Source organism: Cavia porcellus, unplaced genomic scaffold, assembly GCF_034190915.1.
Source record: "Cavia porcellus strain 051 isolate PalLab524CR breed Dunkin Hartley unplaced genomic scaffold, mCavPor4.1 scaffold_15, whole genome shotgun sequence".
Classification (NCBI taxonomy): Eukaryota; Metazoa; Chordata; class Mammalia; order Rodentia; family Caviidae; genus Cavia; species Cavia porcellus.
The window spans coordinates 67877509-68021540 of NW_026947498.1; the positions used below are offsets into that span (position 1 = coordinate 67877509).

Sequence of the window (144032 nt, forward strand, 5' to 3'; positions counted from 1 at the left end):
ACATTAAAAGAATTTTTGGTTTATCAAGCTGAAATTAAAAACATTTATTTTAGGTCTGTTATAAAGAGATTAAACATTTCTAGAACAGTTTATGTATGACAGAGCAAATTAGGAGGCATCACATCCCTGAAACTCAAGCTCTACTTGTGAAACTGCAGTGAAAAAAACAGCATGGTACTGACAAAAAAATAGACACGTGAATCAAAAGAACCCAACAGAGGATGCAGAAATAATTTCATGCACATCCAATTGTAATCTTTGATAAACACTCACTGGAGAAGAAATCACTTCTTTTATAAATAGTGCTGGGTATATTGGCTATCCAAATGCAGAAGACTGAATCTAGACAAAGATCTTACCATATAATAAACTACAAAAAAGAAAAAAAAAGGAATCAAGGTCAAAATCTTAAAACAGAAACACAATCTGATGGAGGACAAAATAGATAAAACTCTTGAAGACATAGGCATAGGCAAGGACTTTCTGAACAGAATCACAATTATACAAGACATAAAACCAAGAATGAACAAATGGAATCATATCAAATTAAAGTTTCTGTACAGCAAAGGAAACAACCAAAAAAATGAAGAGATAGCTTGCATTATGGGAAAAACTTTGCCAGTTATGCCTCAGACAGAAGACTGATGTCCACAATATGTAAAGAATTAAAAATGAAACTCAATAAATGGATAACTAATGAATAGCTGCTTCTCAGAAGAAGTACAAATGACCAGAAATTTATGAAAAAATGTTTAACATCCCCGGTCATGAAAAAAGTGCAAATTAAAGCAACATTGAATTCCATCTTACTCTAAAAATTTGACTATCATCAAGAAATCAAATAATAACACGCTGATGAGGCTGTAGGGAAAAAAAGAATCTTTCTACATTTTTGGTAGGATGTTAACCACTGTGGAAATCAGTATGGAGATTCCTAAAAAAAAATAGAGATTCCATTTGATCCAGGTATTTCCCTTCTGTGTATCTTCCCTAAAGAGCTAAATACATCATGTTGTAGTGCTACGTGCATACCCATGTTTATAGCAGCAAATTCATAAGAGCTAAATCTTAGAGGCAGCTTATATCACCATGGAAAGATGAATGGATAAAGAAAATGTGGCATTTATATACAATGCAATACTACTGTGCTATAAAGGGGGATATACTTAAGCCATTTATAGGAAAATGGATGTGCCTTGAGGTCATGTTAAATGCAATAAATCAAATACACGGGCTTACATGTCACATAGTTTCTTTTGTATGAGAAACACAAATTAAAAATAAAGAGCAAAATAAAAGTTAGGTAATAGGAAATATGGAAATAGATCTTTTGCAAAAGTGAAGGAGACCAAGAGATGAAAAGGGGGACATTAAAATAAAATATGTTATGTACAGGTACCAACTATCCATGATGCAATCATTATGTACCACTAACATGTACTAACAAAAATAAAAACTAAAAAAGCAGAAGACAATTCTGAACTGTATACAAGTCAGCAATATGTAGGTCAGTGAACTACAGTATTATAACATAGAAGCACATTTGCAAACATCCCTTGGAGCAAGATATAAAACAGTGCCCCCCCCAAACATCCCCCAGGAATCCATCTCACTCCTCCCCTCTTTCCCCTTCATAAGATTTGTCTTTTTTTGCTCCAGAGTATATCAGTGAGATTTGCTTCTGCCTGGGGATATATTTGTAGCTTATTTTCATTTCCACATAGTATTTTACTGTACTAAAAATATACTAGAATTTATTTGCCCATGCTACTATTGATAAACATTTGATTTGTCTATGCTTTCTATTATGTATAATGATTTCATAAACATTTTTGTATATGTTTTGGAGGCCACACAACCACCCACTGCTGCTTCTGTAGCTCAGAGTGGAACTGTTTGCTTATAGGATATGTCCATAAGTTCTTCAGCTCTCCTTCCTCTAAAGCAGAGAGACCAAGTCCACAACCTCCGTGTGAGCTCTCTTAGTCACGCATTTCTAATGAATAGAATAGCAGAAGTCATAGTGTGCAACCTCAATACTGCATCATAAAGAGCATTACACTTACTTTCAGTCCTAATCTAGAGGAAGCCAGTTGCCATGCTATGGAGACATCCAAGCAGCTCTATGAAGAGGTTCATATGGTGAAAAACTAAGCCCTCCTGCCAACAGTCATGTTAAAAGAGTCAAGTGTTTTATTTATTCACACATGTTTGCAATACATAATGACTATGGGCACTGAGTATATATACATGAAACACATTAATTCATTATTATGTCCATTTTCCTCTCCCCACTTTACCCATCCTTAAATCTCAAGGTTCCCTTTTCATTTGCAGAACATCTATCTTCTGATATCATTTTATCTATTTTGTTCTTTATTGAGGCTCTGAGTTTCTCATATGCAAGAAACCATATGGTATTTAAGCTTGTATGTCTGTGTCTTTGTTACTTTTCTCATTGCTGAGACAAAATACCTAACACTCAAGGGTAAAGGAGGAAAGTTTTATTCAGCTCACAGTCTGAGAGGTTTCAGCCCATAATCAACTGGCTCTGAAGCATGGTGGCAGGGCAGAGGGGCAACATTCACAGTGGCTGGACTGGTAGAAAACAGCAAAAACTATAGGAGCAAAAGGGGGAAGCAAGCTGCTTTTCTGCACCTTATATTGCATGCAGGCTACCTGTTCTGGGGCAGGTATAGTACAAACACCCAATCACAGCACTAGACAATGAACCAATCACAAACTCTAGACTGAGTTGCCTCTGTAAAGACTGTCTCCCATGACTGCATGAGGCTTTGGGGGATCATCTAGACACAAACCATCGTAGTATGATTGACTTCACTTAACATTGTTTTCAATCAATGTGCACTACAAATGACTCATGTTTATCTTTCCTTATAGCAGAGCAGTAGCCCATTATGTATAAATAGCACATTTTCTTTATCCACTGAGTCATCCTGAAAGTAAATTGTTCAGGTGTAGTCAAGTCCTCAGCAGAGCTGACATCTTGACAGCAAACTCATGAGGGATCCCAAAAACCAAAATCATACAGCTAAGCTGCTGTGAAATTCCTGATCCACAGAAACTGTGGAAAAACATGTGCTTATTGTTTTCAATCACTGTCTTGGAGTGATTTATTATATAGCAACTAAAAAACCAATATATTTTGTGTATGTTCAAAGTTTGTAGAAATGCCAAATTCCTTGAATCAGCTATGTTTGAAATTTTGGTTATTCCACATAACTGACATTTGGTGTGGGCGACAATTTGGGTGACTCCCTTTGAATGCAGAACAATTGCTGTAATTTTGATTATGTCTTGACTGACTTCCTTATACTGATATGTACAGAGCTGACTATTGTATTTCCTTCTCCCTTCAATTGGCTCTAAGCATTGCAAATAAGGCTAGGCCAGGTACTGGTATATAATCTCTAAAGCCATCAGACAGTCTCCTGTGTCCTTGCATAGTACTCTCTGTGACAGGATTATTTCCAGAAAATGAAAAATATTTCCAAAAGATGAGGAGTATAAAACAAAAGAGGCCTTTATCCCACTCTGGCTACACATGCCACGCCTGTTTTAATCTGTCTCAAGGATCCCTCAATTTTTCCCTGCGTTCCCCAATACCCCATAGCCCCCCAACATTTAAGGGGACTTAAACCCATCATTAAGCGGCTTTTAGACAATGGTTTTCTTAAACCTACCCACTCACCCCACAATACTCCCATTCTCCCGGTACTCAAGACTGATGGGTCCTATCGCCTGGTACAGGACCTTAGAGTAATTAACAGTGCTGTTACCCCAACTTACCCAGTGGTACCAAATCCTTATACCATGCTCTCTCATATCCCTCCCTCCACCACTCACTTTATAGTTATAGATCTTAAAGATGCCTTCTTTACTATCCCCCTACACCCTGATTGCCAGAACCTCTTTACGTTTACATGGACTGACCCAGACACTCTCAGGTCTCAACAACTTACTTGGACAGTACTCCCCCAGGGGTTCAGGGATAGTCTCCACTTCTTTAGTCAGGCTCTTGCTACTGACCTCACAGAACTCGATCTCAAACCTACCGTTCTTCTTCAATACAAAGATGACCTCCTATTATGTTCTCCATCCCACATGTTAGCCATATGCCACTCAGCCAGTCTTCTTAATTTCCTTGCTAGCTGTGGATACAGGGTGTCTCCCACCAAAGCCCAGACAGCCTCCCCAAAAGTCAAATACCTAGGTCTCGCTCTCACCCCCACTACTCGCTCCATCACCTCAGATCGTAAGGCAATTCTTCGTGATCTCCAGGTGCCCACAACTAAACGGCAGGTTACATCTTTCCTAGGTTTAGCTAATTTCTTTCGTCTCTGGATTCCTAACTTTGCAGCCCTAGCTCAACCCCTCTACAAGGCTGCTAAGGGTCCCTTATCAGAACCCCTGGACCCTACTAGGCCCATACATACCTCCTTTCAAAAATTAAAAGAGGCTCTCCTAAAAGCTCCAGCTCTTACCCTTCCTGATCCCACCATCTCCCCTACTCCCCCTGTTTTTCACAACTCAACTCCTAGACCAGAGACAAGTTTTACACACCTACCCTCCTAACTTTTATGCCTTCAGATGGGGGAGTAATCACCTCTCATAATTTCACTCCTTCTAACCTCACACTTATTCTTCAGAATTCTACCTCACCGTGATAATGATCCTACCTCAATGTCATCCTGATAAAATACCATGTCTAAATCAAAGGCATCGTCCTCTCTACCTCACCGGGTCCTTAAATATGACAGTGCCATGTCTCCTAATAACATCATGTCTCTTTGTTTTTCCAGTCTGACATATGTACATTCACCAGTGAAGTTGTCCTGGCTAAAACACCTGGCATCAGCCATCATCCTGTTGACTCCCCTAGGCCCCAGTACAGTGCCCCCTGCCAGCAGGAAGTAGTTAAAGAGAGAAATCTTCACCCCTTTTCCTAATAATCATAAGATGGGATATGAAAGAGTTGTTGACCCAGACCGGACACTGTAGCCAGAAAAAGCATCAGCCGAATTAGGGAGCTCCTGTCTCCCCTGCCCCTAGAGATTTACCTGTAACCCTATACCCCTCCTACCCTTCAGAATCTGCCCCTGGTGCCAAATGTGTGCCAATGAAATACCTGTGCATCTCTAATGACCTTAGGGCACTGCCCTAAGCTTAGGCTACTTATATTTCCCCATGCCACATGTCCACGTGAGAGAGATCGCCAGATTCCAGTGGCCAGTGTGCCAGTCCTCTCTCTCCATGTTCCCAGAATAAAGGCCTCTTTTGTTTTATACTCCTCATCTTTTGGAAATATTTTTCATCTTTTGGAAATAATCCTATCACTCTGCAAAACATATAAGCACAATTGAGATAGTAGAGCCAGCCAGCTCCAGGAATGAGCCTTAACTGGGTATGAACCTCAAGATAAAGAGGCTATGAGTCCCCAGGGCACAAAAATTTACATATCAGAATCTGAAGCAATAGCCTCCAAAAACAAATTAGTTGCTACCTTAATTAATTATGCAAATTGATGCTTCTGCTATTTTTATCTCCTCATTTTGCAGAGATGCCTTTGTCACTACCTGAGCCAGCTCAAGTCACTCAGTAGTTTCTGCTATCCTCACTGTTACTTATCCTTGAGTCACCCCCTTTCTTCATGAGATAATAAATTCTGGGAGAGGTTTAAGATCAGAGCCTTTGCCCATACATCCTTACAGGGATCGGATTTAGGATCCGTTGGCTGCCCTTAATTTGGAATATGTCTTGGTGTCTACTCTCGCTGTGGGTTGGATTGGAGATGGCAGATTGGAATTAACTTGCTGGGATTCCAATAATGTCTCAATGGGATTACAAATCCAATTTTTTGGATTATGAGGAAGACCAGAAAAGGGATTACAATACTTGGATGACCATACTCAATATTTGGGATTACTATAATTTGAGATCAACAGCCTTTTCAATAACAATTCTATAACACTGTGACTTAACTTGTATTTCTCTGATGACTAATAAAGTTGAGTACTTTTTCACATAGTTACTGGAGTTTTTAACTTGTAGATGTCTTTTTGGTGGCTTAGGCAAAATAATTTACTGGTTTTTCTATTGAGTTTTCTTTTTCTTATTGGAATTTATAGGAATATCATACATGCCCTGAATGTAAGTCCTTCCTGTAGTTATAAATACTAAAAAAAATCTAATCCCAATTTGAAGTTTGTCTTTTTCTTAATATTGATAAACATATTTATTTATTAATTTTCTAGTGTTTATTGTTAGCATATAGATATATGTTGTACTCTAGAAAAAAGAACTTTGTTATATTTGTATTATACCAAAATACCTATAACGTGGCCATACTGTATATGTGTTTTCTTTACCCCTCTGGGTGACCTAATTGATATGTTAATAAATGCTGTCCTCTGTAAAGAATTGTAAAATCTTACCTAATTGATATGTTAACCATTGTTGCCCTCTACAAATAACAGATGTGGTACTAAAATAAGCTAACAGGGGTTGTTAGTTACTGTTAGACTGCTCTGTCCTCTCCTAAGGAAAACAAAGGTCTTCCTCATTAACAGTTTTCCCAACCCCCTTACTTTGTAAATTGTGATATGTACTTAAAGGTGGCAGTATAGAGGAAGGACACACAGCTTTTGCAGTCTCCGGCTGCATTGTGTTGCTGGGCCCAGGGTAAAATAAATCAGTGCTGCTTTTTAAAATGTGTTTTTGCCTCATTTTTTAAACTCAAGCTTGGTGCTTGTTTGTGGATTACAAGAATATACAATTGATTTTGTGTAAAAGCTGTAAGACAGCTTCCTGTTTCTGATTGACCTTTGTTGAAATTTAGAAATTATATGTGTAAAATTCTATATAGGTAAAGAGCTAGAAAGGTTTGCTTTCACCCTTACAACAAGGAAATGCTGGATAAATAGCAAACTAATCAAATTTTCTGAACTGTTTAAGAGAAATGAGGTCACAGGTAAAAAATTTAACAAAACCTGGAGGACAGGTTTCTACCTTACCACAAGAAAAGCAGGATCAAAATATTTATCCAGATGCCACAAAAGCCAGGAACAAGAACCAGGTGGAAATTTTTTAATAAACTGTTGAAAGCTGAGCACGGGTTAGTTTGACACAGTGAACTGTTGGAGTTCACAGCTTCTTGAAGCTTTTTTTTTTTTTTTTTTTTTGGTAAGAATCCTACCAGGTTCTCACAAGGAAAATTGGAAGCAATTCTGAGAAAGTTTTTCTCCCCATCCAGAAAACTTTCTGGTCAGATGAAAGGAATTGCAGCTCCCACCAACACTGCCCAGATACATGTACCACACTTGCCCTATGGAACAGAATGCTTACTCTGCAAGGATAACGGGAACAAAAATAATACCTGTAAGGCACTTCAACATGAAGCGTCTCCTGAAGGCTTATGTATGAAGGGATCACCACACAGCAGTGTTCAGGGCCTGTGAAACTCTTTGAACCAGTAGGGAACTATGCTGAATGTGTATTAACAGGTGAGGCCCACTTGGAAGACTTGTAGGTCACAGAAGGCATGTCTCTGAAGGGTATCTTTTTCTCAATGCCTTTCTCTATCTCCTCCTCTTCCCCTCCCATCTCCCCCTCTCTCCCTCCCTTCTTCCTGGCTGCTGTGAATTGAGTGCTTTTACCAGCTCCTTCTGCCATCATGCGTCTTCCTCACCTCAGACCTAAAGCAATGAAACTGGCTAACAGTGGACTGAAATCTAGAAATTTTGAGGCAAAATAAACTCTGTCTCCTTTATTTGTCTTTCTGAGGTATTTTCTTATGGTGATGGAAGGCTAACACAAGGCAATTGTGGCAACCCACTGATAGTAGAAGACAAAACACAGGAAAAATGTTTACCCCTGGAAGAAAGACAGAAATGGGTTTTAGGCTTAGCAATGATTGTTGAGGAGGGGAGGGGACACTAGTCCTCTAAAAAGTTTGTGGTGTCTTATTAAGACAAGAACATCAGAGAAGCTCTCTACCCTATCATTACCTTGGTAACAGGCTCTGACTTCAGCAAGATAGAAGACTAGAGATGCTCCGGGCTATTTCCCTCTACAAAAATGGGCTAAAACAAGAAAAAAAAAAAAAAAAGACTATGACTCTACAGGTATTTTGAGGTGGAGTCCCTTTTTACAGTGCAAATGCAAAGAGACATTACAGAAATGGATTTATGCACGATGGTCTTACAAAGAAAGAAACCACTGAAAGAGTTGCTGGCCCAGACCGGACACTTTAACCAGGAAAAGCCTCAGCCAAGTTAGGGGGCTCCTGCCTCCCCCGCCCCTATAGATTTACCTGTAACCCTATACCCCCATCCCTAAGAACCTGTCCCTGGCGCCAAACGTGTGCCAATGAAATACCTGTCCATCCCTAATGCCCCTTGGGGTCCACCCCAGACAGAGGCTACTTATGGGCCTCACTCCACGTGTTCGAAAGAAGAAGAAGAAGGAGAAAGGGAGAGTGTGTTCCAGAGAGAGACCACCGGCCCCGGGGTGGAGATGCTGCGCCCCGGGGCCGGGGGTGGGGTCTCTCCCGCATTCCCGAAATAAAGGTTACTTATATTTTATATTTCTTATCTTTGCAGCCATCGCCGCCCACTTCTTTCACAGCCGTCCATTCCACTCCTTCCACGGACCTCTTTCCCTTCCTTCCCCTCTTCTTCCCTCTCTTCTCAGACCTAACAACCACCAGTAAGCATGTAGCATCTGGTGGAGAAAAGATAAACAGGAATCCCCAGCTGTGCTCACTAAGACCACAACATATGAAGTATCTGCCTTAGGAGATGCCTATAGCCCCCATGGGCCCTAAATTCAATTTGTGGAGCTTCTGGAGATGGAGAAAGAACTCCATCTATCTTGTGACCTCTCCTGCTTGAACTCCTGCTACACAGTGCCATATTGAGACTCTGCATTGCTGGGCTCTTCTGAGGCAGCAGGGCAGCCACCCCCAGAATTTCAGCCAACCCACCATACAAAGCATCTCACAGCACTGGGAAGCAGCAAGATGGCCCCTGGGAAGTAGGTGGGTGGTTCTGCTCAGTCACTGTAAGCCCAGCTGTAAGAGAACAGCTGGGTGACCTGCTCTAAATAGGTCTCAAGATGCGCAGGGGCTAGGGATTTAGTTCAGCAGCATAAGCACCTGCTTTGCAAGCATACAGTTGTGAGTTTGATCCTTGGTGCAAAAAAAAAAAAAAATGATGAGCAAACTAGCTGAGCCCACTGGAGTGACCTGGCCCCTACCTTGCTCATGAGGACTGAAGGGAAATATATCGTCATTGGTGCAAATGTTGTGCGACACCTGCCTGGGACCACTGGAATGGTTGGCCAAAGGCATCCTGCCTTCGATACTGTGTGTACCAACGTTACATTCTCCCCTTGGAGTAGCCTGTGATCCCTGTGTAGCCCATGTAGACTGATGCACTCATTGGCCCACTTTTACATGTCCCACATCAATTAAAATTATAGTTAGGCTACACTACTGTGTGCAGTTGGAAACAAATTCAATTCATCCTAGTAGATACCTAAAACAGCAGTTCAACCTATGTTACATCAAGGATTGGTTTCTTAGAAGATTGTTTTTCTATAAATATAAAATATTAAAGTTATATTTCTAATAGGAAATAAGAGTGTCAAATTAAGGGGAACTATAAAATATAACAGGAAAAACAAATAGTTTAGAGCAAAATGTGTAAAAAAACATGAATTTCAAAAAACGTTCTTCGTGGTAACATACTTGGAAATGAACATATAAAAATTGGTATCTTACAATATTGAAGGGGTATAACAAATATGGAGGACTAATTCTATGATTTCAAGACCATTTATAAGGGGCTGGGAATTTAGCTCAGTGGCACAAGCGCCTACCTGGCAAGTGTGATCAAAAGTTTGATCCCGGGGGGGGGGTAAAAAAAGACTGCCTATAAATCCAACATGATTCAGAAGGTGTGGTATTGGCAAAAGAATAGACAAACTAATTAATGGAGCAGAAGAGAGAGAGCCAAGAAATAGACCCACATAAATATGGCCATCTGATCTTTGTCAAAAGACAAAGACAATGGACAAATGTCAAAATCCAAAACAATAGAGAAAAAATAGCCTTTTCAACCAGTAATACTGTAACAACTTGGGATGCACATTAACATAGTGAATCCCAACTCCCAAAATGAGACCCAGTTACCATACATGCAGAATACTAGGCAATGTCATGTGACATTAAGTTGCTAAATGTATAAATAAACACCCCTACAGTGAGGGAGCAGTTCCTTCTCTCCTATGTGGAGAATGAGGGATCCAACTGACTCCAGCTTTCATCTCTTGTTTATCTTCTTATTGTTTCATGGTCTTTCACCCCAGGAACCTCAAGAGCCATGTGAGTCACAGCATGTGAAGCTCAAACAGGGACACATTAAGAAACTAAAGGGCAAGAGGACACCTCTGTTGTGCAGGCAAAAAGGGGAAAAAGTACATTGATAATGGTCAGTATTCGGCCCTAGAATGTATTGATGTTGTCTTCATCCGGTGTCAAACTTGGGACATTAAAAAAAGCAGGTTCTCTAGGACCACAGTTATAAAAGTTATGAAAAATAAAAACAAAAAATAGATGCATTAATTTTATCAGTTATATAATTATGGGACAAACAAATTCTAAAAAATCACAAATGTATATGAAACTATTTGTTGTATGCTTGATTCCAGTATTTCTTTTGTACATTTGACTGGGAAATAGCTCAAGGATTGTAAATTTGATGAGACAACCACAAAGAAATTGTGGCAATATTTTAAAATCAAGTCACAAACAAAAAAGGATGACAAAATAACAAAAAGTGTGATAAAGCATAAGCATTATTTAAGCTTTCCAACCTTGTTCAATTAGATATGAAAGGAGCAATGGAGGATAACTCTTCCCCGCAAAAGAAGAGGTTTGCTGCAGATTCCTTTTTACAATATCCAATATTTTTAATTGCGCTGCAAGCAGCCATCTCTACCTTTTCAGCTTGGAGAAATTTTGCTGAGTCACAGGAGGGAACTTTTGCCTTCTCTGTCTCTCCCTTGCAAATGGCACATTAAAAAAGTCAGATGGAAAGGTGAGTACATGGAGGGTTTTCAACACCTCTATCCTGTTACTGAACTTCAAATCCCAATAATTTGAGCCAAATTATAATCATTCAGGTCATTTATCCACAGCCTAAAGAAAAGGGGGAAAAAAGCTACTTGTTCCCATTGTGGGTGTGAGAGACATTTTGCCTGAAATTGCCCTGTTGTAACACCTGTGGGGTCAACACAGCCATTACCTGTCTCCTCAACAAAACCTTCTAGTGTCTATACAAAATGTTGAAGAGGCTATTACAGGGAGGGAGCTGCCTCAGCCCCACCAAACAATGGGGCACTCTCCTCAGTTCCTCCCCAGAACCCCTTCCACTGTTAAGCACACTTCTGACCTCTGGTGAGCAAGAAAAGAGCAGAGGTTGGGACCGCCATCCCTCCACCAGATTCATACTAACTCCTGAAATGGGATCTCAAGTTATTCCTATGGGCCTTTGTGTCCAAGAACAGTGGGGCTTCTTGCAGCAGTCACACTCAAAAAAGTCTCCAGGTTTTGCCAGGTGTCATCAATGCTGATTATACAGGGGAAATCAAGGTTCAATCTACTCAAAACACTGTTCAAATCACCCCCGATTCTCTTATTGCTCCAATGTTTATTCTTCCCTTGACAAAAATTGGAAAACCTATGAATAAGGAAAGGGGATTGCAGGGTTTTAGGTCCTCTGATTCTTATTGGGTTCAAAAGATTAAGCGGGATTGCCCTGAGATGAATTGATAATTTTTTTTTAAAAAAAGCATTTAATGGGCTTTTAGACACAGGAACAGATGTTTCGGTTATCACCCAACACCACTGGCCTGTGGCATGGTGTCTAGATATGGCAGTTACAGACCCACAGAGTGTGGCCAATGTTTCTCACCATAGTAGAAATGCTAAATTGTTAACCGGAGGGATGCAGAGTGTCATTCTGGACATTTCTCATCTATGTCTCCCCCATACACTAGTTAGTTTGTGGGGGCATGGTGTACTACAGGACATGAGGGACTTTTGGGTAGCCTTTATTCTTTAGTGATTCATCAGATGTTACAACAAGGCTTCCCCCTCCTCTCAAAGGCTTGGTAAGAATAATCAGGGAAGGAGAAAACTCCTCTCAGTAGACCCAGAAAAGAACCATTTGGTACAGGCTACTTACCTTCACATTTTCAGGAGGGACCTTGATCTCTCCTCTGCCCCCATGGATGCTAAGATAACTTGGATATCTGATGACCCTATTTGGGTTGATCAGTGGCCCATCACTCAGGAAAGCTTATACCAGCTCATACACTGGCTAATAAAACAGATCATGACTGGACAACTAAAACCCTCCAGTAGTCCTTGAAACACCCTAATTTTTATAATAAAAAAGAAGTAAAAAATAGAGATTATTATAAGATTTGCAGGCTGTTAATAAAACCATGGAACCTATGGGAGCACTTCAACTAGGATTGCCCAGTCCTGTAGCCATTCCTTTGCATTTTCCCCTCATGGTGATTGACTTAAAAGACTACTTTTTTCCTCTTCATCCTCAAGATAAAAAAATGTTTTGCCCTTATTCTATTTTCTATTAATCATCAGTTCCTTATGTGTCACTTCCAATGGTGTTGTCTGCTACGAATGACAAATAGTCTGACTCTATGTCAAGAGTTTGTGGCTGCAGGGGGCTGGGGATTTAGCTCAGTGGCATAAGCGCCTGCTTTGCAAGTGCATGGTTGTGAGTTCTATCCCAGGTATTGATTGAAAAAAAAAAAAAGAGTTTGTGGCTGTTTTGTCAGGCTTTCAGGCTCATCATCTACTTATCTTACTCATTCTGAGTGATATACTATTAACATATGAATCCTTATCCAGTTTGCACCAAGTATTTATCCAATTAGACAAGATTCTTTGTAGTTCAGACCTAGTTGTGACCCCTAAAAAAGGTGCAAGCGATGGCACCTTTTTCATATTTGGGTTACCTCATTCAGCAGGCATACTGTGCCCCAAACTGTTCAGATTCAAATTAATCATCTTGCAACTTCATCTGATTTTCAGAACTTAATTGGTAATAATAATTGGCTCCACTCAGCTCTTAAGCTAACAACTCATGATTTAGGTCCTCTTTTTGACATTCTTAAGGGGAACCTGGCCCCTGCATCTCCAAGGACACTTATATCAGAAGATAAAGCCACCCTGGACAAATTAATCTGGCTCTTTCTAATGCCCAGCTTTCTAGAGTTGACAGGAATTTCCCAATGTTTTTAATTATCTTCCCAACTCAATATATGCCCACCAGGATCGCTTGGTAGCCTCAAGGACCTTTACAATTCCTACATACATATGCCACACACTCCATGTAAAACCATTACTCCCTTTTATGAGGCTGTGGCAAAATTGATTGCACATGGGTGAACACGTGATGTCCAGCTCTTTGGTTGTGAGGTGAAAACTATCATTGTTCCCTTTTCTTCTGTTCAGCAACAGTGGCTATGGCAGTTCTCATCCTCTTGGCAATCTGCATTGGCTAACTTTCCTGGTGTTATTGGCTGTCATTATCCTTCAGATAAGTTAATTCAGTTTGCTTCCCATACACACTTTGCCTTCTTCAAAAATAAATTTGGTCCCCATAACAAGAGATTTCCGTATTTTCATATCAGTCATCTTCAGGAAAGAGAATATCCTGAATACAGGATACAGGTTTCTCTTTTACACAAAAGACTAATCCCGGAGGGTTACAGGTCAATCATCTCTGGCAAATGGATGTCACTCATATTCCCAAGTTTGACTCTTTTTGCTGGGTCCATGTTTAATGGACACTTTCTGGGGATTTACCTTTGCTTCTTCTCATACTTGTGAAGTGACTACATATGTCAGTGCCCATTTCTCAGACACTTTAGTGACCTTAGCTGCCTGCAGGCACTCAAGGCTGGCAATGGCCCAGCCTATACGAGTGCTGCCTTCCAAATGTTTTGTAAAACTTTTCATGTTTCCTTTACCACAGAAGCTCCTTATAATCCTCAAGGTCTAAAAATTGTTAAGCATGTTACAAAAAGGGAAATTTTACCTACAAAATTTTCACCTCATAATAGATTTCACTTTGCAGTGTATACTATTAACCTTTAAATTCTAAAAAAGAAACTATCACAACAAAAAGATGATTCAATCAAATAAAGGCTAAAGAGAGTCCTTTAGAGAGACCTTCATACTAAACAAAAGCACCTAGTCCTGGGCTAATTTGGTGTAAATGACACACTTGTGTTTTTCCAGGAAATGCTGAATGGCTTATCTGGTAACAGAGCATGCTGTCCAGCTGAATCATGGACCAAAGCCCCAAAACGGAGTTAATTCCACCTCTCAATTCCTCAGTCCTATGACAGCGATGCCTCAGAGACCACAACACAACCAACAGACAAGAATGGGATCAAAACCAACTTTAACTGACCCAGGATGCCCAAGAGATGAAAGCCAAGTAGGTGATATAAGCAGCATATCATCTATCGATAGATCTAAATAGATGAGTATACAGGGATAACCAAGCTAAAAGTTACATGTAAAAAGAAAACACAAAAGTTACTAGTATTCTTAAAATAAAATACAAAAATATGTTAATTATAGATAAGACTTTTTCCTTTCCAGATTCTCTGCTAATTGACCTACAACAAATCTGACTAGTCAATTTAAAGTTATAACTTCTAAAATTGTAAAAGCTATTGTAATTCAGTTTGGTTAAAAATATATATTTGAGTGCACTCTGATTTTGTAAGATACTTGTCCTGTGTATCTGTTTGTCCTGTCAAACCATTGTTAGGAGTCACTAAAGTAGTGATCATTCACACAAAAGTAGGGAGCTAAAAACATAAGTGCCATACAAGAGTGCCCCAACAGCACAGAGCATCTATAAAACATCCTGAGGGAATAAAATGCTAGAGGTGATCAGGTGTTCCAACCCCCAAAACATGGAGCTAGGATTAAAGAGCTCTCACAGACAGCAGCAAGCTGCGTACTTGTCTCTTTGTCTGTTTGTCATATCTGTGAATAGCTATTCCTCTATATTTGAGATTCACAATTTTCTTTCTTTTTTCTTTTGCATTTTTGGAATATTTTATCAAAGTTTAATTTGGGTTATTCATCTTTTATTTAAAGAGAAAAACAGAAAAAAGGGTAGAAATAATACAGAATTTCAGAAAAATAAATAGTAAGAAATCACTAGTTGATACGTTACATATTGTCATCTTAGAAATAGTTGTTCAAGTTACAAAATTAAAGCATACAAAGTAGTATACAAAATAATGACACTGCAAACAGTTCTGCTCAATGATCCAACAAAAACTTAGTGATATGGTTATCAGTCCTACACACTTGTTTTTATCTTACAGAGGGTAAGATCAAAACAGAACAAAACATTTCATAAGGAAACAATTTAAAGAAACACAGATTTCTAAGAAAGTCCATTGGAGATCTTCACTGTATATCTTAATGTCTCTATAGTTTTCTTCCAAATAGTTGTCCTCGTCTTCACACATATTGAATATATTGAACATTATAGAATTAATCAAATCATTACAGGACGATGAAGGCTTTTTAGGTCTTCAAGATCTGATTTTGGGGAAGTCAATAATGACTACCATAACGTCTCTTATTCTCTTCGAAGTAGTTGTCTTTATCTTTACGTATGCTGAAAATGAACACAAGAGACTAGGCTAATATCACTCTGAACAGTGAATAATAGTATTGCTAGATTTTATATCATAATGCTACAGAATTAGCATTGGGTTTCTTAGTATCTCTTCTTCAGAGTATCTGTTCATTACATCATATATTATATAATCTGTCCCCATAAATAGTTTAGAAATTCTTCCCATCTGTGAATCTCTACATGTATATCTATCCTTTCTGTATTTTAGGGAAAAACAGATCAAAACAAGACAACAAAACAAATTCTTAGAAAAATATGAAATGGCAAAGACATATAAGACCACAATATTAGGTAATCTACAGTAGTTACTATGCTTTCTCTTGTTATTTTCAATAGAATTGTCCATATCATGAGGCATTATATAGTCAAGCATAGCATTACATACCTATTTTTATAAAAACACATCTTTGGAGACATTGTAGGACTTGAAAGCAGTTAACAATCAAAACTGGAATGGATATCTTTTACATCTTGTCATCTTCAGAGGAGTTGTTTCTACTCTTAGACTTGATACTATCAAGCATACCAAATTAAAATAAAATCAGTCAAGGCAAAATAGTGGTCTAACAAACCAGCTTCAAATAAGATCAGTTGTAGTAAGACAACTGATAAGTAATACAGGGTTTCAGTTTAAATTAACAGGAAATTAAGGATAGTTACTGTGGTATAACCTGTTATTTGTGGGTTAGCTGTCTGTGCCCTCAAATCTCATATGGGTAGACAGACCAGAACAAAATGTAATCAAACTAAACAGAGCGATAAGACTACTGTGGCTTTTAAATTCTGATACACTTATAACAATGTCCTCTGCCTTCCTTTTTTATGAAATTCCTCACCTTTCCCCTTCTCAGGATGCTTTGTATATTTTGGCTCCCACTAGCTTCTATAGTTTTTAGATTAGGGGGTCAACCTGTTATCTATTTGAGTGTTGCTGAACCTTTTTACCCCTGAGCTTAATCTTGAGCTGTACTCCTTTACTTACTAAAGCCACAAAGATTTTCCTTCCTTCTAGCTGTGTAGTTTTACACTGCACATATGTGTCATAACTGTCCAACCTATCTGCGGCTGCTGGATGAATTGTCCCTATTTCTTTCTGGTTTCCTGTCACATATAGCATTGTTTTCTCATCTTTGACTTTCAGCTTATTAACCCTCTTTTAGGTTGAGTGTATTTCCTATTCAGAGCCTCTTGATGAATCCTGCCTCCTAATCTACTCTGCCTCTGTTTCTTTTTTGTTAGTGTATCAAGGCTATCTATATCAAAAATTATAGCTTACCGTCTCTGCCTCATCTCTGCTATTTATTCTTCTGCTATTATTTGTCCACTTTACTCCTTCATTCCACTGTCTGCCCCATTCATTGAGGCCTCTCTGCCACTGTTGCTGGAATCATGGTATTTTTTCCTCTCTCTCTCTGGAATGTCCTTCAGTATTTTTTGTAGGATTAGGTTAGTGGTCATGAACTCTCACAGTTCCTCATTGTCTTGAAAATATCTTGTTTCTCCATTAATTTTGAGAGAATTTTTCCAGGTACATCAGCCTTGGTTGGAAGTTATTTTCTTTCAGGGCTTGGATTATTTCCCCCCAGGTTCTTCTCGATTTGAGAGTTTGTGTTGTTAAGTCTGTCGTTATTTTGATGATTTATCCTTTGTAAGTGATCTACTTCTTTTCTCTGGCTGCTTTTAATATTCTGTTCTTGTGGTGGATTTCTGGTATCTTGATTATTATATGTCTGGGCATAGATCTTTTTTGGTTGTAGGTGGCTGGAGTTCTGTATGCCTCATTTATCTGGATATCATTTCTTTTTCCTATTCTTTGGAAGTTTTCCTTAATTATATCTGTGAATATTCTTTGTAGTTCATTTGTGGTTACTCCTGCTTCTTTGCTGACATTTTTTATTCTTAAATTATGTATCCTTTTGTCATCTTTTAGTCTTTCTGGTTCCTTGTTATTTTTAAGAGGTCTTTTCTTTCACAATCATATATCATAAATCTCTCTTCAAGTTTCAAAAGGCTAACTTTAGTTTCTGTCAAGGCATTTTGGCAGCTTTCAATGGAGTTTTTAGTTTCCTGGTAATCTCTTTGGATCTGTTTCATGTATTCTAGATTTTGTTTATATTCTTCATCAAAGGTTCCTCTTCCTTTTCTGAGTTCCTCCAATCTTCCATCTGTGTTCTCTTGGGAGGTGCTTATCATTTCTGTAATTAATCTTTTTATATCTTGCCTCACTTGGATCAGAAGTACAGCTTTAAATTTGTCTATGAGATCACAAAGGTATTTATTTATATCCTCTGATGCTGTGTCTAATATTGCATGATTACTGCACTGGTTCTCTTCTGTATTTATTCTCCTGGGCTTATTTTCTCAGGGTCAGCAACTGGAGATTTTTTTATTTCTATCTCTTGTCATGTTTCTGGTTTCTTTCAGACAGGTGTGTCCGGGGGTCTCTGGCCCTCTCTGTATTGCTTAGGGTGTTTCTGAAGCTTGCTGATTGGGGTTTTGCTGCTCTCCCCAATTTGCTGTTATCTGAGGTACAGGTAAGGATGCAGGGACAGTGCAGGCTAGCCTCTAGCCTCTGAGCCAGTCAACCTGCAATTTCCTTCAGGGACATATGTTGTACCTTGTGGATGTCACAGAGTCATGGCCTTTTTGTCCTTGGCTACTGGGTCCCAACCAGAGGTGTAGCTCAGCCCCAGCAGAGCCCACCTATCCTCTCTATGCCAGGGGTGGCCAACTGACATTGCTTTGGTGCCAGGCTCTGCCCAACTCCAAGATGTCCTCCACCCAGCAACAGCAGCCGTGGGACCCAATCCCCAGCACTCACCAGGAATCAACGCAGCTTCTCCTCTTGACTCCACTGCATGCCATGCCATGTCCTCCCACCAAGGGCTCAGGACTCAACAACTCCCGTTATCAGTGGCTGTGGCTTTAGCTCCACCTTGAATCACCTGACTTCACGGTGCTCCCAGTACAGCGCGGACAGGTCTCAGTGAATGTGCAGGGCTCCCGCCCTACATTCCCATTTTTCCTTCCCTCGCAGAAGTAGATTTTAGCTTGATGTGGTTTTTCCACGTCTAGATCAGCATTCTGCCTCTTCAGAAAACTGTGCAATTTGGCGCTCGGCTTTGACACCCAGGCACATGGTTCTCTCCATGGCCTCCACCAGCACAGGGCCCTGGGATCCAGTTTCCAGTACTCATGGAGAGCCAATAAAGCTCTCCCACTTGGTTCCACTTTAGACTGTGCTGCATCTTCCCGTCAAGGGCCCAGGACTCATCGACTCCCATTATCAGCAGCTGCATCTTCAGCATGATTTTGGATCCTCTGACTCCAGGGCATGCCCAGCACAGCACAGAATGGGTCTCCTAAAGTACTTTTAAAAAAATCATATTACTTCTTTCAAAAGACCCAGACTGGTTGTGCTGGTAACTGACAGCAGAAGTGAGGTCCCCGGACTGGACAAACGCTCGGGGAGAATGGAGGGGAGGGAGCAGAGGCCAGTGCAGTGCACAGCCTGAGCCTGGGTTATTGATTTTAAAAATATGCTTCCATCTGAGTTCCTAGCTAGTCAAAATGATGCTAAAATTGGTCATGTAAATATAATGTATATTATTGCTTATTATTGACATTAGAGTCTCTCACTGTTCAATGTAATATGTAAATGTTGTGTTTGGGCTTCTTTTTTTCTTTTTCCTTTTTATCAGTACTGGGGATCAAACTCATGACTGCCTGCTTTCAAGGGAGGTGCTTATGCTGCTGAGATAAATCCCCAGCCCTGTTTTGGGGTTTTAATAAGTCATCAAAAATTATTATGATGTTGAAACAAAAATTCCTTGGAGTGGGGGAAGATTATTAGACAGGACTCCAATTGATAAATAAGAAAACAGCTGCCTGGTAACATTAACCTGTTCTTGTTTATTGATGGGAGGTCCTAATGATCTCCATAGATTTATGAGAGACACCCTAATATAAGCTTTTAAAATATATTATTGTGCCATGTTCATATTAATCATCATCAAAAAATTAAATTTTCTGTACTATAAGTTTTTTAATTTAAAGATGCTCTGATACAAAAGTTTTCATATGGCTATGACAAATAATTATTAACCTCATTGTATATTACTGTACTCATACCTCCAAATGTACAGGTCTTCCAAAGTATGAAACAGGAATTGCTTATGGTGACAAAATTTTGTTTCAGAGTCATACTCTGCCTCTAACAAAAATGTATGAGATGTACATCTCACTAAAGGTAAATGAATTAATAAAATCTTCTTATCTGTTAGATAGAAATGTCTAGGATAAAAGGATATTTTATGTCAAAATAAAAATTCACATGTGTTACAAAAATGTCATCATGATTGTCACACTAAAACATTATGTACTGGTTTTGACTTCTAATTTTCTGTGTAAAATATTTGTTTTTTAACATTCTATAAAGATTCAAATGTTAAAACATCCTTGGTTAGTAAAAAAAATAACGCTTCCGTTTTCAAGGTGTTTGGTATTTAGATAAGATAATAATGTTAAGCTTACTTCCTCTACTACACTGTACTGTTATCAATCTTTTCATGTAGGTGTTAACAACTGAGGTTTAGAATCCAACAATTAGAGAGATAAATGGGCTAAAAAGATAGCCAATATTTTGGCCTTAGTCTTTTGAGGTCAATAAAGATCCAAGGCATTAAAAAAAGCTTCTGCTGCATAATTTCATACTCAGTGATTCCCTGGTCTTCTGATAAAAAATATTTTAAACCACAAAAAAGAATGTGATCATCAGTGTGTAACATGCCTAAGGAGAGTTGCCAAAAAAAAAAAAAAAAAAAAATCTCCCACACTTTCACAAAAAGCAATTTAGTCAACGGCAGTCATGACTCATTCAGATGACTGACACTAACGTGTGCTATACATAGTTCCAAGGTACTCCTGAGGAGACTTAACTGAGCTTGATAGCTACCAAGAGACTAATTATGATTAAAACATGCCTCACCTTAACTTGATCTTAAACATCTACAAAAAACCATACAAATACAAGAGGTATAAACAATGCCATAATAAATATTAGCCATTAAAGAAAAACTCAACTCACTAACACTTTCTGACAATTGCTGCTACATTGGTAACTAACTACTGTTATGGATTAATAGACTGCATAGGGTTTTAATTGCTAAATATAAGGAGTTAAAGTCCTTAGACTATAAATCTTTAGCCTAAGTCAGCGTTCACTCAAAATGAAAAGAGCTTAAAGATAAAAGATCTACAGAGTTCTCCAAACACAGCTCCTCCAGTTTCAACTGACCACCATCCTGTGCTTCAACAAAACAGAAAAGTGGGAGAGGTAGGGAGCCATTGAAGCTGAAAACTCACCACATCTGTGCAAACTAGTGGAGTCTGAAAACAAAGAGTGCCTGGGGCAGGCCACAGAAAACAATGATTCTGGGCCCCCCAAACCAGGCCTAAGGATTGCTATATATGCAGATTACTGGACAGTGGGGTGTCAGGTGACACTAAGTTGCTAAATATATAAATAAATGCTCCTACAGTGCAGGGGCAGTTCCTTTTTCTCCTATCTGAAGAAAGAGTGCTACAACTGATGCCAGTTTTTGTCTCTTTTTTTTCTCATCCTCTTCTAGTCCTTCACCCTAGGAATTTCAAGAGCTGTGTGAGCTGCAGCAGACTCCCTTTAGAATTCTTGTGAAGCAGGTCTAGTAATGATGACTTGTCTGGGAAAGTTTTTACTTCTGCTTCCTTTTTTGAAGGACCATTTTGCCAGAGAGGGTTGGCTTATTCAGCACTGACTATATCACTTCACTCCCTTCTGCCCAGAGTGATTGCTGATGAGAGATCTGAGGCTGTCTAGGGAGGTGCTTTTGCACAGGATGAATAGCTTTTTTCTTGCTGCTTTCAAATTTCTCTGACTGACCTAACAATTTGATTATAATATGTCTCAGATTTATTTGGGTTTCTTGTAATCCACAAACCCCAAGCTCGAGTTTTAAAAATGAGGCAAAAACATATTTTAAAAAGCAGTGCTGATTTATTTTACCTTGGGCCCAGCAAACAGTGCAGTTGGAGATTGCAAAAGCTGTGTGTGTCTCTGTATACTTGCCACCTTTAAGTACTTATCACAATTTACAAAGTAAGGGGGTTGGGAAAACTGTTAATGAGGAAGACCTTTGTTTTTCTTAGGAGAGGATAGAGCAGTCTAACAGTAATTAACAACCCCTGTTAGCTTATTTTAGCACCACATCTGTTATTTGTAGAGGGCAACAATGGTTAACATATCAATTAGGTAAGATTTTACAGTTCTTTACAGAGGAGAGCATTGATTAACATATCAATTAGGTCACCCAGAAGGGGAAAGAAAACACATACACAGTATGGCCACAGGTGTTTTGGTATAATACAAATATAAACAAGTTCTTTTTTCTAGTGTACAACAGGTTCATTTTATTAGATTCCACTGGGGTTCTTTAATCTGTATGTCTATTTCTTTCCTAGATTTCATCCATTATTTCTTTAAATAAGTTTTCTGCACTCCCATCTTTATGGAAATGTGGATTAAGCCTTGTACCTTTGCACTCAGTTATATCTCTAGCCCTTTTTAATTTTGAGTTGCACAGTCTTGGGACAAACTTGCAATCCTTAGTTTCCCAGAGTGCTGGGATTACAGATGTGTGCCACCATATGTAGCCCATTCTTCTTCTTGGGCTACCACAATACATATGTTAACCCATCTTATGATGTCCCATTCATCCCTTAGTCTTCCTTTACTCCTTTCCCCCCTTTACTCTTGGTATTAATTTAGATAACCTGTCCAGTTTGTTTATTCCTTCCTCTGCATGATCAAGTTGGCTGTTGAATGTTGCTTGTCAACTTTTAAGTTTATTTATTATATTCTTTTTTTTTTTTTGTCTTTTTCGTTTTTATCGGTACCGGCGATCGAACTCACGACTGCCTGCTTGCAAGGCAGGCGCTTATGCCGCTGAGCTAAATCCCCAGCCCCAATTTATTATATTCTTAAGCTACAAAGTTTGTTTGGCCCTTTAAAAGACAGTATATCCTTGTTGAAATTCTCACTTGATTCATGCATAATTCACTCAAACTCATTGTGCACCATTATGATTGTTATTTTGAATTCTTCATCTGTTTCTTTGGGGTCCATTTCTAAGGATTTACTTTGGTCCTTTGAGTTGGCCATTCCCCCCTACCAGGTATGTTCTTTATAACCTTGTGTTGAAATCTATAAATCTAAAAAAGCAACTACTTCTAGTTTTACTGACTGACTTTTTATTTTATTTATTTTTTGTTTCAAAAAGAATAAAACAAAGGCAAATAAAACAATGAGAATGATATTAGATTTCAAAACATGACAGTAGAAACCAGCAATGGCTACTATATTATACATTGTTATCCTCTAAATAATTGCCCAGACTACCAGACCCTGGTATGCAAAGTTAATCAAATAACTAAGTTGTTTCTTTACTTCAGTTGCTATTATTTCAGAAATTTCTCTATTTACTTAGTGCTGGAGCTAAGGTGTCCTCATCTGTGGCTTTATCTTGCCCTTTGAGGTATCTCTGACCTCACAGGCCACTACAGGCCTCAGACAGGACCAGTGATTCATAGAGGTTCACTTACTATGAATCAGCTCCCATCACCAGGCAAGGGGCCAAGGCCTAGGACAGACTCAGATAAACATAGAAAGCCAATTAGTTAATTTTAAACCCTGCTTAGAGCTGCTTAGTAATGTTTTCCAACAGGAGAGGATCAGACAAAAGGAGGGAACTTGCCCTTCAGTAATGATGGCCTGGCTGATTGGATAGATTCACAATCACTCCATCCCCCTATTGTGTACTGCAAAGTGAGACTCACCCAACCTGGGAATTCAAAGAAGCTGAAAGCAAAATTGGGCAAAGCAAATTTCCACACACTAAAGTCTGGTAAACAGCAGCACTCCAGGGCCCAGAGAGAGGTGGGACACAAGCTCTCCAGCTACAGGATGCATTATATCAGACAGAAAATAGTGCTCTAGTGCTGGTGAGTGGTGGGACTATGGGGAGAGAGAAGGCTTGCTGAGCATAATAATAATAATAATGATGATGATGATGATGATGAGCCATCCATTCCTCCCACATACAACAGGAGTACTATTTGAGAGAGCACTGACACCCCTACCTGCAAGGGGTGGCGGGCTCCCATAGCAGGGCCCCACAACCTCCTAGCTACAAATAGCAGAGAGCAGTGAAAACCAGCTTGTGACTAATATGTGGGGCGGATTCCAGTGGGGAAGGTGTGGGAGAGGAGACTCACTGGTATCCAGGTCCAAAAGAGACTTGGTGAAGCCAGAAATTAATGGGTTCTCTTCTGTTATTTTTCCAAAAACTGGACAAGCCTGAGATGGTGTGAAGTTGCACCCACCACACTGTGCTGGCAAAGGGAGGCCCTTGGATGAGCCTGGGGGTGACACTAGGTTTTGTGCATGAAGCTGAGATAAAATATGTCTGCTGGCAGAGAGATGGTGGAAGGTTCTGGGCCAGTGGCTTTTTGGTCATTTATTAGGGCCATATATTAGGAAAGATATAGATAGTATTTGTCCATCCAATTGATAGGCCTGAAAACCCAGAGCAGAGCTTGTAAGCAGAACATGTGTTCAGAGGGTGCAGCAGCCCTTACTGCTTCAGCAGACAACTGTGTAGCCCACAGGGAAAACGTGCTTGGCTGCTTGGAATCAGACCGTGATGCCTGGGTAGAGGGAGCTGTGTGAATGCTCTGAGTTTATGCTATGACAGCCGTGTGAAGGCCTTTAATTTTTATTTTGATTGTTTGTTATTGTATCCTTGTTTCCTTGCTTCTTCATTTAATTTGGGTCATCTTGGACTTTTTTTCTTGCTGATTTTTTCTGATTCTTGCTTTTTTTATTGGTATTGTCTGTACTTTAAATTTTCTTTTTTCTTTTTCTTTTTTGTGTTTGAGACAGGGTCTCACTATGTAGTTCTGATTGGCATTGAACTCACTATATAGCCCATGCTGGCCTCAAACTTACAACCATCCTCCTGCCTCAGCCTCCCGAGTGCTAGGATTACAGGTGTGTAGCACCACATTTGGCTGTATCTTCATTTTTAAGGTTTCTTTCTTTATCTTGCTCCTAGTATTTCTTTCCTGCATTTCTGACTATTTTCCTTCTTTATTTTTTCTCTTCCTGTCTTTCTCATTATCTCACCTCCTTGCCATCTTTCTCCTCCTTCTTCATCCATCTAATGACACAGCTGTAATAGGAAGCCTATATCAGTGTGTTAGAAAATAGCAAGAAGTGTACTAAGTGAAGTAATATCATTTGAGGCCACGTTAAGGCAATTCTTAAATAAAATTTGAGGTAGAAGGCTCAAACAAAAGTACCTAGAAATATATTAACAAGTTCCAATAGACTACTTCAATCTCTAAATACTCATTCATCCATCTGTCTACCTCCTTGAGACACAAACATTTGTTCAAATCCCCTCAAACTCTAGCTCTCACTGTGGCTGTGAAATAATTCTAACACAGTCCAGCGCCCTGTCTATTTCTTACCTACTGGCATTCTCTCACTCTTCCTAGTAAAATGTCCTTCTTCTCCTCATCCTCTTTCTATCTCTATCTGCCCATGCTCTACATCCCACACAATCTAAAACAGCAGTTTAATATAGTCTGTAATGGATATTGGCAAAAGTGTAAAGTGTGTTAACTTTTTTTTTATTGATATATGATTGAATCTGTTGACACTGTTATATCCAGGAGAAATTTTCTTCTTGCAATACAGAGGCAGGATCCAACACAATTTAATTGAATAGGTTGAAGTGGTAAACAGTACCTCCTAGCAAATAAATCCAAGAATACACCATAGAAAATAGAACCTAACTAAAGATATTCGCATATCAAGAACAAACTCTCTTTACTCTATTTGACCTCAACCCTTAGTGTGCTCCCGTGCACACACACAGATGGACCCGCAAATACTCCCAATTATTCTAAATCAGACCCAGGGGGCACCACTGTAGAGGAAAGAAAACACCAGATAGATGATCTGTATAAGATGACTAGAGGAAGCAAAGAAACAGCGAGTTCAAAGTGGATATAACTCACATGATAGTGGAACTATCATACAAACAGACCAATGTAGTTATGAGGCAAACAATAAAACAATGAAAGAGTTGACCAAAATTGTTCAAAAATGATTAATTTACTACAAAAAAGAGTACACACAAAGAGACATTCTACACAAAATAGACTACATGAAAAAGTGTCAAACAGAAAGCCCGGAGATAAAAACTTTGAATTAATAATCAGCACATATGACTAATGTGAAGCTTGAGTTTCAGAAATCAAGAGCAAAGTGGAGATTACATAATGATTTATCAGGAAAACCTCAAAAAGATAGGAAAGCAAAACAAAAATTCAACAGCTACTGGATGACACTAAGCTTAACCCAAGAGTGTTGGAGTTAAAGAAAAAATAGAGGACAGCACACTCAGAAATTTTAAAAAAATCTTTTCATAAAAATAATAGCAGAAAAATGTTTCAGGTTCAGAAAATGTTTCATTTCATGGAAATAACAGCAGAAAATTTTTGAACATGCAAATAAGCAAGGCTTACAGAATGCCAAATAGTTACAGTGCAAAAAACAGGCTTCAATGACACATTATAGGCCCAAGTCCCAGATGTCCAACAAAAAGATAGAATAGCAAAAGGTCACTTATAAAGGCAAACCAAGTAGGATTGCAGCAGACTTTTCAACCCAAATTTAAAGACCAAGATAACTTGGACTTTTATACCCTACATAAAAACAACTTCCAAACCAAACGAACATATCCTGCAAAATTATCTTTAAAATTGGAGAAATAAGTACCTTTCATGAGAAAAAGAACACCTTAAGAGATTTATGAACACTGAACTAACACTCCAAAAGTACTCAAAAATATCTGAAGCCAACAAATGATAATGAAGCCAACAAAGCCTAAATATCAGATAGAATTAGTGTATCCAGTAAGGTGAATAGTTTTTTGAAAAAGGAAAAAATAAAGGAGTCAACAACAGAAAAAGAATACAATGATAGGGATAAGTCAATACTTTTCAGTAACAACTCAATGTAAATAGCCTTATCGTCACAATTAAAATCACAGATTGTCAGAATAGATCAAAAGCAAAACCCAGTTCCCTGTGGCATTCAAAAAGAAATTCACAGAGGAAAATTCACGTACCAGGACCCCAAAAGCAGCTTATTGGTAGTATTTTTCTTCTCAGAATAAGTAAAATTCAAACTAAAACTTATCAGAAGAGACAAAGAAGGCCACTACATATTAGTTGAGAGGAAAAATTCAACAGGTAGAGATAACAATTATAAATATATAATATATATATATTTATATATCAGTGTACCTTCATAAAACAAATACTTCTGGAAATAAAAGATCAAATAAGCATCAACACAGTCATGTTGTGGGTGACCTAAATACCCCACTTTCATAAAGAAATAGATTCACTAAATAAAAAATTAACAAAAAAATCTGAACTACACATGTGAACACATGGACTTAATAGATATTTACAAAATGTCCTACTCTACTACAGCAGAATACAGCAGCATATGAAACTTTTTCCAAAATAGACTGCAAATTAGTCCACAAAGCCTGCTTAAATAAATACAAAGGAGTCAAAATCATCCTATGTATATTATCAGATCATATTGCACTAAAGCTAGAAATCAACCACAAAGGAAACCCCAGAATTTTTGCAAACACCTGGGCATTAAATAACATACTCCTGAATACTGAGTAGGGCACAAAAGAAATCAAGAAATGTATAAAACAATTCTCAGAATCAACAATAATATTAATACAACATACCAGAGCCTATGAGGCACAATGAAATCAGACCTGGTTTCATTTATTGCTGAAGGAATATTTATTGCTGAAGGAATATTTATTGCTGAGAATGCTCACAGTAGAAAAAGAGGGAATGCAAATAAATAGTTTACTGAAGAACTTCATGAAAATATAAAAATAAGAACAGTCTAAACTCAAATCTAGTACAAGAAAGGTAATCATAAAAATCAGAGGAGAAATTAACAAAATTGAAACTTAACCCCTCCCCCCAAAACACCCTGAAGAATCATTGAATGAAACCGTTGGTTCTTTAAAAGAATAAACAAAATATTCAAACCCCTAAACAAGCTAAACCTAAAGCAGGAAAGAAAACACCCACACCCAAAAAAAAAAAAAAAAAAAAAAAAAAAAAAGATCACAAGGCTTACTATTGAAATCCAGATCATAAATAATTACTATAAAAAACTGCACTCCACCAAACTGGAGAATTTAGAAGAAATGAATAGATTCATGAACATATATAAATTATCCAAAATGAAATAGAGAAGACATAAAAACTACGATTAATACAGTAACACACAGTGAAATTGAGGGAGCAATAATAATAATAGTAATAATAATCCTACTAAGAAAAGTACAGAATCCAATAAATCAACTGCTAAATGTTACAAGGTTTTTAGGAAATGTTGTCAATACTCTTAGAACTTATGAAAGTGAAAGACAAGGGATATTCCCAAAGCCATTTCTGAAAATCAGAATTAGTCTAATTTCAAAAACGGACAAGGACTCAACTAAAAAAGAAAAAGTCTCTTGAAGGAACATATAGGCAAAAATCTTCAGTAACATACTCGGAAACAGAATGTAACAAATAGAAAACATCACAAGTCATAACCAAGTATGACAGCCCAGGTATGCAAGGATGACTCAGCATATGCAAATCAATAAATGTATATATCAAATAAGCATAAGCAAGGAAAAAAAATCACATTATCGTTTCAATAGACCAAGGAAAACAACCTTCAATAAAATCTAACATCCATTCATGATAGAAAAAAAAATCCCCCAGAGAAAATAGGTATAGAAGAACTTTATCTCAATCTGATAAACCCACTTACGACAAACCAGTGACGAACATCATCAAATGGGGAAAAGCTGAAAGCTTTCCCTGTAAAAGCAAGAACAAGACAGATATTCACTATTGCCATGCCTGTTCAATATAATACTTGAAACATTAGCCAGAGCAAATTAGAAAGAGAGAAAGTTAAAAGACATAGCAAAGGAAGAAGTCAAATCATTATTGTTTGCAGATGTCATAATCCTTTATACAGAAGGTCCAAAAAATTCCACCAAAAGATTTGCAGGAATAGTAATCAAATTCAGCAATGTAACAGGATACAAAATCTACAAACAAAAATCAATCACATTCATGTACAACAGTAATGAGCCTACCAAAAGAAATTGGGAAAAATATCATTCAGAATAGTGTCAAGAAAAATTAAATACCTAGGAATTAACCTAAGCAAGAAAGTAGAAGACCTCTACAATGAAAACTACAGTATACTGAAAGAAGAGGTCAAAAAAGACATCAGAAAATGGATGGCTTTTTTTTTTCCAGTACCGGGGATCGAACTCACGACCACCTGCTTGTAAGGCAGGTGCTTATGCTGCTGAGCTAAATCCCCAGCCCCATCATCAGAAAATGGAAAGACCTCCTATACCTGGAAGCAGAACCAACATTGTCAAAATGGCCATATTTCCAAAATTTATACATAAATTTAATGCAATCCCAATTAAAATACCAACATCATTTCTCACAAAGTTAGAGAAGACAGTTCTAAAATTCATATGGAACAATAAAAGACCCAGAAGAGCAAAATCAATCCTAAGCAATAAGAGCAAAGCAGGAGGTATCATAATCCTGGATTCTAAGGTACATTACAAAGGTACTATGATAAAAACAGCATGATACTGGCACAAAAACTCATATGTGGATCAAAAGAACAGAATAAAGGATGCAGACATAACCCCAGGAATGTTTAGTCATTTGATTTTTGAAAAAGGCACCACACACAAACATGAAAGAAAAAAATCACCTCTTTAGAAAATGATGCTGGGAATATTACAGCTATCTACATGTAGAAGAGTGATTCTAGACCCATATCTCATTATAAAATCAACATGGTTCAAAGATCCAAATGTTAAACAGAAACACTTAATCTGCTAAAAGAAAGTAGGTAGAATTCTTGAAGTCATCAGTATAGGCAAGGACTTTCTGAACAGAATCCCAATTGCACAGGAAATAACATCAAGAATCATCAAGTGAGATTGTATCAAATTAAAGAAAAAAATTTTTTTCAGAATGAAGAAAATAGCTATCAGAGTGAGGAGACAACCTACCAAATGGAAAAAAAATTTGCCAGCTGCTCCTCAAAGGACTAACATATAAAGAACTAAAAAGCAATTATCCTCCCTCAAAACAAAAGTGGGCAAGTGAAATGCATAGATACTTTCAGAAAAAGAGGTATAATTGTCTAAAAAACATGTAAGAAATGTCCAACACCTGTGGCCATTATAGAAATGCAAATTAAAACAACATTGAGATTTCATTTTGCTCTAGAAAGAAAAGCTATCATTGAGAAATCAGAGGAAAACAAATGCTAGCAAGGAAGGATAGAAAAAGGAACCTTTCTGCATTGCTAGTGGAAATGTAAACTAATACAAATATGGAGATCCAAATAAAGTTCCTAGGCTGGGAATATATGGGGATATAGCTCAGCGGCACAGTGTCTGCCTGGTAAGTACAGGGTCTTGAGTTCAATTCCTAGAAAGAAAAACAAAAAACAAAAAAAAAAAAAAAAAAAAAAAACAAAAAAAAAAAAAAGAAAGAAAGAAAAGAAAAGAAACAAAGAAAGAAAAAAGAATGGAGTTTTCTTAAAATTTTTTTAGAAAATAGAAACTCCATTTGACCTAAGTATTGTCCTAATATGTGAAAGAGTTTTGGCCCAGGCCAGACAATGCAGCTGGAAAAGCCTAAGCTGGAACCAAAGAGCTCTATCTCCCCCACCCCTAGGAATCTACCTCTGTCACCAAACTAGTGCCAATGGGCTACCTGTACATCCCTAATGCCCCCTCAGGCACCACCCCTAACCTAAGCTACATGTAGGCCCCCACTCCACGTGTTCCACAGAGAGATCGCCGACCCCGGGGGGAGATGCCGCGCCCCAGGGGATCGGGGGTGTCTCTCCCCACATTCTCAAAATAAAGGTCATTTATATTTCATACTTCCTATCTTTTCAGCCTCCGCTGGTCCCCCACAGTTCTAGCATATGGTTCCCTGACCGGGAACAGCAGGCGAGAGACTCCTGGGGCTTCCCAGTTTGAGTTCCCTGCTGTTCAGGAACGAACTGCATCCTGCATTAATTCCTCACTTCTACACTCAGGAGCTGTAAACTTGTCGCTGCCAGTTTGCAAACAACACCGACCCAATTTGCTACAGCTGAGCAACCCCTCGGAGATTGCCACTGGGCCAGGCCCCAGGCGGGTTTTCTCCCCCTTTCTGTGGGTTCCCATGATGCTCTCATGTCCTTAGATAGTCCAAGACAGGGTCTTTCTGGGCAACCTGTGTCCACACTGGGAAACTCTCACGTCCTTGGGGTTCAGATAGCCCAAAGCAGAGTTTTCCTGGGCCAGCCCACACTGAAAGACTCTCACGTCCTTCAGAGCTTTTTAAGTTCTCATGGGCAGAGTTGTTACTAGACCCATGTGGAATCCACTCATAATATTGGTGACGGCCAATTATTAAGAGTTTTGGAACCATATAGTAACCGATTGGTCTGGAGTGGAAAGTGACGACTTTAAACTTGACAGACCACAGTCCATTGCCTCATCTGGCTGTAACTCCATGGGCTTAGATCCCATACCAGATTCTATCTTGGGGACCACTTCCTGTCCCCCCCCCCCAAACCATACCTATGTATGGCTTATCACACTGCCGACAAGTTTACAAAACTCTCTATCTTTAAGCCTTTGTTTTGGGAATGTGTGTCTTTTCCCGCTCCTCCAGGATCCCTCCCCCTCCCTACATTTAAAAGTGATAACAGCATCTTTCCTTGCAGCCTTGCAGAGCTTTCATAGCATCCCTTTGTCTCCTCGCTGCTTCCTCTCCCCCCGCTGTGCCCGCCGTGTGTGTCAACCCATTCCCTACCAAGATGGAAAAAATGAGCCCAAACAGTGTTGAGAAATACGCATGGGACTGCTTTAAGTTGCTGTGGGCTTTCACGCTGCCCCCAACTCCGTGCATGATATCTTGGCTCTCATGCCATGCTCTAGGTCCACGCATGGTTCAGCTTTAACGTCGTGCCCTAATCCACACGTCCCGTGAACAGTTTCAGGTCTATGTGGCAGCTCAGCTCCACACTGGTCAGCTACCAGCCGCGCCTCCAGCAGCAGCCCCAGCTTCATGCTGTGTCCCAACTCCACCTCCCAGCACCACCACCGCTGCTGCCCTGCTGCAGCACCACTGCCCCCCCGTGCCCCGCCCCACCCCCCGTGTGCCGTCGTTGCCTCCACCTTGCACATTTCCGGGGGCAGTCCCAGCCCTGCCCCATGTGCTGTGTCCCAACGCTCACCCCGCCCACTCTACGTGTTCCACCTATGCGCTGCATACCAGAGAGATCCCAGACCCCCCCCCCAAGTGTGGGTACAGCTCTCTCTGCAGGTGTGTTCTGTCTGCCCATGCAGACAAGTGCAGCAGACAACTCATTATATCGCTGATCTGATGCTATATTCGCATTTTCAGATACAAAGTTCAGATTGTTTCTGCTGCCTTCTTTTTGTGTGTGTGTTCCAGCCATGACAAATGTTTTCTTTTAGATCCAGATATACACTTAGAGATGTATAACAACTAAAATTAAAAATAATTATACATTCCTTTTGCTGGGAACCATTAGCTCTGTTCCAAGACAAGGGTTTTGTTGAAAGTTTTTTGTCTGAGAAGCGAGAGGAAAGGTAATTGACTGGTAATGTCTGGCTGTGCCAGAATGTAAAAGAAGATAGGAAGAGCTCAACTTGAGGGAATATAGTAAGTTGTAAAAAGCTCGAGAGGATGTGAATTTTATTTGTCTTGGTTTATAGTACTGCAAATAACAGGTTTGAAAAGAAGTAAATGTGTTCAGAATTTGACAGTATTAGATCAGTTTTGGCAGATTTATTCATAAGATTGGTGAACATTTACTGCAAAATGTTTTCATTAAAATGAGATTATATTTCAAAAGGGGGAGGGCAGACTAAAGCCTTTTTGTTATGTAATTTCAGTAAAATGATGGCCTGCCACACGGCACCTGGAAAAAAGTGGTGTGCCATCCAGATAAAGCCTGCTCTCCGATTTGAAGTGACAAAACCATGTTTACATTACACGCTGCTCAAAGAGGGCAGCGGGGCCAGCACTGCAGCAGAAGCCAAACTTAAACCTTTTCCCAGCATATATAATACTGTAGCTGATTTCTCTCCTAAATAAAAGAATAAAAATTAATAAAACAGGCCATCCTCCAAAAATCAGATGGCATTAGACATTTTAACAACATAAAGAGATACTTAATGACATAAATAACATGTCAGTTCCTAAAGTTCTCTGGACCTTGTCCTTCTTATGGGAAGTCATTACTAAAGTTATAAATACCTGTTAAATATATTTGACTCCTGCATACTTACTTAATTCTACAGATATCTTCTACTGTAGTCCAGTTCCCAAACAAAAAGGCAAAACTTGACCTTCAAACTCCACAGAGACCTTCTTAATATGGCTTTTCATATTTTCAACAACAGAGATAACAGTGACACTTGGAGTTCTGAGACAGGTAAACCAACACAAGGTGGAGCTGCCCGGGCCCCGCCACGGACCATGCTCAAATGCAGCAGAAGACATTGGGCAAGAGAGTGCCACATCCTGGCGTTCTTTGAGATCTTACTCCAGGGCTACTGGACAGTCCTAGCCACCAGAGAGTGGGAAGCCATCCTAACTTCTAGCCCTCACAGGAAATTGCTGCCAGATTCATCGCTGAAACTTGCTGCCAAAGACTGAAGGGGCTCAGGGCCAACGACAGTCCCCTTTATAGGTGTCGGTCTCAGAGTCCAAGTCCCACTAAAAGTCTCAGGTAGGACATTCTCTATGTACAGAGTTCTTCCTGAGTTTTCAGGCCACTATAATAAGTCCTCAATCTCTAGGAGACATTGAGGGTCAACCTATGCATTTATAAACAGGGCCTATTTCATGCAGGTCGCAGTCCTAAATCTTAAAATGCCTTTTATTTCCTTGTGTTTATACAGGCTAACTTAGACACACTGAGGCTTCAACAGCTTCCACCTGTTATCACTAGTAAACCTCTCCTCAGTGATATAAGACCACCCCCTTCCTTTCTTATTCACCAATTTCTCAGGCAACCCTGGTCAAGGCTGACAGATACATTTTGTCTTCTCATTTTGTTCATACTTTTTCAGGATACATAAAAGCCTTTCCCACAACCAAGAAAACTGCTGATATACTTGCTAAAGTTCTGTTACAACAAATCATTCCAAGCACTACAACCAGGTTACAGTGACCCATACCTGATATTTTTGGCAACCTCAACAGTGATCAAAGTTGCTAGACTGCCATTCTGGTTTCGCATCACTCAGGCCCTAGATCTCACCATCCTTTTGCCTATTCATCTCTGCCTTACCAAGGCCCCACAGCCATGACTCTCAGGCTGTCATGTTTGTTATCCAATTTGGTTTCTAATTTCTTATTCTTTTACAGCAGGACTCTTAACAGTATTTCCTAAAGACTCCAACGTCATGCATACCAGAGACAAGCCTTACTTACCTACCCTTTTAACTTTTACCCTTTCAGGTGGGGGAGTAATCACCTCTTATAACTTCACTCCTCCTAACCCTACATTTATTTTTCAGAATTCTGCCTTACTGTGCAAATGTTTCTACCTCAATGTTTTCCTGATATAATGACATGTCTAAATCAAAAGCACCTTTCCTTCTACCTCACCTGGGTCCTTAAATATGACAGTGCCATGTCTCCTCATAACATCTTGTCTCTTTGTTTTTCCAGTCTAACATACGTGCATTCACCAGTGAAGTTGTCCTGGCTAAAACATCTGGCACCAGCTTCTACCTGGGCATCAACCATCATCCCGTTGACTCCCCTAGACCCCAGTACAGTGCCCTCTGCCAACAGGAAGCAGTTAAAGAGAGAAATCTTTGCCCCTTTTCATAATAATAATCATAAGACAGGATATGAAAGAGTTTTGGCCCAGACCAGACACTGCAGCTGGAAAAGCCTCAGCCGGAACCAAGAGCCTCTATCTCCTCCACTCCTAGGAATCTATCTCTGGTGCCAAACTAGTGCCAATGGACTACTTGTGCATCCCTAATGCCCCCTCAGGCACCACCCCTAACCTAAGCTACATATAGGCCCCCACTCCACGTGTTCCACGGAGAGATCGCTGACCCCGGGGGGAGATGCCGTGCCCCAGGGGATCAGGGGTGTCTCTCCCCACATTCTCAACATAAAGGTCATTTATATTTCATACTTCCTATCTTTTCAGCCACTGCCAGTACTCCACAGTTCTATCACTATGTATCTTCCCAAAAGCCATACACAAGGACTTTCTGAATGGAACCCAGCTGCACAAAAAATAACATCAAGAATCATCAAATGAGAGTATATTAGATTAAAAAGAGCAAAGGAAACCGCAGAGTGAGGGGACAATCTAACAAATGGGAAAAAATTTTTGCCAGCTAGTCCCCAGATGACTAATATTTTTGATATATAAGAATATCAAAAATAAAAACACATATCACAGTGATGTATGCATGCCCATATTTAGAGCAGCGTGATTCATAATAGCTAACTCTTGGAAGTGGCCTACATTACCATCAACAGATAAATAGATAAAGAAAATGTGGTATTTATATTAGTGGAGCACCACTCTGCCATAAATAAGAATAAACTCACGTCACTTATGGGTAAATGGATGCACCTTGAATCCTTAATATTAAGTTAAATGAATCAGATACACAAGTCTAAATATTGAATGGTTTTTCTTATATGAGAATCCTAAGAATAAGTAAGTTTAATAGCAAAATAAAAAATAAATAATAGGAAAGAGAGAGAGAAAGAGAGAGAGAGAGAGAGAGAGAGAGAGAGAGAGAGAGAGAATCTTTTGCAAATGCCAAGGAGACATAGCATGAAGAAGGGAAGAAACTGTAACAAGAATCAAGGTGTGTCATGGATAGATACCAGCTACTCACCATGAATGCATGCAAACGTGCTGATAAAAAATTCTCAGTTTGAGCACTTAAATTTTGGGATAATTTTTTGCACCTTTTGGTAACAAATGGATACTAAGAACTCACAAAAACACTAATTACAAAACTGTTAAGAATATAAAAGTACTAAAATTATAAATTGACATTAGGGACTTTGTTCAGAGTGATATTAGCCTGTTTGGGTTTGTTCAATCTCAACATAATTGAAGATATGGATAACTGCATGTATGTTTAAGTGTATAGGATTGACAACCATATTACTAAGTGTTTGTTGGATAGCTGAACAGAACTGGTTGCAGTCTCACTGTTTGAATCCCCACAGTATCTTGAATAACTATTTGTAAGAGGACAATCTGTAATCATTAACTAGTGATTTCTTACTGTTTATTCTTTTCTTTGAAAGTATGTATTACTTCTACCCCTTTTCTGCTTTGTTTAGTTTTTCTTTAAATAAAATTAAAAAAAAAAAAAAAGACACTACAGTCCCCAGTGCTGATCCCAGAGTGTCGTGATGTGACATCCAGCAATAGTACTATTCTTTGTTCTGAGTGATTTTAGCCTGCTTTGGTTTGTTTAATCTCAACATAAAAGAAGATAAGGATAACTGCATGTATGTTTAAGTGTATAGGATTGACAACCATATTACTAAGTGCTGTACCCTAGCAAAAAGAGATTCGTTATGTTTGTATTATGCCAAAGTACCTGTAATGCCGCCTACTGTTCTTTTTTTTTTTCTTTTTGTCTTTTTCTGTACCAGGGATCGAACTCACGACCGCCTGCTTGCAAGGCAGGTGTTTATGCTGCTGAGCTAAATCCGCAGCCCCCTCCCCCTACTGTTCTGTATGGGGGGGGGTTTCTTCTGGGTGACCTAATTGATATGTTAATCAATGCTCCCTTCTATAAAGAATTGTGAATCCTTGAGAATCTTACCTAATTGATATGTTAACCATTGTTGCCCTCTACAAATAACAGATGTAGTGCTAAAATAAGTTGACAAAGAATTGTTAATTACTGCTAGACTACTCTATCCTCTGCTAAGGAAAACAAAGGTGTTCCTCATTTCCTTAGCAGATTTCCTGATCCACACCCCAAACCCCTTACTTTGTAAACTGTGATAAAGGTTGCAAGCTTTGAGGAGGACACACAGCTTTTGCAACCCTGACGGCACTGTCGCTGGGCCCAGGATAAAATAAACCAGCGCTGCTTTTTAAAATATGTTTTTGCCTCATTTTTGAACTCGAGTTTAGGGACTCGTTTGTGGATTACAAGACTAAGTTATTGTTGGATAGTTGAACAGAACTGTTTGCAGTCTCGTTGTTTGAATTCCCACTTGGTATCTTGAACAACTATTTGTAAGAGGACTGTTATAACCTAAGCCCCCCTAGCTATCCTAAGGTCTGTTCTAAGGTATAAGCCCACCTGCTGCTTCCCCTCCCCTTCTCCCTTCAAATTTAACTAGGTTAAGTTTTAACTTCCTAAAGGCCATAAAACAAAGGCCTGAGGTAATAGCTCCTCTTCCCTACCCGGTAGCCCATCACAAATTGTGTTAATTGCATTAGATTGTATTAGATTGTACATTCTTCACTAAAATAGCTTCGTTTGTGTCGTAACAATAACTGTAACTTGGCCTTACTGTAAATGTGTGTTTTCCTTTCCCTCTGGGCAAAGGATTGATATGTTAATCAATGCTCTCCGCTATAAAGAATTGTAAAATCTTACCTAATTGATATGTTAACCATTGTTGCCCTCTACAAATAGAACAGTTGTGGTGCTAAAGTAAGGTAACTAAGGTTGTTAATTGCTGTTAGACCTCTCTATTCTTTGCTAAGAAAAACAAGATTTCTTCTTATCTAAACTTGCTAGTATGCAGGGAGACTTGGAATTGCCATTTCTGCTTTGTAGTGCGTCACACCCCCACCCCCCTCCTTACATTGTGTGACCAACAGCTGTTTGTGGATTTACAAGATAAAAAGTCCTGACTTTTAGCTGTGAGGTGCGCAGTCTCCAAATTGGCTCCCGGAGACTCGTCACCAGGCCTGGATTTTACCTAATAAAGCCTTTGCTTCTCAAATTTTAATTTCTTGCTTTCTTGGATTTTATACCGGGGTCTGAGTTATCACAAGGACAGTATGTAAACATCAACTAGTGATTTCTGTTTATTTTTTCTTTGAACATACGTATTATTTCTACCCATTTCTGTTTTGTTTAGTCTTTCTTTAAATAAAATTTTAAAAAATTTTAAAAAATTGACATTAGGGAGGTAATTTTGTCCCAATGTTATCTACTTGATGTGCTATTATGTTGTCCAATGACTGTGAAAAGTCATAACTTACGAAAATGATTATTCTACCTTAAATAAAAATTAGCATCTACATTGATACTGACAAGCTGAAAAATTACTCCCCATCTTTAACATCTGCGACATAAGAGTTTTAAATAATTTTCCTCCTGGCTGAGGAAATTTACAACACTCACAACTTAAAGGCGAAATTTATTTCATCTCATGGATTTCATTCATGGTCTGCAGGCTCCAAAAAAAAACAGGATGGCAGGGGTGTGTGGGGAGGAAAATGTACTCAACCCATGTCAGCCAGAAAGCAGAGCGGGAGGAGGAGCCAGTGACAAGGAGTACCTTCCAGATGGGAACTCAACCCACACACATCCAAGCAGGACCACGTCCAGCAGCAGACACAATGGATGAAACCACCGGTGAGCAGGGCACCCCATAATACGATTATCTTCCACACACAGGAGAATTTGGGAGATATTTGAGATCTAAATGATAACATGGGGTTTACATAGATTGATCTTTTTGTTTTGTTTTGCTTTGTTTTGTTATGCAGTGTTAGTTTCTAATGGGTCATTTAATTCTAAATACCATTATATTTACAGTCCTGTTTTGCAGTGATTTGGAAGTTATATAATCTATTTTTGTTGTATTTTGCTACGTTCACATTTCTTTTTTCCTTTTTCTTTCTTTTTTTTAAAAATTATTGTGCTAGGTCTCATGTTAGATTGCTGATCTATATCCCTAGTTCTGTCTTTCTGTTTTCAAAAAATATGTTCAAATATGGATGAAATTATCAGTATTGACACAAGAATCAGTGTTCTATATTTTAATTTGAAAATTGATAATCTGTTGACTTTGCTTCCCTGATGCAGTTAGTGTGTATAATATCATATTATCATCAGACTTCATTAAAATAATTGAGGTTATTTACTACTACTAATTTTTTTCTGACCATTCTGAGTTAAGTTAATTTGCAACAAATATGCCATCGCCCATCTGCCAGTCTAACTGACTTTAAAGCTCAAAATTCTTTCTGTATGGTTTGGTGACTTCTGTGTTTCGCAGGCTGTCTATAAAATTTCGTAATGCTGCTTTTTTTTCACGCTTGTTTTCAGAAAGCTGTGTTTCATCATGGGGACCTTAGGCTGCAGGGAGAGAGCTGGGGGGAACAGTCCCTCCTGCGGGGAGGCCTCCTGGGGGAGTGTTGCATCCTTCTTCACCTGGGTGGTGGAGATGGGCGGCTGAAATGGATTCACTCTGGGTCCACCCCCATTATAAAACACACTTTTTACTGACATCAAAATCTGAAAATGCTTCATTTTTTTTTTTTTTTAGTTGTTTCATTTTTTGGGAGGGAAATCTTCAAAAGGGGTTTTTAGCCTCGCCTTAACGTGCTGCACAGCACTCAGGCCACGGATTGCTTTTTAAAATAAATAAATAAAAAAAAAATATATATATATATATATCTTGAGTGGGTGTGTGTGGGTGTGCCCGTGTGTAGACCTTGGTCAATGTATTTTGAAAAGCAAATAAAAGGGTTAAATAATCTTCCTCCAGTGTGGGCAAAGGCCGGAGTGAAAAGAGGAACCGCTCGTCTTAAAGAAAGTGCACAGCGCGCGGGTCATCGCGGAGGAGGCCGAGGCTCTCTCCCCCCTGCCGTCTGCTCCACCGCAGATTTCACACTGCTCCCGGCTGGAGATGGGTCCAGGATGGTGAGTGAGCCGCTCCCAGCTCTTTGCAAGGCTCTTATGGGGTGGGACCTGAGTGGGAGGCTGATGTGAGGACTCTAAGGTACATTCAGGACCCGCAAGTCTGTTCCAAAGCCAAAGGTGAGAACCCCTGGGGCAGGGAAGACTTTGTGATGGGAAACTTCAGCTGGAGCCGGAAGCCAGTCCCTCCTTAGAGCGCGCTCTGGGCTGATTCACACAAGGCTGGGATAAACAGCCTTGCCCACTCGCTTGCTTGTTTGGTTGGTTGGTCATTTTGCTTATTTATTTCATACTGGAAATCTTTGCCCCCAGAAGCTGAGAATTACTAGAGGTGCCAAATCAGTTTATTGACCGGGCTTCTTTTTTTAAAAGTGGTTAGTTTTGGCTTTGTAAACTTGTTGGTTGCATATTGAATGTTTACAGTGATTGGTTTTTAAATTGGGGTTGAGATTTTTAAATGCTTGAACGAAACGTGACATATGATGAGAGGAAAAGGTTTTAGTATTTCAGGTTCAATTTGACCTAAAGGTGGAGAGACCAGAGAAGAGGGGAGGAGAAAGGGCGCAGGAAAGGAAGAAGAGAGGGCACAGTTGCTCCTCTGATCAGTGGGCTCCCTCTCTGTGGTCTGTGGATTCAGCCAGCCTGCAATAGTTGTGTCAGTACTAAACATATACACCTTTTTGTTTCTTGCCACTATTCCCTGAACAGTACATCGTAGCAACTATTTACATAGCATTTGCATTTCATTAGGTGCTATAAATATTCTAGTGACTATGGAAAAGCATGTGGGAGCATGTACACAGATATATGCAAATACTGTGCTTTTTCACATAAGGGATTTAAGCATTTTAGATTCGGGTATTCACAGGGTTTAGGAGCCAATTCCCCATGAATACCAGGGAATGACTGTAAGGAGAAAATACAAAACTCAAATAATGAGTCACTAACAAGCTATGGGAGATTCTGAGTAGGGTGGAGTAGTGGAAAGAAGTATAGTAATTCAATTAGCTTTTGTGTAGCAACCATGCCTGTTGGGCTGTGTGTACTTTTCTAGTGTGATTTGCACTGCGTCAGAATGATTTTCCAGCAGACATTATCATCACGTTTTACAGATGAGCGAAAGAAACTAAATAACTCATTGAAGGCCACGCCGCCTTCAACTAAAATCTTTCTTGCCCGCCTGAGTATAAGATTCCTTCCTGTGGTGGCAAGTTCCCAGGGCAGGAACTTCCTGGGGGAAGCCACACCCGCTCTTCTTTTGCAAGACTGCAGCTGGGGTCAGTCACAACTTCTTACTTGTACTATTCTTTGAAAGTCAAACTCTCCTACCAAGCACTTACTGGCTTGGGAAATAGCTTTGCTGCTTTTGTTTCCAAATAAAGATTCCTTTCTCCTCCAGCAGAATTTAGAAATTAATATCTTGTCTTGTCTTACCTTATCATCTTTGACATATATGTATCAGGATTTGTCATTTTTGTAGAACTTCTGTAGAGGTAATATCACTTAATTATGCTTGCACTGCCTGAAAAGTTCTATAGGATCGGATGGTTGTTCTTTTTTTTTCTGTCTTTTTCATTTTTATCGGTACCAGGGATCGAACTCACAACCGCCTGCTTGCAAGGCAGGTGCTTATGCCGCTGAGCTAAATCCCCAGCCCCCGATCATTGTTCTTTTTAAGATTTGTTCTTATTAAGATTCTTTTTGTTTTAGTGCCTGAAAATTGATTATGAACCAACAAATACTAACAATTATTTCTAATAACTTCTTATTAGAAATAAAATAAGTGAAATTCAAACAATGAAACTTCATTTTTTTCTCAAAGTGGCAAATGTTACATGAAAAAAGCAGGCAAGATCCTCCATGTTGCTTAAAAGAGAGGGGTCCTTACTGTTCACAGCTGATCATATAATCTTTCTAGACAGTAATCTGGCAAAACAAATCAGAAAGCCCTCCAAATGTGTATACCCTTTAACAAAACATGTTGCCTTTTATGAATTTATCCTAGGAATTTAATAATACATGTCTGTAAGATTTTAGTGATCTTTTCTTCATGTTGTTTCCAATAGAAAAACCTTATCATTTAAATGTCTAAAAATAAGTTATTAGTTAATTATGGACCATTCATCAAGAAATATCATGCAATCATTAAAAATTCTGTTATAGAACTATTCATAATATGTTTAGCCTAAGGAGCAAAAAAAGTACTATCACTTTTATATGTGATACATGCATGAACAGAATGTTAATAAAAACCACAGGTGGCTTTTATTTTCTTCTGAGTGATTTTGAACTTGAATCATGTATGCAGACTGAAAAATAAAATCAGACATTTAAAAAAAAATAAACCAATAGCTATGCTGCCTCTCCTAGAACTGTTGCCAAGTGTGTGATCACTCATAATTTGTGGGATTCCATGTTAGGGCTTCAGCGCTTAATGTTTAGCTTTTTTCATGTCTGGACTTCTCTTCAAAATATGCACACTTCAGCCATAATTTAATTAGTCTCAATCCCCCCACCCTCCTGTACTGGGGATCAAATCCAAGGGGCTCATACTGAGCTATATCCTCAGTTCTTTTTTTTTAATTTTGAGACAGGGCCTAAATTGCTTAAACTTCTGATCCTCCTGCTTAATCAGTCAAATTCAATTTTTTATTGTTCTTGTTTTTGTAAAAGTGGATAAAGTAGTGGCATGTCAACTAGTTGGTTGTGATGTTTTATTGTGAAAACCCATCTAAAAATGCCCAAAACTTTGTTCTGGTAAGTGCCCAGTAAGTATTATTAATCATTTTATTGTTACTATTAAGATTAAGAAATACCGAGGGGAATTAATTTAAGATTATAAAACTACTTAATGGCATTTTTAGAACTAGAATGAAGAAAAAACTTTTTTTCCAGCCGAAGTGTTCAGTGTCCTCGGAGGCAGGGAGGACAGCTACCAGTTGGACTTATAAGGGCTACCCTGAAAGTAGCAGTGGCCAAGGACAAGGCCAGCCCCCAGGGAGTGACTGATCATAATGAAAGCAAACACCAGAAAAGAGGGCTGAATGGGAGCTGAAGGCCACACTACTTGCTTAGATGAAATGTGGAGCAAACGTTAGCACAAGACAGAGATGACTCTGAGGCCAGTTATGGTGGTATTCAGAGAGGATAAGATGCGTTTAAAAGCTATTTAAGGAGTAGAAATGACATGCTTTGGCTTTTGACACATGGAAATTAGGGAAAGAAGAGAGACCTAAGCACTCAGTGGCATCCTTCACAAAATGGGGACGTAGGAAGTAGAGTGGGTTTGGATAAGAGGAGGGAGGACAGATGGTACATTCATGGTGTCACAGGTTGAATTTGCATGCCCGTGGAGCAGCGCCAGGGGATCATCAGCTGCACATCTGTAAGAAGAAGCATGCATGGGCGGGGCATGGGAATAGGTGATAGTTGAAATACTGCGTGGGTGAGTTCATCAGGGAAACAGGAGAATGGATTGCAGTGTTATGAATGGAACATGGAAAACCTTGGCAGATAAAGAGGGATACGAGGAAGAAGAATCCACAGTGGATGCCAGGGAGAGGCTAGAGAGGTTGGAGGAAACTAGGAAAAAATAGAAACCAAGAGATAAGAGAGATGTGAGGAGAGGACATGTTCACAGAAAGACAGAGTACATTCACCAAAATTCTACACTGACATCTCAGATGGCATAAAAGGTGACTGTAAATGACTGTGCATTAAAGGTTAAATTATAACCTCTCCATTCATATGTTGAAATTCTAAATTCCAGGACCCCAAAAACTTACCATATTTAGAAGCAGAGTCTTTGCAGAGATAATCAAGTAAACATGAGTCCCTTAGGGTGGGCCCAATTTAAGAAGTGGAAATTTACAGAGAGAAACACACATGAAGGGAAGACCAGATGGCATTCACTAGCCAAGGAGAGAGCCTTGAACAGATCCAGTCCCTACCTGTGGCCCTCAAAAGGAGCCGACATGCTTGATATCTTTATTGGATACTTCTAGCTTATAGGAAAAAAAAAATTTCTATTGTTCTAGCCATTCAGTTGGTGTAACATTGCTGGCAAACGGATGCTCTTGGTAAGAGTGTGAACAGCTAGAAAAACGATGATTAGTGTATCAGACAGCTGGTGGGGAAATCAAAAAGGATTAGGTCACTGAAGAGCACAAAAATATTTCACAAAGCGGAGGGTAGTCACAGCGTCAAATTCTGTGGAAAGGTGAAGTAGAACAGTGACTGAAAATGTCAGTCCAGAGGTACTCAGTGACCTTTAAAGTACTTGGAGTTAAATTTAAAAAGTGAGCCTAACAGTTAGAGTATGGAGGGACCCAGGAGAATCACTCCTGTAAAGCATTTGGTGACAAAATGGGACCCCATTCGCCAGATCCTCTGTGCTGTTTAATAACAGCCACATGGAAATGCCCTAGAGTCAATTCAACCAGACTTGGAGTCTTCCCTTATCCACTGTAATGAGAGAAAAGTCGATGCTTCTTTTTCCCCCCACACTGATTTGGCAAGGATTTCAAGAACATAAGGACTTTTGTAGCTCTCATTTGACATATTGAAGTTTTTTTTTTTTTTTTTTTTTTTTTGTCTTTTTCGTTTTTATCAGTACCAGGGATCGAACTCACGACTGCCTGCTTGCAAGGCAGGCACTTATGCCGCTGAGCTAAATCCCCAGCCCCGACATATTGAAGTTTTGCTATGCACACAGACTCCATCTTGTATGGCTAACCAAAGCCGTTGCTTGAGAATTCTCAGAGAGGAGAGCTTTAGTGAATTTGGTGATACAAAGGGGAAAACAAGCCAACTGGCATTTCACAGGTCACACATAATTTATATCCATAAGCAGAAAAAGACACAAGAGAATTAGAACAAGAAGTATTAAAGCATTTTCTTAGAAAGTTTTGGGTCAAAGTGAGTCTAAAATTCGTTTTCTGTACTGTCAGGGAAATATAGAGAAACCATCTAAATATCACAACTCTGTATTATTGAAGATCAAAATAACTAGATTTAATTGCACAAAAAATCTAACAAAAATGAATGACCGTTTAGCTAAGTAAGCCAAGAAGTCTATGTCAGCCAGACACTGACACAACTGGGTAAATCCAAAAGACACCTACCCAAAAAGTAAACCTGGATGATACCACCCATCTTTTTGGGGGGAGGAAGGTAATGGGGACCAAACTCATGACCTCCCACTTGCCAGGCAAGTGCTTATGCCACTGAGCTATATCCCTGGTCCCTGCTGATACCACCCTCTTAAAACCATTTTCAATCAACTAAACAAATTGTGGAGCACACTGTTGAAATAACTGATACATTATGTTTAATAACTGATCTGAAACGGAAATCAATCATTATGTAATTACAAAAGAAATTCAAATGTATTTAATCATTCCATGATGTTTAAACAGAAAATCTAAATGACCAAAAAAACTCATTCTCACTAAATATTAAAGATATGTGAACTCAGACACAAATGAGGTATTTTGATTTATCAGATTAAACAAGAAAACTACCCAAATAAGAAAAATTGAGCAAAAGATATCTTTCCCAAAGAAGATATACATGTACCAAATGAACACTTGAAAAGATGTTCAATGCTACTAATGGTTATGGAAATAATCATTATGGATCAGCATGGTTAAAGTCATAAAAATAACCATTGCTGGCAGAATACTGAGAAGCAGGATCACACACCTATTGCTGCTAAGAGTGTAAAATGGTACAGTCACTCTAGAAAGCAGTTTGGCAGTTTCTTACGAAAAATAAACATGCACTTTCCGTGTGACCTTGCAATTGCAATCTTGAGCATTTACCCCAGAGAAACAAAAATCCATGTTCACAAAAGAATTTGTACATGAATATTCATACAAGCTTCATTTATAATAATCAAAAACTGAAAAACAAAAAAAGAAATGTCTTTCACTGTGAATAATCAAATTGTGGTACATTATACACCAGGGAATAATATCCAATGATAAAAGGAGAAGAATTACTTATACAGACAAAAACTTGGATAAATCTCCAAGGAATTATGCTTGGTAAAATACCAGTCCCCAAAGTTTGCATACTGCTTGAGTGCATTAACATGATGTTGTTAGAGTCTGAGGGTCCCAGGGAGAGAGACAGATTAGCAGTTTGAACAGGGAGGGCTGTTGGGAAGAGCAGGGCTGTGTGACTAGAAGGGGATGGCAGGAGGCAGGCTTTTGGGGGTGACGTAGTTCTGTGTCTCAATAACGGCAGTCATCAGATGAACCTACATGTCACAGAATTTCCTAGAACTACACACATGCAGAGATAGTCTATAATTATTTTCAAATAAAAGTTATAAAAAGCAATTTAAAAATTCAGAGTGCTCATCTTCCTAAATACGAAAGGCATACAAATTCAATATCCCCCTCCCTCAAATTCAAACACCCACAAGACATTTTCGTTTATCAAATTAACAATCTTGGCTTTTGGGATATTGATGCAGTGAGTGTGTGATAAGAGGTGTCTCATACACTACTGGTGTCAGAATATGGATTCATATAAACTTCCTGGAAAGCAATTTGTCCCTATACATGCAAGGTCTTAAAAGGCTCATCTCCATTTTGAACACTCTCTTGTTTCTGTTTCCAGTATTTTTCCCCTCTTGTTCATTCAGAATCTTTGTTCTAGGCGCTACACATTAGAAAGACACTGAAGATGAGTAAACATGATTTCGGTCCTCAAAAACCTCATGTTAGGGGCGATGTGTTGTTTTATAGCAGTGAACTGTGCAAGTTTTCACAGGTGCTCACAGGAACTGTTTTCCATTGTTTATGGTGAATACAGCGCCTTAGATAATGCCAAGGTTTTGAGTCAGTTGGGCTGTAATTATCAAACAATAAGCTGTTAGTACATAGTTCTCTACAAATGTACCATGGTGTTGACTTGGGGAAAGTATCCAACACCCTGAATTTCACTGTCCTCCTCTGTAAAGTGAGGCAATTTACCAGTGCCATGAAAGTTATAAGACTTTGTAATGGGCCTGGCATGGTGGCACACACCTGCAATCCTAGCATCTTAGGTATGTTCCTCATTACTGGAGCACAGCACCTAAAATCCATGATTTAAAAGAGGAAAGATATATTTTAGTTCACAGTTTGCAGAGATTTCAGTTGATGGTTGACTGGGTCCGAGGCAGGGTGTCACGGCAGAGGGACCTGGCAGGGGACAGCTGCTCACGTTATGGGAGTGGGGAAGCGGAGAGCGATGAGATGAATGAGCCCTCTGAGCCATGCCCCAGTGAGGCGTCTCTCCTCTTAGTAGGTGACTAATAGCAAGTCAGGCATAGCACCCCAGAATCCAATCAGCTTTCAAAAGCCCCACTGTGATTGCATGAGACTTTAGGGGGACCTCTAGGCCTTGCTACTCAGAAAGCTCAGCCAGGGCACAAATTGGAGGGTAGCCTGTGCAACTGAGCAGGATCCTGTCCCCAAATAAAATTTTAAAACAGAACCGAAAGTGCAGCTCCGTGGTACAGCACTTGCAAACCCTAGTTCAATACTCAGTGCCGAAAAAGAAAGAAAGGAAGAAAGAAAGACCCACAGTGGATGTAATTTTCTATGGAAGTAAAACAATTTAGAGCTCATATTCATTTCTTAAAAATTCTATTATTTCCTACATTTTAAATCAAGTCTTGAATTTCTGAGGGGTCCCAGGAAATGGAATTTTACCAGTGATGTATAAGTTGCTATAGTTGACCATATAGATAAGAGATGCCAGGTGCAAGTGTGTAAGGTGAAAGCCAAACAACAAAGTTACCTAAACTATATTTCATATAAGGCAGGATGCCAAAATCAAAGCCTATTTTATACACCGATAAGCATGTGACTGTCTTTATGAAATTGCCTATGAAAAATTGCCTTTTAGACTCTTGAACTTTAGTCTGCTTCTAATTTGAAAAAACTTTTTTGTACATTAGTCACATTGGTACTGCTAATTCTAGAATATATAAACTACCAGTTGCCCTTATTATAGAAAATATTTGCCAGGCTTGGAGGTGCATGCCTGTAATCCCAGAACTCGGGAGGCTGAGACAGGAGGATTGCTGTGAGTTTGAGGCCAGCCTGGGCTACATAGTGAGTTCAAGACCTGCCTAAACTACAAAGTGAGACCCCATCTCAAAAGACAAAAACAAAAAACAAAACCACACAAACACAGAATCAGAAATTATTTATATATTTGCTGTAATAATTTCACTTATATGGGTCTAGCTAATCAAATAATAAGCAGAATTATGCACAGAAGTGCCTATCACAGTGTTATTTAATATAATGAAAAGTAAGAATCAACTTAAATTTTTAATAGATGGATAGTTAAATAATTAAAAACAAAGTTGGGAGTGAATTTGTAATAATAGAAGACAACAGAAGAACAATGAAATAACAGAAAATAATTCATAAAAATAAAATTATAATCAATTTAAAATAGGTTCAGTGGTTAACTCTAGATTGATGACAGAATTGTGGAAATAGAAGTCTTTGGCAGGAATTGCCACGTCTGCAGTGAATTTATATTGTCCTGTTACGCTGGATAAAATTGAGTTAAGAATTGACTGAGTGGTAAAGTACAGCCCTTAGGTCAGGAGGGGCCAACCCAGAACCCCAGAGTATGAAAGTGAGTAACAAGCAGCCTGTGGCTTCTGCCTGGGCCTATGACCTTTGAGTGCTGGAAGGTGCACTCATGGCCCCAGCCCCCAAGCTGCTCGTCACCACACTGCTGGCCTGAGTGTCAGGATGTGGGCCGGGACAGCTTAGCCTTATTTGTCCAGAGAAGTCAGAAAAATGAACTTACTTGTGAAATCTCTTGCTGTTCCCATAATCACCCAGTGAGTCTGGAAGGGGCTAGTTTGGCCTAGGCCACCAGTTCCCACCTTGGCCTATGTTGTTGGCCTCTCTCTGAGGAGAGTGAGGTGACTCTGAATGGAGTGATTTCAGAATGTATTATACTTGGAGTCCAAGCTGTAGTGAGTCAGAGCTAGAGAAAAGAGGGCTGGGACTACTTAATCATGAAATTATTCAGTGAAGTTTTACTTAATATTGGGAAGATGAAGATGAATCAGATAGATATCCTATAGAGAATCTGCAGGAAGGAAGTATCATCATAGCGGACATTTCTTACTATCTGGCCGGAATTATGGTACATAGTATTACATCATATCTTGCCTCATTTAATCCTCACAATGGCAGGAAGTAGGGACTATTACGATGCCTGTTTTTCCATGAGTGAAAATGGAATCTGCTGGTCACCTAGCTGGTGACAGAGCCACGATTCCAAATTCTGATCTGATTCCAAACCCAAGCTCTGACCTGCTGTGCTATCTATATATTATATCAGATTGGTGAATGAAAAATTTGCTTCTTGCAACTAGGAGGATTTGTGGACATAAATTTTTTGTTGTTGTTGTTGTCTTTTTCCTTTTTATCAGTACCGGGGATCAAACTCACTACTGCGTGCTTGCAAGGCAGGCGCTTATGCTGCTGAGCTAAATCCCCAGCCCCGGACATAAAGATTTAAACTTGGAGAGAGCTGAGTTGAGTCAAGATCCAAAGCAAATTCTGGTGCTCATGCCTATAATTCTAGCACTCAGGAGGCCAAGGCAGAAGGATCAGTGATGTTCAGGGCTAGCCTGGAATATCAAGACCCTGTCTCAAACAAACAAACAAACAAACAAACAAACGCAAAGCAAGCCCTGGCAACTAAATGACACAGACAGAGCAAGGGGGCAGGGCAGTGCTGTGGGTAGGAGCAAAGTCCAAAGCAGAAATAAAAATTAAAGGCTAGTGGATTAAAAATGGTCCTCAGGCAGAGATTACTCAAAGTAACCAAAGTAGAAAATATAATTGGTGGTCAACATTTCAAAAATCTGGAGAATTTACATAGGCCTAGATTTTGAACTGCTCTGGAGAATCAGACCTCCTGATCACAGTGGGCCCCATTTTCACACGGTGACAACCAGAGAATTTGGCACGGGTTGTCCAACTTTGTGTGAGGAATTAATTCTCCTCCCATGTGGCTGGTTAAACTCATTTTTATGGCCTGTTCAGACACTGAGTCTAAGGGCTTGGGCTTAGAAAATAAGGCAGCAGAGGTCAGAAGGAACATGCAGTGAACTAGGAAAGTGAGTGCCCGGGGTCCATGCATGAAGTTGCACAACTCTACATCCAGCCAACCCTCTGCCCCAAAGAAGGCAGATCCTCCAGGAAAGCTCCTTTACCTTCTCTCTCTGAGATCTTGGCCTGAGAGTTATAAGACAGCAAACAGGAAAAGGCTGGGGGACTCAGTTGAGGGCTCAGGGGAGAAGGCAGAAATACAAAGGAAGTGGCCATTAAGGAGAGTTTAGAGTACAAGGAATAGGAAAGTTCATGCCCCCGTACAGTAACTGACCTAAGCCTCCATTTCCAGAATCCTCTGGCTTGTTAGATGTTCATGATTGCCAGGAGTAAAAAAGCAAAAACCAAAAACCAAGTTAGATATAACATTACATGGGCTAGATAATATTTTCCCCACTGGAAAAAAAATGAGGAAATTGAGGTTCAGAGAGATTTAGTAATTTACTCAAGGTTGCACAATTAGTAAGAAGCAGAGTAAAGAGACATATTCAAAAAGTGCCAAACCATTCAGTATTATGTCAAAAAAGTACACAGACCTCCATCTGACATTTTAATAGTAGTCACCTAGGACTATCAGCTAAGAAGGTAAAAACTATTCAGTCCTATACCCTACTAAAAACTTGAGATCACTAGCTGTGTAGTCTGGGCAAGTGGCTTCACCTCTCTTAAACTGTTTCCTTTGTGAAGATTGAATGAGGCAATTCATTTAAAATACTTAAAGTGCTTTAGAGTATTACACAATGCCTGCCTCATCGTAATCAGTTAACAGATGTCGAGTTTAATAAGTGCACGTGTACTGAGCCCCGCTCTGAAGCTGTTACTATGACAAGTGCCAAGAATGTGAAGGGAATGAATTATGTTTCCCACTCTTACAAGGTTTCAGGACATGGTGACCATATAAACAGTGAAATGCTGACAAAGCAAGGGAACTATTACAGTAGAACAATCAATAGTGTGGTTTGGGAGTGAGGAAGATACAGACATGGTGAAGAAGCAGCTGCGGAGTGGCCTGGATCCTGAGCAACAGCAGAGATCTGCAGTGGAGGAGGAAGATGAGCGCCTGGCAGAAGCAACAGCTTGGCAAGATGCGTCAGGGGACAGTGTGTGGTTCCAGGGTGTCACATGGGCTACATGATAAAAATAGACAGAAAACACTGGGTTCCAGATGTAAAGGGCCTTGTGTGTCTTGCTCAAAAGTGGGAGCACTAATTGGTAAGGCACAAGGACTGTGTCTCTAAAGCAAGGGAATTTCATAATCAGATTGTCTTCTAAGAAAGATGCTAAGGGCAACCAGCCAGGAGGCTGTCAAAACAGGGTGATGAAAACTGCAAAATTAGCAGCCAATGAATTGGAAGTGAGCGGTGAGGGAGAAAGGTGATGTAACACACAGTGTGCCATCCGCGGTATAAAAATGGCCAGTGTCCTTCTCTCTGACCACAGTCTCCCACGGGACCAAAACAAAGACACAGAAAACCTCTTTAAAAATAAGCTCTTTTGTTTGTATGCAAATAGGCTATGAATAATGAAAGTGCAATTCACATGCACTGGTTGTCTCCAATCCATGAAATTGGTTTACATACGATGTCCTTCAAAATTTGAACTGCTTACATTAAACCTATCGCCAATCAGTGCAAGCTTTCTTTCCAGTTGTTTTCAGTCTTATAATAAGATTTGAGTAAAGTTCAAGTGTAGTCACTTTTCAAAAGTGAGATGCAAGAAAAGAGACATCTTGTCTTACTGAAAAATTTCCTTCTGGTGGCAGGTGGTAGATGCTTGGAATCTTCTAGATAAAGACATTGAAGGGAGTAGAAAGAGTCTGCAAAAACTATACCTTGTCGATTCTTCACCACCATCTGGAAAACAGCAAATCCATGTGAATGAGTGCATAGTTCAATGATTCACAATTCTTTGGTTACAGAGCTGCAGCTGGGAGATGAATCTCAGTGCAGAGCCCTTTCCTCGTCACCTTATGTGAAATGGAAGCTTTAAAAAATTCAGTGTTTTTTTTAAAAGCATGCTTAGTCATATGAACTGTTCTATATGGCCCATATACTTTACTTTGCTTAGTGAAACATATCTTATTTATACTCTTACATAAATATTTTGCATAAGGTGCTTTCACAGATCTCATGCTTCCCTAAATTTGAAATATACTGCCATTTGTTAAAATGTGTTAGTTTTGTTATGTTTAATATGTCCTCCTCTGCACACAAAGAAAATATATGAGCTTAACTTTTCAAGTAATTTTTGCAGTTAGAATATTACCTCATTTATTTCTCCTAACTCAGACTATAAGGGAAAAGACAGTTTCTCAGAATATGTAAGTCCGTACACGTAAGCCACCGGCCGCTTTAGATTCAGAGTCAGGGTCTCCTGAATTTGGGTTTAACCCAGGTAATAGTAAAGATTGAAAGGATAAGTTTGAAATCATTTTATTATTTTGAGTTCTGAAAAAGTGATCTCACAGATGTTGGTAGTTCGTTGGAATCAGTTTTTCTACTTGCTGCCGTATACTGTGCTTGTGTTAGATTCTATCTAGTTTTGCTATTTGTTATGTAATAATAGATCGTCTTTTGAGTAAACTCTCAGAAGTCCTGTAAACTACTGAATAGATAGAATACAGGATTATGAAACTGGAGGGGAAGTTGAAGATCGCCACTGTGCTTTCCCTGCATAATGATTATGCAGACTCTGAGACAGAATCAAATACGAGGAGAAAGAGAACCAATACCTCCAGGAGAAGCCTGTTCTTGAGGCAGACAGCCTGGGCAAGCTTTCCCTAGCTGTGACCTATGCCACCTAGTCTTAGTCTTAGTACCGCATAGTCTTAGTACCATGGTGTTTAATTATGAAGACGCTATACCTAACTGGAGTTGCTCATGTTTAAAATCCCTTCATGACCAATCCCTTGACCTGATTAGATGGGTATAGGTCTTTTGCACTAAACTACAAGCTCAGGGGGGCAGGATCATACTTCTCTAGCTCATTTGGGATGGCAGGGCCAGAGTAAGGTATTCAGTCAGGGCCAGTTAAGCATTTATTGAATGAATGAAGGCAGATTTAAAAATAAAAAGCTCTAAATGGTGTAATGATACTGTGAATTTTGAGATCTTTCTGGAAGATGGGAAACATTTCTGAGATACAAAGTTGCATAGGGACAAAGGAAAAGCAAAAATTGTATGTCATTGTGTGTCAGTAGAGTCCATATTTACTCCCAGTTCCCATGTGGACCTGCTACCTCACCCTTTCCATCAGGAGTTGGGATATAAAGCAAGCAAGTGGCAAGGATACTATAGATGTGGTCTTGATGCTGTATCTTGGTCTCCAATATCCGTGGCATGAGTCATGAGTCCCTCAGTTTCCCTACACTGCAGTCCCTCTCTGGCTTAGTCTCACTTCCTGACCTACGATTTGGTTCTTGGGGGGTCTTTGAGGCCTGTATTTCCTTTCCCCCACTGTGGGCCTTGTTCCACACACTTCTCAGAAACTCCTGATTCTGAGCACTGTATTATATACTACCTGCTGGTCCTACTGTATCTTCACCAGATCACAGACCCTGCTTAGACCCTCAGTGATAATTGTAGGTCCCTCAACCAGTGTTGCAGTCATTGTCAGTAACCTGAGGTCTACCCATCCCCACCCTTATCATCCTCCCCCATGGCCCATACCCCACAAGCAACTGCAAATTTAAGAGGCCACACCCATTCCTGGTACAGCAGTGCTTTTTCTAAAATCTGTATCCTGCTGAAAACTTTTACCCTTTTGACAGTATTTCCCCCTGGTTGTCAATTTTAATATAAGCAAATGCAATCTTCAATCCAAATAAATGTATTTTGTTGGTGAGGTTCAAGTTTATTAAGCGACCATGTAATATTGCAAGAAAGCATAGACAAAGTCTTGGCATTCCCTTGGTAGAATTCTGCAAATACCTATTGGCATTCTTAGCTTTTCTGACTTTTCCCGTGAAGACATCTAGACAAAAGCATCTGTCTAGGTCCCAGGTTCTGGGTTCAGAAATTGTTAGAACACCAGTTAAGAAATAATACATGTTGCTTCTTTCTTAGCATGCATGAATGATGGGTGTGAATTTGCATCATGAGAAAGTGAATGTGTAAAAGAAGAAGTCCTAAGGTAACCTGAGAAACAGAAAGAACAGCCTGGGGACTAGGGTGGCATCTGTGTGAGAGGTTGTAAGAGTCGGGGTCACTTGTTCTCTTGATGACTCACTTGCATGACATTATAAACTGCAAACTTTAGGGAAAAGAAAAGTACCAATCTCTAAGGCTTTAACTACACAAAATTTGCTCTCAGTATAGGATAAGATCATACCCCCCCTCAAAGAAAAAAGAAACTCACTGCATTTCTAAGAATGTTCCTCCAGAAAAATAGAACTGAAAGCCCCCTTTTTAAAAAATTTGATGTAGGCCTTAGAAAACAGTGGAGTTTTTCTTTAATTTACCTAAGCAATTAACACAAAAAAATCTATGATTCTGTATCAGAAATATGCATAAAATGTCAAAATAGAGGGCAGAGATATAAAACTAGAATTTTTTTTCTCAACATTATACATGTGGTATTTGCTTATGAGTGGGCAACATGGGGAAGTGAACCTTTGGACAGTGAAATTGATGCTTTTTTCCCACTGGTCTAGGAGCTCTCTAAAATGTCACATCATTAATTTAGTTGCTTTGCCAGGAATCAGTGCATGTGGTTAGTATGTATGTTTCTAAAAAGTTAATAGTCCTTATTTTTAGAACAGATTTAGATTTACCAAAAAAAGAAAGTAATCAGATAGTACAGAGAATTCCCATCAACCCTGTACCCAGGGTACAATTTCCCCTGTCCTTACCGCTTGCGTTGACACGGTATATTTGTTACAGTTAGTAAGCCAATATTGATACATTATTGTTAACTAAAGTCTGTGCTTTGGGCTAAGGTTTCATAAGAATTGTAAAGTTCTGTAAGTTTTGACAAATGCAATATCATATACTCACAATTAATGGATCATACAGAATACCTTTACTACCCTAAAAATTCTGCTTTACCTATTTATCTCTACCTACCTCTTTCTAAGTCCCTGGCAACTGCTGTTGTGTTACTATCCTCCGTGATGCTGGCTTTTCCAGAGTGTCGTATTGGGATCATACAGTATGTAGCCTGTTCTGCCTGGCTTCTGTCCTTAAACAACAAACTTTTAAACTTTCTCCCTGTTTTTGCAATAGTTTGTTTCTTTTTATAACTAAACAATATTCCATCGTATGTATGAACACAGTTTGTCCGTTCACCTATATTGAAGGGCATCTTAGTTGCTTTCAGTTTTTTGACCATTAGGATAAAGCTACTATACACAGTTGTGTGGAGGTGTTTGTGCAGATGTGTTTTTAACTCCACTGGCTCAATATATCGTAAAGTGTGATTTCTGGCTAGGATAGCAAAAGTATGTTTAGCTTTGTAAGAAACTGCTGAACTGTCTTCAAAGTCATTTCATCATCTTGTACCGTACCAGCCGAGAGTGACACTCCTGTCGCCCATAGGCTTGACAACATTTGGTATTATCACATTTTGGAGTTTTGGCAGTTCCACTCTCTGTGTAGTGGTATCACGTTGTTGTTTTGATACTTGCAGTTCTCCAGGCTATGAGGCTGACCTATTTTTCATATGTTTATTTGCCTCCTGTATATTTTTTGATGAGGTAGATATTTAGGCCTTTGGCCTTTTAAAAATTGGATTGTTTTCTCACCTTTGAGTTCTAAGAGGTCTTCGCATATTTTAGATACAAATTCTTTTATCAGTCTGTTTTGAAACTATTTTGCTCCCAGTCTGTGACTTGCTTTCTCTCTTACAATTAACAGTTTTATAGCAGCAGTGAAAATCAAGTTCGTAGCGAATGTCTTACAAGCTCCTTCTCAGGCGTTATCAGTGAACTGCGGACCCATCGACCCATTGGTGTTTTGTTAGTGGAGTCCTAGAGGTTGTGGATGGCTACTTTATGCAAGCTTGCACAGCAGGCCTGGGGATCAGAGAAAGACCCAGCCCCGAGCTGTATAACTTTGAAATTGAGAACAGTTCAGGAATTGTGTTTGTAGTAACAGTCTGTTCCCCCAGTGTTGATTATACTCTGCCTGCAGTATGAATTCTGTTCTTGCAGCCAAGTACCTAAGAGGTCATCACTTTCCTTAATCCTTTTACCTCTCCCAAATCCCACCCGTAAGCCTCCATTCTGTCAGTTGGACAGAAGACTTCATCGTATTTATGCAGGGTGTCCCCTTCCTCTTCTGCAGCCCAGTTAGAATTCAAGTTCACTTGGTGCCTGAGAAACCATACAAAGTTCCTCAACTGCCTAGTTGGTGCTGAGTGCCAGTGGTGCTCTTACCACCCGAGACCCTGCGAAGTCTGGCAGCTCCCTGTGCCACAGTGGGGACTGAGCCCGGCCTCCTGAGCTGTAGGCACTGCCTCCTTGGAGTGAGCCACCACTCCTGGAGTGATCTGTCACCCACCCCCCAGAGAGAACTGAGGGAGGGGAACTTAGGTTTCTACTGCTCACAGAACCCAAAACTTTCTCTGCTGTCCTCCCTTCCTCTTGCATCACAAAAAGAGGAAGAGTTAAAAATACAGGACCCTTGTGTCATCTCTTCCATGCGCTTTCACAGATGTCAAGAAGACACTTTGAGTTTTGCTCTCTTTTGCTCCCCTCCCATCTCTGGGTGGAGAAAGTTTAGAAAACAAATACTCATGAACATTTCAGTAATGCAACTATCATTATTTGCGGAAATGACTTTATCCCTGTTGGAACCATCACTTCCACCACCATCTAGAATAATTTAAGCCCACAAGGGGTCACGTATACACAGCAACTAACTGTGTGTACAGCTGAAAAGGGAAATTTTAGCCAATGATTTGGATGTTTCTGATTGCTTGCACATTTTTGGATTTGTCACACAGAGTAGATCCACAGAACTATGTCTTGGGCAATGGCTGGGTGGTCAGGAAGATATCCGTCCTCCACCTGCCTGCAGTCACTGTGGCTTCTCCCCTTCCCGATGATCTCCTTGCAGCCTGGGCCTCAGACTTGAGGACATCCCAGGATGCGGTAGTGGAGGAAGCAGGTTCACTCAGCGACTTTCTGAGGTTACCAGCAACTTCCTTCTTACCAAGAGCAAAGCCTGATTTTCATGCTGCTCAGCCTCCCTTCCCTCACTGTGGCACCCTGTCTGGCCCTCGGCTTTGATGACATGGATGGGCAGAGGCCTTCTGATTGGCTGAATGCTGGGGCCTGAAACACTGACACAAACAAGACAGGATAGGGGCGTTGATCTGACTTGTGTGAAAAAAAAAAAAAAAAACCATGGTCAGCCAACCTCCTGCAAGTGCTGTAAGGTTAACGCGATCTCTGACTCACGAAGGAAAGTCATCTGTATACTGCATGTTCCGTGACATCGCCTCTCTGCTAGAAGGTAGGTTGACTTTCTCAGAGACACGGGGTAGATGAAGGGAGAGCCCCATGGATTAGGGTCCTAGAGACCACAGCGAGGAGGAGCATTCTCAGACTCTGGGAATGTTTGGCAAGGGGAAATCTATAAGAGTTACTTTCAGGTATTTGGACAGTGTTATTCTAAAATATATAAGAATATATTCTGATAACCCTAGAAAACAGGGCAGGACCAGCTATATGGTGTTTGTGCATCTGGGAAGTAAGAAGGAGATTTGTGATTTTTAAAAAAAAATTTCTAAGTTTTGTTAAAAATTAGATTGTCAGTTTTTGGTTTGCCACGTGAAACAGCAAAGGCTAGAGGTGTATCCCGCAGACATGACACTGAGGAGTCCTTGCACAGAGACTGGCATGATGATCTCTGAAATCCCCTTACAGCCACGCAACTCTAAATCACAGAGAATTCCCTGGCACTGCAGCATCTCTTATTTCTGGTGCCTGCCCACCACACCCCTCACCTCCTTCACTTCCTTTAACATACTTCTATGTTACAGCATCAGAGGAAGCTGCTCTTAGCAGGAACTGGAGTAAAGGGAGAAAGTACATGGAAAAAGGGAAAACAACCCTTTAAAAGGAAAAGGACCTCCTTCTGTGTTCCAGGATTTGTGCCAGGTCTCATATCTATATCATTCTATGTAATCCTCACAGCAAGCCTGGGAGTGTTTTGTTACAGTATTTCTACAAGGAATCCCAGACTTGGAGAAATCAACTTCCTTAAGATCACTAAGGAACGGTAGTGGAGCCAGGATACAAAAATAACTCTCTGAGACTCCCAAACCCACTGTGATGTGTTATCCTTACTCATCTTTTATTTATGGCAAAGAGTACTGTTTTCTAAATTTTTAGCACTAGTGTAAAGATTTAAAATAAATTTTCATTAAGAGAAAAATGCTAGACGATAATAGAGATTTGACATAAAACTGAAGCAATACTACAAGCTATAATGCCTGGTTTGGGAAATATTGTTTCAAATTATTTTGATAGCAGCACTTTCAGTTTAGCTGATCTTGTATTTTGATTACAAAATATGAAGAAAAAGAGGACTGTGGAAAATAAAGTAAAATATGAATGAATTCTCCTTTGCTCTGATAGGTGGGTAATGTCTTGTGTTACGGTAGGAAAATCACACGGATCCTTCAAATAAAAGAAGGTTGCGATTGTAAAATCCAGAGGAAAACCCCAGGTACAGCCTATCCAACCAGGGGATAAAGTTTCCAAGACGTGCATAAGAGTGGCCAAGGGGAAGTAGCTCGGTGAGTCAGGACCAGGCTGTTGGGGTTTACAGGCCTGTTTGCGAAGCACTGCCACTGCTTGCTTAGCGGTAGGAGGAAGATCTTTATGGCATGGTCAAAATGAGAAACAGGCCAGACTCAAAAGAAAATAGACTTTCCTATTTTCTTGCAAACAGGCAGTCGTGAGTTTGATCCCCGGTAACGATAAAAAAAGGAAAAAGAAAAAAAAAAAAAAAAAAGGAAAGTGATCGGGAGGACTGAACAGTCGATTTACATGTAAAGGCTCACTTGTCTTTCCCAACAGCGCAGCCAGAAAAGCTATTACTAGTCACAGTTCCTAGGGGAGAAGCCTGGATGGTCCATAACTTGCACAGGGTCCAGTGGCCAAGTCGCGATTTGACACAGGCCATGAGTTCCCAGCCTATGATCTTGCCCCCACAACATGTGCCTCTTTTGGGTGAGCTTCCTCAGCCCAGACAACAACAAACAACTTTCACTTTCTCACTTTTCATATCTCCAGCCCTGTAGGCCACCGCCAGCCTCTGAGAAAGCAAGGGAAACACTTACTGTGTCTGCCTCTCTCCTTCTGGGCTCTGGTGCTGCAACCTGCAGAGGAACACACCTGCCCCCATGTCCACCACTGAGCAGAGGGCTTTGCAGAGCCGGACTGAGCCAAAAAAGGAGCCTTGGGCCTGAAGCAGGGGGGAAAAAAGAAAAAAAATACATGAGTTATGCATACAGTGCTTATCTCATCCTCAATACTAGGTGTACAGAAATCTATTCAGCATTCACACACCTTTCCCACTTCTGCTTATGACCTGCCCCTAAACTGAAAAGTACCACCCACTTCCAGGAACAGTGGGAAGAAACTGTCAATTCCCACAGAAGGTACGGGAGAAATTGTGACGCTGGGGTCTGTATAGGCAAAGTAGTTTCTAGCAGGGTCCTTGGAGAGGTCTTGCATGAACGTTTGGGCTCTGCTGTCTCTGGTGGAGGTCTGGCTCTTGCCTCCCTGTGGGGCCACACCAAGTGCCAGCACATGGTACAGGCTGAGCAGAGCTGATTCTGTGACTTTGGACTTAAGGATTGCACCTCTGGGTCTCTCTGATTCCTCCAGGAAAGGTGCCTGTCGTATTTGTGGACAGGGCTGTCTTTGGGGGTTTCCTCAGGGCTTTACACTAGCTTGCTGTCGGAGGGTGCGCTTGTAATCATTCTCATCAGTGGAAATGCCCACCTGCCGGTAGAAGTTATCTGGAACCACGAAAGAACGCTCCCCCCATCTGTGGTGTTGCTTCTGTCTAGTCAGTTCCCCTTTCTGTGTTTGCCTCAGTCCTGAGATTATTTCTCACTTTACAAGGAGTCAGAAGGCCTGGGGAGCTGGCAAAGACTTCTTTTCAATTCTTCTTAACCCCTCGCTCCTGTGTTTCTCGGGAATGCTGCTGTGCTTGTGTGTCTGGTCTCCAGGCGCTGTGGTGGATGGGCACTGGTGACAGGTATGTCCTTAGGAAGCCTGTAATCTGGGAGAGTGGTTTGAGAAAGGCTGCATCTTGGGCAGAGGTGCAGAGGTTGGGCTGATGGTTGGCAAAGAGGAGAGAGAGGGCAGAGTACATGCTTGAAACCTGTGCCTGTCGGGCTTGATTCACAGTCTGTACTTTCAAAGTGGGATATTACAGAAATTAAGCTCTTCCAGTGAGATATCTGTGTGTGCTTGAGTGAACCAGCAGAGAGGACAGGCAGGAAATAGAAAATGCCACTTACCAAATAGCTGGCAGACGCTCCTGGCCTTGGGGTGCTGGGGGCTCCTTGCAGCTCTGCTCTAGAAGTTGTCCAACGATGCTGGCCCTGCCTGAGCCCCAGTTTGACTGGAAAATCTAGAGGAGGGAGGCACTATCCATGGCCTTTCTGCAGTAGTTCTGCTTTTCTGTTTGGCTTTCCTTCTCCGGTACCTTTTCCTGTGATTTCTTACCACCCAATTGCCCCATCCTTTCGTTAGAGACCAATTGCTCATTTGGAAAGGAATATTCTTAGGTCCAAAAAGAGCCCAGGCAGTGGTTTAACATGCTCCCCACACTCTGAACACATTTGCATTTGCAAATAGGCCTAAAATATTGCCTCTCTTAATAGCAAGGCAAGGTTTTGGAGAGACAGGTGAAAATAATTTTTGGTCAAGGGAACTTCCCACTCCTCTCAAATTGTAATAACTAAGGAGATGGCTGCTCCTCTTACAGAGAACTTCAATCTTGGGACTAAGTCTCTGGATTAAAATGAGTGCATTTATGTGTTCATATATACAATTCTAATTATGTGTGCTGTTGCTCTTACAGATATCATTATGTTATGTTAGCTATCTGTATAATGGAAGCTTTTATGAATCTCTGTTCATTCATGCATTCAGGATATGTTTATTGAAGATTTGCTGTGTCCTAGATACTGCGTTTTGAATAGTGATCATAAAAGACACAAGAAAAAGCTATATTTTTGAAGCTTCTATTTTTCCAGTGAGAAGATCATACTAGTTAAATAATCACTTTAGCATGACTTTTAATAACAGTGCTTGAGAGGAAATGAAATAGTTCTAAATGATTATGCTAACTGGCTAGTTACTATGTCTTTGTATTTGATATTGTGATCATTCTATAATCCCTGAATAGTGGATGTCCCTTCCTGGGTGAAGATGAAGACAAGATTTTAGGAAATTGAACTAGGGTCAGAAGGAAAAAAAATACGAAAGGTGAAAAGGTGATCCTTTAGGAGAAAAATCCGGGTTCAGATATCATGCTCCAAAAATCAGATAGACATAAGGCTTGAGGTTAGGTATCTCTGAGCCAGGAGACTGAGGCTGTGGGGATGTAGGAGGAGAGAAAAATCATGTCTAGAGTAAGTAATGCAGGTACTGGGGAGGTTTCTGGGAAATTTTCCGGAGTCCAGACAGTTGCTGACCATCTACCTCTCATGACCAGGCAGATAAGAGTATCTGAGAGCAGAGGGAAGTAAGGCCACAGGGTGGGCATGGGAACCTTTGCTAGACTCTGCCCTTCTCTGCTCTGCTGTAGGGAGTCGTCTCTCACATTGGTGCTCACTTGGGCTGCAGGATGAGTATGTATAAGAAGAAAAAAAGTGTGTTTTCAGCCCATCAGAACTCTGAGACCTCAACAAGGGACACACTTGACTCCCTATCCATCCTGCTCTGTCCACAGACATGATTTTATTCTGAGTTCCTGTCCTATTAATATAAATTAACTTGAATTTAATTCCTAATGGCAAATAACAAACAACAAAAACAACCCCACTTTTACCACCCAGCCAATGTTTTCATTTCAACCTGGAGTTTCAAATATATATATGTATCTTGACCCAAAAATGAATGATGTGGTAATTTCAAGCTCTCGAGCTCTTGGAGTAGGGCCTTGCACACAGAATGGGAAAATGGGGCCACCCCTCAAATTGAGCCCTTACAACATTGGCTTTTCTAGCTTTGACTGTGATTCTGGTTCTGAGACAAGAAAGGGGCCAGGATGGGCATGGCTGCCCTTTGGTGAGTTCTGAGGGCCTCGTTCCTGGCAGAGAGAGCCTTTGAGTGGATGTGTGCAGACCTGGAGAGGCACCCAGAAAAACTTTGGGTAACACTTACTTTTAGCATGTTTGTTTGTTTTGTTTTATTTTTATGCAAAACAGAAGAAATGACTTTGATAACCATCAGTATGATCCTTGGCTCTAAAATATCTGATTCTAGATACAACTAAGAGAACAGGGATCTGTGTTATACACAAACATGCCGTTGGGGTACAGGAAGAACAAACACTTTTACCAAGCTATGCCCCTTCTGTGCCAGTGAGGGGAGTGTACTCTTAATTTTAAGACTGGTTACTGTAATATCCGAGGTTGACTAAAAGCATCACTTGGCTCCGGATCAATCTGCTCAGGCATTTCTTCTTTGTACCTGTGCAACTTTGACTCTGCTCTCCTCACTTCTGTGTGGAAAGGCTGGGCTCCCAAATGCGTGAGGGCAAGGTTAGCAAATGAAACAAAAATTAAATAAGAATATTCTCTATAGATGGAGGCCAATGAGGGCTTTGCTCCAAGAAGAGGTAAGAAACCAACTCAAACAGATGATCCAGCCTGAGCTCGAAGGAGATGGGACTGCAGAGAGATCTCCAGGGAAGTGGAGCTCAGGATGGGTAGAACATATCCATAGTACGTCATTCCTGTGCCCACCAGGCCCCGGGAAGTGTCCATGTTCCCTCTGAGGCCTTGATCATTCCCAGTGATTGGCTCTGGCTCCTCCCGTTTAGCTCAGTTCCATGAGCTTGTAATAATGACTTTCTTGGCCATGCTGACAACAGGTCTTTACCTTTTCCACAGGCCACTGACAGACTTATTTTCTTTAAATTTTCATCACATATTTATTTTTTTAATTTCAAACTATGAATCTCACATTCCGAATTTTCTACTGAATCAAGTATAGACCCTTTATCTGTCTTTCCAAATCCTACTAAACTCTTCTGTTCTACTTATAAAAATTAATTTCCCATTTTTTTCTCAGAGTCAACTCTTTCTCCAATCCATTCACCTTTTCTACTTTTATCCTAAGAAAACACCATGGTCATTTGTCCATTTCCATATGTCCTTTAACAATGATTGTATTTGACTGTATCTCAGAAATTTGGCAAAATTGTAGAGAGAATTTTGAGTGTTCCTGACACAAAGAAATGATAAAAATTTGAGATGGTGCTTATACCAGGTATCCTGATTTGATAATTGCATGTTGTATAAATGTGTTAAAATATAACACTTCTTCCCACAGAGATTTGAGGATGTAGCTCTGTGTGAAGACCCTGGGTTCAAACTTGGTGTGTAAGGTAAAAAACAAAAAGAGAGCAAACATTACCCTTGCACTTTGCACCCTCCTCTGGGGATAAGATTAGTGCATTTTCAGTTGTATACAGGATAATTATATTCTGTTAGGCAAAAATAAAGTCTTACTGTCTTTATTTGGAGATTTGGATGGTTTAAAGAGATGTCTATGGATTTCAAGTTGACTCCAATTGACTTATGATGATTAATTTTATGTATAACTTGGCTAAGCCATAGTGTGGTACCCAGATATTTGAGTAAAGCAGATTACCTTCTATAATGTGAGTTGCAAAACAATATGTATAGTAAATTTCATTCTTACTAAAATTCATTTTCACACATATGTACAAGTATAGTAGAGGATCTGGAAATGATGTATGCTAAACCAACAGTATGTATTATTTTCAGGCACTGATATAGGCACTGATTTGAGGTAAAGAAATGGGCATCTGTTTCCCTTTTTTTCTATAAAATTTCTGTGATTAAAACTTATGTGTAAATTAATGTGATTTCTGTAAAACTCTGTTATTATCCCACATAGAATATATTTATTACATATATCTTCCTTTTTACTTTAACTTTATTTGAGTTAAGAGGTTTAGATACCTCTGTCTCACTATTCATCTACAGCTTTGTACTGGAACTAGCACTGTGCTCTGCCTCAGAACTGTAGCTGCTCCGTGATCATTCTCCCTTCAATCTGCAGGGAAGTGTGCAGAGCACAACTAAAAACAATACAACCTGTTTGAGATTCAAAGTCTTATAATAACTAAATTTAGTAACACAAAAACATTTAGGGAAAAATTTCCAAAGAACGTCAAACTCATAAAAAGACACTGAACACCGAGTTAGCCTGATGCCTTTACATGAGTACATATACACGTCCATCAAAAATGTGGCTAAAATATTGAACAGTTAAACTCAGTCAACACTTAAACGTGGTCCACCAGCTGGTGGTAGTTTTTCAATCCCACTGCTGTGTGTGATGAAAATCTGGGTTGTCTAGGAAGACTTGTTGGAAGCTTGCGAAACCTTTCAGGGCGGAGGTAGATGGCCACCTCATAGAGTTCTAGGAAGCTAACAATGGTTAATGTTAACGGAGGAGAGCAGCTCTCTAAGGAAACGGTGACTGTGGTGGCCCAGGTTGAAGTATAAGCATGAATGGACTTAGGGGGAGCCCATCTGGGGTAGCGCTTCATCTGCTCTAATGGAAGTTGATTACTTTAATCACTGACGTACTTGGATCACTTTGTTCTTGCCACCATGGTAATTCTGAGACCAAATCTAAGCCATCTGTCAAGGCCCAGGTCAGATACCACCCCAGCTCTCCACCCTTCAGGGCTGTCCAAGTCCTGAGGCACCAGCAGTCAGCTCCACAAGCCCTCTCAGACACAAGGGACTCTCTGAACGCACCGTACTGTCCGCTACGTAAAATGACAGCAAAGGACTCAGGGTCTGCGATAAAGATAGAGTTCTGCAGGTGCTCCTTTAATTTTCCTTTTTCCTGGGAATGAAATGACAATCCCAGAGATTAAACTTAAAAACTGAGGAGTTCAACCACACAACCAACTCAAGAATCCCCCCCTGAAATGTCTCTTCTGCATTATTACCCCACTTTGCTTGAGCAGTGCTGGTGGTGGAGAGCACATTACCTCACAAGAAAGTCCAGGGCTTGGGTGTGGCTCTTTATCAAAAGCTTTCATCTTCTTCAGCTGAAATCGTGCTCCCTCTGACTTCCAGGTTTTGGAACTCTCTTCCCTTCCATAAGAGCATACATGCTTTGCCATGAAGGGCTCTTACACGTGTGCACATGGCCATCACATAGTTGTATGTAGTCTTCTTCAGGTTCATTAACCCCAGTCTTTTTAATGTTCCTCATTTGACATAATTTCAATATTCCCTAGTGAGCTGTTCTGCCCTTTCACTCAGTAAACTCTAATTTCATCAGTGTCATTCAAGTACAACCAGCCTCATCGAACGTGATACCACAGTGATGTGGTCTGATTAGCACAGACTACAGCAAGTACATTTTAGGGTAAGATCGAATTAACTGTGCTGGAGGTGTGGCTGAGTGCAGGGGCTTTTGCGTTTCATGTGTGAGGCTCTGAGTTTGATGTTCAGCAACCCCTACCCCAAAAAAGGATTGAACCTATTTTGTTTAGCCATGCCACACTAACAATCCTGTGATGCTTATATTTACCACGGATGAGCTGTTTTTCTATACCCTTCTATTCCTCTTATTTAGTTATTATTTTAAAACTTTATAGATCTTTAACTTACCCTCAATGAAGTTCATTTTGTACATAGTAGTATTTCTTTTCAGCCTTTGTGAATATTAATTCAGTCGACTGACCTTCGGTTCTTTGTTGTTGTGCTGATTTGTTTTGGTTTTTGTTTTTTGAGACAGGGTCTCACTATGCAATTCAGGCTGCCTGAACTCACCATGGAGCCCAAGGTGGCCTCAAAATGTGCACATTTGAAAACAGAAGTATTATTTTTGTTGCTTTCATTCATAGTTTTACTAACAATGTGAAAGTGAAAAACTGAAAACCAGAGAGTCCTACAGCACAGTGTTATCTGTTAAGAATGATTCTTGGCCCTCAATTGTTGGATGAATAAATGAATGAATAGATCAAGACTTACTCTTTATTCCCCACATTTGATCCATCAGGCTGTTGATCATAATCCTATTTCATGACAGAGTGACTTATCTTCACTTCTGCTATTGCCATCGTAGACCAAACAGCCGTCTCTATTCACAGCAGTGACAACAGTGGCCAGCGGCTGCTCTTCCCACACTGGTTTTGACTCCCTTCCTGTTCATTTGCTAGGCAAAAACCAGACTCAGTTTTTCGAATTGCAGACCTGATTAAGCCCTTCCTCTGCCATGGCTCACACTGGTTTCAGAATGAAGCCCCAAATCCTTAACTGACCAGTAAGGCAAGTGTGATCTGGCCCCTGCTGACTGCTTCACTTTGTCTCCACCTCTTTGTATTTGGCCTGTACCTTCAGGTACCAGCCTGCCTCAGTGCACTTGTTTATGCTATTTCCTTTACCTAGAATCTTTCTACCCATCACCTTCTCCCAGCTCTTTGCTATTTAATACCTACTCAATCTGTTTGGTTTACACATTGATATATTACAAACTGCACTCAAATATAACAGCTTAAAACAATAAGTATTTCCTCTGTTACAATATTGTAGGTCCATCAAGAATTTGAGAATGTATCAGAGTGCTGCTTCTGTTCCTCATGGCCATTAGCAGAGATCCCTGTATGGGGCTGAGCAGATAGATGGGCTGGTCCAGAGGCACACTGTTTAAATATACTATCTTCTTCGGTACTAACGACAAGCGGCTCTTGATCTCTTGGAATGTGGCCAGTCTTAAATGAGCTGTGTTTTAAGTACATAGTACACGATTTTTGAAGAGTTAGTACTAGAAAGAATTTTAAATATCCATTAGTAATTTTATATTATTGTATGTCAATATTATCATATCAGGTATACTGGATTAAGCAAAATGCATTATTAAAATTAATGTCACCTATTTCTTTTTAATTTGTTAACATGGCTACTAGAAAATTTCAAATACAGCTTGCATTCCATTGTATTACCTTTAGACAGGGCTGATCTAGAACCGGGATCAAGCAACTTTTTCTCTAAAAGGCCAGACAGAAAATGCTCTTAGCTTTGCAAGCCATAGCAGTCTTTGTCATAGAGCTGTTCAGTTCTGTCACTGTGGTGTGATAGCAGCAATAGGTGTCATTCAACGAGTCTGGCTACCTTTTAGTGAATCTTCTTTGAGCAGCTGTGCCCCACGATAGTCTTCTGCCATGTGACCCTGCCTTGAAGCTGGCTAACTATGGACGGAAACCTCTAAAAACCCTGAGCTCAAAGAAAGCTCTCTTCCTCTAAATTGTGGGTATTAGGTGTTTTGTCCCAGGAAGAGAAAGTGACTAAAACACATACTAATTTTTTTAAAATACAGAAAAAGAACAGAAAATAAAAATGGAGGAAAGCAGCTACAGGGTGCTGACCCCTGTTCTGTAGGACCCGTGTTTTACTCATGTGTCTGGTGGCATGACAGGGATGGTGAGAAGGCTGAGCCGAGCTGGGACCTTGGGCCCACACTTAAACATGGCCTTTCTTGCCATGCGGAGTCTGGGTAATAGGATATCTTACATGGAGAGCTCAGGTCCCCAGAAAATACATTTCAAGAGAGACAGGTAGCATTTATAAGGCTTCTTACCATCTAGTTTCAGAAGCTACAGGTATCTTTTAATTTATTCTGTTAATTGAACAAGTCTCTAAGGGCCATCGTGGACTGAAGGAGAGGATCTCAAATTCCATCCTTCATGGGAATAAAGAATGTATGTCCACCTTTAATCCACCACATCACACTCTAAATCTCACTTTAGACTAACCTACGGCTAGAATCTCCAACTACCAAAAATCTTGCTTTTGTTTTCTTTTGTGGCACTTACCATACTTATAATTCTCATTTATATACATGATCATTTGATCTTTGTCTTGCTCCTCTACTAAATTGTTGACAAGCACCAGAAGAGGACCAAGTACAATGACTGACTCAATAAATATATGTTAGTTGAATTACTAAACAAATGAATGATTAGCAGTCATTCTAGTATTGATTGTGTTGCTTTCACATTTCTCTTTTTTGTTTTTATAAGCTTTCCTAAAATTCAGATATATTCAATTGCCTTATTTTTCATTTAGAGGCTATCTTTAAAAAAAAGGAAAATGAGTGAGTCCTCCCATGTATCAAGAAAAATAATAGCTGCTATACATATATAGCTTCAGTTTCCGTGTGTCTGAGAAGCTCTTTGTGCCGGGTGTCATAGGCAGAGGTGAGCCAAGGCCCCAGGCAGCCAGTGCTCTTGCTGGATCTCGTTCTCCTCTCACTGGTGGATGCATCCATCCAGCAAACCTGTCTTGTTCAGCCACAAGAATGCACTGGCAGAGGTACCTGGCCATGCCCTCATGCTGCCCCTTTGAAACAGACCTAGTCTTTCCTCCATGGAGTGTGTAGCATCTCTTAATTTTCTCAAATCCAGGATTCCACGTGTCCTGGGAGATGCCGAGTGTTGGTGGCTTCTTGCCTTATTGTTATTCATAGATATGGTTTCTTTTTAGTACTGGATGAGAGACCACATCCTCCACATCCTTTTATCTCTCAGAACCTCTAGGACTAACTTGATGCTGAATAAGCTTAAATATTTACCTAAAGGACATTTGAATGAATTACCTTCCAGAGGCATCAGTTAATTTATCAGCATCTCTCATGGCAATCTGAGTACCACTAATATTCCAGACAAAGCTGTGAGATAGCTTTGAATTCCCTGCAGTAGAAATTACCTTGGAACCCTTCTCTCACTTCTTGTTTTAGCATGTCTACACTTCCCTGTCTCACCGAATTTCTGGGCTGTTACCGCCTCATTTTCCTTCATCTGCCTTTTGCCCATACTAGGTCCCAACATGCTCCTTCAGATCTGAAACACTAACGATACTTTTTTCTTTTTTCTATCCCAGTATTATTATTTCCCCAGAGCTCTTCTTGGTGCACATGAATCAAGAACTGCCTCCCCAACCAAAAATCTGATTACCTGTCTGGAGTTAGATCAGAGAAGAGCTCTCTATGGTTGGCATGTGGTAGATTTTCAAGCGATGTTTGTAAAATGGATGGAAGCTCAGAATAGCCAAGGAACACTTTGACCTTCTACCCAAAGCCCAACTTGTCTCCCTGAGTGTCCCACCACCATGCCTGGTCCAAGAGATGCTTGCTCTGGGAGTGGATGGAAACTGACACTCCTGTTTGCACCTATAGTCCAGCTCTTTGGCTGGCTGCTATTTTAAAAGGGGCTCTGAATTTGCTCCTCTTTCTTGTGAGCCAGTGGCAGCCATGTGGGGTGGGGAGAGAAATCAGAAACCAATTCACTCTTCCCATGAGCCAGACAGTATGCAGACTAAGAGACAAGAAGGGCACACATCCCTGGCTCCATAGCAACTGGCTGATTTGGAGGATCACAGGCTGAATGGATGGTAACCAGGGTACAAAAGACAACTTAATTCTTGTGACTTTGAAGCTCTACAATCAGTAGTCTGAACATCTATTTAGAAGATAACAATATGCAACATAGCAACTATGTGGGATTTCCTTCTGTCTTGTTTTTGAAATCCAATATTTTCACTGTTTTGTTGTTTTACTTTGTTCAGTGTTCTGTTTTGATTGGTTTTATTCCATTTTGTTTTAATTATGTCTGACAGTTAGACAGTAATTTTGAAGATAACAAGAGGCATTGTGATAATATTGTCGTTTTCCTACTATCCTGTTTTGAAATTCTGTATTACTTTCACTGTTCTGTTTTGATTGGGTTTATTATGTTTTATTTTGTTTGGTTTTATTCTCTTTAAAATAAAATTTTTAAAGAATGGATTCTGCCAGTGTTGAATAGAAATCAATGGAGCTGGATAATCTAAATCTCAACTCTACCATTTACTAGATGGGTAACCAAGGGCAAGATATCTAACCTCTGTCAAACACTGGTTCTTCATCTATGATATGGGAACAAACAGTATCACCTCATCATGAGGGACAGCAGTGTAATTAATCACTCAATGGACTCTTACTACTGGTTTATGATGGGTTGGTCATGTAAAGTAAGTGAAAATTATATACACCAGAGCTCTTTGGTTTCTTGAGTGGAAGTATTTATGTGAAGCCTGCTCTTTTTGGGTTTTGACTGGTTCACTTACCTCACACACCTTATTTTATTCATAGCTGACAGAAACCTCCTCTCAGAGAATCCCCCTATAAATTCTTAGGTTCTTTCCTCTCCCATTCCCCTCTTCACATGCTCCCTCTAAGAGTAAGTGTTTCTACTTCTTTTCTCTCTGAAGAAAGCCATGACTTGTTGTTGGGGTCGGGCGTTTGCTCTTGAGGAAACCGTGATATTCCTGCTCTTCTTCTAAGGCAACAGCTTTGGAAGAAGTGGATTTCTAATTCAACCCCTTCCTCAGCCCCCAGCACCATCACACCATGGCTAGGGGTGCAGGGTACCCTTCACACAGGACAGTTAGACTGTGTAATAGAGGATCATGTCAATATTAAGTATTTAGCATCATATATTAATAAGGTCACTGACAAACAGTGTCCAGAGTATTTTCTAGGATGGTGCAATCTCTAAATTAATGTTAGCAACATTCCTTGGAAGAACCGTGACTGCTATTCCTGAATCCTCAAAGAATGCTTCAGGCTGAAGTGAGATAGGATTTCTCTGGATAGTTTCAGAGTACAAAGCCAGTATCAGTGAGAAGAAGTGAAGGATACAAAATATCATTGCTTTTGTGACCCTGTTTGCAGTGTCACTGCAGAAAAAATTTTCTTTGTTTAGGTTAGCCAAACTAATTTTTAGGTCAGAAACAAGAAGGAATTCCTGTGTTTAGATGAGAATTTAGACTCACAGGGGCCAAAGTCCTTAGGTTCTGTGATTAAACAGGGTGCTGTTAGTGATTCAGTGTGATCATGTACACAGGAATCAACTTTCCACGCTGAACCCTAGAGAGGTGTCAGGTTCGGCTCACCAGATAACCACCCCAGGAGCTACCACCATGCCTGGGTTAAAACCTGTTAAAATGACTGCAGGGGAGGGAGAGAGCAACCGGGAGCCAGCCATTCCGTTCGCGCCAGATACCTACTGTGGATTTCAGGGACATTTGTAACATTGTCATAAAGTGCTGTATATATATGAACTTCCTGAAAATCCATTTTTCACAAAGCGGAAGACAAAGTGGGTAAAAAAAAATGTGTAGACAGTACACAGAAAGGGGAATCATATTCTTTATATTTGAAAAGATATTCAGACTTGTAATAAGAAATGTTCATTTTAAAAGGACCACCCAAATGTCCATCTGTAGTGTATGGCAAAAAAAATTATTGTCCTCCAGTAAAGTACAGTACAAAAGCATGACACTATTAGTGTGAAAGTATTCACTATGTACTTATACAAACAGTTCCAAGGTGATGGTGACTATGCAAGGCTATGTACTGGATGCTATTATTTGTGTTTAAAAATAAAACAACAATAGCATATAGATTTATGTTTGCATTTTGATTTGTCTGCCCTAAAGGAACTGTAATGAGACGTAAGAAACTGGTAACAGGTAAAGAAGTCTGTGGAAGGAAGCTACTTAGGGCTGTGAAAGACCTGCTTTCGACTATTTATCACCTTTGCTTTTTAAAGTTAGTTCTTATATAGGTATCATCTATTCAGTCACCTTAATTAAAAAAGAAAGGGAAGCCTGGCGTGGTGCCTCACGCCCGTAATGCCATCACTCGGGAGGCTGAGGTGGGAGGATCATTGTGAGTTTGAGACCAGCCTGGGCTGCAAAGTGAGCTCAAGGCCAGCCTGAACTGCACAGCGAGACCCTGTCTCAAAAAAAAAAAAAAAAAAAAAAAAAAAAAGAAAGGGAAGCAGTTTAACACAGATGCTCTTAGCTCAATGTCCTGACCGGGTGCTAGAGAGGACAAAGGAGAAGGGTGCCTAATGTGGCTCAGATCCTCAGAACGAGTTTTCAACAACCACCCCCACCCCAAAGGAAGAAATTTTGGTCATTTATAACAAAAAGAGTTGTGTATGTTCCCCTGAGCATTGGTTTATTCTCATCGACTCACTTGTAAATTAGTGAAAAGTCTTGTGAACTGATTCATCAGCTGGGTTTTCCTTTTTACCTTAGCTGTTAAAAGTCTACAAGGCAGCCAGGTGTGGTAGTGGACACCACTATCCCAACACTTGGGAGACTGAGGCAGGAAGATCATCACTTTGCATTCACCTTCTGCTATCTACTGAGACTTTGTCTCAAAAACCAAACAAAGTAACAAAATCTATGAGCCAAACTTGTATCCCATCCAATGCAAAGTAGGTAGATTTCTGTGGTATGGTGTGTCTTGGTCTTCTCCCTGGATTCATTTTATATTCCTCCACTTTATCTGCCTGGCTTTTCCAGATGTTTCTAATGTTGATCCTTCCCTTATTCTCTGCTTCCTTGTGAGCCACTCTACAGCCATGTTTGGTGTTAGTTGAGTACGTATGTGAGAGGAGAAGGAGGGAGAAAGGGGAAAGTCAAATATGGTGGTTATGAATCCATGCGGATCATTTTCATGCAGATGCAGGGAATGCTGTGGTGCAGTGTTTCTCAAAGCATTATTATCACTTGGGCGATTGTTAGCTAGAAACATTCACAGCCTTCCTCCCAGCCTAGTAAACCAGGCCTAGGAAATTGTTTTACATGTTCCTCAGGTGATTTTAACACACATTCAAGTTTGAAAATCACTGGGAAACCAAAGAAGGGTTGATTTCTAAACATAAATATCTCCCATATTTCATAACATAGCATAAATATATTTCCAGGATCATAGCCACTGGGTTCAAAAGAAGTAAAGCCAGTGACATCGGTAAATACTTTCTAAAATCCCATTACCTGATGCTATCAAAGCTTAATTTTACTGATCTTACAGGAGAGTTTGGGTCAGTCGTAGGGAAAGAACCGTTTCACTACGTTGTTTGGCAAAGCTGCTTCTTCTCTAAGGCTTTGTCTTCCTCTAGAACTTTGGACTTTTTCTCTGCATTTCCTGCATCTGAGTGGCCATGGCTGGAAACATCTATCTTTTCCCCTACAGTTTCACTGGTCAGAAGGCTAGTCACACACGTAGCCTAACTGTGGGGGAAGCTGCGAAATACAGCCTTTCGTGGAGCTGAAAGGCAAGGAAATGGCTTTGGTGAGCATGCAGCACTGTCTGTCTGCCACAGCTGGGAACCCAAGCGAATCCCAGACTCCACTTCCAGCTCACACTTTGCTGAATGCTGACTTACAATTTCACTTTCTAACCAAGTTTTATCTTTTCTTTTTTTGGCTCTAGCACCATGGGACCAGGTAACATTCTCATTTTGATGGCCCTCCTGCACTCTGGTAAGGAACTTTTCTTCTCTGTGTAAAGTCCCAGAATCCTTTCACTGTCACCCAATGGGTCTGGCCATTGCAGATGCATCTGCGGGCATGGTGGGTTTTGCTCATGTATGATTTATGTTGCATAACACTGTGTGCCAAAAGTCTTTCCTGAAGAAGGTTCTGCTCTCATGGTTAAGACCAAGTGTCAGGTGGTACTGAGCAGGCCTCACCTGGGAAGGAGCCCTCCCTTAGCACCTCACCTGCCATGGGCCTTGGTGCACAAAATAGGCTAGACTGGCCCATGTAGTGGCTCCCATCTGAGAGTGCATATATATTTACTCTTCTGCTTCACACAGAGCCTCATTGGTCTTCTCTGCCCCCATTTCTGGAATTCTTAGGCCCTCAGGAAATAGCTAATGGGCTTCCACAAGCCCTTTTCTGTTATAGAGTGTTTGCTTCTGCCTTATCTCTCTGGATCCCACTCCCTTTCCCACTACCCAGTACCCACAGGTCATAGTCACAGCTCACTAACAACCACAGCCCTTCAGTTAATCATGTTACTCCACTTAGCACGAAGTTAACGAAGCTGACATTTTAGGGCCCTCCATTAGCACCAGTTCTTTGCAAATCCCCTTCAAGAACCCACAGAAGGCTGGCCTGAGCAGCGTATGCTTACGCTTACAATTTGATGAGATCTGAATCAGTAAGCTATTTTAACCACCATGAAGGGAGACCACTGTCTTTGTTCCACTGCCGCTCTTCCTCGGCCACGTTCTACTGTCTGCCGACATTGTAACGGCCATGAATATTTATGTTTGAATTGGGCAATCTTTTTCTTACTGATCCTTCCTCCCAAATGTTTCTAGAAGTGTCAGACCTCACAAAACTCAGACCTTCCCTGTTTACTGCTTCTTTTTGAGTTTCAGTTTCTTCATGTCTAAACTCTGGCCGACTGAGGCCATGTGTCTGGTAGCTCGATGCTTTTTAGTTCCTCCTGCCTGCTGCTCATTTTCTCTGCCTATAGCACTGGGGTTGAAGCTATCCCAGCATGGACCCATTCATGAACCCACTGTTCCGTGCCTGCTATGGGTGACGAAGGCCTGCACTAGTATGGAGAGATGCACCTCAGCTCACTGCTATTTGAGATAAGCTTTTTGGGATTCCTGTTTGCTGCTTAGCTCAGGATTTTCTGAGTCCAAGAGTGTGAGGTATATAGATACGAAACGATCACATCACCAACCTAGGTATAGCAGTAGGCCTCCCCTCCCAGGAGTGGTGACCTGCTACCATAGCTCTTGGAAGTATGCTGGAAAGTGTGGTATGTGTGTGTGTGTGTGTGTGTGTGAGTGTGTCTTTGTGCCAGGTACTGTTCTAAGCATTTTATAAATTTTAACTCATTTAAGCATCACAGTAACTTTCTGCTTTAGATCTTACTATTACCTTTCATTTTAAGATGTGAGCTCTAACACAGAGAAAGGTTAAGTAATTTACTCAAGATCAATAAAGCTCGGTGCTAAGTGGCAGAACTTGGATTCACACCAGCAGTGTAGCTGCAGCGTGCAGTTGCTGGACCAAGGCATTGGGCTACTTCTCCTAACTCAAAAGTGGCAGGGTTTCTCGTCCAGGACCCCAGCAGCTTTGGTCAGTGTCACCTTTGTCTGATCCAGGTTCGCGAGATCCCACCATCACATCCTCTGTCCTCCCTGCAGCAGACTCCCCAAAGCTGGAGTCCCAGCTGGGCTCATCTGCACACTGAACATGAACAAGTAAAAGTCAAGAAATCTGTCAAAAACCAAGTCCAGGTGTCACTTTCGCTTTTACTTTGCTTTGAAATTGCTTAGAAACTTCTTAGCTCCTAAAGAGAGAGTTATCAATATTAAAACTTTAACAATAACTCTTCTGAATGGTAACTGTTTAAGTTACATGGCAGTGAGAAGGTAATTGATAATATTTGGGGTAGTTCAATATTAATTGAACCAGAGGCAGTGGGCAAGAGAAAGGAAAAGCCCTCGGATGCAAAGAATCCTCAGACAGCCAGCATGAAAAGTCAGACTGAGCAGGGTGCAGATACTTATAATGCCAGTTATGCAGGAGGATCACTTGGGCCTGGGAGTTTGGGACCAGCCTGGGCAACATAGCGAGACTTCATCTCCAAACACAAAAAGTACAAAATAAATAAATAAACCCCCTCCTGATGTGGAATCTGTCTATTTTCCAAAACCCACAAAACCACTCTGACTCTGGTTCAAAAGTGTTATGGCGGTAGCCGGAGAGCAGCAGCTAATGCGATCATGGCACTTGGAAATTCTTTTTAACTTTTTAAATACAAAGAACAAATCATAACCTAATTCTCCAAAACTCTGGCCTTCTACACTTTTCAGCCTTCAGCTCTCCTTCAGGCTTAAGCTTCAAGTGGAAGAGCAGCCATTCAGGTGTCTAATTTCAATGACAAAATATGGGAATAGGAAACAGAATTGTTTCACGGTTCTGTTTAATCTGTGTCATCAAGTGAATTATTCAGCCCTGCATTTTTGCTATGGATTATCTGGGCCAACTGCTTCTTCTTTCTCCCTTTGGATGCCAGCCTTGTGCGAGGTCACTGCTTAGTAGTCCAGGAAGCAGAGATATGCCCTAAGAAGACAGATAAAATCCAAATAGATTCCTTTCTTTCTTTAAAAATAAATAGTGTCTGTGTTACTTGTTGCTTTTAATTGTACGTGAAGAGTTGGCAATGATTTCAGTTGTGTGTCTCATAGTATTAGAGGTTGTACTGAGAGACCTCGAACTAAGCTATATCACTAGCCCTTTATCTATTTTTCACTTTGAGACAAGGTCTTGCTAAGTTTCTCAGGCAGGATTTGAACTTGTGTTCTTCCTGCCTCAGCCTCCCAGAGCTGGTATTATAGGCCTGCAGTACCACAGCCCAGCACTACCACTTCATCCCAGGGCTTCTCCTTTCTCTTGCCCAGTTGTCCTGGCCCAATTAATACATCTGGAGTTGTAGTTAAAGTTTTCTTCTCTCTAAGACTTATATGAAATTGGCTCAAACTCGCATTCTATACCCTGTAGAAAGTTATACTATTTTCCCCCAGATTTGTCTAGATTCCTTTGTGGATGACTGTCTGAAGGTAATGTTTCTGTGGTTGCTTTTGACACTCATTTCCTGCTGTTGTAGATAACAGTCACTAAAACCACCATGCAGAGGTGAATTAATAGTGAAGATCTATTAGTCACAAAGAGTCATCAAGGAGCTCACTGATTCTATTGGAATCCCTATTTTGTGTTAAACCACTCCTTTCGGGGCTTCTGAAAATAACTACATTACCTGGTAGGAAATATTTCGCCCTAAAATTTGTAGTTCATTTTAGCAGAATGTTTTTAGTAGATTCCAGAGATAGTGAATGAGCTGCCAGATAATTCACTGTAGCAGAAGACAACCACACAATGGGGCACCTGTAGGGGTGCTTGGGAGCCAGAGTCAAAGGGGTTAGGGAAACTAAAGAGCCAATCACAGACACACTGCTTTGAGAAAGAGCAAAAATTTAACAGACTGCGACTTAGTTTTCCTTTGTAAAAGGGGAAATCGTAGCACCATTTCTATAATATAAAACCTTGGGTTTTGGTCCCTCTGTATTGTTGAGCTTTTCAGTGTCAAAGTGCAATTTTACTGCAGTTTAAAGTTTAAAGATCTTAATTTGAGTTTGCAATTCCTGAAATCAGGCAATACTTCAGGCAAAGGTTGTTCTTATATACAGAGAAGAGTTGAGAAAAGCAGAAAAACTCCAGGTTGGTCATTTCAAACCTATATTCCTTGTAAGAAGGGGACAAGGAAACAATAATAGAAAAAAACTAATTGGATAACATCAGAATACTTTAGATAATTTTTTTAAAGAATTAAAAACTATATTGATTAAGCAGAGGGGAAATTCATTGTCATACTGATTAGCCTGTTTGGGAAATTTGGGGATATCCCCATGCTCCTGATTTCTTAATTTTGGTTTGGTCATGTAGAACTGTAGCATGGGTGACTCCATTTTGATTTTTCCTGAAGTGGACATAAAAATACCTGTAGCCCTGTTTTTATGACCAAGATTTGTTTCTCCAGTTAGTGTATCCCAAAGAGACATCCTCCTTGCCAGATTCTAGGATCTTAAGAGTAGACAAGCACTTTTAATCTCCTTTAGTGCTTGCCCTTCTGGATTTCAGTTTTACTCCTTTCATTCCTAGATATATGCTCTATTACACATAGTCAGATCTCCAAATCATTCCTCCAGCCCCAAATTAAAATCATTTGAATGGTCTGTTAGGTCACTTTCACGACCTTTATTAGGAAGAAACAGACAAGAGAATAAAAATTAGTTGTATGCAATTATGAACACAATACATATGCAAATAGTTGAGTGTTTTATTCAATATCTTTTCAGACATACTTTCTGTAGTTTCTAAGTGCTTTCAGTTTTATAATGTTTGAAATCAAATAGTCTTTTGAGTTAAAAATTATAATTTGCTTTCTTTTTCTTTTTGTTTTATTCATTTGAATGTATTGTTCAGTTATCTTCTTCAGTTTTTGGTTGCTAAGAAGCTGCCTGTAGAATGGGGGCATTTTGTAAATGTTCTCCCTTTCTTTTTTTTTGTACCAGGAATTGAACTCATGACCTCATGTTTGCCAGCCAGGCACTATGCAGCTGAGCTATATCCCTGGCCTCCCTTCCTTCTTTCCTTATTCTTTCTATATTCTTTGGGCTAGAAAACAAATCAATTTGATTCTTACTTATGAGTTGAAAAAAATTTATATTTTATGTTTAGTAGGTTCACTACAGTTTTTCAGGATAAGAATTTATTTTCAGTTATCTTGCTTAGTGCTTAAAATGCATTTTTGTTCAGAAACTCATGTATTTCTTCAATTTTATAGATTTCACACTTCCTCAAATATTACTTATTAGCATACCTTCCATTCTGTTGCTCTAAATACTACTAGAGTTTGTCAAACTAATACTTTATGATTTTTACTCTATTCTCTCATTTTTGTCTCTTCTCTCCATGTTGTCCTTTGGATGAATTTTTCAGTCTAATTCAATAATCTTTTTAATAGCATGTTTGATCTAGGTTTTATTCTGTTTTTCCTAGTCTCTATATTTGATTTCTAATATTGCTGATGCTTAATCTAGACTTTATTCATTTATTTTTTTTTCTTAATTTCTATTTCCAGAACTGCTAACATTCATAAACGTATATTATTGCATTTCTCCTATTTTTAATGTTTAATAAGCTTTTGCACTTCTTAATAAACTAAATCCTCATATTTCTGAGAATCTTAATTATAGTTATTGTAAAATCTTTTTCAAAATAGATTCATGCATAAATTATTGATTTTGGTCCACAAACATTGTTTTCTGTCAATAACAATATGCTAAAAACAAATGGGAAAATAAAAATAAGTTGTAAAACTTTTCATTGATACATAAATCATACATATTTATGGAGTACCACATGGTATTTTAGTACATTTATATATTGTATGATATTCAAATCAGGGTAAGCACATCTATCTCCTCAAACACTTATCATTTTTTCATAGAGAAAGCATTTATTATCTTTTATTACAGCTTTTTAAAATATATTGTACCTTTAATTTGTGGTGTTGTGTTGCACACTTAGCACATGTTGACCAGCCTTTCCCCATCCTTTCCTTACTCCTGTCTCCTCAGCCTCTAGTAAGCCTGACTCTATGCTCAACTTCTATGGGATCTACAGTTACAAATGAGGAATGCTTAAAATATGCTTACTGCGTAACAGTATTAACTCAAGTGTTAACTGATGTATTAACTCATTTAATCCCTAAAACAGCCCTCAGATGTAAGTACCATTATTATTTCTGCATTTCTCAAAAGGAAACTGAAAATGAAGGAATTAAGAGTTTGGCCACAGAAACGCAGGTAGCAAGTGGTTGACTTGAGATTGGACTCAGGCTAGCCAAAACCCATACTTTCAAATGTAATGAATGATGCCCTTTGGCATACTGTGTATATCCAGATGGAACTCTGTTATATGAATGTTTTATTTTTTAATTTAATTTAATTTATATCTATTGACTCACTCTTATGATCTATGTATTTCTGTGCATATCTAATTCTGTGCATATGTGTCTTTTTATGCATTGAACTCCTAGAAATTGAATTGCAAAGTAAAGGCTGAAGCTTTCTATAAAATTAATTTATTACAAATTACCTACAGAAAAGTTACACCAACTTAGAATTTTATCAACAGTGCATAACAAGACACATCTCCCGACACGCTCTTGGGAAATGGATATTTCAGTATCTTTGAGTATCTGCCAACCTGACATGCAAAAGGAATGGTATCTCACTGAGGTTTAAATTGAATTTTTCTGATTATTATTGAAATGCTTTCACTTATTTCTTCAGTGAGTATTTATGATGTTTAATTTTCCAGTTGCACATACTGGAATTGCCACAGTGAAGAAAAGAGACAAAGCCTCTGTTTTTTCATAGAGTTTATTCTAATGGGAAATGTCAAGTTCAACTAAGCTGAAAGAGTAATAGTGGCGATGTCAGGTGTCGGAGCAGTTGATGATAACAGTGAGAAAGAAATGAGTTAAAATTTAATCTCTTATGACGGTGGTGTAGGCAAGAGGCCAAAGCAAAAAGGCCAACTTCCCCATTCTGATTTGCCCCATGGAAAGGTACACCATTTAAGGTCAGATGGATCATTACAGTGCAGTCATGGAGGTCATTTCACTGTTGAACAGGCCCTAGATGAAAGGATGTGGTGGACCCAGGGTGCAGGACACACAGGAGGAGCAAACCAGAGGGGGAGGTCTAAGAGTGGGAAAGTACTGGGTAATGAGTCAGAGTGAGAAAAGGGTCCTTCAGATTCTCCCGCCATTTGTATGGAGGCCAGAGAAGGCACCTAAAGAAGACATCAGCCCAAGACCTTAGATAAAGAGACCTAGGAGTGAAGTGCCTGGGCTAGGCATGTGAGTATGTGAAAAAGCATGACAGGCCAAGGGACGGAGACCTTGGTCTCAACTCCCTTCAGCACACTGATGTGAGGAGGCCATGAGTTCTGCCAGGTAAAGCCTTAGGGGTCAGGCTTGAAAAATCATGCATAGTTTTTAAACCAGGAGCTGGATTCCTCAGGAGAGATAGACAATAACCAAATGTACCATATCATAATAAGTATCATGATTTTTGTTTTTAAAGTTATCTTAAGGAATCAATAGGAAGATCAGAGACACCTTTCTGGGATGTAACATTTAATGAGACAATTATGTTATCATAATCCCAAACATCGAGTAATGTAATCCAAGTATTATAATGCCTTTTTCAGTCTTCCTCACAATCCACAAAGTTATGTTTATAATACCACTAAAATATTATTATAATCCCTACAAGTTAGTTCCAGTCTACCACGTCCAATGCAACCCATGGGAAATATTCAAAGTTAAGGGCAGCTAAGGGGTCCTAAGTCCAATCCTAGTGAGGATATGTGGACAAAGGTCCTGATCCAAGACTTTTCCCAGAATATATTATCTTATGAAGAAGGGGGGTGGCTCGAAGATGAGTGACAGTGAGAATGGTGGGAACTGCATGGGTAACTTCAGCTGGCTGGCCAGGTAGTGGCAGAGGTATCTTTGCAAAATGCAGGGAGGATGACATGCAGAAGGATCAATCTACATAATAACTAAGGTAGCATTGGATGATTCTAGGAGGCTGTTGCTTCAGTTTCTGCTATGTAAACTTTTGTACCCCAGAGAGTCATAGCCTTTTGCTTTGAGGCTTGTATCTAGCTGATATTTCTGGAGTTGAGTGGTTCTGCCGAACCGCTGTGCTCATTTTTTACAGAGAGCACTATGCAAGGAAACAGGAGACTGTCCAGTGGCTTTAGAGATTACATATCAGAACCTCAGCCTTGCAATGCTTTGAGCCAATTGAAGAGAGAAAATACCATAGTCAGTTCTGTACATATCAGTATATAGAAATAAGCCTCTATTTAACCAATGTTACAGCAGCTGTTCTGCATTCAAGGAGAGTCACTCAAACTGTCTCCTACAAACGTGAGGTGAGGGAGTTACTACCAGGCTGAGTGGAGGAAGAGTCTTCCAGACAGCAGAGATGGCTTAAGAAGAGGACTTGAGATAGAGTGTGGCAGGCCTTTTGGAGGACTGGCAGGGAAGCCATTGTGGCTGGGATAGGGGAAACCGGTCTGCAAAGCACCAGGGACCAGTTTGGATATTGAATATGGTTCTTGGTATGTTGGGGGGTAATTGCGATATAATTTTTAATGTGATGGGATGTCATCAGAGGCTTTTGAACAAAGAATTGTATAATCAGAGTTAGCTTTCCAAAGGGCCATCTTTGCGTGCAAATATGGACGCAGAGAATTCAGTTACGAAGCAACTGATAGCAGCAGGTGAGATGCTCAGACCTTCAGTGGGTTGGGGGCATCTGGGAGCAAGATGGATAACAGAGGGAGGGGCAGTGGGTGTGTGTCCTGAAGACGTGGACGGCATGTGCCTCCGACAAGCTTTGGACTTTAAACATGTAGTAATGTGTTTTACACATTATGTTCTGCTTCATATATTAAGTAGAATAGATAATATTTCATATAATACTGCATTGTTATATATTTTTATAAAATACCTAGAATGACTACATAATCACATATATAATGTATTTATCTATGTAATGGTATGCAATGTAAGCATGAAATTCAAACAAAGCTAGTTTTAATATAAATAGCATCTAGGACCTCAAAATTCCTAGGCGACCATCCCTGCTCTGTAAGAGTTTCTCATTACTAACCTACAGAATAAAGTTCCTAAGTTCTCCAGATAAACACATAATTTTTTCTTTTCTCTAGTCGTTCCTTCTCTTTGCTTCATACTGAGCCTTCCCTCTTCCCTCAGCATATTCCGTGTCACCTCTGGCTCCCATATTTCTTCCACCAAACCTGTACAGACTCTTTCTGGTATTTTCTATAGACAATTCGAATGACTGAGGACAGCAGCAGGTGAGAACTGTTCACTGAGTCAGAGGGCGGTTTGGAAGAGAGGGAGGCAAGCTCTGTTGCTCTCTAGGCAGTCAACAGACTGCCGGGTATGAGTGTCTGGAACTGTACGAAAGTTGTAGGCTGGAGAATTATTGCTTATCCTTGGCAATATACCCATGGGCAGAGACAGAAAATCCAGGGAGAGGATGGCGAATGAGAAGTCCAACAAGCACTTGAGCCAGGAAGTCAGAGATTGGGTAAGACTAGAGTGTTTCAAGGAGAATTGCCAACAGTGTAACATCCAGCCGAGTGGTCAGATGAGATGGGGTCGCTGGCCTCGGCGGGAAGCTACCAGCAACCCTCGTCAGGGCAGTTTTAGTAGAGAGGTGGAGATGAGAGGCAGGGAGTGAAGTGAGCTGTTTCTACTCACTCAGGGAGTTTGACTGTCAGAGAAAAAGAAACTAAAAGCAGGAGCCGAGGGGAAGTATTTGAAGCAGGACAGTGAGTCTGGCAGCCAATTTAAGTGAGACTGGATTTAAAATGTCAGCAGTCTAAACCATAGTGTTATTTCCTGCAGGAGTGTGCACTGCACCCGCTGTAAGGAAGGATATGTAGAGTGAAAGCAGAGTGTCCTCACAAGGAGTTCTATAGAGAAAAGGCTTACATTTATTGAGGCGGTTGACGAGCAATGATTAAAAGTCCATTTTACTGTTCTGTTGTTTTTGATAGCTGCTACCATGTATGAATTTTGACACTTCAATTAAGATTTTAAAAATCAGTTTTTTCTCCAGCTCTCTGCCCACACATACTCTCAGTAGCTTACAAGGGCGGGTTGCTAGATGCTACCACATTGTTCATCCCAGAGAAAGACACTTCTGTCACCTCAGAGAGTTCTTTTGGAAAACATTCCAGCAGAGGGTCTAGATTAGATGAAGCTGAGGTCTTGGGGAAGCTGAAGAACAAATATAGAGTGAGAAAGTGAGCAAAACCTGGGGGAAGAGGAGGTTGTGAGCAGAGAAGAGATTCTAGGGCTTGAACAGCTCGAGGTGGTAAGATTTGGGGTTACATCATGGAAGGGGGGCTGCTGGAATAGTCTGAGGGTGAAAATATTTGGGAATGACTCATCTGTGGTGAACTCATCAAATTTATGATAAAAGTTGATTAGAAAGAAAGACTCCGCTTGTAATGCCAGAATGCTCATTGAGCAAGGTGACAGTGACTGATGATTAGTGGCTAACAACAAGAAAGGGGAAGACACTTCCAAATGGGGAAGGCATTGCTCAAGGTCCCTGTGAAGCAGATAATGCAAGGAGTGGCTGCAAGCCTGGAGGTTTCCTTTGGGTAGGAGCAGATTTTAAAGAAAGAACAACATTAGGGAAAAATCTACTGAAGATGAGGAAGATAGAGAGTTTATCACAGTGGAATGAGGCTTTCAGAGGGCCGCATAAAGCTTTGAGGAAATTTAGTAAAAGAAGAAAAATTGATGAGTATAAGTAAGCACAATACCACGAGGAAGTAATAATAATGTCATTTGAGGTAATGATAAGGGAAGACTGAAGTCCTAATGGGTCAGTAATAATGGACTGTCAAGGTCAGCAGACCATGGATTGGATGTGGCATTCAAACAGTATATTACAGAAAAGGTCCTTAAGTATTCTTGGAAACAAACTCCTGATTAAGGAGATGTCCAGCTGAATCTAGAAAGCCTATCTTCTGATAACACCATTTGGTCTGGTTATCATTTCTCCCGCTGAAGTGCTGGGGAAGGGAGAGATTCTCAGTATTTTTCACCAGTGGAGTCCTGGTGAATTCAGTGGGGAGGGAATCTAAACTCTGGGGATTATAGCAGTGGAGGACTGAAGTCACTTGGGAAAAACAGACTGAGTCAAATCTTCCCCATGTGGTTAAGTGGAGATTAGCATAGTGCCCCATGCCTAGCTCTGGGTGATATCATGAAAACCAGTGCCTGGTGAGGAAAGGCACAGTGTAAGTTGTGAAATACTTTCAGTTCCACTCATATGAGTTACTGAGTAGTTCACCTCATGGGAATGAAAAGGAGTCTGGGGAGAAGTGGATGGAAATATATTTGTCCTATCTAGAAAGAGAAACAGAAGTCGTCTATAGCAGCTTCTCAAACTGGAACTCTTGCTAAAATGTAGATTTGCACTCAGGTGGTCTTGGATGAGGCCAGTCCATACCATAGATGATGCCAATGGCCTTGGCTCACAAATAATGTTTTGGTTGATAGTTGAAGAGGAGAACAGTTAGATGGTTGGAAGAAAAAGTCCTTGTAATTTTTGAGAGAAAGAGCTTGGCTCAGAGAATTTGGACTTGTTTATGAGTGGACAGAGAGAGTGGGAAGGAAACAAGATACTGTGAGGCTCTGCAAAGAAAAATCAAGAAGATAGAAAAAAAACTAACGATGAAATCATCTGCAGGTCCAGAAGGCACAATTGATAGCTGAGCAATAATGTAACATCGACAAATAGTTGGAAGGACATTCAGCTCTGTGTTCACTTTCTCTGTTAGGGCATCCACCCTTATGTCATGTAGCAAATTGGACCTAAATCAGAATGGATCTTCTGAGACCCAGTGCTCTGAGTTTGCACAGTAGGTGGCACTCTTGTATGATTATTAAGCAATGTAGCAGGAGGCCCAGATTTGTCTTATAAGGCAATTGCCAAATGAATCAAGGATTCCTTAGGCCCTCGAGTCATTGTTGTAGGTACTCAGCTTCCTCTCCCAGCATGACATACATCCTAACCTGACATGCTTTGCGGACTTCTAAGTGACCGCAGTGCAGTAGCCCATCGTTCAAGCTCCTGGTCCCTCTCGGTGATGGCTGGAGCATCACTGCAGAGCTCTTGGTTTCCTGTGCTCCCTGGGAAGTCTGCACATGTTCTTTTGCCACGGGCATGTCATTTTTTTCTGTCTATTCCCCATTTGAAGAGAAAACCATTGTTTAGATCAATTGAATTTCTTCTTAAACTAAAACCATATGAAATGAAACTCTTCTCATGTCTCTTGTAAACGTACCTTTCCCTTTAGCCCTTTTAACATCTGCATCCCTTCACTGAAATCTTGAATAATGACTCATTATTCAGAATTGACTCTGAATTTCTGCCTAAGGCAGTGTCTAATTTCATACTAAGAAACAGTATTTTTCCCACCCTGCACTGCTCACCCCCCACTACCTCTTTTTTTTTTTCCAAGTATTTCTGTGATCCAGAAAAGACCCTCCTAAATCCTTGAATGAGATCTATCACACTCAAGAAGTACGGTTGCTCAAGTCCCTCCCACAAATGCCAGTTTCCTTTCTAGGACCAAAGCCTTCCTCTGAACTCTCCTGTCATTTTCCTTGTGGGTTGTACATTTCCAGGGGCAGTACATTCTGGCAGCATGCTGGCATTCTGGCAACTCTGTGTGGCATGGGGTTTCCCCGGGACTCCCAAAGCACATCCTCACCTTCCCAGTTCTCTTTCATCCCTGAGAGAGCTTAGAGAGGAAAGAAGCCTTCACTGAGCCATTCCGGAACTGTTCTTTCTGTCCTTGCCCATGGAAACAGGAGGTGTGCAGGAAAGTCTATGAAAGGAACTGCTTGAATTTCACACACGTTACTCAGTGTGACCCCCCACACTAGTGAAGCATAATAAAAGGGGAGGAGATAGCAAACTTATCACCACTATGAACAATCTTTTTGCCAGAGCATACCAACATGTCAGGTAGAACAGGGAGAACTCTGGGGGAGAATGTAGCAGTTGTGGATCCTGTAACAGCCAAAGCAGTGAACACCAATCCTCACGTTGTAGGAAAGTGACAGGTAAGTAAGGGAATTGCCTAACTTTGCTGGGTTTCTCTGTCCTGGGATTTAAGTTCACAGAATCATAGCACTACAAAGACTCTTTAAACAGATGAGAAAAATAAGACATATAAAAGTTGCTATTTGCACAATGCCACATACGCAGTTAATAGAGAAACAAGAAGAAAAATCCTAATCTATAAATGTCCAGGTGAATGCCATAGTACAATATCACAGTAGTCTAGTTCTTTAGTGTCATGATTGATAAGACTGCACATCTGGATAGTGGATAAAGCTAAATAGAATGGATTTTTTTCTCTCCTCTTTTTTTCCCTCCCTAACCTTTACCTTTCTTTCTTTAGGTGCTGCCTTCTTGAAGAGTGAAGCTTATTTCAATGAGACTGCAGAACTGCCATGCCAGTTTTTAAATTCTCAAAACCTCAGCCTGAATGAGCTGGTTATATTTTGGCAGGACCAGAAAAAGTTAGTCCTGTATGAATTTTATTTAGGGAAAGAAAACTTAAATAACGTGGATCCCAAGTATATGCAACGCACAAGTTTTGATCAGAACAGTTGGACTCTGCGGCTTCACAGAGCTCAGATCAAGGACAAGGGCGTCTATCAGTGTATCATCCACCACAAAAGCCCCACAGGACTGGTTCCCCACCACCAGAAGGATACTGAGCTATCGCTGTTTGGTATGTGGCCCATGATGTGTCCAGATCTTTGAACTTCTCTGATGGGTCCAAAACTGAGTAGAAAAATTTCAGGGGTGGGAGCTCTAAGGGTCTGGGGGAAAGGGTACTACTGCGAGGTGGCAGAAGACACTCATGTCTTAGAAATCCATTTGAAGGGAGTGCAAGGCCTGGGAATAGGAAACGGAAGAGCTTTACACTTTTTATAGTTTACTTTTGACAGATCAGTAAGAATTTTTGGGGGATACAAAATAGAGTTAATGAAAGTAATGTGGATAAATTAATTTGCCCATTGCTAAATTTTATAATCATAACAATACCTCAAAGTTTTGCATTCATTTTTCTCCTTCAGTCCAAGATTTCTTACCCACTAAATCATGCCCCGGAGCTCCTAGCAAGGGGGAAATCTAACTGGTTTGGGTTTTACTTTTAATCGTCTATAGATTGCTTATGAATCGTTGCTGCCCTAATCATAAGCCAGTAGACAGAAGGGAAATAATGCAGCAAAGAAAATCCATAAACTGAAAAACTAGCTCTTCTGTTCTACTGGACCTTCAAAAGCCTGAATGTTACTGCAGATTTTTTTCTTATCACCATATAGTATAATTAACTTTTTGATTTATTACATCCTTTTATTAACTGTGTAGATATATTAATATATAATATATACTTATATATTATATACTTATATATTATATATAAATATTTATTAATGTAAATATATATTAATAGTGGTGGTTACATAAAGATACTTATGTAACATATATGTGTTTATATAACCACCACTGTTTATAGGATATCAAAATATGTTCCTTTTTATTCCTGATTGTATTCTGCTGCTTATCAATTCAACTGGCTGAAAGAGATCAGGCAGTTTCCAGTTTGGGGCTGTTGTGAAGAAAGCTGCCATAACACTCATATACAGGTTTTTGTGTTTAAAATGGTATTTCTCTAGGATAGATACCCAGACAAAGTATTACTAGATCCATATTAATTCTTAATGAAACTGAAAAAGGCAAGTCAACACCTATTCTGAAATCACAGAGTAAAGCAGAGAGAGAATTAAATATACAGTGGAAAGCTGCTCATCTCAATATGTATATTAGCAAGTATTAGAAGAACTATGACTTATTCAATCTGTGATTTTAAAGATACTGCTACTAAGGCTATAACTAAGCTCTGGGAATCTACCTTTTACAGATCGCATAAAGCACAAGCAGAGTGTTCAAATAGCATGGTGATGCAGCAACACTGGGAAAACAGACACAAATGACTGCAGCTTGGAAACAACACTAAATTATAAATTAGTGTGTGGAGCCTGCCAGCTGCCTCGTAACTACAGAGGAGCAAAGGGTTTGGCTGGCAGAAGGCCCACATGTCAGGTCTGGGGCCTATGTGCCAGTCACTTTCAACAGCCACTAAAACATGATTAGCCATCAAAAGCAAGAGAAGCACTGAGCTTATCATGTACTTCCCTAAAAATGGCTAGATTTGGCCTCCGTCTTCTAATATGTGATACAGACACCTTGACAGTTGTGCCAAAACCCAAAATTCTGAATTTCTAAATCCAGCCCACCTCGACTCACTTCCATGTTGCTTGGGTGTTTGAACTGGTTCCATGAACTCTTTTGAATCCTGGCAGGACTTTAGTGTTTTCTCTCTGTGCGCTCTCTCTCTCTCTCTGTGCTCTTTCTCACCCCACCCCCCCGCCCCACCCCGCCCCGGTCCCCAGTCTGGTAGATTTTGGTGAACTTGGGTATATAGTCAGATCAGATCAACTCTCCTTCCAAAGTTTCCACTCTCTGGAATAGTGGTTTAATTGTAAATCTTTGGCAAGCTAATTTCAGCCTCCCTGTCTGTCACCCAATGTGCACAGGAAGCCTTGAAAAATAAATATAACATTATTATGTGACACACACCATTCGCTGGAGCCCATGTTTTAGATAATCATGGATTCCCAGTGAGCTCCTAGGTTGAGTATTTATTTACCATTCTCTTGTAAATACAACTAAATATAGTCTGATTTTTGTATCTCTGTTCTGTGTCCAGCTAACTTCACTGAACCTGAAATAGTGCAAATGTCTAACGTAACAGAAAATTCTGGCATAAATTTAACCTGCTCATCTGGACAAGGTTATCCAAAAGCTATGAAGATGTACTTTTTGCTAAAACTTGAAAATTCAACTGAACTGGAGTATGAAGGAGTCATGCAGACATCACAAGATAATGGTACAGAGCTGTATAATGTTTCCATCAGCTCCTATGTTCCACTGCCTGATGGTGTGAGTAATGTGACTATCTTCTGTGTCCTGAAAGCTAAGTCAATGAAGTCAAGAGAAATAGAGATTTGCTCCAAACCTTTCTGTAGAGGTAAGGCTGCTTCCTAACACTGTTTCTTTTGTCAGGTACTAAAGAAAAATTGTCCAGTGTCACCTGCTTGCTAGGAAATCTTCTACAAGGCTATTTTATGACATTAGTTGAAAAAACCCACATGGAGGGCTCCTGCTATATCTGAGTGATCTAGGATCTAGGAGTCTGTGAACCTATGCTACCCTTAAAAAACGTGTTCTGAACTGACCCAGTCTCTTAGGGATACTTTTGAGTGGAAGATTCTGGAGTTTTGGTGAGCAAATACAAGAATCCTTCTGTCTAGAATACTTCCATTGATTTAAAACAGACACACACCATGCATACATGTGTGTATTCATGTAGTATTCATTAGGGGCACAGAAGCATTCCAGATATTGCTGATTATAAGAGTAGAAGCTAAAAGATATAAGACATCCTCTGTTCTTGAAGATCTTCCAGTAGAATCAGAACTTCATGATGTACACACATGGAAAACTTAATTTTAAAAAAGACTGAATTAGAATCTAAATTATATTTTGTGGGAATATGTGACTAAATTTAAAATAAATGGATAGAAATTGATCATTTCTGTGGGCATCAGAGGTAGGCCAGATCTCTGAGGGTCAGTGAGGGCTTCCTAAAGCCAACTGAACCTTATACCATAAAAGAGATTATTGGACTTAATAAGAAGGGAGAGAATTCCAGGTGACAGACTTTGAAGTTTGCAGACCTATTGCACAAAACAATTCTGAGCTTTAGGGGTCAACAGGCAAGATGACTCCATCAATCAGCTGTATAATGACCTAAGAGGAGGTGGAACAAAGAAAGGCTCAGAGGCAGAAGTGATCCCTCCCGAAGTTTGAGGAAAAGGCTGAGACTAAGCAGTGCTCACCCGGAATATCAGGAGCCCAACATTCCAAATCTTAGCTTTGTCTCATCTGTATGTAAGACACTTAGAGGAGTAACCAGAGCTGCTCTCCTCGATACTCTACAGCAACACTGCCTCCATCCCTGCTTTTCTGAGCCCAGCCTCCTCCCCCAACTCAGCTGCCCTCTGCTCAGCTAAGCTCTTTCTCCAGCCCTTGGTTTGTCTGCTCCAGGGGCATTATTCTGTTTTCTGTCTTTGCTGTCTTCTTGCTCCTGGCATGTCTTGGACATAATTTGGCCGACAGATGCACTCTCAGTAAGCGACCCAACGGCTTACCCACATAAGCCAGCTATGCAACTGGGTCCACACCCTCTCCTGGCACTGACTTCTTGTTGCTTATTTCGGTTTCTAAGAGTCCAGTAAAGAGTGGGACTACCTATCCTGTCCTGATTGCTGCTTCTGCTGTCTCTCACATTCTCTCCAAGGTTAGCACTTTCATTTAACCACTAGCATCAACATACCCAATATCCTCTGGGCAGTCTGCAGGACTCCTATGGTCACCACCACTGTAGCTTTATTGAGGCTCACTGTTCTGCTGCTTTTCAAATGCTGTCAAAGCCTCCCCAGTAGCACTATCTACAGAAATATTTCAGCTCTAGCTGCTTCTGGGAAGATAGGCCTTGCCACTCCATGGCATGAACAGAGATAGGTTAGACCTTCAGCCAAACTAGAATCTTTGCAAGTATCAAAAAATAGTAGTTGCCATATTGCAAGTATAACCTTCCTTTACCGGGAATGCCAAATATTCTCAAGTAGGATGAACTAGGGCATATTCGAAAGGTATTGAATATGTACACAACACCAATCGCTCCTTTCTTCACTGTCCCTGGAACAGGAAATATAGCTACGAATGTAATAAACTAAAGGAGATCAACTTGATCCTATTTGTTCCTCTAATTTGAGATTGACTATCAGAAGTACCCCAAAATGTCTATAATGTAATCAACTCAATTTTCCATTACAAAATCTATTTTGAACTTCCCAGGAATTTGGGAGTTCCCATGCAAGGACATAGCTCCTGACCTCTAGGCAGCTACTTCTGACACTGATTCCTCAGGGTGTGAGAAAATAGCAAAGATTTCTTGTAGTGGCACATGCAGAAAGCCACGCTGAGGAAGCCTGCTATGGCCTCACTAGAAAATAAGACCAGACAAAGCCAATCTGAAGATGCCAGGCTGTGAGGAGGCTGTACCATTTGTCTAAGTGAGCAAGCCTTATTTATAGATGTTGGTGGATGGAGAGACCATTACAAGGGAATCTTCAGGGTTTGGGAACTGACTGTGCATGGGCTGGGGAAGAAAGGTATTGTCTGCATGATTGTACATTCAGATCCTTTGCTTAAATACCTTACCTGGGTTCTAGCATCATGGCCATCATGGCTCTCCTTCTAGATCCAGATCAGTATCATCCCCACCCACCCCCCACCACCACCCACCATGGGGAAGGGAAGGCAACCATTTTAGGCATTTGGTCAAAGTATGGCTTGAGTCCTAGTTTCTGCTGAGGCCCTGAGACTGGACTTCCTGTGGTCTCCTATGTGGATTTCATAGGGTCCTTTGAAGCAAAATCTGGCGAGTAAATAATGAGAAAAGCAGCAAATATGAAACTTTTGTAAGTGAATGTATGGTTAATTGAAAATTTGTCATTTCCAGTGCCTCGTCAACCTTCACCTATTGCACACCAACCCTCCTGGATTATAGCTGTAATTCTAATATTCCTGATCTTATGTGGGATGGCATGCTGTCTATGGAAGAGGAAGAAGAAACAACGGATTGTTGTCTCTAACAAAGGTGATGAGTGAGTCGTTTTCCTCTCTACAGACTGCCACGTTGAAGTCACTTCCTCTGAATCAACTGCCTTCTGGAGCTCATTGGCTGAGCCCACACTAGGTTTTTCTTCAGGGTTTGGAGGTTGCATTGGACTCAGCAGCTGATAATGTTGCTTTGGATTCTTAAGAAAGGTTCCATTTTCAGAATAAAGCTCCACAAATATACTTCTGGTTTCTAGCCAAAACTGACTACCACTTTTTCTACCTATCTCCTTTCATCAAGTTATTGTGATGATTCTAGAAAGTAAAATGCTGGGAATATTTCTAAATGTTAGAGATTATGGACCTGGAGATGTTCCAGCAGCAGTGTTTGCTAGGTAACCACGAGATGAAATTTTCATCTCTAAAGGTCTAGATTTCCTGTAAAATGAGTTAGATAAATTGTTCTTCATTGATTTAGGAGCAATACTGTTAACTTCTACTGATTATGAAGCAGGGCATTTCTACTAACAAATATACCAAAAATTAAAGTCAATCATAGTCCCACTGGTAAGAAAAATATAATTTTGAAAGCAGTATTTTTGGTGTGTGTCTTCCAGGTTTTTTCTGTCTACAAGTTTATATAATTGTATATAGTTTTTAAAATTTACTCATTTAAAGAAAGAAAAAAGGATAAAATAATACAGAATTCAAAAAAATTAACACTAAGAAATCGCTAGTTGACACATTACATATTGTCATCATAGAAACAGTTGTTCAAATTACAAAATCAAAGCATAAGAAGTGGATAAACACTCAAACATTGACAGTGCATACCAATAAAAATTTAGTAATGTATGTAATTGAGATAACATAACGGCTATTTTTACAAGCTATGTAATATCATATGACATGTTTTCTAACTTTATCATACTAAAAATATCAAGACAACTTTTAATGGCATAAATATTTTCTACAGCATCATTTTAAAGGACTGCAAGATATTCCATTATGCAGATATACTTTATTTACTTAACCAACCTTATTTTTTGAATATTTTGGTTTTTCTAAAAGTTTTGTTGTTGTGAATATCACTGCATTTAACAATCCATTTCTACTGTGAAGGTATTTTGATGAGGCCAAATTGGTCCCTGAGCTTATAAGACTTCTGTGTCTATGTGTGGTTTGGACTGGCTTGGACAAGGTTCTGTGATAATATTTTACTTTATCTCAGCAATTTCCCCCAATAGTAATTAGCTTGGTTGGCGCTAATAGTTACAGTAACCTTATTCATTGTAGAAAACACAAGATGAATAATGCTTCTGGCTGGCATCTAAAATTTCAGTGTACTGATTTTGAGATCTGTTTAGAAAATAGATGGATGACATTACATTCATTTATTTCATCCTATTATATTTTAAAAAGTGGAAATTGGGGGAATAATTATCAAATTTTAATAAAGTAATACAAAACATATGACAGAGCCATTAAAACTGCCAAAATATGGAATGTCCTGAGCCATCTATTGAAAGAAGTGTAACATTCAGAGCACAGGGTCAGGTGTACAGATGTGTATTTGGCATGCCCTGATGTGAGTGAAACATTTTTTGACTCATCAAAAATGACTCTTCAAGAGGAGAGTTTGAAACTTCTCTTTCAGTGCTATTGCCATTTAAAATTAACCAATTTTATGCAGAAATAACTTTTGGCTTAGGAATAAGCTACTTCCTCAATTTGCTTTCACATTGGAATGATCAGCTTGCAATTAAAACAAACAGGAAGGATGCAGCAAAAATGAGTAAAAATGTTTCCTTTCCCAGGAGGCAATCAGAAAAATTTAGGAGATTACCTAAGGGTGCTAATGTGTGTGTATGCAAGATAGAAGTTAAAAGAGGGTTAAAGAAGCTATGTTTCCACATATAAGATGGTCACATTGAGCTATGACTGGTAAAAGGCAGAAAAAACAAGAATGTGGATATATACATATATATATATATATGTATATATATATATATATATATGCCCGCAAGTATGGCTAAAGAGTACTGGTAAGAAATAATTGTATAATCAGTGTGCCGGTCAAGTGTGCCTGTGTGTTTGGTCAAAACAAGGAGCTTTGATGTCCCTGGAGAAGGGATGCATACCATATATATAACCAACCCAGAGAGGTAACAGTATTTGTAAATCTAAGTTCTGTGACTTCAGCATTGTTTCTCCTTGCTTTGTGGATAATTCTAGCATTGGTTATGTAACAAATAAGGTGTTAACCCTTTAAAATTTCCACTTCTTGTACCCTAGATTCTATAATACATTATCTGATGTGGCAAAACACTTTGTACAGGTGATTAAGCCCCAACCTTGAGATGGTGAAGTTAGCATACATTATCCAGGCAAATCCAATCTAAAAATAATGAGCTGCAGAGCTTTTCTCAAGTGGTTTAGCGTGGTGACCTGGAAGAGAGGGAAGTTGTTGTCTTTGGACATGGAGAATGAGCTGTAGTCAAGGAACACAGATCACCTCTAGAGGCTGGAAATGACTCTTAACTAATAGCCAGCCAGCAAGGAAATGCTAATCTCAGTTCTACAAAAACAAGAGACTGTATTGTGTCAGCAGACAGATGTGGATCCATCTACAGACATTCAAGCTAATTGATATCCAGTAGGGATGTCTCCAGATATGGTACTTCATTCTAATCTGACATTCATCCTTTTCTCAGAAGAAACAACCCTCAAACTAACTAACCTGTCCTTAAAAGTCCTCTCCATAGTTTGTTCATTAATTATAGTTTTTCTGTGTCTTACTATACATATTTACCTTGTTTAAGCATGTAGATGAATAGAAAAGAAATGCCATGGTTATTATACCTGGTTCAAATCTCTCTCTCTCTCTCTCTCTCTCTCTCTCTCTCTCTCCCTCCCTCCCCCCCCCTCTCTCTCTGTGTGTGTCTCTCTCTCTGTCTCTGTCTCTCTCTTTCTCCCTCTCTCCTCTGTTTTCCCTCTCTCTCTAAGTCAAATACATAGTATCAAAAAAGCATAGAACAGAAAAAGCATGAGAAATTCTAAGTATTGATTATTGTCTTTAGTCAATCAACAGTTAGCTTATCACTTTACTGGTTTGTGACTTGTGTGACAGAAATTTATATATAACAGTGCTCAAGCAACCAAACAGTTTTCACAACTTGCTTGCTTAAACCAACTTAGAAAAGTATCAACTTTCTCAGTAATGATTTCTGAAAGGCCGAGTGTCTTTTCCAAAAGAGACAATTTTAGCCAGCATTTAAACAGAATCTGTACAGAGTTTTAAAACTGAAAGTGGTGAACTTAGCACATTTGCCCTTCAAAATGTTAGATTTGTAATCAAATCCCAAAGTATAGAATCTGCCCTTTTATTGTCTGCTTTCATTTTTAATTTTTAAAATTATTTTTGTCTGCTTTCACTTTTCAATAGAAACTTTATTTTTCTTGGAAATGGCACTGATTTTGCTAAAGATATGAAAAGGTAATGCCACTATTTTGTTGTTGGTCTACAGACATCTAAAATACTGTAGTCAGCTTTAAGTACCATTATTTCTAAGAGGAACATTGACAACAGAATCTAACCATATTTATAAGGTGTCCAGGAGCTCCATTAATAAGAAATATCTGAAGTGTTTTAGCTCCTTTTGTGTTGGCAAAATGAAATGCTCAATATTGTACACTTTTAAGGAAAACTGGAAAGCTGAACATTTAAAAATTAAGCAATAAAGTTCACTGTATTAAGAAACTGAAAGAAAAACCATGGTCATGTCAATGGTACTAAAAATTTACTACCCATTCATAATTTTAAAAGGGAAAGAAAAACTCTCATAAAGTAGGGATTCGAGGGGAATTCCTCAGTCTAAAAAAAGAAATCTACCAAGATCCTTTCAATAGCATCATATTTGATGATAAAAGACTTTCCACTTAAGATTGGGAAAAATGCAGATGTTGACACACAGTACTCTGTGTAACATTGTACCGGAGATCCTAGCCAGTGGAAGAAGACATTAAAAAGAAATAAGGCATACAGACTGGAAAAGAAGAAAAAAACCTATCTTTTTAATTTTTATTTTTAGCAGATAACAATCACATTTGCAGAAAAGCCCATTAAATCCATCCAAAAGCTGTTAGAACTAATGAACAAGGCAGCGAAGTCAAAGATACCCCAAATCAAGAACAGCTCTGTTTTTGTATGGTAACAACAAACCACTGAGGACTGAAAATATGTTTAAATGCCATTTATAGTAGCAGCAAATAATATTACAAGTTTGAGAATAAATTTATGAAGCAAGTACAAGATTTATATACTAAAACTTCCAAAATATTACTACTAATACAAGTTAAAGAAAATCTAAATACACAGATATGTATATGGAACACAGAGAGCTTCTATGCATACATATGTGAGCTTATACACATAAACATATGATGTTCATGAATTAGAAGACAAAATATTATTAAGATAGTGCCTTTTCCCAAATTGATCAAAATAATCCTGTCTTGGCTACTTTCTCATGACTGTGGCAAGATACCCAACACCCACAATTTAAAGAGATTTTTTTGAGATTTCAGTTTACAGTTGGCCAGATCCAAGAGAGAAACAGCACAACAGAGGAAAGCTGTCCACATCATGGTGGGCAGGAAGCAGAGAGTGAAGGGAAGAGCTAGGGAGGGCGAGAGACCCTTCCGGATCATGTCCTCAGTGACCCTCCTCTCCTGACCAAGCGTGCCTTCCAACAGCACATTTAGTATAATGCCCTCATGATCCAATCGTCTTCCACACAGAGAAGAATTTTGGGAGACATTTTAGACCTAACCCATAACAAATTCTAATCAGAATCCTAGAAAGTTTGTAAGTAGAAATTAAGAAGCTTACTCTGAAAGGTATATGGAAATGCAAGGACCTGTAATTGCCAAAAAATACTGAAAAATAAGAGCAAAGTGAAAGTTTTGTATTACCCAATTTAAAGATCTACTAAATAGTTACAGTAATCAGGACAGAATGAGATTGATGAAAGTATACATCGGTCAGTCAGTGCAGTAAAACAGGGTCAAATATAAAGTCACATAGTACTAATTTTTGACAAATGTACCAAGGTAATCTCATGCAGAAAGGAAAGGTATTCTTTTTAATTGATGATGGGAGAATTAAATACCCACAAGTCTATACAAAGTAACTTAAAGCGAAGGGGCTAGGGATTTAGCTCAGCAGCATAAGCACCTGGCTGACAAAGTAACTTAAAGCGGATCATAAACGTGAATATGACTTAAAATGTGATGACTTCTGAAAGAAAACATAGGAGAAAATCTATGGCTCTAGTAAGACAAGTCCTAGGTAGGACTCAGAAAGGACAAACCACATCACGAAAACACAGAATTGGTAAGCTTGACTTCACCAAAATGAAGTCCTTTTGATTTCATTAAGACAGCAGTAAATCAAGCACAGAATGGGAAAAAATGTAAATGTTTAGAAAATATATATCTGAAAAAGGATATATATACAGCATACATAATTATTGCTTCTAGTTAAAAGATGGTTCATCATTTAACAAAAGGATATATTCATAAAATACTGCCAAGTGGTAGGTAGCAATGGACTACTGGTGATACTCACCATAGATAATTTCAAAAGTGTTATACTAAGTGAAAGAAGCCAGGCACAACAAAGCTACACATGATTTGATCCTATTTATATGAAATTCATGAAAAAGCAAATTATTGTGGCATTAAGCAGCTCGAAAATTACTAGGGAATGTGATGGGGAAAACATTGATTAACATGAGGTAGGAAAAACTGAGGAGGGATTATTAAAAATTTCTCTTATAATTCAGTAAAATTGACTTTTATTGTTTAATATTATATCTGCACAAAGACAATTACTCTCAAATATGCACACACACATTAAAAAAAAGCAAAATGCTAATGACAGTAGATTTTTGTGAAGGCATCATTTGGTAAAGACTGAATCACAAAAGTATCATTGGTGATGTTGAAAGGCCCCATGTGCCTAAATTCCTCCACGGAGTCGCAGGTTAATAACCCCTCCTGTAAGGCTTGTGTGGATCAGTAGTACTGACACAACAGTCAAATCCTTACAAATACAAAATCAGGCTTTGGAAGGTCCAGCTGGCCAAGAAGTTCCCACTTGAACCTGCCCTTGTAACAGTGTGTAGTATTTGGTAGCATCATCTAGGTAATCCTTCTAAGTACGCATGTCTTTAAGGTTTCCTTGCCTTGTCTTCTAAACCTAGCTTTCAGAAAAGGATTAGAAACCCTTTTCTAAGCACTGGTTGCTAAAACCGAATATGTTACTCCTTCCCCTGGTATTCCCATTTGCAAAGATAGAGCTGCGAGTGAAAAAATAATCTGTGTCCAACATTAAGTCTTATGGCACAGAGAGCAAGCGAAGGGTTTTGCTTTTGGATGCAAAGAACCCCTTCATGAACCCCCCAAATTTCATAGTTTAAGTAGCCATCTGTTCCATGTGTAAGGTCATAGCAGTTTCAGAGTCCCAGGACTCAGAAGCCTCTTCAAACTGTACTCTCCTTTCTCCTTTTCATATCTGAGAAGAAAAACAGCTTTTGAGGTCACTCTGATCTCTTTCAGAAACCACCAGAATGGAGAAAGATACGAATGAAGAGACTGAAGAAAGGTGAGGCCTGGCCCTGCAGCATCGTTGAAGAGGTTTCATTCCCATATTGTCTAAAGTTATATTGGCTTGCACCCGAGACCCACTGAGACCCCAACAAGCCCGAGCCAGTGGGTGGGGGCAGAAGAGGAAATGCTGAGTTAGGACACGAAGGGAAGTAATCTGCCCATAGATGCACTGGAGTCCTGCTCAAGCAAAAAGCTATACATGAGCTTCTGGAGCGGTGGATATGGGCTGCTTCTTGTGCGCCATGGTGACTCGAGTCCCCAGCACAGTGCCTGGGCTAGTGGGCATCCTATGGATATGGGATAAAAACCAGAGAAGTGAGGAGTGAAACCATGTTACCTTCAGTGTTAGTGCCTTTGCATCTGCTCTGCTTGGAAAGTTTTTCTGACATTTCTTCATCTCATTTTCACTGTTTTGCTTAAACCAACACTTTCTCAAAAAACAAAAATATAAGAACAAAAAGCAAATGAACAAGCAAACAAAAAACTCTTCCCTCAAGTGTCCACCTATTACATTATCCTGCAGATCCCTGAGTTTTTTTCTTTATATCAGATTGTACTTGCATATTTGTGAAATTATCTTACTAAGCTCTACTGAGTAAACTAAACTCTGTGGAGAGTCAAAGTTACATCAGTTGAGCTCAAATTGTGTTGTGAGTGCCTGGCATAGTGCCTGGCATACAGTAGATGCTCAATAAATATTTGTTGAGAGAATAAATGTATACATAACAGATGGAAGTTCCTGGTGATCAGTCAAGCTGTCTGGCCTCCATCCCTTTTTGAGGAGCTGAGCTAAAGAATACTAAGGCTCTGAAGGCCTGCGCGTGGGTAAAAGTAGCCCTGTCAAAAGCTGGTTGCTCAGATAGGGTCATGACTCCCAGGTACAGAGGCCACCGCAGTGTCCAGCACTTACCTGGATTCACCTGCCCCTGAGATTATAGCAGCAGGAGGAACTACAGGCTTCCCGGATGGGGGCCGAAGTTCTGAGCTCCTGCTAGCTCTGCCGGACTCTGTTCAGAAATGGCCTGAAGGGATCAGCACAGGGTCAGACAGAATACACAGTAGCTGTTGGAGGAAGCATGTGTGACAGTAGAGGCTGAGATTCTTTTCTCCTGCCTTCATCTCATTCATCAATAACCTATTTCTATTCGTTGCTAGTATAGTGGCCTCCTGAAGCTGCCCCATCATTGAATTCTAGAAAAAGAAAGAGCCTCTATAGATAAATCTCACCCAATTATTTGTTTTTCTATTTTTGCAGGATGAAAATCTATGTACCTGAAAGACATGACAGAGAAGTCCAGTGTGCTGTTTAACCATAGTCATCAAAAATGCCACATAGTTTTAATTAAAGAAAAATTTTTCTATGAATATTCTTTTTTTTTTTTACCGGTACGAGGGATCGAACTCATGACTGAACGCTTGCAAGGCAGGCGCTTATGCCGCTGAGCTAAATCCCCAGCCCCATGAGTATCCATTTTTTTTTATATCATTTCCTTGACAAGTTTGTGAACAAACATTTGGAATTCTCTCAAAAGCCAAGCGAATGTTCCCTTTAGTATTAGTGAGGACTTAGGACTCCCTGTAAGTGAAGGAACCTGCCTGCAAGTTGTTTGCTGTGTCTGGGACAGACTTTAATTGTCTAATTGCTTTTTGAAGTTTCAGAACACTCTCCTGAGCCAGCCCCACCAGAATGGTTCCTTACCTGGGAATAACATTTAGGACTAACATGTTCTACTGCAGACCAGATTCCTCTCTTTAAGTTTACACACCATGTTTTTATATGGGACTCCTAGTTCTGAGAGTACTGGCATTTGTCTTCCCTGAATTCTAAGGATGTGTCCTATTTCATCTTACGTACCTGGGGCTGAACATTTACCTCTTTGGTTGTGGTAGGAAAATGTATTTTCCAACTTTATAGTGTTCGCTGTAATATTTGGAACTGTTAATAAATGTATACTAAAACTAAACGGCAAAAAAGATATAACCAGTCAACACTGAATAGAAAAGAGACTGGGTTAAAAAAAAATAAAAGAAAGGAAAGAAGGAAGAAGAAATACTCTTAATTATTCCTCATATTCTTAATAAGATTACATAAAGTTGTATTGTAAAGATCATGAATTGTGCATAAATACAAGCCTTCATAATACAGCTAAGATAATGAAAACATCAAAAACATTTTAATGCATAGTGTAACATTACAACAGTCTAACCACAAAATATTTATCATGTCAACAAAAGTCTAAGCTAATCTATTAAAAAGAAGAAAAATGCTTTTGTAAAAAAAGTGTACTGTCAATGGAGTTATTTTGCTATAAGGAAAAACCTACCCTTCCTGTCCCTCTGCCGGGATCAGTAAAGAATATGGTGACCTGGTGATTGCTGGTAGGGGAGAGTGAGCAGAGCGGACCTCTGGGGAGGGGCAGAGGGAGCCGCTCTGGATCCCAGAGCCACTTTCCTCGAGCTGTTACCCACACTGGGAAAGTGAACCTCCACCTAGAAGCTGTTAGCAAGGCTTGTTGGAGAGCACTGAAGAAAGCAGGAAATCGCTGTCACTTTTGAGTCCTGGTTCTCCTTTTGATAAAAGTGACTGAGGCAACTGCCATCATGATGATGCCCCGGCCCACTAGCTACTCCTTGAAATCTGGGCTGAGTGCCCTGTGGGAAGGCCAGTCTGAATCCCTGTATCAGAGTGTACTTGTGCCAGTTACATTAACTGAGGTTCTTTCCTAACTCCCCTCTAACTTTCCAATTAAAGGTTTTTTTTTTAATCTATAAATTTGTGCTTCAGTTTTTAATTTCCATTTCTATTAAAGCAAAGACCCAAGTTAGCTGCGGGCAGATTTAGTGCCCAAACAGGAGGCTCTTCCGGAATTTGCCTTAATGAAATTAACGGACACTGATCCCTGTGGATAGGTGTCTCCAGCAGGAAAATCAGCTGCATAGTTAGGCTTCTAATCCTTTTTCCTTTCCCCTGAACCTTCCATATTAAATTCCCTTGGAACACCAGGGACTCTCGAGGCTTTTACTGATTGGGAATTGCAGGCTGCAGTTAGATGTCCTGGTTAGTTGTTGTTTTGTCAGGTTGTGGATTTGGAAGGGCACTGGCTCATTTCCTAAATACCTTTTCTTTAAGTCCCTGGGGCACCAGGGAATGATCTGGCTGGGACTTTCACTAATCGAAAGTTGCAAGACCTATTGGCTGTCCTTCTTAGTTGCTGGTTGTTTTGGTCGTTGATCTTTGATTTGGAGAGGCATTGGTTTTTTTCCTAAAATCCCCTGGATTGGAGACAGATCTTTCATTGGGCAAGTCATTCAGATATCTTTGCTTTTTGTCTCTAGCTGCCCTCCGCTCCGTTCTACCTCCATATTCAGGTTTCTTGGACAGGGAACCAATTCCCTCCCTTCTGGTGTTTCATAACTTTCTTCCCTTGGGTTGTGCTGTCTGCCTCTATCTGGGAAAACCAGATCCTATGGTTCTGTGAAAACCTCCAACTCCTTTTCTTTTTTTACTCAGACTCAGCAAAGACCCCCACTCTGTCACTCAGGTTAGAAATCTAGTTCCTTAGGTATCTAGCCCCTTAAACTCAGTACTTGGGAGGCTGAGGCAGGAGGATTGTGAGGCAGCAAGACTGTGTCTCAAAAAACAAAACAAAACAAAAATCTAGTAGTTCCTAATCTGTGCCGCTGGATTGATTTTAGGAGGCGGGTTTAGTTCATATATCTTGGGGCTCTTGGGAACTTTTACTCATGACATCTTTTTCAGTTCCATTCCAAACTCCATCCTTTGTCTTTGCCAACTCTAGGACTTTGTCAGCCCCTTGAAGACAAATCTGGAACCTCTCTGTGTTTCATGCTGTTTAAATTTCTTTCCTGTCCTTTACCACTGCTAATCTCCTGAATGAGCTTATGGGATAGGTGGCTAAGCCTGGTCTTTTGGGGTTGCAAAACCTGATGCTTTTGCCTAAAATTTCAGTAACAAATCTCATAAGTTGCACTAGGAAAAAGCACACGTTTAGGCATTAACCTTTCTAGCTAGCGTAGATCACAGATGAAGAAAGACTGGATGGTCCCATGCAGCTGCTGAAATTACTTTTATTCGAGGACATTTTCTTTCCACTTTGGTCAACATTAGCTGTTTTCTGCTGTTTAACAGAACAGACAAATAAACCCTAAAGTCTAACAGGCCCTTAGCTTTAGATTCCGTAGCTCCCTTTCTGATCTTGGACTTTCCTGTCTTTTTGTCACTTAAGCTCTTATGACATACTGAGCTTTGTATGTTTGCATTTGACAAAGAAATTTGTCTTGTCAAATGGGTTATCTCTGAGTACTTTGGGGACTTTGGACTTAGGCCATCTGGTTTTGAGAGGGGAATTTGCCTTGTTATTACAGCTTTTTGGCCTTCCATAGTGGCACCTAGACACTCACAGGGGAGACACGTTAAGACCACCAGCATTTTGCTGCTGGCTGGTAGACATCAAAGGGAACACAGACTGGGCCAGCGTGAAACTGGCTTGCTCATCCCGAGTATCCAGGCTGACTGATTGCATCACTCTGGTCCTCCAGGTAACACAATGGTGTGGCTTGCCCATGTGGAAAAAAATTAAGAAACCAGGGTGTAAGAAAGATCTTTACTGAAGTTTATATCTATATCATCAGTAACCTCACAGGGAAAATTATTGGTTACTTTTCTAAATTATAGCTATAACCTATGATTAGAAAAGATATTTATTATTATAGTAATGTGACCAATGCATCTAAAAATGTACCCTGATTTTATGTAATTATTTTATATGTTCTGTATGTTTTCTTGTCTGTCTGCCTGTTAACCTATGTTTGCCATGATTATTATTTCCTTATGTGTTCCATTTCTTAGTCTATGCTTAATAGCATAGACTGACTTGATCTGATAGGTACAGCAACAATCCCATGACCTTATCTATATGTCTCTAGACTCGGAAGAAAAGAGCCAAACACTCCCTCCATCCCATTTGTGTGGCCCTAAGTGATAAGAGTCTTAACAGAGGTATCAAGGGTGAATGACGCCAGGATATGCAGTGTCATAGGGAACCATTCAAGAAGAATGATGCTCATTCTTGGGCTAGATGGAACTCTAGTACCGCATCTGAAAGGTCCATCTTGAGCTAATCCAAATCTGTTGGCATCTGAGGATTTCTAGGGCACATAAAATGGAATATTCAGCTGCCTGGTGTCACTCTGGGAAGTATTCTCCACAAGCAGCACTGTCTGACCAAAGCATTTCCCTAATGTGAACTCTGGCGGCAGCCAACAGATAAGTCTCTAACAAGTTGTCTTCTAAGAACAGTGTCAGGCATAACTTGGTTCAAAATCCAGCATGGCAAACTGCTCTAAAGTTCCTAAAGAACTATCACAGCTGCTCCATTTTTTACATTTTTATCCATTTTTACATGTTTAGCTCATCTCTCTTCCCTTTTGGTTCTGTGCAGAGATTTTTTTTTCTGTTTTTCTTTTTTCTTTCTTCCTTTTTTTGGCTCAGTTTTATTTTAATAAATGTTGTTAGTGACTAATTTACCAAAAGATAGTATAATCACAAATAAACAGTACTATGGACAAAGACAATTTAAAACCTAATCAAGTTATATGGTAATTTTGTAATGTTTCTTTTGCCTCTTTAAAAGGTATTCAAAGCTGAAATGGACAAAATCTGATTTCTTTCTCTTTTGTTTTTACTGAAAAATGGTTCAAGGTTGCTTCTTGATTATCTCAGATGTCCCTATCAAAAAGGATGAAAGGGGGCTGGAGGTTTAGCTCAGTGGCATAAGCGCCTGCCTTGGAAGCAGGCAATCGTGAGTTCAATATCAAATGCAGGAACTCTTAGGCTTTCTTTTGGCAAAGAAATAATGTTAATTATGTTGTGCTGATATCTTGTTTTTTACAGGTAAGTTAAATATGGATGACATAAATGCTTAAAAGTTTTTAAAATAGAACTTCTAAGTATATATGGGTCTCTTAAATGTGTTTTCATAACTTGTAAAAAATAAAGGATGTAGGGTTACTTTTTCCTTGGTTTTTCATTCAATGTATGTTTATTAAAAGTTAAATTCTATAAATAAGGGGAGTTATGTTTCTATTTTAAAAGAATATATTTTTTGTATTAAGAAAAAGAGAAAATTGTCCAGATTCATAAATTTTGTAAAGTTTTTTTTTTTAAAGTAAGCTTAAAGGATGAGAAAAAGGTAGAGTAAAACCAGTAAGTAGGAAAGAGACAGGTAATGAAAAGTCAGCGTCAGAGAATATTTTTTGAAAGAAAGGAGATTTTGACCTGCAAAATGGAAAAAATAAAGATGATAACACAAAGAGAAAGCTAATATAAATTGCAAAAAGTTTGTTGAGGGATGCAATTGATGAGAGGAAACTTGCATGTATGATAAAATTGGACTGTATTTTCAAAGAGTATTTAAAGAGTTTTTAACTCAAAGTTTATAACATTAATGTGAAACAAAATTCTGTTTTAAAAACAGTTATGTTTTCTTAAAATGTTAACTTATTTTCACTAAAAATTTACAAAAACTGACCAAGAAGCAAAGGTTTGTGTTTTATCAAGAGGTTTTCTGTTTTCTATTTGGCTATTGATTACCAAGTGAGCTGAGTCATAACAAAATCAAAGTTTATATTTGACATTTTATATATCCCAGACTAGCTAGGTATACATCTGAGGACTAAATATGCTGTATGAATATCTAAGGTTTTTAAAACTAAAGAAGTATAAATTTGATACATACACAGTAATCAGTAGTAAGTGCTCCTTTTTATACAATGTGCTCCTTTTTATACAACACAATTGTATCTGGATTTTAAATATATAAAATGGTCAGTAAAACTTGACATTTTTGGTGTTATTCAATACTATTCAAGAGAAGGAAAAAACTTGCCTGTTGCATAATTCTGCCATTTAAACTGTGGTCTCCCTCTATTGACGTTAACTAAAACAAACCTTTTGTGGTATAAATAGATGCACTGTATATTAGATGCTATGTTTATTTATGATTTTCTAAGATTGTAAGAATGTAAAGCCATTCTCTGTTTTTTGTTTGTTTTTCTTTATTCATTTTTGGTTTTTTGATCAGTACTGTTAAACTGTCTAGACATGTTAAATAATAAAAAGAACATGATTCGATCTGTACAGCTGAGCCATGAACTAGAAATTTCACCTTAAAAGTAAAAAGCTAAATTGATATGTAAACATTTCTTATGTAACTGTTTCCAACTGCTTTGCACATTAAATGTGTTTGTTTTCCCTAAGTGTACTAATCTTCTGAAGTATAGAGCTTGAGAAAAACACAATGATGTGCAGGTAACCCCACCTGTCCCCCAGCATGAACACCGAAGGTAATGATAGACTTCTTCGAAATACGCCTGTAGTCTACTTGGAAGAACTGCAATTCTAACAAAACTAAACTTGCTATGCTTCTTAAAGTAGTATGCTAATTAGATTTGTTTTACTTTACTGATCTTTGTTTTGCTTTTTCTAATAAAACTTTGCAACTGTGCTCTGTTAATATTCCTCCAGAGTATGACTTCTAGTAGGCAACCTGAACAATATTTTAACATGATGGGTCGTTTCCTGTAAGATAAATGGAATATGATATTCATGTACAGTATCCAGAGGAGATCATGATAGGATTTAAACCTATTACTCCTGCATGAAGGCTGATGTAACTGACCATCTGAGTGTTCAACAACAGAGATTTAGAGACCAAAGCCAAGAAAGATAAAAGGTCTATGAGGACAGCCCTTGTATTTTGGCCCTTGTCCTTCAAAGGTCAGCCAGCACCCAGGGTATGTTAGGATCCTTCTGAAAAAAAAAAACCCACAACTCTGGTGAAAAACCCAGACTCCTGCACAGGGAAGTTGTTAGACTCCAGAGGACAGGTGCCAACCAGTGTGCATTGCACTAGAAGGAGGGTCACTCAGGAAGGGTATGTCCCCATGCTTCCAAGGGAAACTACGTGGTCAAACAAGACCAAATAAGCCTGGACTAACCATAATTGTAAAAAGAAGTTAGTGTTGATTACTGATGTGATGTTAAACAGTTATAACTGGAGAATAACATAGTTAATAATATAAAAGAAAAGAGAGGAGACAGACCTTTTGATCATTCTTCCTTAAGATTAAGGGGGATAAAGTCTCAGCTGGAGAGGGTGATGCAGTCCTAACATAGTCAGAAATCACCATAGGGATGGGGAGAATTCTGAGCCCTTTCCCTACTATTTTCATTAAAGATATGATTTATGTTTTCTTCTGGAATACTCAGTAACTTTAAAGCCCTTTTGGTTTGAACCATGACTCTTCGCTTGGGCCTACAGGTACCCAATAGGTTTGTATCTTTTATTACTGTAAATCTTGGGTCAGATATCTTCTCAGTTAAGCATAGAATATATTGATCATTTAGAGAATATCTGACTAGGAGAGCTGGCCAGATGGTGTTTTATTTTTGGAGTTGTTTGTTTGCTACTAGGAATCCAATTCAGGACCTTGCACTTGCCAGGCTTGTGCCACTGAGCGATATCCGCAGCCCTAGGCAGATTTGATTAGTCCTGAGTTTACATGATCCCCTTCCTCTTCAGACCAAAATAGCAGTTTTTCAGGGACATTCAGCTACACTCACAAGTCTCCAGTCCATGTCCTAAACCTGTGATCACCTGGGTTCCAGAAAATCCAGAACCACACTCCACACTCAAACCACCATAAATAGTTCTTTCCTGAAAATGGAACCATTCCCCAGCCATGGTCTGGATTCAAGAACAAAGACTGATAAAATGATTAACTGGACCCCATCCCACCAGTGAATCTTTGAAAGCTGGCTGGCCTCATTACTTTTCTCTCATTGCAGAGACAAAATGCCTGAGTCCCAAAATAAAGGAAAGAAAGGTTTATTTAGCTCACAGTTTGCGGAGATTTTAGTCCATACTCAGTTGTCTCCGGCTGTGGCAGCTACCAAAAGTTACCAGCACAAAAGGGTGAAAGGGCTGTTCATGCCTCTTTCCCTCCTTTGTATTACAAGTAGGCTGTGCCCCTCGGGTGTGTGTAGTACTCACACCATCTCAGTGCCCTCCTCTTGCACATGCTAAGGATGTTTACAAAGTAAGGACTCTGGCTTATCACTTGGTTAAACTTTGGACCTTCTCAAATTGACACAATGAACAACATTCTAGAGCCCTAAGAGTTTGTCCACACCCCAAGATGGAGAGCTGCTGAGTTCCTTAGTTAAGCTTCTAGACTTCTCACGTTGACATAATACATCAGCTACAACACTGGCTTCTCACCTTTGTGGGCGAGTCAGTCTGTACCCCTGTATCAGAGGCAGCCCTCTGAATCTTTTCCTATTTTTTCTAATTTTACAACTATTTTTGTTGTTATTATTTAAAAAATACTGATTTGGGCAATGGCCTGGGAAAGCTATATGAGACCCAAGAAAGACAATAAAGTACTCAAAAACAAAAACTGACAGATTTTGATGAACAGAAATACACATAAAATAAATGACCAGTCAGCATTCCAACAAGTCTTGTAAGAAGCACAGATGGATAATCTATCACAGTGGATTTACACGGTACTCTCCTTGCCAGTTGGTAATGGGTTGTGAGGATACCCAGGTTATTGTTACTTTTCATTTGGCTGCAAGAAGAGCTGGAGAACAGAGCTACCATCCTGCTGACATGAACAGAAGGAGGCTTAGGACTCTTTCACCTCATGGTTCAGAGAAGAAGAGCTACACAGAAGTAAAAAGAACAGGATACACATCGCTCTACACCTTGTTTCGACTGCAGCTCTCCTAGGGAAGTACGGGGTGGCCCAAAGTAGGCCCAGCAAGCTAAGGACTGCTGATGTTCAAGGCAACGATAGGAAAACTGGACACTTGGAAGATGAAAGTAGCCCAAGAAATGTGGGGAAGGCTAGTTTAGTGTGGCATCAGTAAAGAATGATGCAGCCTCAGTTCCACTAAAGAGAGCGTTAGGAGGCCTGCACACAAAAAAATCAACCTTATGTAAGGGCCATGGAGGGTTGTTGACTGCTATGCTAGTCAGGGTCGTTCTTGTAGTGTTACCACTTTGTCCCTGCTTCTGACTACACTAGACTCTCAGGATCTGGCTGATTGCTTGTGTATTTTGTACAGAAAGGTTCTCAAGAAGCTTTTATTTCACATTTAACTTTACATTTTCTGCTTCTACTTCAACAGTCCTGCCCAAGGCTTGTAGCCTGATGTTCCCCTCTGCCTTCTTAATATACTTCCTTTGCCTCATCATCCAAACACCCTCCTTCCTTCCTTATAATCACTGTATAAGAAAAGGGGACTTATGTCCTCTTGTATGTTAACCTCGGTAATGAGACATAAAGTGTCAGTTAAGAGTACAACAACTGTTTGGGAGAACAACTAAGAAATTCAGAATAAGGAAGGAATGCTTGGTTTTTAGTTTGTAATCTTTCTTTATAGTTTTTAAAGTATGTGCTTCTGTGTACACTAAGCAAAAACATAATGTGAAACTATTCCTGAAGATACTTTATCAATTAAATGCATAGACACATACAGCACATAAGAAAACCCAGGACAATTCTGGAAAGAAGAAAACCATCTAGATTGCATGAAGGCAGAGATGTATCTAACTTCTTCACCCATCGACCTGTGCATTGAAGATATTGCCTCAAAAATATATTTGTTTAAAGAGCAAATGAAATATTAACATGCCCTTTGGTGAAACTCTCTCTCCTTCATATACTAAGTTCTTAAGATCTGCTGCACTCAAAATATGTAAGAAAGAAAACAAAACAAAGCAAAAGGGCTGAAAGAGATGACTGGGCATAATAACAGTGCTGGCTCACATTACAGCATGTTCACAATGTACGGGCGATCTTCTAAGCCTTTGAACTCCTTAGCTTATTTATCCTCACCATGACCCTGAGATGTAGGCTAATGGAATATTCTGTCTGTTTTGCTTAGGACAAAACCTAAACCAAGAGATGTCAGAGTAATTTACCCAGTGTAAACTTTGGCAGGTAGATCTAGGGTTGTGAAGCCACCCCTCCCCCATACACACACGTTATTTCCTATGCCCTGGAGCTATAGAAGAGCAGCACTTCAGTTGGTTATGGATTGTGTGCCTACACCGTATCTTGGACCTCAGTCCCCAGAGGTAGCAACTCCACATGACTTGTCATTTTCTCATAAACCATTCTATCACCTGATAAAGCCATAAACTTATAACTGATAAGACCAGGAATATCGGCTTCTGGCCAGAGGACGGGGGAAATTTATCTGCTGCCTCCCACTGTTCCCCCCCCATGCTGTGTCACTTAGTACTCTTTCACAGTCCACCTCCTGGCCAACAATTCTAAAGGGAACGCTTAGTCAGTGTCCTTGCCTCTGCTAACGCAGGCTTGGAAGCAGACAGACATCTCTGGCATCTGTCCTGACACTTTTCTCAGTACTCACAGCCTACCCCACCCTCCTGCTGCCTTGGATATCACTAGGTCATTCAAGGGTTCCTGCAGCTCCAACTAGCACCCCTTCCTTTCTCATTCAAGCCCTTATTTACTCATTCCAAAAATGTGGTAATCACCACCCACCCCACCCCGGCTCTCATACTTTGCTATATGGTTTCTGAGGTGTCTTTCCTTAGACATCCTATACCGTGTGTGTGTGTGTGTGTGTGTGTGTGTGTGTGTGTGTGTGTGTGTATTCCTCCGCATTCCAGCAGATACAGTTTGGTAATACAATCTACTATAAGGAAATGAGAAGGTTCTTGCTGGGATGATTGAGATACCAATCTTCATGGGGACTCTTTGGATTAAAAGCGTGTCTTTATTGAATGCATTTAGTCTTATCTATTCTCTATTTAGTTTTATCTATTTAGTCTTACTTATTTTAGGCTTATCTGTTTTAATCTTATCTATCATATCTTAGCTTTACCTCTGTCCTGTTCACTCTAGAAGGAGATACATCTTGCATTGCCCTTAGACATGTTTCCAAGTCTGCTCCAATTTGAACAAATCACACCATCCCCTGACCTAGATCCTGTTTCCTGTATGTATGCTTCTGTCTGTCTTGATTATTCCCCACCTTGGTTGTATATATCCTCTAGAGCTTTCTTTTACATGGGAAGTAAATGTAATGAGATTTTGTGTACCTGAAAATGTCTTTATTCTATTTTCCCATTTAATTGAGTAATTTAGCTTACTATAAAATTTTGAGTTGAAAATCATTTCCGTCGTCTATAGCTTCCATTGCTATTGAAAAAAATCTACATACTTTCACACTCCTTTTCATATGGAAGCTTTTTAGAACTTCTCTCCAATGTTTTGAAATTTTGTCATAAGACGCGTTTTCATCCTCTTTGATTAGCATATCTTTAAATTTGTGTTCTTCCCTCTACAAAAATATTGATTATTTTCTCCCTAGTATTTCTCTAATCTCTCATTTTAAGATGTTGAATCTTCCAGATCATTCTTTCTACTTTCTTTCTTTCTTTTTTTTTTTTTTTTTTTTTTTGGTCTTTTTCATTTTTTATCGGTACCAGGGATCGAACTCGCGACCGCCTGCTTGCAAGGCAGGTGCTTATGCCACTGAGCTAAATCCCCATTCTTTCTACTTTCTTATATTTTTCTCTTACTGTCCATTTTTTGTATCTTGTTTCATTTCTTAAAGATTTCTTCAATTTTATTTTCCAAACTTTCTGATGCATTTTGAAATTTCTACTCTATCATATTTCTAGACTTCTTTGTTCTCTGAATGTTTATTCTTCCAAAGAGTCTCTTTTAAGTGACTGCAGTATTATTTCTTAATGCTAAGGATATTATTAGAATTTATTTGCTTTTTAAAAATTTTCCAAATTGTTTTTTCCTTAGATCTATATCATTAACATTGTATGATTCCTTGGCTACCTATGATCCTTGATTAAGAGAGAGGAATTTAAAATTTGTTGGAAGGATTTAAGTTTATGGATTGGTTTGTCAATTTTAGTTTTATAATGGAACTTCAAATGTGTGTTTATTGGAAAACCACCTTTTCTCTTGAGCCAGACTTTTTTTTACTATCTTACTTAGCAGGAAAAATCTGGCATCTAGTATTTTGGGAGTCAAATAAGAAAGAACGGAGTGGGGAGTGGACAGCAGCGGGGTGTCTGCAGTCTTTATTCAGTTCACATAAACGTACCTGTTCGGTGTGTTTTTGGTATGACAGCCTCAGTGTAACATGCCTCCCGCTTAAACACTCTGCTTTGTACTCCCCAGAGAAGAAGAACCAGACTTCTGCCACGATAGAAGAAGGAAGCTGCCCAGTGGTGATAGGAAATAGGACTTTGACTCTAACTCTGTTCAAGAAACCATCAGCCTTCCTTACACTGACCTTTAGCTTCAAGTGGTTACCAATCCTGCCCGTTCCTGAGGCTTGTAGGCATTCTGTTCTGCAAAAAAAGTTATCTCTTAGCTTTTTCCCACTGGTAGACAAGATCTGGCTGCCTTAGTTGGCTAAGTTAGTTACCTAACTACTTTTCAGGTTCCAAACTGTGGTCCCCAGTGCCTCATTTCCTATTCTTGTTCTTGCTAATGTTTTCCATTTAAATTTAAAAGTACATTTTCTTCAGTTTCAGTGGAGTTTCAGATATTAATAAAATTAGATGCATGTATTTAATCTGCCATCTTACCTGGACTTCCACTATTTAAAGTCTTCAAGGACTCTACCATTCATGCCTTTAGCCTAAAATCCAAGCTTATCTAGTGACGCCAAAATTACTTATCTACTTACCAAACTAATTTTTCCTTCTATTAGAAAACTATAATTCTTCCAAAATTAACTACTAATTGTTCCCCAATGTAATTTATATTTTCTGTGCTGACTTCACTTATCCTATTCTGTATCTCCAGAGTATTTCTCCTTACCTATATCTCTGTTTGTTGAAATCTTACTCAATTTAAGGCCCGGCTTTTAAGCTAGAACTACCCCTACCAGGCCATGTACTGCATACAACCCAGACTGCATACGTAGGTACCGTATTCCTAGCTCACAGCATATCTTGCCCAACAAAAATTAGTTTCTATCTCAATTTTCTCCTTCCTGACCTAAATCCATGACCCCTGCTATTGGCCTTTAGGTAATCAGGAGAAAATTGAAGATCCTGGAAAACAAAGTGCTCTTATACCATCATGTGGACTTCCTGACTATATACAGGGCAGACAAATGATCCAAATCCCTTGGTCTGCATAGTTTCATGTTCTACATTCTAACTTTTCCAACCATTCTGGCTTTCGATCACCCAGTTGTCACCTGTGCTGGCTACACCACCTAGATCTGATAATCAGTTCCTCCTGCCATGCCAGAACACTGGCTTTCCTCTCTGAGTATGACTTATGTAAGCACCAAAGTAAATAAATTAAATAAATAAATAAATAAATAAATAGGTAGATAGATAAAGAAAAGCTGCCTCTGGTGAATTTCTGCCCCTGGAGAATCATCCACTCACTCATTTCAGCCTACAGACCAGTTCCTCTCAGCCAACAGGAAAGAGGACAGCAGATTATGGCGTTCTCAGTACAGGCAGTGAAGGGATGCCCTGTACATAGCCCTCTGTTTCAGTAGACACCCATAGTAATTAAAGCAAAACCTCTCATTTCATAACGTTGTATACTTTCAGAATTAACAGAGATTGATAGTATAATTATCTATCATATATATATATGATCTTTTCCCTTCTTTTTTCTTCCTTGTTAATCTCCCATTATTTTGTTTTGAAATTCTGTATCATTGTTTTTATTCTTTTTCAATTTAAAATTTAAAAAAAAAATTAAATAGAAAGGAAATACATCCAAGCCTGGAAAAATTTCTGAACCTGGTTACTTTTTAATTTTACCAGCATGCACCAAGTGCTTTTCATTGTGTACACAGTTGTATTTGGTGTTCATGGTACACTTCTTGAGAAAACATATTTCCTGAAGACAATGTATTTACAAGCATTCAGGATAAAAGTCACACATCATAAAGAGTGTAAAAAGATCAGAATCAGTAACTTTTGCATCTTCCAAAGAAGCATGTAAGACTTCTCACCTCTCAAATTATTTTCTATTAATCTACTCTTTCAATTATAGTAACAAATAAATTCTCATTAGTGGATGAGAAAAGAAACATACCCCTTAGTATTTGTAAGAGTTTATGCATGTAAGTTCTAATCAGAATTATAAAACTGGGGGACCAAATATACTCTGTCTACTAATGATGTTTTCTGATGCCTTTCTTATGCTATCATCCTTTACATTCTCTGTTCATACAGACACAAACACAATGAAGTGTTTTTATAAACAAGTATCATTTGACAAAGATTATAGTACTCGGTAAATTTTAAGTGTGTGAGTGTGAAAACATTCCTTTTGAAAATATACAGGAATTTATTTGTAAAAGTGACTCTGCATTCTGGCAGCACTATTCACAGCATGTAACAAAGTGGTTCATTTCTATGACCTGCTTGTACACATATCATTGATTCTGACGTTAAACACTGAACTTGTGGACTTCCTGAATATATATAAAGCAGACTAAAAATCTCCCTGGTTGCCTTAACAGGGTATTAGCAATGGGAGAAACGTAGACAGCTTCTAGGATAATGCCCCTGCAATCTTCCTATTAGCTAGGACAGCTGGAAAACAGACATCAGCATAGTGTATCAAGGGTGTGGCGTTTGGGGGAGATAGACCTGACACTACTATAATTGAATTACTTAACCTCAATGACTCTTCCTACCTAGGGTTAATAATATCTACTTACCTCAAGAGATCAAGGGCAATCCAAAAGTATGAGGACTATACAATTTTTTAAAAGTTAAGACAGGGCAGGAGAAGAGAAAAGAAAACCCTAGCCAACAAGCAGCTGGGTAGCTTGTTTCAGCAGGGTGCTGTGTGTGGAGAAGGGTGAGCATTTGTAATGGGAGAATGAAATAGGAAGCCAGCATGGAGTAATAAGAGTGGGTGTGGATTCTTTCATGTAACACTCAGCCGAGAAGTCCCCTGACACTTTGCTTAAAGCTCAGAATGCTCCTCCAGTTCCTTCTACATCAGTCTCATGTGAAGTCCCTCTCCAAGCATCTCAACCCAGGGACTGAGGTGATCCATGAACTTAGCTTATGTGCATGAGTCTTTTCCACCTGAGGAAAAAGTCATCTTCCAAAGGCCTTGTTTATCTTTCCTTGATCAAAAATTTTCCAGATTCTCAATGATATCTATTCTTTGCTGAGGTTACAGGGAGTTCTGTCTTTACTAAATATAGTATAAAATTCTAAGCAGTTAGGTTGAGAGAGAAAGGGAGTCTGTCAAGCACTGGGGGCTCCCAGTCCAGCTTTTCCAAGACTCCTGTCTTGAGAAAAGTCATGCAAAGGATAGTTTGAGAGAGAGAGGGGCTGTGCAGATTGGAAGAAACTGGTACAATTACTCCCCAAAATTCAGCATTTCTAAGCTGCTGAATTGTGAGAAATTTTTGCACATATCCCACTTGATCCTGCTCATGTTCTTTGTGCTAAGGCCAGGGCTTAGTAGACTCTCTGTGACTAAAGTAGATCCAAATTCCAAGGAAATGGAAACTTAAAGGAGCTGCTTTAGGGAAGATGCAGCACAGGAGCTTTCTGCACTTGACTGGAGTGGGAAAGGGAAAAAATCTCCAAATATGATGTCAGAAAGGCAGCATAGTTCTAACACACATAACACATTAGAACTGGTAATAGAAAGCACAGTTTTGGTTTTGTCACCAAAGTGAAAAGATGCCCTTCCCTGCCACAGGCCCTGCATAGGGTTAGGGCAGGGTTAATGTCAAGCATGCATGTCTAGCGGCACACATCAGATCGGGATGCAGGGGCTGATAAATTCTAGGTCAGTTACTGCCAAATAATGAAAGCTCTTCCTTAAATTTATATTTTTTAAGCTAAGGCATATACTTATTATTAGAACAAGCTTATTATTAGAACATGTCAGGATACAGTTACTTGTGCTGGCTGGTAACACAAACTAGTTACATGCTGTTTCTACCAGCCATCCTGCCACTTTTTAACTGCATTCATCACATATTCGCCCCCAGGCTTCTGGGCTCCCAGCCCTGTAAGAAAGCTGAGCTGTGTCCATCTCGTGGGTAAACACCAAATCCATTTCATTTTTAAAAAGAAAGAAAGGCCAACACAGCAGGTCAGTTCTTTTACCCTTTCAGTGATTCATTCATTCTTCAATTTTCAACATATCTGTAGAATTCTCAAACATACAGACTTCATGTTGTAAGCGAGACTCAACTTCATCAAATTATAAGGAAAGTAAAAAGAAGTTATGGTTCCTCTAACATTTAAATTAACTTCTATTCCAGTATTTGAACTGGCTGTGGATATTAACATGTGTGAATGTCCTTAGAGTTTAAAGAGTTCCTGCTGGGGAAAAATGCTGTAACAAGACTTAAAGAAACCAGACAGCAGATCTATGAGAATTTGGAGAATTTTTTTTCTCCCCAAGGAATTGTTCATATAAAAAATGACTATAAATAGTATATTTCAGGCAGGAAATATAGGTAAGATATAAGGAAAATCTTTATCTGCAGGGTGTTAAGCATTCCACATAATTGTCAAATTCTAAGCCTACATCAGGGAAGGGGTAATACATCATTGTTGACATCGTCATCATCATCATCATCATCATTGTCATCATCATACCATCATTTATGGAGCGCAGCATGTACCAGGTACTCTGCTCAGTAAACAACTTACACAGATCATCTGGGGAAGAAGACAAAAGACTGCATTATCTTGAAGAATTTAAATTGTTTTACAAAGAGAAGAGGCAACAGTAAGTAGGTAAAATCAAATGTTATATGAATTTAGAGAAGAAGAAAATTATGGGAGCAGCAAAAGTGAACCAGTGTTTATTATCCTGGAGTCAGATTAAGTCCAAGTTGTCCTCCACTAAAATCCAAATATTGGTGATCACAAGGAGAGAATTAGTGTTGGGAAGAGGTAGTTGCTAGGAAATAACTCATCCTAAAGGAACAGAATATGCAGGCTGGGTGTTTGATTCAGGAATCATGTGGAACAACTCGTTGTCAAAGGGGATACATAGACATTGAAGAAACCAGTGATCTGTGACTTTGCTTGTGGTCTCTCTGGCCCAAAGATGGAGTCAGTCTTTAAGCAAGGAGAGAGGCAGGATATAGACCATGGTGATGTCATGCTGTTTTTAGTCACGCCTGAAACAAATCTACTCCTGGGATATCTTGCTGTTATTCTCCCTTTTTTCCTTTCCTCCCACTGTTGTTCAATTCCTCAAGTCAGGTGCTCTGTTCCATAAAAAAAACAGTAGTCCTAAATGCTGAATAAGTCTTGTCCCAGCTGAGTCTAAAGACACAATCAAAATGTTCAGACCACTGTCTTTGACTCACTAGCTTCCTTCCTGCCTCAGATTTTCTTTTCCTGTTGCTTTCTTTCTCTCCCGTTCCTGGAAAATTCCTCTAGGCAGCTGGGAAAGCTCCAGATTTTGTTGTTCACAGCATCTTTCCTTTAGTACCAACAGAAATAGCCCTGAGGAGATGCTGATTGGCCTTGCTTGGGTTCCCAGTTCATCCAGGAAGCAATCATTATGACCAGAGATTTTGACATTATCAAGTAGATCCAAGTATTCTTCTCCTCTGTTCCCTCTCCCAAATCCTAGGAGGATGGAGTCAATTCCAACTTAAATATGTGGGATGGGGGAAAGATGCTATAATGGATGTTGCCGGTCCTCTACCCAGGTACCTTTTACCTGATCAAGGCACCATCCCTTGGATGTTGTGAGTGTTGCCTAAAACCTTGCAGCTGCCTTCTCCCTGAGACTTGGCCTTGACCAAACAGGAACCTCTTCCCCTGACTCTATTTGAAATTTGATATTTTAGTCATAACTTTTTGGATTAATTTTATTTAAAGTATTGTCTTGAAATAATATTCATCTTGGTTACTGAATTTGGGGGAGAGCACTCCCTCAAATGTTACTCTTTTTCCTTATTCTAGCCCTGGACCTAGTTAAGAAGGTATAATCCAGCCCTTCATCTCTCCAGCCCTGGATAGAGTCCTTAGGCAATGATTAATTTAGGAGTACAAAAGGTCACCCTTCTCGCCTCAAGGAAGGGCTAACTCTGTGGTAGAGTCTGTGCTCTGGAGCTCCCCACAGGAGCAGAATCTAAACCAGGATTTGCCTTATGATCTGCTTCTAGGGGAGCCTACCTAACAAATGAATCCCAGGAACACTTTCACAAAGCAGACACTAGAGGTGGGGTTTTCCAGTTTAATAATCAACTGGATAGGACTGGAGGAGATGTTGATACTGCCTCGGTGCAATGTGATATGGTTTGACTGTATATATTTCTCCAAAATTCATGTGTTGAACCTAATATCCAATGTGATAGTGTTCAAAATAGGGACATTGAGGAGAGTGATCAAGTCATAAGTATTCTGCTGTCACAAACAGGATTAGTGCTCTTATAAAAGACATCAGAGGAGATGCCCTCGTCCCTTTTGCCCTTCTGCCTCCTGCCATGTGAAGACACAGCAACAAGATAACATCCTGAAAGAACAAAAGTTCCCAGACACTTCTGGGAACTTGGACCTCTCAGCCTTCAGAACCGTAAATGGATAACTTTCTGTTGTTTACAAATCACCCACTCTAAGGTGTTTTGTTGTAGCAACAGAAATTGACTGAGACACTATGGTACTGGGTTACTATGATGTTTACCTGTACTGAGCTATGATGGGAGACAGGTACAGGAGAATGCACTAACTGGTACAATATCCTAGGCCAGTGGCTTCAGCAAACTGCAATTTAAAGTCAGCTAGGAGTCTTTTAAAACCACCAAAGCTCAGCCATGCCTAAGATTAATTGTATCACAACCTTTGGGGATAAGACATAGATACTAGTATTCTTAGGAGCTCTTGGGTAATTCCTATGAGCTGACAAGCTTAGGAACTATCTCAGGAGCTGAGAAGTGTGGAAACAACAGTGACCGTAAGGAAAGACTGCAGAATTGGACGGGCATTGGGCATCAGTCATCACTACTGAGTCTTTGTAGAGAGAAAAGTCATGGGCTCAGATGAATCGATAACTTGAAGGAAAGTGTGAGAATCAGAACATCTCCTGGATAGCATTTGAAGACACTTATCACCTGCACTGGAAGAGCAGATAGCCCTGAGGATCAGGCTGAGGATTTCACAAGAATTTGGAGTCACCCAAACCTCTGGGTCTGAGGAAGAAAGCAACCCCACTTGCTGAAAATGTGTCCTTTTCTTCTTTATAAGCCTAGAAAGTATCAAGTGTGGCAGTGCTTTGCAAATATGGCTGTCAGATAAAATACAGAACATTCAATTAGATTTTAACTGTAAATAAACAACGAAGAATACTTTAGTGCCATAGTCTCCTATATCCTGTATTGTTATTTGCTAAATCTGGTGACTTTATATAGAAGGCAATGTTTATCCTTTCCAGGATCTGTCCCCACCTCCCATCTGGGAGATGCTTTGTTAATATCAAGTGTCAGCAAACCCTGACTTGGAAAATAGGAGGCTTGATAAGGAAAGAGAGTGAAAATATGCCAAAGGAACTCACATGTACTGGCAGGACCTGGGAAGGCATGCCTGGGAGGAAATCTGGGGGGTAGTGGACCAAGAGAGGCATAATCAAAACTCTGAATAAGGAATTTAACACCTGGGAGGAGCCCATGTGACACTGTGACACCTCCAGTGCACTGCGAGGTGTCTGTTGGAAAACTGAAGGGCGGGGGGGGGGGGGGAAGCATAGCTATGGCAAACAAATTAGATTCCAGAAATGCTATGGTGATCTGTGAGGGAAGAGCTCAAAAAGCTTCCCGAAGTTAGAATTCGAGAATAAGCCTATTATGCAAAATGGAAAATCCATTACCATGATTCTCAGGAGGGCCTGTAAGACCATCATTAACCAAGGCAGTAAGAAACAGGCTTTTCAGAGGAAATGAGCACTGCCAAAGTCCAGTAATATCTGCTCTCCTTCTAAGGGAAACTGACAGAAGATGCTATTAAGAAGTGGTGTAGCAGGATCCTGGAACACCAGGAGCACTCAGGCATCAGAGGTGTTGGGCGTAATTAGTGAGGTGATAAGTTTAGAACAACATCAGATATTCACAGAGATGACTCAGAGCAACTTCTATCGAAGGGCAAGGGGGGCAGGCAGCTATCAGCGGCCTGCTTGTTACATATAACTGTTATATTACTGTATATTACAGTATATATAACTGTAATCAAAGAAATCTAGACTGGATGTGAAGAAAACTGAGGTAACAAGATGGTCATCCCCTTAAGAGATAACCTTTATAGTAGCTTTATAATAATCTTTTTCTTATTTGATTTGTTTTACAGCTTATGCATACATCTTGTTTGACTTGCTTTACAGTCTATGTTCAAGTTTTATATAAATATAATCGTATGGTGTTTTGTTTTTAACTATTCTCTTTACTCAAAATTATGCTTATGAGACTTATACACAGTGTTTTATGTAGCTGTAGATTTTGCTGTGTTTTGTTTATAGACCTAGGAATTGAACCAGATCCTTCAAACTGAGCGACATCTCAAATTCCCAACCCTCTTTTTAGTTATCAACTTATTGATTGATGGATTGACTGATTGATTTAGTGATGGTCTTGCCAAGTTACTAAGATGACTGGTCTCAAACTTGTGATCCTCCTGCCTAAGTCTCCCACAGTACTTTGGGTTACAGGCATGTACCACCATGCCCAGTGGAGCATTTTCCTTTTTTTGTCCATATCATTTCATTGTATAAATATACCATACAAAGCCAGCTTCATAGGACACACATCCCGGATAATCACACAGGGCCCCACACCCAGAAGGATCTGTTCTTGGTCATATTTGTCAACTTTCCCATTACTGGGACAAAATGACTGACATCTAAAGTTCAAAGCAGGAGGAGTTTATTTGGCTCAAGATTTCAGAAGATTCAATTCATGGTCAGCTAGCTCCAAAGGAGAAACATCAGGTGAGAGGGAATGCCAGAGAAATGCTGCTCACTTCACAAAAAAATGCTGCCCGTGCTGAGTTGCAATTATTTCCTTAGTTTTAGGTTTACAAACTAGTAATTAGAATTTTCCCCAGCAGTTATCAGTTAGCACTCCTTTAAAAATATACACATATATATATATGCATATATATATCTCACAACAGTATGTATTTAATAACTTAAGCTACTCTCAGTACCTTTTTTTCTGTTAATTATTTTTAATTTTTTACTTTAAAGAGAATAGAACAAAACAAAATAGAATAAAGCAGATCAGAACGAAACAATGCAAGCAACACAGGATTTCAAAATAAGACAACAGGAAATCAGTAGTGGCTACCATAATGTCTCATGTTCTTTGAAATAGTTGTCCATATCTTCACACACAGTGAATTCATACAAAACAAAATAGTATAAAACTGATCAAACCAGAATAATGAAAACATTATAGGCCTTCAAAACCAGACAATAGGACACTCAACACTGGCTACCATGTCTCTTATTCTCTTCAAATACCTGTCCATACCTCCACATATATTGAAATTAAATAATACAAAACAGACTAAAACCAATCAAAACAAAGGATAAAAGCATTACTGGACTTCACAAAAAGATAACAGGAAATCTGCAATGACTACCATAATGTCTTGTTTTCTTCACAGTAGCTGTTCATACCATCACTCGCAATAAAATCAATTCTTGTAAACTCTTTGAGACAAGATCTAGGCATGTATAAGCCCATACACCTACATCTAACTTTTCTGTATTAGATGGGGAAAATGAGACAAACAAGAAACAAAAGAGACAAATAACAACAACCCAAAGCTCAAAACAATGACAATATAAGCCCTCAAAACAAGGGGATTAGGACCATAACTAAGGTTGTTATTTTGCATAGTTATCTTCAAAAGTGTTACTCAGATACCACATATAAACATGCAAAATTGACTCAATCCTATGAATGCTAACTTTTTTGTTCTAAGAACTAATAGAATTAGTAGCACAATCATCTTAGTTATCTTAAGTGTGTATATAAAAATTTACACTTTGTTTCTTTTTCCTTTCTCTTTTCTCCTCTTCTCTAGCTGAGTCGTTTTCCCTCCTTTGAGTAGTTTCTTATCCTTTCACAATACCTATTGAAGATTTTGTATCTTATTTACTCTTTCAGCTTCTTACACTGCAAAGATAATATGGTATTTATGCATGTGAGTCTGATTTAATTCACTTATGAGTGTGGTGTCAAGTCACATCCATTTACCTATAAAAGCCTCAATGTGATCCTTCTTTATAGCTGAGGAGTACTCCATTGTATAAAAATACATCTTCTTATCCATTCCTTAGTTGATGGGAATTTGAGTTATTTCCAAGATTTGGCTATTACAAATTGTTCTGCTATAACCATGGGTGCACATATATCACTGTGGTATGATGTTTTCAGTTCTTCAGGGAATATGCCCAGAAGTGGGATAGCTGGGTCAAGTGGAACCTCCAATCCCAGCTTTCTGAGGACTACCCAGACTTCCACAGGGCTTGCACCAGTCTACACTCCCTGCAACAGTGCAGAAGAGTTCCTTTTTCCATGCAGCCTCTCCAGCATTTGTTATGGTGGTTTTCTTGATGTTGGCCATTGTTTCTGGAGTGAGGTGGAATCTCAGTGTGGTTTTTTTTTCTAGTGTGGTTTTAATTTGTATTTCTCTAATGACCAGTGATGTTGAACATTTTTTCATGTATTTATTTGTTATTTGTATTTCTTCAGATGAGAACTGTGTATTCATGTCAGATGCCCATTGTTGGATTGGGTCTTTGAATTTTAGGGGTCTGATTATTTTTAATGCTTTTTATGTTTTAGATAGAAGTTCTTTGTCTGAGGGACAGTTGACTAAGATCTTTTCTCAATTTGTGGATTTTCTTTTCAATCTGTTTGAGATTTCTTTTGAAATGCAAAAGTTTTTAATAAGACAAGATCCCAGTTATTGATCTTAGGGAAGTATTTCCAGTGTAGTTTGATTTTTGTTCTTAGGTTGCTAAGAGATTTGTACCTACTTTGTCTTCCAGAAGATTTAGTGTTTCTACTTTAATATTTAGATCTTTGATCTATTTTGACTTTAGTTTAGTGCATGGTGATAGGCATGGGTCTAGTTTTAGTTTTCAGGATATGGAAAGCCAGTTTTTCCAGCACCACTCATTAAAGAGGCTATCTTTCTTCCAGTGAACATGATTGGCCCCTTTGTCAAAGATAAAAGTGGCTGAATGTGTTTGCTATTGTGACGTTATCTTCTAATCTATCCCATTGATCTTCATGTCTATTTTTATCCCAGTATCATTGTGACTTTATCACAGTAGGTTGGTAGTATAACTTCATCTGGAATTGTGATGCCTCTTGCCTTGCCCTTGTTGCCCAGAATTGCCTTTGCTATTGTAGGTCTCTTCTGGTTCCAGGTGAATTTTAGGAATGATTTCTCTAGATCTGTGAGGTATGTTAATGGTATTTAGATTGGAAATGCATTAAATCTGTATAGCAATTTTGGGAGAATGGCCATGTTCATAATATTTGTTCTTGTTATCCATGTCCAATAAGGAATGTCTTTCCATTTTTTGAGGTCCTCGTCTATTTCTTTTTTCAGGGTGTTATAATTTTCACAATAGATCTTTTACTTCTTTCATTAGATTGATTCCTAAGTATTTCATTTTTTGGGTGTTATTGTGAAGGGTGTGGCTTTTCTTATTTTTCTCTCAGCAAGTTTGTCATTTGTGTAGAGAAATGCTATTGATTTCTGAGTGTTGACTTTGTATCCAGCTACATTAGTGAATTTGGTTTTCACATCTACAAGTCTTTCAATGGAGTTTTGGGTCTCTTCTATGAAGAGTATCATGTCATCTACAAATAATGATAATTCAGCTTCTTTTCCTATCTTTATTCCTTTAATTTCTCTCTCCTGTATAATTTCTCTGGCTAATGTTTCTAGCACTATATTGAATAGGAGTGGTGATAATGAACATCTTTGTCTTGTTCCTGATTTTAGAGTAAAAGCTTTTGGTTTTTGACCATTTAATATGATGCTGGCTGTTGGGTTTCTCATAAATGGCTTTTATTGAATTGAGATAAAGTTCATCTATTCTGATTTTCTGTGGAGATTTTATCATGAATTAGTGTTGGGCTTTATCAAAAGCTTTTTCTGAATCTATTGAAGTAATCATGTGATTCTTGTCTTTGACTGTACTGATATGGCGTATTACATTTATGGATTTGCTTATGGTGAACCACCCCTGCATTCCTGGGATGAATCCCACTTGGTCATGGTGTTTAATCTTCTTGATGATTTGCTGCACTCTGTTTGCCAGTATTTTACTGAAAATTTTGGCATCTATGTTCATTAGAGACATTGGCCTGTAGTTCTCTTTTTTGGTTAGGTCTTTCACTGATTTTGGTATTAGGGTGATACTTGCTTCTAAGAATGAGTTATTGAGAATTTCTTCCCTTTCAATTTTATTGAAGAGTTTGAGGAGTGTTGGCATTAAGTCTTCCTTGAATTTCTTGTAGAATTCAGCAGTGAATCCATCAGGGCCTGGGCCTTTCTTTGTTGGTAAGGTTTTAATTATATTTTCAATGTCATTAATTGAAATTTTGTTATTCAGAAGTTTTACATCTTCTTGAGCCAGCTTTGGTAATTTATATGCTTCTAGGAATCTGTCCATTTCTTCTGTGTTATTAATTCTATGAGAGTAAAGGTTTTTGAAGTAGATATTGATGATTTTCTGCATTTCCATCAGGTCTGTAGTGATTTCATTCTTTATTGCGTGCATTTGGGTTTTTTCTTTCCTTTTTAAATAAGGTTAGCTAGGGGCTTATCAATTTTATTTATTCTTTCAAACCAACTCTTTGATTCATTAATTCTTTGTATTTTTTTAGTCTCTATTGCATTAATTTCTGCTCTGATCTTTATAATTTCCTCTCATCTTTGGGCTTTGGGCTTGACTTGCTCATCTTTTTCTAGTTGTTTGAAATGTAGCATCAGGTTGTTTATTTGTGTTAATTCTGTTTTCCTGGTGTAGGAATTCACTGCAATAAATTTCCCTTTGAGAACTGCTTTAATTGCATCTCCTAGGTTCTGGTAAGTTGTATTTGTACTTTCATTTGCTTATAGATATTGTTTAATTTCTTCTTTAATTTCCTCTGTGACCCACTGATTGTTCAGGCATGTATTATTTAATTTCCATGTATTTATGGAGTTTTACAGTTTCTTTTGTCATTAATTTCTAATTTCATGGCACTATGATCAGATAATATGCATGGGATAATTTTGACTCTTTTGCACTTACTTAAGAATGTTCTGTGGGCTAGTATATGGTCTATTTTAGAGAATGCCCAATGTGAAGCTGAGAAAAATGTATATTCTGAAGCTGTTGAGTGGAACATTCTGTAACACTGAGCATCTGAATGTCTACTAAGTCCATTTGTTCACAAGTTTGATTCAGTTCTATTACTTATATGCTGATTTTCTGTGTAATTGCTCTGTCTCTTTGTGTCAATGGGATGTTAATTTCTCCCATTATAATTATGTTACTGCTTATGTGATTTTTCATTTTTAGTAAAATTTGTTTTATATAGCTGGGTGCTCTTGTATTTGGTGCATATATACTTAGCATTGTTATCTCTTCCTCTTGAAGTTTTCCCCTAACTAATATATAATGACCTTTATCTCTTTTGCTCATTCTTAGTTTGAAGTTCAGAGTGTCTGCAAACAGAATAGTATCCTTCCTTTTTGGAGGGTTCCTATTGCATGAAGTATTGTTTTCCATCCATTGATATCTCAGCCTATGAATTTCATTTTGGGTTAGATGGGATTTTTTTGTATACAAATGGTTAGATATTGTTTCTTAATCCACTCTGCCAGTCTGTTTCTTTTAATTCATGAATTGAGACCATTTACATTAATGGTTATAACTGATATATATTGGCTTAGTTTTGTCATGTTGGTTCTTTACTTTTCCCCTCTGTTTAATTGTTTGCCTTCATTACTGTTTTTTTTTTTTTTTCCTGTTGGTGTTCTTGAAGTCATAGTTATTTTTATGGTTATCTATACTATCTTCCAGTAGTCTTTGCAGGGTTTTCCTGTTAATTAACACCATAGACTTATAAGGATCAGAAGAGGGAAGAAAAAAGGGCCACATATTGTTAGATGGAATATCTGTTCATTTTTTCCCCTTACTATGAAACCAAGTTTGAGGTCTTGTCTCTTTACTTTTTAACTTACATTTAGAGGAATATAGAGAAAAAAGTTAATCTTTTATAATTTTCTGCCTTACATTGGTCCAAAATTCATAAATGTAAACTAAAGATGAAGTTTTTTGCAGGCAGGCATTGTGCTACCCATAATCATTTGAAATATACTTACGCTTTAAAGCTTCCTTGTGCACTTTTGAAAAGAGATACTGACAGGAAACAAAAAAAGGAAAAAGAGAAAAGACAGAATCCCAGGGTCAGGTTTCCTAAATGGAAGCCCACTCTCTTTCCAAAGGTCAGAGCTTCCACCTGATGTATGTACTGTAGTTTTCCAGTCTAATAGTTTTTCAGCATTCACTTTTGAGTCTCAAGGAAAATGTTATTCAGCATTGAAAAGTAGCTGGATGAGTGAATAGTGTTAGCATCAACTGTACTCAGCAGAGACTAAAGGCACTGAAGTCAATCCGCAGCAAATAACAGGGAAAAATAAGGAACTTATAATAGTGTCAACATGCATTATTAGGCCAAGGTTAAAGTTAACCCAGACCACAAAGATTTCTTCCCAGCTGAGCGTACACCGAGAAGGGGCAATTTTATCAAGATTCATAGCCACAGTAGTGCAAAATCCATAAGCAAGAACACCAGCTGGTTGGCCAAAGCTACCCATTCCAAGGCTACTAGCAAATGAATGCTATCCAACTACATCTCAGTTCCAAAGGTGATAGCCTCTGAGAAAATTTGAACTTATGGTTCCTTTAGGGGCAACTAATCCATTTGAGCTATAAAAACAGTCAGGTCTTTTGAAAACATCTCTTTGTAGATACAAGGCTCAGTTTGATCATCACCATACAAATACTGCCCACTGTCATCCATCTGATGACTCTCTACCATCTCTGACTACTGAGAGTTATGCAAGCAAAGATTTCCTTCTGAATTTTCTTAGTCCATTCTTCAGCATATTCCACTATCACAGCTGGTGTACAATATTACCACAGACCTTTCAGATTCTATTATTTTTATCATGAATTAAATTTGTTAGATATGCTAGAGCCTGTGTTTCCTTGATTATGGCATCTCTGATGGCTTAGTGGAAAACCATCTGGTAGAAGACATAAGTTATCCAACACACAAATTCATCATCTTCTTGAGCATTTAGCAGTTCAGTGAGGACAAGAATTATCTGAGAATTAGCTAGCAATGTAGTCAGCACAAGAGTCATGTATACTTACAGTTATAATCCCTATAATTCCTTCTAAAACAAGGTCATCTTCTATAACAGCTGGTTTTAATTTATCCTCAAAGTATGGAAACAACTTATACTCCTTAAGAATTAGCTCCCAGTGCATGTTTGGAATGGTTAGATTCAATCACAAACTCCACCTAAACATCATTAGAAATATGAGCTTCAAGTTCTCCAAAATAATCAATAAAATTTTAGCTGGTCCACTATTCTGGGAAATGTTTCCAGTCATTTTCATCAACAATGGATCTTGAACTTCAGAGCTCTTTTCTGCACCAGAGAGTACATAATGTACTCCTCTGGAGGTACAGGAGGTCAGCTGTACATTCTTCTTGTTAGCAGCAAGACTAATGTAGACAGAAATGAGTTACAAATCAATTCATTCCTCTTTATTAACTGTGGTATACAGGCAGTGTATATACAGTCAGTATACTCAGACTGTGACTTAAAGCAATCTTCCATGCTTTTGTGGTAAAGCACACATATTGCTGTTTGTTTGCAGTTTTGATTGCTTAGGGGTATCATGAGTTGTAGAAGTCCAGTTTATGCCATTTTATTGCTCAGTCCTGAGTCACAGGGCAGGTTTAGTAAAAGCCAGAGAGAGAGTGATATTCAGTAAATCTTCATGCTCACTTGGTATCTGTTTTACCAGCTTTTCAACAATATTTCTGTCACATCATTTTTCTTCTCCATTAAAATGTTGAGTTTCTTTAAGAATGTTATAACTAAAATAGGCAGCTCAAAACTGTCTCCAATGAAGAGCTTTTGCCAACATGGGAACTATGTTCTTAATCCTCATCTTCAGTTCTGGACAAGTATCCTCAGCCAGATTCAGAAACAAAGAAACTCTAGTGCTGTTCTTGTTTTACTGCAGTCCCTGTTATTTTTTTTTAAAGTTTTGAGAGTACTTTCCCAGGGTTTGGTTTTCAAGGACTCACAATCAATGACATGCACAAACAGTCCTCCAGTTATATAATGAGACTCAGAAAAGCTGGGGAGAAAGAGAAGAAACGTGCATTCTGTTTGTTCCTTGCGGTCAGTCTTTTCTCAGGACCTTGCTGGTGCACAGGGGTAGTTTCATGCAATCACAGCTCTTCCAACTGACCAGGATTTGGTGGAAGCTGCAGGGTCAGAGCAGAGCCTCGAACCCTGTCAGGAAAGCCTTCATACCATAACTCGAGATGGTACCCAAGTCATTAATTTTTGTCAACTCGGTCAATATCCATTCTTTCAACAGGAAGTGGACTCTTAGGTGTGCTTGATTGTTTTTTTCTTTTTCTTTTCCTGATGATGAATTGGGGCACTTCTGCAGATAGTACAACAGCTGTTTAACTTCATTTCTACGTATAAATAAGTTTACATTCAATGACCTTCCATGTCATAGAAGTTGCACCTGTGTTAGCATTGAGACCCTTTGGAAGAATCCTTTTGTTTTTCCAATCCTCCCAACATGAGAATGAGATGGCCTATTTCTTCAAGAACGTCGCTTCTGCTTCATATTGAATAGCAAGTGCTTTTTCTGACGGATGTGCATTAATATCACCTCCTTCGACTTTCCTTTTGAGATAGCAGTTGTATCCTGTTGTGTAGGCGGAGAGGCTGGAGGGTCCCGCACCTTCAGCTCCAGCAAGACAGTGAGATTGCGAGGCCAACGAGGGGTGGGGCGGGCAGAGGCGGTGCTGCGGTTACTTGCTGAGGCCACAGCTCTCCCACCTCACTCCTCCCACCTCCTGATTACCTCTACCTGAAGTATACACAGTACATTTTCTTTGGGAGAAAGGTTTACTGGAAAACTTTCCATTTGATAAAGGTTTGTTGTTGTTGTTTGTTTGTTTGTTTGTTTCTGTAACTCGATCCTCATGGATGTGAAACTCCAAGTTGGGAATTACTGTATCTTCTGTGACTTGAAGATGATATTCCACTGCGTTTTAGATTTCCATGTTACCTTTAGAAGTAAAATGACATTTTTAACATCTTTGAAAGCAAGCTGTCTTTTCCTCTGCAGCTTCTAGTAAATCTCTTTGTTTTTGAAGTTTCTTCTTTTTAATTGAAAATATGTATCAGGATATTTTTTAATCATTTTTTAATTAAGTGAAAAATAAATTTAAAAATAGCGAGATATATTATAGTAACATTTTTGTTTTCCTATCAACCTGATTTGAACCCCTGTGTTGCTATCACCGTCTTGTTGTGACTGATTTTACTCTATTCTGTTTTTTTTTTTTTTTTTGTCTTTTGCCTTTTTATCGGTACCGGGGATCGAACTCACAACTGCCTGCTTGCAAGGCAGACACTTATGCTGCTGAGCTAAATCCCCAGCCCCTCTATTCTGTTTGATAGTATCAAGTCTGAGGGTAAAGGCAACTACTTTGAAGACAATAAGATTCACTATGATGCCCATTATGGTTTGACTATTATATTCTTTTGAAGTCCTGTAAGGTCTCCAATGTTTAGGTTTTATTGGTTTTGTTCAATTCTATTATACCTGATGATATAGACAACTCTTTTTAAGATAGCAAGAGGCGTTATGGTAACCATTGTTGATCACCTGGTATTCTGTTTTTACATCATGTACTATGTCCATCCTTCTGTTCTAACTGACTCTGTTTTGTCTTGTCACATTTGGTTTTATTCTCTTCAAAAATAGTAATAAGAACTGTGGGAGTAATAAAACCCAAAATGTGTAATTGTTATTGTAAAAAAGAGAGGAAAAGAAAGTGCTCTAAAGGATATAACTGCATGTATATTTAAGTGTGTAAGATAGAAAAACATATTATTACATTTTTGTTGGATCATTGAACAGAACTGTTTGTAATCTTATTGTTTGAATGTCCACTTTGTATACTTTAATTTTGTAATTTGAACAACTATTTCTAAGATGACAATATATAATTTATTAATTAGTGATTTCTTACTGTTTATTTTTTTGAAATTCTGTATTACTTGTACTCTTTTACTGTTTTTCTTTTGTTTTTTTCTCTTTAAATAAAAAATTTTTTTTTAAAAAATGTATCAGGATGAAGTATAGCATCAAATTAAAATTATCCTTTGTTATACAAGTTTCTACTATATGAAACATCTTCACAGGATTTTCAAAATAAGCTTACATATACATTTTCTTTCCACTGACTCTTGTAGATTTGACAGAAAATACATACAATCATGTATTTGAAAACATATGTGTACTGAAATCTCTTCCACATTGCTTAAGTACATAGGGCTTCTTCCCAAGGACTTTCTTAATGTCTATATAAAGAATTAATAAATCCTAGTCTGCACTGCTTACATTCATTGGGTTTTTACATTGTAGTTTTTTTCATGTATTTGACAATAATTATGTGTGCCAAAAGCTTTTCCAAACTGCTTATGTGTATAGTTTTTCTCCAGTGTGTCCTTTCATGCCTTTGACAATGACTGTCTGCTGAAAGCTTTTCCACATTGAATACATACATGTTTTCTCTGTAGTGTAATGTTTTCCATGTGTTTGGCACTGATGATCACATCTAAAGATGGCCACATTGCTTACATGTCTAAGCTTTCTCCCCGTGTGAATTCTTTCATTTATTTTACACCTGCTGTAACTGCTGAAATCTTTCCCACATTTTTTACATAGTGTTTCTCTCCAGTGTGAGTTCTTTCAGGTACTTGACAATTACTGTTTCTGATGAAACCACATTGAGTACATGCATAGTGTGGGTTTCTCCTCCATGTGAATTCCTTCTTCAAAAAGTACTGTGTGCACTGAAAGTTTTACCACACTGTTTACATATATAAGGTTTCTCACCAGTGTGATTTCTCTTATGAATTGGATAAAGACTGTTTCTGGTGAAACCTTTGCCACATTGCTTACATACATATGCTTTTCCTCCAGTATGAAGATGTTTATGTTCACGAATATCATCACTTCTTCTAAAAGCTTTCCCTCAGGGCATGCATAAATATGGTTTCCCACCACTATGAATTCTTTCATGTCTTTGACAGTGACTGTTTCTGATGAAACTTTTTCCACACTGCTTACATACATATGGTTTCTCTCCAGTGTGAATCCTTTCATGTATTTTACAACAAATCTGTGATCTGAATCCTTTCCCACATTGCCTACATACATAGGGTTTCTCTTCACTGTGAATCCTTTCATGTATTTGACAATCCTTGTTTCTGGTGAAATGTTTCCCACATTGTTTACATATGTAGGGTTTCTCTCCAGTGTGAACCCTTTCATGTATTTTACAATGACTCTGTGAGGTGAAATGTTTCCCACATTGCTTACATACATATGGTTTTTCCCCAGTGTGAAGATGCTGATGATCATGAATACCATAAGTTGTTCTGAAAGCTTTCCCACATTGCAAACATACATATGGTTTCTCTCCAGTGTGAATCCTTTCATGTATTTTACCATAACTCTTTGAGCTAAAACCTTTTCCGCATTACTTACATACATAGGGTTTCTCACCAGTGTGAACTCTTTCATGTCTTTGATAGTGACTGTTGGTGCTGAAACCTCTTCCACATTGCTTACATACATAGGGTTTCTCTCCAGTGTGATTTCTTTCATGTCTTTACAGTTCTTTTGTGTGCCAAAAGCTTTCCCACATAGCTTGCATACATAATGTTTCTCACCAATGTGAATTCTTTCATGTATTTGACAATCACTCTTGCTGGTGAAACCCTTCCCACATTGCTGACATACATATTGTTTCTCCTTCATCTGAATTCTTCCTTGCTGAAAGCATTCCTAGATCGCTTTTGTTCAGAGGGTATACCCCTGTTGTGATTTGTCTGATAGATCTGAATATTCAAATATTTCTGACATACAAAGGTCTTGTCTCTAACATGAATTCTTTCCCTAAGACCAGAGCAGGATTTCTCATACTGATCACATATTCATAAGGTTTCTTGAAAGCCTCTGTACTTGCATGATTGTGAATGAACTGGAAGTCATTACAGTTTTCAAAATTTTCATTACAATTTAATAGCTTCTCTTCAGATTCCAAGTACTTATCTGGCTTAAGTGCAGTGGGAGTTCTGATGGGCACATTTAGGGAAAAATGCCCTATCAGGGGTCTTCCACTAGCTAGACTTTTAGTTGGCTTTAAACCAGATATTTTCATATGGACATTAGCATCTTCAGTCCATAGGAAGCTTTCGTTATGCTGATTGCAAGTTTTATTTTGATGGCATTTCTCAACATCTCTATTTCTTAGATTTCTACAATAGTTATTGTAGTCTTCTTCCACTTTCTGGTTATCCAAGCATCTTCCTGTAGTCACCATGTGCCTAAAGGTTTCCCTCATTACATTTCTGTAGAGCTTCTTTTGGGATGGATTCAGCAAAGTTCATTCCTCAGAGGTGAAGTTCACAGCCACATCACATCATCAGAGGTCACCGACTCCATTGCACAGCTTGAGTGTCTCTTACGGTCTTTCCTGTACAGGCTATAGCTTGTAGAAGTCACAGAAAACATGCCATCCAGCAAAGGTCCTCTCCACAATGTGCTAGGGGCAAGCACTTTGACGCCATGACACCCTGAAGTTTCTTTATGATGTGTGTAAGTATGAGTTTCCTTTTATTTACAATACTCAAATTTCATTGAGCATCTTGAATCAAGATATTGGTGTCTCTATTTCATTTATACTAAATAATTACCCAGTATCTCTTCATATATTGTTTCTTTCCTCTCCTACTAATCTCTGATTAAATGATTTACACCTCCTTTTCTCTTATCTTTTCATATTTCACAGCTTTTTCCTTAAGAATTTATGTTCCCTGAATTCACTATTTTTGCCTACATCTAATCTGCTCTTAAGTATTTCCACTGAGTTTTCTAATTTTATTCACAATTTTTCACTTGCATAAAGTTCTATGGATTCTTTCCCAGTGTTTTAAATTTCCTGTTCCCTGTAGATGTTTCTTAGTCCATTCAATCTGTTGCAACAAAATATCATAAACTAGGTGACTTTTAAACAACAGATATTAGGGATTTATTTTCTACAGTTCTAAAAGCTAGAACATCCAAGATCAAAGTGCTAATGGATTCAGTATCTGATGAGGACCTACTTTCTTATTCATAAGTGCCATCTTCTCACATGTTCTTTTATGGCAGAAGAGGCAAGATGGCTCTCTAAGGTCCCTTTTATATGTGCACTAACATATAAACATATATAACATTCATGAGTGCTTAAATATTTAGCAGTCCAAACAATGTCACAAATTTAAGTGCTCAAATGTTAAAACACCCATGGTTAATAGAAAATACTAGTTCCATTTAATGGTCTGTGTTAAGCTTACTGAATTTACTACACTGTACTGTTATCAATCTTTTCTTTGGGATGTTCAACAACTAAAGAGATAATTATAAAATTCCTTTTAGACTTTTACTGAGATCCACCAGATCTTTTCCAGAAAAAAATTGTATGATGCATATTGGGGCCATAATTAATTATAGTCAACTGGCCTTAAATGACACCGCAACTCAATTCTCTTAAATAAAAAAAGATAAAATTAATAAAGCAGGCTATCCTCCAAAATCAGATGACAGCAGACATTCTAACAACACAGGGAGGTACTTATACAACTGTAAAATCTAACTGTGTGTATGATAAATGAATGATATGTCAGTTTCTAAAATTCCCTGGCCCTTATCCTTATCCGCCTTATGGAAAGCCATTATTAAAAATTATACTCATAAATTATCCCATTGATTCTATTATTTGGCTCCTGCATTCTTAATTGATTCTTTGCCTTTATCTCTTTTAGACTTAAAGCTGTATGCCTACCCAAGATGAAAATGCCTGCTATCTACTGAGGGCCTCTAGTTAAAAGCTCTGCAGAGTATCCATGACTGCTATTCAACAACTTCAACCCCTTCGATCTGAAGAAGCCAGATTGGTCACTGCCCATTATCCCTCATGGCAGTTCAGGTTCCTTTTTCAGAGAAAAAAGGTTATAGTTAAAAATATTATAGGCAGTCAGACAGTTAAAAATATTACAGGCAGTCAGACAGGGCTAGGGCCTCAAAGTAGCCAGCACAGAGGACCAGATATCTTATGACCATGGAGGAGAGAGATACCTCCTTCCAGATGCCAAGACAAAAGGCTAAACTTGGCCCTCAAACCCCACAGGGAGATCTTCTTAATATGGTTTTTCATGTTTTCAACAGAGATAAAAATAAAAAAATGTAATAACAATCTGATTTTTTAGCATGACACTTGGAGCTCTGAGACAGGTAAACTGAGACAAGGTAAAGCTTCCTGAGCCCCTCTCAGCCCATGCTTCAAGTGCAACAAAAAGAACACTGGGCAAGAGAATGCCTCCCCCACCATGCAGTCTCAAGGGCATTGAAAGAGCAACTGTCCTAGCTGCCAGAGAGCAGGTAAGCCATCTTCTAAATCCCTGCCCTCACAGGAGACCTTGTCACCACTGCATTCATCACTGACTGATCTACTTGGACTTGCTGCTGAAGATTGATGGATCTTGGGGCCCACAGTCCCCAATTAAGGTATCCTCAGAGCCCCAAGTCTCACTGGAGATCTCAAGTAAGATCTTTTCTGTACTTGTAGACATGGAGGCCATATATAGTGTTCTTCCTGAGTTTTCAGGCCATTGTATTAAGTCCTCAGTCTCTATAGTGGGTGTTGATGGCCAACATACACAGGCCCTATAGACAGGGCCTATTCCATGCAGGTTCCAGACTCTTTTCTTTACCCATAGCTTTCTAGTAATTCCAACATGTCCCACACCCCTTTAGATAGGGATCTTCTTCAAAAGCTTAACTCCTCCTTTACCTTCTCCCTCCCCACACTCTCACAATGCACTGAGAGCCATCCCCTCCTCTCCCTTCTTCTCTGGTCAATCCCATAGTTTAAGATACCTCCAACCCCATCCATGCTACACATGTCATACCTATTTTAATTCGTCTCAGGGATCTCTCATTTTTCCCTTGCGTTCCCCAATATCCTATAGCTCACAAACAGTTAGGGGGACTTAAACTTATAATCAAGCATCTTTTAGACAATAGTTTTCTTAAATTTACTCATTCACCCTGCAATACTCCCATTCTCCTGATACTCAAGCCTAATGGGTCCTATAGTCTGATACAAGACCTTAGGGTAGTCAATGATGCTGTTACCCCAGTTCACCCAATGGTGCCAAACCTTTGTACTATGTTCTCTCATATCCCTCCTTCCACCACTCACTTCATAGTACTAGACCTTAAAGATGCCTTTTTTACCATCCCTCCCACATCCTGACTGTCAGGATTCTTTTGTGCTTTATGACACCCTCAGGTCTTAACAATGTACACCTGTCATCTCTTTATTAGAACCTCTCCTCAGGGACACATACCACCTCTTTCCTTTCCTACTCATCAGTTTCAGGGACACACCCCTAGTCAGGACTGACAGATAAATTTTACACACATGCCCTGCCACAAAAATCTCAATTATCTTCTCACCTTTGTTTGTACTTTTTCAGGATAGATAAAACTCTTTCCCACAACCAGGGAGACTGCTGATACAGTTACTAAAGCCTTGTTACAAAAAAATCACTCCAAGATTTGGTCTACCTCAGAGTATCCAGTCAGATAATGGTCCAGTCTTTATTCCTCAGATCTCTCAACAGGACTACCACTAAAATAGAGTAACCCCTACCTGGTCTTCCTCAGAACTTCAATGGTGGTCAAGATCACTGGACTGCCATCCTGGTTCCACATCACTCAAGCTAAGTAATACACTCCTAGCCCTAACTCCCCTGACTCTAAACACCCTGAGTGGTCATCTCATCTCCTATCTCCCGTCTCCATCTCACCAAGGCCCCACAGCCACAATTTTCAGGTTAGGTCATGTTTTATTATCCTATTGGTATCCCGATCCCTTACATTCTATTAGTTAATTTTTTCACTGTAATTATCTTAGTTCTCTCCACCCTCAGCTGTTTAGTGAAACATGAGACTCCTGTGGTCTAAGATCTCGTGTCACTTTTAGTGACACAGCCACGGCCCTCCCCACTCCTACTCTATAATTTCCCAAACCTAATTCAACCATCAGACCTTACATTTCTCATGCTTCTTATTCTTTCCAGCTCAATTCCTGGATCAAGGACAAGTCCTACCTACACTTTTAACTTTTACCCTTCAAGATGGAGAAATAATTACCTCCCAACCCCTCCCAACTCCATGCTTATTCTTCAGATTCTTGCTCACCATGGCCCTGATGGAACAACACATTTGGATCAAAGGCACTTTCCCTCCTACCTCTCCTGGCTCCTTTAATTATGATAGTGTCCTGCCTCCTCATAACACCTTGTCTCTGTTTCTCCAATCTAGGATGTAAGCATTCACCAAGGATAAAATTGTCTTGGCTAAAACACCTGGTACCAGCTTCTACGTGGGCATCAATTGTCATCCCGTCAACCTTCCTAAATCCCAATATAGTGCCTTTTTCAGCAGGAAGTGGTACGAGAGAGACTTTACCCTTTTCCTAACAAAACAAAGATGGGAATGAAAGGTTCTTGCCCTAGTATAAATTACTGTACAGTTGTGGTAGTGGTCTAACATAGCAGAAGCCAAAGTGGGAATGCTGACCACTTCCTGCTTCTTCTTCAGCCCTAACTGCAACTCCCCTTCCTGTTTGCACACACAGAGAATTCCAATCAGTTCATCACACGTCATCAATATCCTCCCCATGCACCACTTCAATCAGAGGTCATACAACTTTCTGCCTCTCTGTGTCTGGTCAAAGGAAACAGCCCAGCCATCAGGGGTTGTATCCTGCTTTCCATGACTTCAACTCAATAAACCTGTTCATTTTGTACTTTTGCTTCTCCATTGTGCCAGAATACTCTAACAATGAGGCCTCCTCCCTCATGACTTTAAGAATCCCAGCTCTAAATATTATCACACTGGAAATTATGTTTCCAAGTATAAACTGGGGAAAGGGGAATATATGGTCAATTATAGTAAAATATTTTGATGTGTAGTTGTTTTCTAGATTGCAAAAGATAATGATAACAACCAAAATATTTGTGTCTTTGTTTCTGTACACCTTGTTTTCTTTCTGCACATGGTTTTTTTTTTTTTTTTTTTGTACTTACTAACCTTGACTTTGTAGAAATATTTATATCCCAGAATGAAAATCCTTTCCTCTGGAGTGGAACTTTTTCTTTTTTCCTGTTTTTTTGTTTTGTTTTTGTTTTTTTGGGAGCAGGGATCAAACTCATGACCTCTCACTTACACTGTTGAGCTAAACCCCTGGCTCCCTGGAGTGAATTTTACTGAGTACCTTAAATCAAGCTCATAATCAGCGATACATGGGTAGTCCAAGGAACATAAATTCAACCTGCAAATCCATTTGAGTTGTCTCTGGTTTTTCTTTAAGAATATAGTCCTCAATATCTTCAACTATATATTTAAATTGTGTTATTATTCTTTTATGCATACTACTAGGATTTAAGTAATATGAAAAAATCATTTATTCATGTCCATTAACCTATTTATCTCTCAAAATACAAGGTTTCTTTGACCATACGTGGTAAGAAATTTATCATCTGGGCACATAAAGCCCTTACCTCCAAAGAAATTTCCTAAAAAAATATCATTTTACTTCTTTATACAAGCAAGGAAAAATCTTCAGGACTCCTGAGCAAAAGACAAATCAGCCTATGTTAAATAACACTTTTGTTTAAATCTGAAAAGTAAGTTGAGCCCTGGAACTATAGAGAAATGTCATATTTTTCCTTATCACTCATTGTGTAACTTTTCACAAATTTGGTGACTTAAAACAACAGAAATGTACTCCTTCCAGTTCTGGAGGCCTCCCGGTTCTGTGACAGCCTGGCTACACTCCCCCTGAGGCTCTGGAGGATGCTTTTTCCTGGTCCTTTCAGTTTCGGGTGAATCCAGAAATCATTGGCCAGTGGCTGTGTCACTCTAGTGTCTCCCTCCATCTTCACATGGTCTTTTCCTCTGCGTCTGTCTCCTTTTAATGTTTGCAGGACACTTTCTGAAGGTTCCCCTAAATAATCCAGACACCTACAAAGACGCTTTGCCAAATATGATCTCATTTACAGATTCTGAGGATTAGGACTTGTGCATGTGTTTTGGAGGCCATCATTCAACCCACTATACTTACCTGCTTCTCCAGTGATCAGCCAGTGATCACTGGCTTATTTTTGAGGAATGGAAACAATTACTGAATTTGAGCTATTTCCGATTCAAACCAAGATGCACAGTGTGCATGTGGATGAAAATGAAAAGGTGCAATCTGTAAGATTTTATCATACTAGTCCTGTTGACATTGTCATTTATCTAACAATAGCATGTCAATTTCCAAGCCTGATTCTTCCAGCATATAGAAGAAATATCTTTTTTTTCACTTTTGTTTCCACATTATTTTTTAAAAAATAATTTAAAGTAGCTTATAAAATACATTTCAAAATACTTTGCAAAATATTTTACTGTAAGTAAGGAAATTGGAATAAAAGGAAAATTAAAGCAGGCAAAATTAAATGAAATTAAAATTCACAAAATCCATGTAAATGAGAATTGAGTACTAGATAAAGGCTGAAATTTGAATCTCAACTTGAAAACTAGTGAAACAAAGCAAAAAACACAACTAGGAAAAGGATTTATACCTGTAAAACTAACTTTTCTGGATGAGCATATCTAGTTTTACTACTGAGCCAACAAAATTAATTCCCCAATCTGCTATGAATGGAGTATCATGAGGTATATCAGGTAATATCCTCCATAATATCCCAGTGGTAGTATTAATAAAGTACAAACTGAAGCAGCTTTTTCACAGGTGAAAATAATATCCAGAAATCAGGGCACTAATAGTCAAAATAGAATTTATAAAATATAAACCATCTTACTTCCATATCTTCAGTGTTCTGTGAATATTAGCTCTCAAAATGAAGATCTCAGTGAGAATTGATGAGGAACTCAAGCTTGTATTCTGTCATGAAAACTTGGAGTTTACGCCTATTTTCGGCCAAAGGAGGTAAGGTTCCTATGCTCATAGAAAGGAGACCCAGAGTACTTGAATGAAAACCCTTGTTTTCATTAGTGGATAGCCTTATGTATGGGCACAGGCCAATGAAATGCTTGTAGCAAAGAAGTGTATGTTTTAAAGTCATTTAATACCATAAATAATGCATGAAAAATTTAAAAGCTACAAGATTATAGAGAAATCAAAAGTCCCCTGTGACCATCACGCTCAATCCTAGTCCTTGTTTCCTTTCCACAAACAATTAAGGTGAGCGATTCAGGGTTTTTTTTTTCATTATTTTTTTGAATTTGCATATGTGTATGTATATGTATTACAGAGCATATAGCATCTGCACACTGTTGTTTTATACAAATTGTTTTTACATAAAAATTGCAATGTTCCTATTTACTACATTTTCTACACTCTGTATTTTGGATTTTTAACATGTTAGTACCTATAAATCCACTTTATTTGACTTCATCTCTGCACTAGTGAACATCCAGGTTGCTTACTAATGGAAACTTTGTTAACAGCTACACTTGCATGCGCCTCCTTGACAAATGAGCAAGTGTTTCTCTATTGTTTGGTTTTGAAAAGTATAATTGCTGGATGGAAATTTTAAATTTTTAAAATGAATTTGCCAAAGTGGTCTTAGTCATTAAAAATTCCTGTTAATGTAACAAAATAATTGCAATAATCATCTTAAAAAGAGACAATTTTATTCTAGCTCACAGTTTCAGAGGTTTGAGTCCAGAGTACGTTGGCGCCATGGCTTTGGGCCTGTGGCAGGGCTGAACATAGGGCAGGGAGGGCACGATGAAGCAAGGCTACACCTCATGATTAGGAAGTAAAAAGAAAGGAAAATGAAGGCCAGAGTCCCACCAAGCCTTCAAGGCGCAGCCCAAAATGACCAGAAGACTTTCAACTCAGCCCCACCCACTCAGGAGTCCAGCACTCTCACAGGACCCTTTGGGAGACCCTCAAGAGCCAAACTCTAAACCCTCCCCAAAGTGGCTGCACCAGTTTACACTTCTCTGAGCTATATGTGACAATACTTGCTTTCAGGTCCTCAACAATGCTGGACATTATCAATCTCGTTTTTTTTTATCTATCTTTTTCTGTTTTGTTTTGGTTTTTTTTGAGACAGGTTCTCTCTAGATAGTTCAGACTGTTCTTGAACTCACTATGTAGCCTACCCTTGAACTCACAGCAATCCTCCAGCCTCTGCCTCCCGAGTGCTGGGATTACAGGCGTGAGACACCAGGTACAGCACTTTACCGATCATTAACATTTGTATAATTTAAAGGATGAAAATAGTATCTTGTTTGCATTTTTAGTTCCTTGCCTGTGAGTCAAAGGGACTTTTAAAAGTTTTCTGTGACTGCTGATGTTAACTCTCCCACTTATGTATCTAATAAATGATTTGCTTTTACTCACTAATTTATATGGGTTATTTACATTATTTGATACAAACAATATGCCTATTAACATGTTTTATTTTCCTCCCGTTAGCTGCCAGGTAATATACTGATGTTTATATTTTAGTGTAGTCAAATTATCAATCTTTTTATTTTAGTACCTTATTGGATAACACTTCCTCTAGAAAATATAAATTTATTGCACAAAACTCAGAAGCCACCTGAGACTACATTTGTCTATAAGTCCCGATTTCTCTGTTATCTCCTGATCATCACTATTCACGTTTCCACACACAGATTATGTCTGTGAGATGCAGTCTCTGCCTCTTTCCAGCAGACATGGTTGCCAGTCATTTGTTTATTCTTCAGTACTGACTGAGTACTTGTTGGCCTTGGATGTTCCGTAGTGCCTAAACAAGACAAGGCTTTTGCTTCCATCGAGCTTCTGGAGTCTAGTGGAACAAACAGGCATTAAACATGCAATTAAACACACACCCATTGCATTCTGCAGGATGAAAAAGGACGGGGTGATGGGAAAAAGACAGGTGTTGAACTTGCCACTGTACCTAACTCACCTCCACCGCAGCTCTCATCACACTGCATCTAATTGTTGAGCCCTGTGGCTTTTACATCTTGGTCACCAACACATAGCTTGTCTGACACCAGTCTTCTCAGAGCTGTCATCCTCAACAGGGAGACTCCACTTTTCACCATGTTCCCGCTTTCCTGCTGACTCAGCAGAGCATGAGTCACTCTTGCTCTGAAAAAAAACAGTTCTGAGAAAAACTGAGCCAACAAATGTGACAGAAAAACAAAACTCCTAGCGTAAGGGATTTGGAGCGTGTAGGGGTGGAAAAATCACTCGGGAGCTGTCAGATGAACCTGATTCAGATAAAATCCTCTGTGCTTAGATGAATAAACAGATAGCAAAGCAATGTGTGAATAAAACACATCATGGGTACTGTGTAGAACAGCGAGGAGTAACTCCCGTCCATACCTTGAGAAAGCCCTTGTAGGAATAGTGGAGGGCTTTCACAGAACCAAATCTAAATATTGACACAACATCAAATCAGTGCACCTACTTTTCTCTATCAGCCCTGTCTGGAAAATATGCTATTGGAACCACAGTCCTAAAAGAAATCTGAAAATGGCAAGAAATGTCTTTTTACTGCCTTCCTTGTGTTGGGTGGCGGGGCCCTGATGTCCACAGTCGAATCTCAGATGGCTCCGTATCACTAATAATGCCTGAATGTCCTCATATGTACAATGTAAATACTAACAGGCCTCCTGGAATCTTTTGAGTGCCTAACATATGACAGTAATTAAAGTTTTCTAATGTATTATTTTTGGTACCCAGTTTACTCCTTAGCAAGAAACTAAGTACTCAGTAAATGTTTTATTGTTTAAGCAGCTGTGCTTTTACCCCTATGGATTCCCGCAAATAGCGAGGATGCACTCTCCAGAGAAATAGGTAAGAAGTCTCCATGGTCTCCCAGAGGCTCTCAACGATTTGTTCTGCAGACTCCAACTCTGGACTTAATGGCATTCAAAGAAAGTGAAGCCTGGCTGAAGCCTCCAGGCACAAAAAAAAGAGTTCCTCCATTTACCTGTCTCTGTTTCTCTTCTGTTTTCCTAGCCAAAAGCAATTTGTTTATTTGCTCAACTAACAAGCAAGCAAGCAGCCTTGGAAATGCTTGTGAGCCTTTCTTAGTCGATCTTAGCCTGTCACAGGGGCTTCATCAACCAATAGTTCACCTCTGAGGGTGTCATGGCTGCAGCTTTACCCAGTGGAATGCTGACCTCGTGCTGGACCCCAGAGCAATCTTTCCTCACCAGAGCTCCGTCCACAACCAGAGAGCCTTTTTCATTTTGTTTTTCTTTAATTGTTATTTTTATCAGCACCATTTGCAGTAGTAATGATTACATTCATGATGTGGAGTTGGTGTACGTACATGAAACATCTCAATTCTTTTTTGCATCTCCTTCCTCTTCCCTGTCTCTCCCTCCTTCCATATCTCGGTCCCCTTCCCATTTTCAGAAGAACTATTTTCCCTTTCCCTGTTATCTACCTAAAATGGAAAATTCTTAGTTAAAAGGAAGGGGAAAAAAAGGCTGAAAGCTGCTTTTTGAGCAGAGTTGGGTTGAGGCGCAACGGGATGAGGAAAGTCATTGGCCTACATTGGGCAAAATGCTTGTACATGAATTTCTCACTCCTAAATTGTAAGTGGTGCTACTCTCCCTTTATCCTGTTTAACATCTCTTTCTAGCACTTAGTGCCAATGGCATGATATATACTTGATTCCACTAGAATGTAGGCTTTGCTACCTGATTGTGTCTCCAACACTTTATGAGTAATTCGGGTGCTGGGATCTTGAGTCAATTCTAATGTTTTCACTTTCCAAATTCTGCCATCTGCTTCACACCGGCTAGCCCCAGCTGCAAAAAATGCCAACAGTCAGGTGACAGCATGGGGCCCCTAGCTACTTCCCTATGCACTTAAAAGTGATTTTAACTCTGTTTGCTGTGGGGCCTGGCACCTGGGAAAGAAGAGGACTCTTTCCAAACAGTCATGAGTCCCCAAAGCCTGTGACATGGAATAAAAAAGGGCTCTCAGTAAAGGAGAAGGACATTCCATAGACATTTCTCTATAAGAAAGAATAACGTTCATGCCAGAAAAGATGAAAAAATTAACAAACTCAATCAATGAATCATCTCCAGTCCAGGGAGATTTGCTTTCAAACAAAAACATAAAGGTCAGGGTTTTTCTTCTCAAAACTATCTGAATAATTATCTGGAAAGTAAGTTCGGTACTTATAATTACAATTTTCTTAGAAGCCAACCAGCAACAATTTTTAAATCAAGAACTGAGACAAACACTCAGCATCTGTGGTAAAGTCAACACTGTGACACTAAAATGGTTAATTCTGGTTCACAACTGTGGGATAAGATGAAAAAAAAATGTAGTTTATATCCTAAAAGCCAAATACTAGTGTTTTTCACTCTCTAATCCTAGACCACATTATCCTGATAAATAAGGAAGTCGTGCTTATTAACAGGAGTTTAATAAGATTGCCCCTTTGCATGTCCTGAAGACACTTTCTTCTGCAGGAGCAAACTCTAGTGGACAGCTCAGGGTTTCCTTTTCCTGTAGGGTTGCAGCCTGTGGACATGACTGACCAGGGCATAGCGACTCGACTTATCTGTCTTCCTCTACATGGATATGAAGGCACCCCCATTTTGCAGGAAGGCACAATT

General features: G+C 39.3%; 1 protein-coding gene and 1 pseudogene across 7 annotated transcripts; one reads left to right on the plus strand and one right to left on the minus strand.

Moving 5' to 3' along the window:
- Nucleotides 1–39822: 39822 nt before the first annotated feature.
- On the plus strand, nt 39823–100217 carry Cd86 (CD86 molecule). 7 transcript variants are annotated; one of them, XM_013151828.3, is made up of 7 exons: nt 39823–39964; nt 73619–73668; nt 86821–87156; nt 89203–89523; nt 92083–92220; nt 98802–98847; nt 100108–100217. In XM_013151828.3, the coding sequence occupies exons 1-7, from the start codon at nt 39951–39953 to the stop codon at nt 100160–100162; spliced, it is 960 nt and encodes a 319-aa protein (XP_013007282.2). In that variant the 5' UTR covers nt 39823–39950; the 3' UTR covers nt 100163–100217. The 7 variants fall into 7 exon arrangements, with proteins under 7 accessions (XP_013007282.2, XP_013007284.2, XP_013007283.2 ...); XM_013151830.2 differs by lacking the exon at nt 39823–39964 and adding an exon at nt 40020–40081; XM_013151829.3 differs by lacking the exon at nt 39823–39964 and adding an exon at nt 57489–57560.
- Nucleotides 100218–126556: 26339 nt separating this feature from the next.
- On the minus strand, nt 126557–136776 carry LOC100725384 (kinesin-associated protein 3-like; annotated as a pseudogene).
- Nucleotides 136777–144032: the final 7256 nt, after the last annotated feature.

What these genes read in the sequence shown, in the direction of transcription:
- Cd86 (XM_013151827.3), top strand. An exon ending in TACTGAGCTATCGCTGTTTG is followed by an intron (nt 87,157 to 89,202) that starts GTATGTGGCCCA and finishes TTCTGTGTCCAG; the next exon opens with CTAACTTCACTGAACCTGAA. An exon ending in GATTGTTGTCTCTAACAAAG is followed by an intron (nt 92,221 to 98,801) that starts GTGATGAGTGAG and finishes GATCTCTTTCAG; the next exon opens with AAACCACCAGAATGGAGAAA.